This window comes from Anabrus simplex, chromosome 3 (genome assembly GCF_040414725.1).
Source record: "Anabrus simplex isolate iqAnaSimp1 chromosome 3, ASM4041472v1, whole genome shotgun sequence".
Lineage (NCBI taxonomy): Eukaryota > Metazoa > Arthropoda > Insecta > Orthoptera > Tettigoniidae > Anabrus > Anabrus simplex.
Window position 1 is genome coordinate 368,940,750 of NC_090267.1, and position 144,179 is coordinate 369,084,928.

Sequence of the window (144,179 nt, forward strand, 5' to 3'; positions counted from 1 at the left end):
CAATCTGTAGTTTTAATATCTATAATTAGGGTTGCCAGATTCAAATAAAGGACACATAAGATTTCCAGATGACATATAAGGAACACAGAACATTTCAATTTCATTGCCATATAGAGCTAAAATAAAAACCATAGCCATTTAATGAATGAGAGAAGAGACCAGGAATCAGTAGCGGCTGGCCCTAAAGGACTCTCAGATGGTGTCCTCCGTAGGAAACTAAAAGTTTTTTTTTATTTTCTCTCGATATTTGAATAACACCAAAAAAAATTACATTTCATCATAAAAATGTAACTTCTCGTGATAACTTCTCATGAATAAGGAAGACTATTAGGCAATATAAAACTTAGGTGAGTGACTTCTGGCATGCAGTTCGCTGGTAAATGTTTTCAGGTTGAAGGTAAGGCACGGATTCTCGAGCTTCCGTCCCAGGATATAGCGGGATATAGTGAGGGTGAGGGGAGAAAGATGTAAGGGGAAGCACATCGGTGGATGGTTTCAGAGGGACGAAGGGTGCGGGAAGAGGCTTTACGCTCGGCAGAGACCCTAGGAGTAAAGGCACATGCACAAATCCCTCTATGAGCATGCGCCAGCTGCATATAATGACATTAAATGTCCGGCTCCATGGCTAAATGGTTAGCGTGCTGGCCTTCGGTCACAGGGGTCCTGGGTTCGATTCCCGGCTGGGCCGGGAATTTTAACCATCATTGGTTAATTTCCCTGGAACGGGGGCTGGGTGTATATGTTGCCTTCATCATCATTTCATCCTCATCACGACGCGCAGGTCGCCTACGGGAGTCAAATTAAAAGACCAGCACCTGGCGAGCCGAACCCGTCCTGGGATCTCCCGGCACTAAAAGCCATCCGCCATTTCATTTTTCATGACTTTAAATAATGATTCATGACCTACTTTCCCCTATTTTTAATTATATTTGAAGACGAAAAACAATAATGAATGATAATGAAATGTAACATTTGGGACCAGGAATGTCAATTCAAATTGCAAAGGTGAAGTAACATAGGCCTCTGGCTTTCATCCCGCGTTTCGTGAGGGTTGACAGCAGTGAGCGAGTTTGTTTTCGCGTGGAAAACTTGAATAAGTGCGGTGATACTGGTCCGTAGTTGTACTCTTTGTTTGTAATCTTCCTTTATGTTTGTGCTTCGTGCTGATTATTCTGTACGCTACTACGCTTTGAAAGTAGTGTGTGTTAATTTACCAGTGTGATTCTGATTTGGAACCGCTTGGAGTGATAGTAATATACTCGTGATTTCTTTATCTGTGTTTATGATGATGATGATGATGATGATAATAATAATAATAATAATAATAATAATAATAATAATAATAATAATAATAATAATAATATCCGCCTCTGTGGTGTAGTGGTTAGTGTGATTAGCTGCTACCCCCCGGAGGCCCGGGTTTGATTCTCGGCTCTGCCACAATATTTGAAAAGTGGTTCGAGGGCTGGAACGGGGTCCACTCAGCCTTGGAAGGTCAACTGAGTAGAGGTGGGCTCGATTCCCACCTCAGCTATCCTGGAAGTGGTTTTCCATGGTTTCCCCACTTCTCCAAGTAAATGCCGGGATGGTACCTAACTTAAGGCCACGGCCGCTTCCTCCCCTCTTCCTTGTCTATCCCTTCCAATCTTCCCATTCCCCCGCAAGGCCCCTGTTCAGCATAGCAGGTGAGGCCGCCTGGGCAAGATACTGGTCATCCTCCCCAATTGTATCCCCAACGCAGAGTCTGAAGCTCCAGGACACTGTCCTTGAGGCGGTAGAGGTGGGATCCCTCGCTGAGTCCGAGGGAAAAACCGACCATGGAGGGTTAACAGATAAAGAAGAAAATAATAATAATAATAATAATAATAATAATAATAATAATAATAATAATAATAATGATGATGCTGTTGTGCTCCAGTGTTGAAAATGGTGAGTTGTGCTCACAGTTAACTCTTAAATGTCTTTCCTTTTTTTTCTTAAATGTTTGTACTTATTCTAACAATGGTTATATCCGAAGGAGAATAATTATTCCTGCTTTTGAAAATGAATTCTGTGGATGCTATTTTCAAGGGATGCTATTTTCAAGAGCAGACATCTTTCTTTTGACAGTAGATTAGAACTGAAAAGGCTATGACCTCCAAAACCCAATTTGAATATTTCACAGATTCAGAATCCTTGCAAAAGTAAAGCTGGCTAAACAGAAAATTCAATCTCACATTGTACAAGCAGGGAGGCTGGTTGTGTGGATGTGAGATAAGAAATGCGTTCTTTTGCTACACCCGTTTTCTCGCGTGTACATTAACTGGTGTTACAGACCTAAAAATCTTGAAAGAGTTTAAAAAAAAAAAAAAAAAGCATAAATCAAGTGAAAAGCATACAAACAATAGTATTCAGTTCGCGATGCTTGGTAAGGTAGACATCAGGTGCCAGTTAGATAGTACATATGGGCTGAAAATTAAACCGTTCAATGATGACATATAGAAAAACCATTACACACTCAGTAAACTGATTGACTGCATTAAGTTTTGTGGAAAATCTGAGTTCGCACTGCGAAGATACAATGAAACCAATTCATCCAATAATCCTGGAATTTTTCGTGGGTTGGGTAATTTAATGGTTGAGCTAGACTCTACTTTAAAGGGACACATTGAGAAAAGCTAACAGTCGTGTTTTTCTGGGACTAACTAAAACTACACAGAACGAGATTTCAGACGCAATCTATTCCGCTCGCTTGTTCTTGATATGTGACGATATTTCTCTCAGACAACCAGAATAACCATTACAGTCATCCAAAATCTTTACTCAGTTCATTTTTGGAGACGAAAACAGTTCGTACGCATCCTGCCCTAAAATTCTGCCTAGTTGTGGACATTTTCGGGACTCATTTCTAAATGATCTCAATAATAATGTTATTGGCTTAATGTCCCGCTAACTACTTTTACGGTTTTTGGAGACGCGGAGGTGCCAGAATTTAGTCCCGCAGGAGTTCTTTTACGTGCCAGTAAATCTACTGGCACGAAGCTGACGTATTTGAGTACCTTCACGTACCACAACCACTGCCAGGGATGTATTAACTAATAAATACCAGCGTAAAATATTTATTATTAGAAACTAATAATGTGTTTGTCTTTAGACTGAAATGTACATTTCACAAGTGCCTGTCACTTGAAGATGCAATTTGCACCAAGTTCTTATTCCACAAAACTTTCTTGTGAAATTCCTTACAATTCTCATCATAGTTGAAGTATACAAACAGTTCATTTTTTGTTAAATCTACACAGTTTCTGTTTCTGTCATCTCTCCACTGTATTGAAATTAGTGAAAGACTCTTTCAGTATGTGCATTTGAGGGAAATGTAATTAACAGAAAAGTACGATCAAAAAGTTCTTCAGGTTTTTCTGGGCCAGTTAAACTTGTAATATATACCCACTTCCCTGGTATTGTTTTACCAGCACCACCCTCCCTAGAAAACAAACTGACTAGCTCAACACTTCTTAATACATGTCATCCATATTAAGCTTTTCCTATAAACCTAGTGTCTTTACTAACTTTAAAAACATACTGAACTGAGGTGAGTTTTCTACAGTTATACAATTCATCAATGCAAAAACATTACAATCACTAAAATTAAACCATTTACATAGATAAATTAACATAAACCACATAGACATGTTTAAAATTATTTTCACAGACCCTAACTTCTCCAGTAAACAAATTATTCAATTTATTTAATGCGCGATTCACAAACAGAGATACTCCATTCTTTCTTTAGTTGCTTTATATGTGCACTAGTAATGATGGCAACTGCCAGAGGCCCTGTTCTCTGCTGTGATGACTGATCTTCGGTCAGAATACAGAATATAACCACGCTCTTTTTCAATACTGTTGTCTTAACCATGATATATAAAACAGAACATTGAAGTATGCAGAACAAAATGAGAAAAAAACCTGCAATGTTCCAGACAAAACCGTACATCTGGCATCCCTATCTGTAATAGCAAAAAATCAAGAAACAATGATGTTGGCTAGACTCATTTGGTACAGTACTTAGAAATGCAAAATCTGTTTGGGACAGTACTTAGAAACCCAAAATCTGCTTGCAGAAGAACAATAAATCAATCTACAATGCATCATTGACAAAATTTACTCAGGATATAAAATAGCTCTTAAATAACAACAAAGTACTTTGGGCTTCTTCATAGATTTCAGTGAAACCTAAAATTCCATACAGAAGATAATAAACTCAAATATCAGATCACTGATGGAACATGATTTCCTGATTTTCTAGATTCCTTGGACAAAAGTGGACTTAAGTTAAATATAATGGAACCTTTTCAAACTAAAAAAGACAAAAGTTGGACTTCCTCAATGAACCGTAACAAGGAGCAGTACACTATACAATCTATACATGAGTCACCTTCCCAAAGTTGTAAGGAACACCAGCATCTAAACAGGAATGTTTGCAGATTATGTAGTAATTTGGACAGCAAAAAATAATACCATGTAGCACAAAATCTTGGAACAAACAAAGAATGAACAATGAATGCTCAGGGCTCCCTAAACAATAGGGCATTAGAAAACAACATGGAAATCCATGCCTCAAAAAGTTTACCAACTTTTCTCAATACGTCACAAAAACAACCGCTTTAATTTGATGATCGACAATCACAGTCTACAAAAAATGAGAATATATAAAATACCTAGGTGTACACATGGTTAACAACAACCCGTATCCTGTTTCTACGGGGTCAGGTATGAAGTGAGATGAATCTTCGTAGCAAGTTTTTACGTCTGAATGCCTTTTCTGATGTCCTCGTCAGAGAAATCAATGGGATGAAATGAATGATGTGATAAATATATGATAGTAAGAAGGGAGAGGGTCCAGCCTCCGATGGATGAATCACCATCAACAGCATCATATACCCTCACTCCATATGAACAATGTGGAGAGGTTTGAAATAGAATCCAGGCTTTTGGCACGCAATTTAGTGATTAGAAATTGCATACTACCATCTCTCTTACCCTGATGGCCAACATTCTGATGATGAAAATTCTTTCAAACCAACCAACCATGGTGTCAGACTATATAGAATTGAAGCCTTAATGATCATGGCCACCAAGCGGGCTATATGGAAACAACTTATTTTGGGGAAAACCATGAAGGAATTTTAATGAATCTGAATGAGCCTTATAAAGCACCTTGTTGGAGTTATGTGGGAAAGCTCACCTGATACCATGAATACCACTTATAAGTCATATATGTTAAATCAGTCATTAAGTATGGAATAAAGGGGGCATGGTTAGCTCAATGGCTTGGCTAATAGCTTCTCATGTGGAAGGCTGAGGTTTGAATCCCAGTTGATCCTGGGTTGTAATTTTCATCTCAAAAAATCATGTGGTGTCGGGAAGGGCATTCGGCCTTAAACTCATGGCCAAAATAAAAATGAACCAAGGTGGCTCCAGCAGCCCCAGAAATAGCTGTGATAAGGTCAAGAAAGTTTATTAAGAATGATGCAAGTATAATGGACAGTAGCCTATAAATTGGAAACAATTCTCTAACCCATGGGTAAATAATGGAATTATTGAGCTCGATTATTATTATTATTATTATTATTATTATTATTATTATTATTATTATTATTTATGTAGTTATGTCCAGACTTTGTTTGGTATAAATCATGGTTTTATTATTTGTGTGTTGTAAGTGAGATTATGTTACGACATGTTTGTCTGTATGTATATTAATTAGATTAATTTGATGTAAGAACACATAATTAATTAGTATATAATTTATTATTACCTGTATATATGATGTATAAATCCAATGCAATGTTATGCAACACACTGTAATAGTCTAGAACAACGCACTTTGTCACTAGAGGTTAATCGAACATTTGATCCTTTTGTAAACAGGCTATTGGAGACTCTCGAAATTACGAGAAAACATGTTGTGTCATATTCTTCTTGAAGTCTGGCCAGGCAATGTATATAAAGAGGCAGTCTTGAGGGTTGAATGAAGTTGTTAACGAAAGTTGCTAGTGAAAGTGATGAACTCATGTTATGATTCTGCTGACATGCTAATAGAGTAGGTACCGTAGTCTTCTTCTTCGTAGTGTTTTGTTCAAGATGGCAGTTTATTAGTGCGTTTGTGTATAATATGTATATATAACATGTAAATAAAATAGTGTACACAAGTGACAGCATTTTGTGTGTGTGCCTTTGTGGTAACAAAAGGTATTGAAGTAAAGTACTGTGCAAGCACAGTTTTAAAAGCTCCCTGCTCTGTAGTTCGGTCCTTGATGCAACTCACAACAGATTGGTCAGGGACATCAGAACAGCACAGCTCAACAGCAGTTCTGCCAATTCTTCTTTCACAACACTTGGTCTGGCCCCTCGCCAGCAAACCTTTCCACACTGACGACAAAGTGAAAACAACGGTTCAGAAGACATGGCTCTCATCAAAGGCGGCAGAGTCCTGTGACAAGGGTTTATAAAAACTTATCTCACAATATAAAAATTATTTGAACAATAATGGAGACTGTGTGCAAAAGTAGCTGAATGTGTGTAGAATCATATGAAATGTGAATTGCCCACAGATATTCAGTAGTATTTATTTTATTGCAAAACAGTTCTCGCTTAAAAAATTGCCCTTGTACACCGATGATGTTGCAGTTGTTGCCATCAGTATTCACTAATAATATATTAATGTTTTTAAACTTAAGACTTAGATTATCACTACAAAATTGGGAATAGAATTAACCTCAACTCAAAGTTTTCAGGATGATAGGCATATAAATACAGTAGGATTTCTACATTATTCCTTCTTAGCTGCTCCTGTCTATACTTCCAGCCCATACAAATTACTGTACCAACAACATGAACATACTTGGACTTGTAGGATTTCTAGGACTTCGACTGATAATACACTCCAAGGGTTTAAGTAACTTGTGAGGAGTGGACTTTGACTTGCATATGACTGATTTTGCCATGCTAGCTGCAAAAAGTAAAAGAAAGAATCAATGTCAGGTTTGGGAAAGAAAAGAAACATTTATTCAGAGAATCAATCAGATAACCAAAAAGAATGTCAGAATTAGATATTAGATAATGCAATTATTGGATCGTTAAAAATGTCCATTCGTAAATACAGAACAAAAGTGAGCAAAGACAAATGATGATGATGATGACGATGATGATGATAATAATAATAATAATAATAATAATAATAATAATAATAATAATAATAATAATAATAATAATACCGGGCGAGTTGGCCGTGCGCGTAGAGGCGCGCGGCTGTGAGCTTGCATCCGGGAGATAGTAGGTTTGAATCCCACTATCAGCATCCCTGAAGATGGTTTTCTGTGGTTTCCCATTTTCACACCAGGCAAATGCTGGGGCTGTACCTTAATTAAGGTCACGGCTGCTTCCTTCCAACTCCTAGGCCTTTCCTATCCCATCATCGCCATAAGACCTATTTGTGTCGGTGCGACGTAAAGCCCCTAGCAAAAACATAAAAATAAAATAATACTGTATGTACAGCTTCTCCGTCTATTTTGTGTGCCTTTCTTCCACATGTCCACCTCTAATAAAAACTGAGAACTTTGTGAAATTGTAAAAGTTCTCCTCCAAAGGTTAAATGGCTCTAACATCTGCTTATTAGCGCATTCTTGGGTTCAAAGCCCATTACTAGTCATTGAGAATATATTTTGATGTTGGTAAACCTATCTACATTCTGGTTTCTTTTTAATTTTTCCAAAGTTATCTATACTGCCAGTTATTCTATCCACCTATCACAAGGCACCTACCATAGCCTTCGATATTTACACCCTTTGGCTCAATCGAAATGCTGTATACCACAACTTCTAGATTATTCTGCCATCTTATATAAGAGATGAAAATTTTGGCCAGATGGTCTGATCTTACTGCGGTGATTGTGTGTGCGTCTTGATGGAGGATAGAGAGTATTTCCCTCGGGAGATGGAAAGCGAGGGTCCTGTCTAAGGAACAAACAAGGTATGGTAGAATATTAACAACGTAAACCTTGCTGCGTGTGAAGTTTAGGGAAGATTTCACCGGCTTTCTTTAGCATGTAAACATTAGGTCATGCAGGCCTTCTTTTATTATTTTGATGTAATGTAGGTTCATCTGGGCAGTCTTTGGACTTAAATAATTTTCCCTAATGGTAAATACTTTAAATGTAAGGGAGTACAAGTGGTTACCCTCGTAAAGCTCCCCACTAATAATTAAATTGGGGACTGAGTTTTACTTATCCTTCTAAATTTACTCTTGTTGTTTGGCTTTAATGTTCTCCTACTTAGTCACCCAGTAGCATGGGCTTAGCCTCTGTATCATCGGGCCTTTAGCCCACTTAGGTGTCTTACGCAACTCAAGTTTTTGGAGCGCTTGTTTTCCGTCTCCATTTAATTTTTATCATCGGCGTTTTGTATGAGTAACCATTTTTTTCCCTTTTATGGTCGAGTATCATGGGCCTTATTCCTCTGAAAGTTCTATTCTCTTTAGGGAAACATACAGTAGTTATTAAGCAAACCAATTGGTACAGCAGTGTAATCACTGTTTTGGTACTTTAGGTTACTAAGGTGACCTCGATGTTATTTTCATAGCCCATAATAGGGCATTTTTGTACAATTACATACTGTAATGTAGATTACCGGGTTGTGATCCATGTTTTGTAAAACCTTCTATGAGATGAGATTTCTTTCACTGAAGTGCTAGTAACCTTAGAACACACAAGCAATCTATAAACACTTCAGTGTAGAAAACTTATAAATACAAAAATTCTTTTGAAAATTAATTGTCCATCTTCCCACCATAGGGGGCACATAAGTCGATAGTAGAGACATCTGTAGATGAAAAATCAAACTTCTTCCAATACACAGTTCAAGGTTCACATTACAGCTGGCCTTATAAAAGGCGGTCAGTTTAAATGTATGGAGCAGGTGTACCTCCAGTACAATTATGATGGGGTTGCCACTATCAAAGGCATTTTGGAGCTAATGCCAGCAAGTGATCCAGTCACTCCTCACATGGAGTACAGGTGCCTTTTGCAGCTGCCCTAAGCTGGGGTCAGACACTACCGATGGATTCAAGTGTCATTTCCTACACTGAGAGGTCCATCACCCCACCTAATGAAACTCATCCACCCAAAGCCATTGATACCCTTAGGGGATCAGGTTATTTTTTTTATATGCTTTTTTACAATTTGCTTTATGTTGCACTGACGCAGATAGGTCTTATGGTGAAAATGGGATACAAAAGTGCTGGTAGTGGGAAGGAAGCGACCATGGCCTTAATGAAGGTACTGCCCCAGCATTTGCCCAGTGTGAAAACGGGAAATCATGAAAACCACCTTCAGGGCTTCTGACAAACGGATTCAAGCCCACTATCTCGCAAATGTAAGCTGACAGTTACACAAACAAAAAACCACGCAGCCACTTATTTGGTGATCAGGTTATTTACTCATACTGTCACTCAACACTCAGCACTGATTGCAAACCATAAACTTCATGATGGTTCTGTATTGATTTTCAAGTTCTTGGTTTTTAATTCTTAAAGAATTTTTGTTCATGGGTCCACCTTTCAAAATATATTAAACTAACACTCAAATTAAGTGATAAACATAGTCATATAAATATCTGGTTCATATTTTGACCCTATTAGGACATCTTTAGCCAATATGCAAACAATGAAATTACATTTTAAAAACTATAAACTGTCTTGAACAATGAAATATAAAAATATTCGATGTGGTCTGATAATGATCCAGCTTAACTTGGTATTAATAATATTGCACTCTACTAATGGGGATTTGGTGGTTTCTATACTTAATCTGTGGTTATTCCATCGTCATTTTGTAAATTAAGTGTGCATTACCATGACTGATAACACTACGACTGAATATCTATTGCCCTTTGACTTATCTTGATTGTGCTTAAAGTAAATACAAAATTTTAATATTTCACCTTCTCAATACTAAAAAATCATTTGATGTTTTTACAAAAACATTACAATGATATTAAAAGGTACTAGTTTCGGTCCACTGTGGACCATCATCAGCCTAGCCAAATTACAACAGTAAAAGACATAGTGATAAAAATAGTGTGGAGAAATGAGAGAGGATCTAGAAGGATGGGATGGTGGTGGAATGACAGATAAAAGTGAAAAAACAGTATTTGCGAATAATGATAAAAGTAACAGAAGTGTTCACAATGACAAGTAAAATCTTGTGAAGTCACGTAAAAACTCTTGATGAGATAGTCTTTGGTTAGCAGTTACTCCTGTGTTGCACGTTTGACATATATAACTACGTATATGCTTCTAGAAAGTTGTAGATGTAAGTTCCACTTTTGCATAGAGAGAAGAATTGTCCAATGAGACCAGCACAAGATTAAAAACTGACAAAGTTGAACCTGTTCTATGGTGGAATGAAAGGCTTTCTGTGTTAAACAGAAGTAGTCTCAGTTCAATCGGGACCCCAATGAACCTGGGGAAAGAAGATAGTATTAACGCGGGTAATCGGATAGAGAACAAGCGAGGCACCGGAAAATATAAACGATGACTCACCTTGCGCTGCGTGGAACAAACTTGCTGTATTGAATGCAACTTACGGAGTGAGCGTAGTGCAGAGTAGATCAGCAGGAAAGGGGTAGGTGAATACGGAGGGGAGGAATGACGTAAGTGGTGGAGGGTGGGAGGGATGGGAAAGGTTCAAGGCGGGGTAGACGGGAGAGGAAGTGATGGTGTTTGTATTGTCGGGGGACCCTTAATTGACTTAAAGAAAGAATTTTGAACGACCGATTTGTTTTTTCTGTAATAAGTAATAAAAAAGTAAACTCGTGTCCTCATCCCGAGGTGGTGCAGCTCTTTTCAGGCACACCCCCATTGGAGGTGAGCTGCATGTACCATTTCAACCACATACCAGCCCTCCTGCCATTCTTAAATTTCTGGCAGTACCGGGAATCGAACCCGGGCCCCCGAGGACGGTAGCTAATAACACTAACCGTTACGCTACGGAGGCGGTGTAATAAGTAATAAGTAATGAAAAGGTCAAATAAAATATTGGGTTTCTCAGTTATTTCATTAAGGTTATAGTTGGCATTAAAGTATTGATCTAAATGAATGTAAAAGTTCTCTATTATATTGAGTAGAGGTCCTTTCTTAGCTATTTTGAGAATGTCCATGTCTGTTTCAATATTCGTGAATTTGTGGTTATAGTCGACCATATGTTGGCCGATAGCTGACAATACAAACACCATCACTTCCTCTCCCGTCTACCCCGCCTTGAACCTTTCCAATCCCTCCCACCCTCCACCACTTACGTCATTCCTCCCCCCCGTATTCACCTACCCCTTTCCTGCTGATCTACTCCGCGCTACGCTCACTCCGTAAGTTGCATTCAATACAGCAAGTTTGTTCCACGCAGCGCAAGGTGAGTCATCGTTTATATTTTCCGGTGCCTCGCTTGTTCTCTATCCGATTACCCGCGTTAATACTATCTTCTTTCCCCAGGTTCATTGGGGTCCCGATTGAACTGAGACTACTTCTGTTTAACACAGAAAGCCTTTCATTCCACCACAGAACAGGTTCAACTTTGTCAGTTTTTAATCTTGTGCTGGTCTCATCGGACAATTCTTCCCTCTACGCAATAGTGGAACTTACATCTACAACTTTCTAGAAGCATATACGTAGTTATATATGTCAATCGTGCAACACAGGAGTAACTGCTAACCAAAGACTATCTCATCAAGAGTTTTTACGTGACTTCACAAGATTTTACTTGTCATTGTGAACACTTCTGTTACTTTTATCATTATTCGCAAATACGGTTTTTTCACTTTTATCTGTCATTCCACCACCATCCCATCCTTCTAGATCCTCTCTCATTTCTCCACACTATTTTTATCACTATGTCTTTTACTGTTGTAATTTGGCTAGGCTGATGATGGTCCACAGTGGACCAAAACTAGTACCTTTTAATATCATTGTAATGTTTTTGTAAAAACATCAAATGATTTTTTAGTATTGAGAAGGTGGAATATTAAAATTTTGTATTTACTTTAAGCATAGTCTCAACTCAATACAGAACCTAACAATGAAGTTTATTACTTTTAATTATCTTGATTGGTCAAACTGTTCTGATTCTCATCATTTTAATATTTCAATTCTTTCATTAATTTTATTGTTTTTAAGATGTCATTTCAATGTTTGTAACTGGCAAGATGACCTAATAGGGTTGAAACATGTACCAAATTTTTATTTAGCTAAGTTTATCACTTAATTTATGCGTTAGTCTTTTATGTATTGCCTCTGTGGATCAGTGGTAGAGTGTCAGCCTCCGGATCCCAACATAGCGGGTTCAAACCTGGCAGAGGCTGCCGGATTTTTGAAGGGTGGAAAAAAGTCCATTCGACACTCCATGTTGTACGATGTTGGCATGTAAAAGATCTCTGGTGACACATTTGGTGTTTACCCAACAAAATTCATTAAATCTCAGCCACAGACGCTCAAGAGAGTTTTGGTTTATTCGGTCTGCTATCTAGTAGGCCTAGAGTAAAACGGAACATCAAAACTGACGAGCAGACAGCCAGATGGTGTCAAATTGAAATGTCTGGACACGGTAGCTGAGGCCATATGATGATGATGATGATGATGATGATGATGATGATGATTATTATTATTATTATTATTATTATTATTATTATTATTATCATGTATTAAAAGATGGGCCCATAAATAAATTCCTTAAGAATTAAAAACTAAGAACTCAGTGTTAAGACGCTGGCTGTACAGTCTGCTCATAACCACAGGTGGTGACCGACCACGCTATCAAATCTTTATTATCATTGGTAAATTTCTAGTTTTCAATACTTTGCCTCATAATGTAAACAATATTGTACATAATATACCGGGTGGTCCACCAGCCCCTTGCAATCCAGTTTTATGCATCCCTTCACATTTACCACAATTCTGAAAGACATCGGTCTCTCTCCCTAAACCGGGTAATACAATGAGATGTGGGTTTACGGGCTAGAAGACAGCAGGAATCGTGAACGCCACTATTCATTCATCATTATGGGTACCTCGACTGAACCCATAAAACGAGTACAGATATGCAAAACATGTACTTTAAAACAGGAGGAGGACGCATAATCCGGGAGCACGGTACGGTATAGGCTGGGAAGTGGGCGCTGGACCGTTGATAATGCGTTCTCTATTGATGACAGCGACGGAGCGCCCTACTGCGCAGAGAACAGATGCCACTCAGAAAATCTGCGGCCTTGGAGGGTCGAAGTCATAAGGACTCATCTCTGGTGAGTACGGAGGGTGTTCCAATAACTCATTCCGACCCGCACGAAACGCCTGGACCCACTGTGCAACCGTCCTATACATTAATGCATTTTCGGCACAGGAAGATGTCTTTCAGAATTGTAGTAAATGTGAAGGGATGCATAAAACTGAATCACAAGGGGCTGGTGGACCATCCAGTATACGCATGGTTAAAAGTGATTTGATAGAATCTGAGGATGTTCTTGCAGAATGAAACTCGTCTTTCGACTTATAATTTTCCATTTTTAACAGGTAGGTTTTTTGTGTTACATTTTGTGTTTCAGCATTAAAAAACAATAGGTTACATTAAGTCAACACTGAAAAAGAATGATTTCCTTTAAAAAAATACATTATGAAAATATCAACAAGAATAAAATAACGTATTCTGTGAATAAAAAATCACATCATTCCACAACTGAAGAACAAAACATGTAGTCCATTAGGGGCAAAACAAGGAAGGTGATTGTATTTGATGACAGATACATAGACTGAAGGCGAATTTTCAATTAAAGCAGGAGTTAAAAGAATTTGGTATTAAAGAAGGATAATATTTTGAGCAGGATAACACTATGCAACAAAAAGGAGATTGTCTACAGACTGCACACAGAGCATGTTAAGTATTTTATTTTTTTACAAGTTGTTTTACATCGCACCGACACAGATGGGTCTTATATAAATGGTCCGTTATTGGACATTATAAATATTCCAGCTAACTCATTCCTGGTTGCCAGCGTTTCACCCCTGTGTGCTAGGCTGGGCTCGTCAGTTGGTACCTAGCACACCTACCAAGACGCATGGCTAGTGCATACCGTGGAGGCCACTGCGTAGGCTAATTGTAGACACCGGCAGTGACAATGCACTATGAGACACTTTGTCTCATTACCAAAATTGATGCCTGCTTGACAATTCGGAACAAATATTTCAGATTCCCTATGGGAATCAACATTTGTATCACAGATAGGTCTTATGGCGACATGTTAAGTATCATCAACATACTAAAGAAGTATTAAAATTTACCTACAGTATGATAACAATGACATTTACAATAAGATACAAAAGTTAAAAACTAGAAAAGCTAGAAAAACTAGAAAAGCTAGAAAAACTAGAAAAGCAGCTGGAATTGATAAGATTTCTGGGGATATACTAAAGACAATGGGTTGGGATATAGTAGCATATCTGAAGTACATTACTGTTTGCATGAAGGAGCTATACCAAATGAATGGAGAGTTGCTTTAGTAGCCCCCATGTACAAAGAAAAGGATGATAGACATAAAGTTGAAAATTACAGGCCAGTCAGTTTGACACGCATTATATGTAATCTTTGGGAAAGCATTCTTAATAATTATATTAGACATGTTTGAAAAAGTAATAACTGATTCAATAGAAGGCAGTTCGGATTTAGGAAAGGATATTCCACTTGTCAGTTCAACTTGTCAGATTCCAGCAAGACATAGCAGATATCATGGATTCAGGAGGTCAAATGGACTGTAACGCGATTGACCTGTCTAAGGTATTTGATAGGGTGAATCATGGGAGACTACTGGTAAAAATGAGTGGAAATATGGACTAGACAAAAGAGTGACTGAATGGGTTGCTATATTTCTAGAAAATAGATCTCAGAGAATTAGAGTAGGTGAAGTGGTGATTGGTGGTGGTGATTTTTATTTTAAGAGGAAGGACATCTCGGTAATCCTTTAACTGACATTGTAATAATTAAGAGGGGAATTCCTCAAGGAAGTGTTATTGGACCTTTATGTGAGTTTCACAAATAGGAAAAGTCCTCTCAGTTTTAATTACTGCATTGATGGGGTGAAAGTTCCTTATGGGAATCATTTTAAGTACCTAGGTGTTAATATAAGGAAAGATATTCATTGGGATAACCACATAAATGGGATTGTTAATAAAGGGTACAGAACTCTGCACATGGTTATGAGGGTGTTTAGGGGTAGTAGTAAGGATGTAAAGGAGAGGGAATATACGTCCCTGGTAAGACCCCAAATAGAGTATGGTTCCAGTGTATGGAACCCACACCAGAATTACGTTATTCAAGAACTGAGTGGCTCAGACGGTTAAGGCGCTGGCCTTCTGACCCCAACTTGGCAGGTTCGATCCTGGCTCAGTCCGGTGATATTTGAAGGTGCTCAAATACGTCAGCCTCGTGTCGGTAGATTTACTGGCACGTAAAAGAACTCCCGAGGGACTAAATTCTGACACCTCAGCATCTCCGAAAACCGTAAAAGAGTAGTTAGTGGGACGTAAAGCAAATAACATTATTATTATTATTATTACTGATTCAAGAACTGGAAAAAATCCAAAGAAAAGCAGCTTAATTTGTTCTGGGTGATTTCCGAGAAAAGAGTAGTTTTACAAAACTGTTGCAAAGTTTGGACTGGGAAGACTTGGGAGAAAGGAGACAAGTTGATACAGATGTTGATTCCTATAGGGAACCTGAAATATTTATCCTGACTGAGTAAATTTATAATACCAATATAGTTGGTCCGTTATTGGACATTATAAATTTTCCACCTAACTCATTTCTGGTTGCCAGCGTTTCGCCCCAGTGTGCTAAATTGTGCTCATCAGTTGGTAAATAGCACATCTACCAAGACGCATGGTTAGTGCATACCGTGGAGGCCACTGCGTAAGCTACTTGGAGCCACCAGCAGTGCCAATACACTATGAGAGACTTTGTCTCATTTTCAAAAATTGATGCCTGCCTGGCCATCACATGATATAGATGTTGATTCCTATAGGTTCCCTATGAGCCCAATTTAGCACACTGGGTCGAAACGCTGGCAACCAGGAATGAGTTAGCTGGAAAAATTTATAATGTCCAATAACGGACCAAATATATTGGTATTATAAGTGGCATGTTCCAAGCTGTCATCGGAGAGATAGCGTGGAATGACATTAGTAGACGAATAAGTTTGAGCGGTGTCTTTAAAGATAGGAAAGATCACAAAATGAAGATAAAGTTGGAATTCAAGAGGACAAATTGGGGCAAATATTCTTTTATAGGAAGAGGAGTTAGGGATTGGAATAACTTACCAAGGGAGATGTTCAATAAATTTCTAATTTCTTTGAAATCATAAGAAAAGGCTAGGAAAACAACAGATGGGAATCTGCCACCAGGGCAACTGCCCTAAATGCAGATTAGTAGTGATTGATTGATTGATTGATTGATTGATTGATTGATTGATTGATTGATTGATTGATCATCACTTTCAATAATCCAGATGTAGCTGGGTTGGGTCCCTCTTAACAAGATCCATATAATATAGTATTCTGCGTCTTCTTCAACCTCTTTTTCCTTTCACTTGTATTCTGTAGTTTGCTAAGTTTATTCATCCATTTTTTATTACGTCCAGATCATTTCAGTGTAAGGAGAAATGGAGAAATATTCCAATTATATCCCTCAACTTTTAAGCATACCCTTTGGAAAGTTACTATACCTTCCTTCTTCTCTCTAAATTTATTTTTCCTTTACATTTCACTTGTTTTTAAAACAATTCATGGTTACTTCTTGGTTCTCTTCTTTCATTAGCATTCAAAACTTAAAAAACAGTTGTTTACTATATTGCTGTTTAAATCTTCATTATGACTGAAATTCTCCAAATGAGACTCCTTCAGTGTTACAATTTGTAAATTAGCACAGCGCAGGGATACAAGGAACAGTGTGCCAAAAACCAAAAAGTTAAGAACCATTGATTTAGATCCTAAGCTTTGATAGATTACTCTGTAATATAACTACAGAATCATCATTTCCTAATGTCATCTCACAGCCTAGAGCTGACATTGGATAGGATAAACTAATAGACCATCTTTCCTTCTCAGTATCTACCATACCAGAAACCCCTTTTCTCCCCTTCCTGTGTTCATATTATTATATTGTTAAGTCATACTATTAATGCTGGACTAAATAGCTGTATTTAAGTGATAAAATAATTTATTGGAAGATTCTTTAGGAGTTTCAAATCACAGCTAACTAGGAATAAGAAAGCAAACAATGTTTATTTCACATGAGATGAACCCAGAAGAGGGTCAAAGCATGTTCCTGCATGTTTACTCAATTAATGAGAGGGTTAAGTAAAACTGCACTTATAGATACTCGAAAAATTATTTGTACACATCACATTATGCGAGAACATGTGCATAGATTTAAGAGCAAATATCAAAGGGTAATATAAATAAAACACAGATTCCATAGTTTGGAGTGTTAGTTATTTATTACCATCAATAATTGCTTACCAATATAAAGGTACGTCTGAAACAGAAAAGACAACTGCATTCCCTCTAAAGAATTACACACGGAAAAAGTATTCATACACCAAGTCCAGTCCGAGACATTTGTTCACTTTTCAATACTTCGTCGGGGTCCCCTTTGCCTTTATTATTGCCTGCAGTCCTCATGGGATGGAAGCAACCAAGTTCTCAGTAACCAATGATGCAGTGTTGTTCCATTCTTCCAGTATGGCAGTTTGGAGATCATTCCTGTAGGAGATTACCATGGATCATAATTTTCTGTCCAATATCTCCCATACTTGCTTTATCGGATTGATGTCGGGGGACTGAGGGGATGTAGGAAGATGCTTTGACACATTGTAAAGTATCCACATCTTTGTATTATGGGCGGAGTGTTTTGGATCATTGTCCTGCATGAACATGAAATTATGATGCAAACCAAGTTTCCTAGCATTGGGTATAAGATGTATTTCAAGAATATTTATACAGCATTTGTGATTCAAGACAGATAAGAATGGAGCCCCTTTTATGTTTGACTGTAGGAGTGAGATTTCTGGGGTCCAGCTCTGTGTTCGGTTTTTGCCACACTAATCTTCTCCCAATGGAACCGAATACGCTGTATTTACTTTCATCGGTGAAAATCACACGCTTCCAAAATTTGTCCATCTTATCCACATGTTTTAAAACGAATTCTAGGTGTTTCCTGTTGTTCCTTGCACTTAAAAAAAAATTCTCCTAGACACTCGACCACTATACCCAGCTGTTTTCAAGGTATTTCGTATAGTATCCGTACATACCTTATACCTTAATGCCCCGCTTCTCCAACTTGGCAGCAATCTGAGGGGCACTAGTTTTCGGATCCTTTTTTCACAGTTTGAACAATAAATGCCTTGTCCCTCTGAGACAGTATTTGGGGACGACCGCTTCTGGGTCGGTTCCGTACACTTTTTGTCCCACAATACCTGTCAATGATGGACTGAACTGTCGTCTGAGGTCGACTAATTATTCGTGAAATCTCCAACAGGGACTTTGTTTCATTGTGAAGCTTGATAATTATTTTCCATTCCTCTTGTGTTGTTTCATGCCCTTTTCACCCCATTGCGCTTGTTTGGACCTTCCGTCAACTGCAGGTGTACAAAGTGATTGTACATGGATTGCAGTACTCGGATGCCATTGCATGTGCATGGGCCTGGGAAGGGCCCTGTATGTGACTACAAGGAACTGTTTCTTGGTATACAAATACTTTTATGAGGTAATAAATTTTATATTAATCTGTATTCAAGAACAAAGCTTTAGTTTTACACTATACTTTTATGACATGCATTATTTCAGACTCAACCTGTACAATCTACAATCTAGACCTCTTGATGCAATGAAATGGAGCAAAGGACATTCAGACATTATGCTTCATTCTATATCAATCCAAACAGTCCCCGTGCATATCAATATATTTATCCAGAAACACCATGAATGTATAAATAGTCAGCATTTTCACATTTTCAAATATTTTTTTGAATATCTGAAAATCTATGTTTACATATTACTTGAAGCAGATGAGAATTTTCCAGCTCAAATTCATATTAATGCTTATGTTACCATTACCTTGATGTAACTAATCTGATTTTTATAGAATATGCACTCTTACCCTTTCTTTTGTGCCGAAATGATACAAATGCTTCTGATATTGAAGATTCATAAGATTCTGAGCTGATCAATGTATTTTGTCTAACGGAGGTTAGAGTAGCCTGTAAAAAGATGTTTAATTGCTAATTAGTAAACAACCATTAAAATTTGGTCACATTATTATTTTCAAATATCCTTCTCAAATAATATCAACCTTCTTATATCAAACAAGTTTTTTAAGATACAGTAAAACGTGTTCAAAGTGGAACTTGAATAAAGCAGAAACTTGTCCACTACAGAATATATTCTCGGTCCCAGCGAAGCTTACGGTACTATAATGTTCTTACTTTTGTACAATGTGGAACCCCTCAATGCAAAAATGGAAATGAAAATGAAAAATATCATTAAAATCTACTTGTACATGTGGAAAATATTAGGAACTGATGTAGTACTATGTAAAATATTTGTTTATTTCTGGTGCTGGTATGATCAATGTCGTTGTCTGGACAAACTGACGTACGTGTTTGAAGAGATTGATAATATGGATGGTGGAACAAATGCACTGTTTGAAAACACGTCTGCATAATCCAACTTGTAAAGAAATATTCCCTGTGAGGCAGAGAACTTCCTTCGAAGTGATGAGCAATTTACGACACACCACATTTTCGAATCAGCTACAGCCCTTCAAGCAGTGAGAAAGGCCAAGAAAGAGGAGGAGACAGAAGGAGAAGACAAGCAAGAAGATCAAGATCAAAACAAGATTTGAACCTACCAAGTGGCCCACAGTGCTTTTGTGACGTAAAGCAATTTACCATTACATCTAACTCTTCCACTCTTCCTGAACTAATGTACTCAGCTCAGGACTGCATTTCAGAAAGATACAATTAGAAAGAAGAGGTAACAAGTTTGTTTGGTCTGTGGAAGAAATCTTAGTGCTGTGAAGTACTGTATAGAGTTTAATGATGGAAATAAGTTAACCCGGGAACACCGGAGTTTTCGATTTTTTATTTTTTTATTTTCATTGAATATTCCCACCATTCACATATTGGAGAATATTTAAAAGTCATTTTTCTAAAAATTGGATGGTTGGATCTAAGTGAGGGCCTGGTACCGTATGGTACCACATGGTGCTTGACATAGCTTTTGGTTGGAACATAAAAATTGTTACCTCATTAGAATACCATGAAATTTAATGCTTAATATTGTTACAGAATATCACTAAAAATTATTTAGCAATTAACAAAAGAACAAACGGTGTTTATAGGTTCATTTGTGACATCCCTTTGGGAATTCCAAAAAGAAGCATTAGTTCAGACGTGACATGTCTTTAGGAAATAGGAATATATTACTATAGACTTCATCTTTTCTGATTTAGTCACCTATTTCCACTTTTCACTAGTTTAGAATGGCAAAATACAGATTACACAAATGCCCACACTACACTTGAAGCATTCTGTATGGCCGCGGGAATCTCATCCGTTGGCTGCACAGCGCCAGTGTTGGTTTGTTGGAGCAATATACATAGTAATGTTGGCCATTGAATATCTAGGTGTCAGATACTCTAAAAAGAAAATAAGTGTGAACAACTGTATTTATTTCTCTTCAAAATACCACCCAAACATATATATTACACCCATAAGCGAATGTGCATAATGAATGTATAAATAAAATGTTTAATAATTCGCATATGGGAATACTGCAGTAGGCTGGGAAAAGCTTGCAGTCTCACAAAGCAATAGTCAGGCGCCGTTCAGACTGAAAATATATCCACAGAATACGTCTTAAGGCATGAACAGGAAGTAGCTAGCCTGAGTGGTACGTCCAATTATGTTTTATGATGCCGACGAGAAGTGGAAACTTTCTATCCAGTTCCCACGTGAATCCGCACATTGGAATGTGCCCTGCCTAGAATAGCGAGTGAGAAACGAATAATGCCTGTCATCCCTTGGCAGAAAATGGAAGAATCCAAACTACTAAGAGCGCGAACGTCTCAGCCAATCACAAAATTGCAAACTTTAATGTCTTGTCATAGCGTGAATCTACAGCTAGTATTTCGTGATTTGGTGCCCAAAGTAGCTGTGAAAGATTGTGTCCTGACTTCCTAACAATATTTGAGGATTTATCAGTGCAAATGTGTGGTTAATCAGTGGTTAAATAAGAAATTTTCAATTTTTCATGGAAGAGTGGTATCGCCCAGGAAATTAACAGTCATGGCGGGAAGGCGCCATACTCTTACAGAAAATAGAGCCAGTGACGCGCGCCGTCGGATAAATTAACCTGTGATCGTTTCTCATAACGCAATGTAACACGTAAATTGGACCAAAATTTGGAATGTTTAGAACACATTTCCTAGAATTCTAACCTACGGACATATGATAAATCGGTCCCAAGTGCAGGATTATTACGCCACATCTCTTCCACAGAACTATTTTCGAAGTGGGGGGAGGACTGTTTACAAAAACAACGGCACCAGTGTGGTGAACCTCAGTCCTGGGGTGAATCTTCAGTCTTGTACGAACTTTCAGTCTTGTGGTGAATCGCAGTCCCGTGAGAATTCGCAGTCTTGTAAGAATCTTCAGTGTCTTATACAGTAGTTGGCATCCGAGTGAGTAATGTATTTATTTGTGTGAGTAATACCTTAGCCGACATGAACACTTTGACAAACTTTTATTCAACTTTAGTTTATGCAGAGATAATCAGGCAATTAAATTAACAAATGACAATGATAGTTATATTCTCAACACTTGCCTTGAATGAACTTATAACGTGCTAGGACCGGAATGAACAATGAATTTCTTCGTAACACGTAGCTGCATAACATTTCCGTAGTTCACGTGTAGCTTGTATATTTCGTGGAAAACTCAAATTTTGGAGGACGATTATTATAAAATTCTCCACATCATCGGGAACATTACATTAAAATTTTCCCACACTCTCATAGAACTATTATTGCAAGTGAGATATTTGGGAGCAGAATTAGTCAAGCCAGTTACAGGGAGAAAAACTTTGTGTTCACAAGTGGAATGCTGCCGCACTAAGACCTTGAGTCCAGTGTTATGGTCAGAGAAGGTGAATAACCAATAATCCTTTACACAAACAAATGAGGGGGGTGAGAGAGAGACGACAGCAGGCAGGTAGCGGAGTCCAGACTTTCAACTTCACGTCAGGTGCTCAATGCAGTGTCATTGAATATTCTTCGTAGGAGTGTTAAAAATGCGAGTGCTAATATCAATATGGACGTGTGCAACGCTATTGTAAAAATGCATCAAGTTTGCATGTGTGACCTCTTGGATAACATCAGCTTGAAGATGGAGTACTAAATTCATCATGACGGAGTCCGGAGGATGATCTGACCTGCCTCCAGCACAAATAAGGTAAATGAGCAGAATGTAAATATGTAAATAGGTAGGACTATGGACAATCGAGGATCAAAAATGTAGTTTAGAATTTTAGATAGGATTGTAAATAATTCACGGATTGGATGGTATTAATTATAGTTTGATATCATTTTCATTTTGAGTTAAACGTGAGACTACGACAATTATATTTGGCGATTCCGAATATAAACACCATAGTGTTACAATAATTGTAATTGTGAAATTAGGATCATAGTAATAATAATAATAATAATAATAATAATAATAATAATAATAATAATAATAATAAATAAGTGTTAGCGAGTGTTATTTGCATAGTTTTCTTAAGTAAATGTTTTCATATTATTTCTGGATCATTTTGAAGTAAGTCATTTTGACATATGAGAATCCTATTTTACTAAGAAATTTACATACAGTGTAGTGCAGATTTTTAAAGTGATGATAATAATAATAATTGTGGTAATGAGTGTTAGTTTGTTGACGTTTTGATTTTGTAGATGCTGCCATGTTAGTTTAAATGTTTATTTTTGCTATTAGCGCATTCAGTTTATTATTTCATGTTATGTAATCATTCGTCAGATGACCGTTTCCGGTGGCTCTCATACTTTGTATTTCGCGACGATCTGGTTGATACGCGAGAGTTAATTTCTTTATGTAACGTGGTTACACATTTCGATAGCCGTGTTTTTGAGAGGCAATCTCGTTATTTCAGTTAAATAATTAGTGACAGGAAGCCATTGATAAGTTAGCTCTGATATTTCACAATATGTGAAACGGTGGATGATCAAAATAACGAGCAAAGTAATAGTAATATCCCTGATGATCTGCGTTGAGAAATGGAAAATGTGATATTTGGACCATGTCATGAATAATGTCGTAAAATGGATGTGTGAACGACACAGTTATTTCGCCCGCTGGATACGAGCGAGGCCATCTTATGAGTTACTACGTCGAGAATATTGATGAATAAATAGAATTGAGAGATGAATAATTTAACCGAGAGTGTTAAATATGCGACGACATGTGTTATGGTTGTAGGCGGAAAGCCTGTATTGCTTCAAATAGTTTCCAGGGAAAATAAATGCTCGGAAATATGCAATTTAGAGTCCGAGGTAAATTGTGAACAGAGCGACCGATCAATGTGTGTTTCGACAGTCAAGTATAATCATTGATGACATGTAATACCAATAAGTATTGTCCGTAAAGATTGAATAAGGTCATATCCAGACATTTTCGTCTGAGGTTAGAAGATTGCCATCAAATTCACATAATTTTGCTACTTGAATCAGAGTAATATTTTATACTTCGATATTACGCATTTTATTTTAAAATTTTATTAGGCAGCGATTTTTTCTTGGGATCTGGATTTTTTATAAATGATATCCTTTCATTGTATATATTTTGTCACCGTATTATTTTAAAATCTGATACGTGAATAGTGTTTGTATTTAATTTATGTAAATAAAATAGGTGTAGTCAGGTTATTTTAATTTCAGTATTTCTTGGGAGCAGTGTTTCTCCATTGACATTTTCATTTATGTAAATAAGATTTCATATGTTAGGGTAAGAGATCATCGATTAGTTCATAGTCAAAACCATAGTAGTGGTATGCTCATACCAAAAGACAGTCAGTAATCACCAAGCCTTAGAAATCCACTACATTTCAGTTAGGCAAATGAAGCGATCTTTAATAAGCAGTTGTATCACAAGTGCCGCATATGAGTCACATAAATACGATGGGATCTGCCTCCATCTAGAGTTGGTACCACAAAAATATGCATTCGCAATGAAAATGCAGGTAGCGGCAAACTAAGTAAAGTTAACGATGTAAAGGGATCGCTTTCATTTGAGATGTAAACTTGAGGCACATGGCCTAATTAATTTAAGTATTTTAAGCGTCCAGACTATCACAGTTAAGTAAGTAAGATTTAAATAATTAAATGAGTGATGGTAGCACTCAGGTGTCCAGTTCAATAAATTTTCTTGTTTTCAGCCACGAACAGTTTAAATATGTGGTAAAGGTAATATAATGGATAAAGTACCATGTTCATGGTTGTTTTGTTTTTCTCTCTTTTTCTTTTATTTTCACACATGGTTAGTGTATTATTTTAGAGTTGGGTGTTTCCCAACTGAAGTTGAACATGGGTTAAATATTTGATAGACACCTCAAAGTCAATGTCAATTGGATGAATTAACAAAATTAACTAATTAATTACTGAATTTATTGTGAGATGACATTTTCCTTAAGGCAGATAATTAATTTATTGTAATGCAGATCTTTTAATTGTTTTGAATTTTAATTTCATTTCACATTATTTTATTTTACACCATTTTACTTTCATTTTTACACTTTGCAAATTTTGTTTAATAAACCATTTTATTTATTTCAATTTTAATTCAGTCTTTGGGTACCGTCATTTAATAGATTAGTTTACCCATCTTTCATTTCCTCACCCCCCGATCGACGTGTGGCCCATCAACCCGAGGGATCCAAGGACGCACAACCCCTGAGGAAGAAGAGTCTGCATGAGGCGGTAGGTATTTTTAAATGTCATTATTTTCAGGAGCAGCCGGCGCACATATCAAGAAAGAAGACCACCGCATTGGGTGCCTTTAAAAGGGCACAATATCGTAATAAATATTTTGCACCTACCCATTTCTGATGGTGGCACTTAAACATAGCCACTTAGAAGTAAAATGGTGATGAATATTTTCATTTGTTCAGGGTTATTTTCCCTTTGTAAAAAGTGCATACTTGATGGCTTCAGAGCACAATAAATTCACAATTTTATCGTAAAAAAACCTCAAATATTTCGATCTGCATCATATATCGAAAAGTGGAAAATTTCACAGTAGGGAAGTGGACTGTTGTGGGTCATCCGCCATCCAAGTAGCTGGTGGACGAGGTGATGATTTCACTCTCTTCCCGGGCCATGAATCATTATCGGACATAGATTCTCTATTCCTGTGTGGAATTTGCTGCTTTAGCACTACTTTTGCTGGTGCTCAGAATTGACTTCCGGTAAGGTTATCTGCAAGACCCCCTTCATCTTCTCCAGATAATACATTAGATTCCAGTGGTTCAGTTTGTTATGACATGGATTTCTTAGAAAAATCTACAAGTATACAGTTGTGTAACACATATAAATGGGCCGTGCTGTACCATGCTGTACCAACGGAATAATTAGCGTCATAACAGCTAACAAAGAAATGCTGACCAATTGCATGTTATTCAGTTCATGCACTTATATTTGAAGATAATAAACCACATGATACAAAATTGTATTGTTAAAATTTATAAACAAAATAAAGCAACTTACTTTAGACGGGCAGTCATTTTTATTCCTCTCGACACGATCTCAAATTCCAAGCAGTTTTTGCCACAAACAAACATTCAAATAAAACCCTCTATTGATGTCAGGCATTGTAGGGAGTATCTCCTTGACAATGTAAAGCAAAGTTGCCAGATTTATGGCGCGAATAAGGATCAGTATGAGAAAATCTGAAGTAAGGTGCACTGGTACTATACAGTACCGCACAGAGTTGCTGGGTTAAGGAGCACATATCCAGTGTTCTGAAATAGTGTAATATAGTGTTCTGATAGTGTCAAAATGATATACTGTGTATCACGCTGTATGCAATAATAAAGCGCTGTAATAATAATTAACAAATCAGTATACTGCAGTACTACTTACATCAATCTATCAGTTTCATGTCCGTATTGATTTTAGTATTCACAAATATGAAGTTTTGAAGCTTCCACCTAATCAATAATTTATTTATCTATTATTATTGTACAGGACCAGTTTTGACCCCTTTGAAGGTCACCTCAGCTGGCTAACATAACTATTACAACACTAAATACAATAAAGAATGTCACATAGTATAAATAGAAGCATTATCAATTTACAATATTCCTCTTCCTGACTTAAACAATCGTCAAGTTAAATGATACTATTCTGTACATGGATGATATAAGTTTAAAATACAAGTTCTTGGATTTAAAATGTTCACTGTTCCACACTAAAACTTATGGCTGAATTGATAAAGCATTTTTAAAGCACAGGTAAGTTCATACAATGTTTTCGTATTTTGTACCGTACTTATGTTATTATATTACATCATACGGTTAGCCGTGTTTGTCTACTAATGACATAACTATGATTATAATATATTACACTATTTCAGAACACTGGATATGTGCTCCTTAACCCGTGCGGTACTGTACAGTACCAGTGCACCTTACTTCAGATTTTCTCATACTGATCCTTATAAGCATATTTTCGTCATTAGTAGAAAAACATGACTAACCATATGATGTAACATAGAAACATCAGTACAAAATACGAAAACGTCGTATGAACTTCCCTGGTTAAATTAATTAATTTCATTGTTTGTCTGTATTGAACCAAGATTACAACTTTTATTATAATTTGGATCCACCTTATTCAATACATAACAACTGTTGTTTAGATGAAATTACAACATATATTTCAATCAGAACTAGTTTCAATGCCCTTTTTGTGTCATCATCAGCTGATATAGGTTCTTGGAAAAATTGGCAATCACAAGTTTATCTATGTCAAATTGAACACAATTTAAAACCATATTAACAACCTAAAACTGTGTTATAATTATACTGTTTCAAAGTCCATATTTTCTACAAGTCCGAGACTTGCGAGTCTTAAACCTTAAATTGATGAAAACATATGTAAACCGGTTTGCTCACTAATAAACTAACGTGGATTTAAAAGAACAACAACTTAAAAATAAAATAGTCTTGAAGAAACATTAGCTTAATTTAACACACTTCTTAAAACGTCATGTAGAATCGTATTAAAATAATTCAATAAAATCTTCAGAGTTGCTTTAATGGAGCAATCCTAGTGAGGTGGAAACGAGCAATCAGTCCTTTAAGATGTTAAAAAGTACAACGTTCCCAGTTCAATGCGGACCTCAGAAGATCGCTGTCCATGCGAAGCACAATGAAGCCTAGCGAGCACAACACCGCTCAGAAACATACACACCTACAAACTTGTTTGTTAGTTTTGCGATAGAGCAACACGTCGTTAATTCAAAGTCGTAAAGACACAAAAATGTGACTTTGAATTACGTGATTTCGAATGAATCGCCAACTCGTAATACCAAAATTACAACCCTTGCCTCATCACAAAATATTCTAAGACTCGTTACTGCATGCAATTAACATTTATTCACAGTTTAAACCTTTCAAATGCCACAGGAAAAAAATTATTTCCAAAATGTATCCAGCAAGATTCATTTACAGTATTCAAATAATGCACTTGGATGACTCACTAGCAAACATAACCTCACGCAACGAAAGAAGGGAAAAAAAATAATTATACCAAGACGAGGAGAAATCTATGCTGGCTCTCCTGTGCAAGTTCATTATTCATTGGATTACTGTATTATATGCATTTTAGATGCCTTGTACTTACATGGAAAGTACCTGTTACCCTTAAAACACTGTGGCTTATCAAACATTCCTATGACGAGGGGAGGGAGTGGGAAGTCTCTCGCTTCCGTATACATTGCAACACAGTACAGCAACCCTATCTCCTTTAAAACCATAAGTCTGTTTGAACTTGGCATTTTAAAAAAAGATGCAGTTTCATCGGCATTGACAATATTGTTCAGTGCGTACGAATTGACTATAATTATGAACCACGCTTTTTCGCCAGCTGTTGGCATCGCCAGTGTTTGTGGATTCAGTTTCTCCACACACTGACTGCTATGTGATATTGTGGCGTTCCTTAAAATGCTGAATAGTAACGAATTACGAATTCACTCAAACTTAACAACTATGAAACACACTGTAGACACAGAGAAGCAAGTGAAAGTGTAGAAAGCTACTCCTGCACATTCCAGAAGACCCGTTCTATCGTGACACTGAGAAAATTCTAATTTAAATTACTCTGTAAAAACTTTTTTTAATGTATAGGCAGTTTTGAATTAAAAGTCTGAATTGTTTTCCTTTTAAATAAGACATATGGGGGCAGTTTTCTTCCATCTGCAGTTACACAAAACATAATTGTACACCCAACATCGAAAACTATGTAAACTAGGAGTGTGCTGCCAATCTTGACGCAAATAAAATCCACATCCCAATTTCGTGCCTCAAATTTGTTTTTAAAAATATGCTGGGATTATTCACGCAAATACGGTACTTGACTATTTTTCCAACATGATTCTAACTTGCTCAAATGTGTAATTAAATCCATTTAGATTACTGTAATTACACCACTGATAGCTCAATCTACTTGAGTGTATATGGGAAATCTCAAACACATGTGACCTCCTCCAAATAAATACTCAAATGATGACCTTGCAAAATTTAACAAACATGCATAAGTAATTGGCAGGTTTTGAAGTGAGATCCTGTTGGTTCAAGATACACATCATCATCATCATCATCACCACCACCACCACCACCACCACCACCACCACCACCACCACCACCACCACCACCACCACCATTCTGTACAGTCCTCGTCTCAAAGTATGACAGATGAATCAATATTCCACACAGTCAGATTTAGAACTATTGTCATAAGTTTCTTGACTTGAGGAATCCACTGAGACTGTAATAACACAGTTCCCTGGCTTGGATCTGGACAATGATCTCTCCCTGGCACAATGCATCCTGCATAAACATGGCTCCCAAGTATTTACAACTGTTTTGATATATCACGGAATGTTTCAAACATCATCTTTTCAAGTGGGAGATTGACTAGAATGGGTAATAATTAGTAATAATTAATTGCCTCTCTCAAAATATCTTCTGTAAAGCAATTTCAAACTGAACAGAACTTCTGTAATACTTACATTGGTAGCAGGTAGATGACTACTTGAAGTAGAAATAGATGTTTTAACCTTTATGGAGTAAGGAATGTGTGATGTTTCCATGTTTGCCTGTAATAATATAATTAAAAATAGGTTTTTAAATCATCTCAATAATAATAATAATAATAATAATAATAATAATAATAATAATAATAATAATAATAATGTATTATCATACATCAGCTGAAAACTCAGACCTCCACCAAATGATATGTGAAGTGGATGACATAACTCCATTACTTCTTAACCACCGAGACTTAGAGCGAGAAGTAAGAAGTGATGTGCAAAAGCTGGACGCATGGCTAGCAAAACCACTACATGAGAAGCATCCCTACTCAGTTAGACAAGAAAATGTTGATTTAGAAGCATCGCACTTTTGGCTAATTGCAGGATAAATGTTCCCCAAAACACAAGGTTTTATGTTGGCTGTACAAGACCAAGTCATTCCAACCAGAAGCTACCTGAAAAACGTAGTGAAAGACACAACAATCATCAGGGACTCATGCGATTATGGCTGCCAAACGCAAGAAACCATCCATTTGTTACTTCTAGATGTTCACACTTCTCAGTAAGCGAGTACAAGGAACACCACGATTTGGTTGCCAAGATTTTGCACCAAGAACTTGCCATTAAGTACAGACTGGTTGATGAAAGACTTCCCTATTTTAAGTATAGCCCTCAAACTGTAGTAAAAAATGACGAGATTAAAATGTACTGGGACCGAACAATTATCACAGATAAGATGACTATCCACTACAGACCAGATATGAGGACATAATATGCAAAACCTGCCAAGTCCAATTTCTGACATTTTGAAGCTGTATACACAATTATGTGCACAATGGAGAATTCTTTGGTTATATTTTATTACTGATAAGCAAAACCCACCATTTTATGTTATAAATGCCTGTAGAAATTTGCAGTTTCAAGCAATAACCGCCAAGTCCTTCGGGTAATGGCAAGCAAGAACCGCCAAGTCCACAGGAGCCAATGAAACTGCTCATCCATCTCACGTGACATACTTCATAGGTTTCATTTCACAGAGGTTTATCAGGTCGTAAGATCACATACATTTAAATTACCAAGAAATATATTAATAACATGGAAGATTGTTCTGTTGAAATAATTCCATGTCAGATCAAGAGAATGATACTGAGAAAAATCAGCAGTGGAGTTACAGTTCAGGGTGAAGCACATTACTGCACTTATCTATATATCCCTAAAAGTATTCTCAAGAAAGGAAAGAGATTGAGAAACAATATTCTTCCAAATGGTGTCCAAGTGAAAAAAGAAAAGCTCATAGACATAGACAACCTACTGAAAGAGCAATAGAATGGAATAGCAAGAAATGGAGGGCCTCAAATTCTACAAGGACCTCATCGATGCTTCCAATGAAAATCTACCTGAATTAGTGGAAGATGAACCTGCCTGTGAAGGGAACGGGAATGAATGTGTGCCTGATCTGAGTGTTTAAAACTATAGTGATTATTTGGACTGGGAATGCTGTGGGGAATTTTATATGTTCATGTATTAATTTTGTATATTCATGTGTTCATTTATTTATTTGTTTTTGTGTATCCTGTGTATAAAAATATTTGGAATTGTTTGGTTATGACACTGATCCAAATTATTTAATTATTGTGAAAAATTAATGTTTAAAAAAAAGTTTAAAGTTAAGATGAGATATTTGTGGAACATACTGTGGCACACGCGTCAGATCGGGTAGGATGCTTCCAGGAGTTTCCGGTTGCATCATTTGGCATCGGTTTTGAAATTTCTCGATGCTACTCGATGTACTTTATCAGCACAAATTGCTGAGCCCTTATTGGATATAATAACATAATTTATGATTGGCAGATGAAGGAAATTAGGGGACGCTCATTGGTTGTTACTATTTCTCAATTTCCAGAGAGGAGCTCTTCGCTAGAGCCAAGCTCTTGTAATTTTGACCGCTGAAGGGAGAGGTTGCCTTCTTCAGGTGTCAGGTCTTCTTGGCCCCTCCAACAGGTAAGCACTTCGCTTTTTCATCTTTCTGGTAGTTATCTTCAAATGTAGTGTTCTGTTTAATTTCTTTTTGCCAGAGCTTACCCGTTTTTCCTTCAGTCGCCAAAGTTTTCCTTAAAATGACTTAGCCTTTCTGGCAAGTCACATCATATTTGACAAGAGACTGTTCCCATTTCTTTTGTTTTCGTAAATTGTGTGTTCAACGCCTCTCGATGTATTTATAAATCATAATTTTCCCTTTGGGGCTGTCTCAAAGATCTGCGTCATCTTAGAGTATTCACATTTAAGAAGGGCACCCTTTCTCAGAAGTGTTTTTGAAGAAGCTGCCTCCTAAATGAGCTCTGCGCTAAGATAATAATTTTAAAAGTTGTATTTTCCTTTCTTCTGTGTATATCCTTCTGATTGTATAATGTTACTTAAATTTTATTCTTTCTGACAGTATTATGTGATTTAAATGTTACGCCATGAAACTTGAACATTGTGTGAGATGTTCCATCCTAAAGTGGCATCAGTGAATTTCAACATTCTGGGTAAATTTTTGTAATTATTGTCTGATTTATTTCTGATTTTTAAAAGTGTAATTTTGTTGATCATTTGCGCATTTATTTCCATCTAAATTTTAAAGTAAACTGCATATTAACTTTGAATCACCATTGATTTCGCTTCTTCAACATTGCCAATACCTTTCACCACCTGGATATGGTTCCTAGCCACTTTTCACTAATCCTTCCTTAGCCGTCATGTTGCTTAACGTGACTGTTTCTGTTTGTTGTTTTCTTGTGAAAATGTGCGTGTGTTTTAATATCTTTAATACCGAGCTCGATAGCTGCAGTCGCTTAAGTGCGGCCAGTATCCAGTATTCGGGAGACAGTAGGTTCGAACCCCACTGTCGGCAGCCCTGAAAATGGTTTTCCGTGGTTTCCCATTTTCACACCAGGCAAATGCTGAGGCTGTACCTTAATTAAGGCCACGGCCGCTTCCTTCTAACTCCTACTCCTTTCCTGTCCCATCGTCGCCATAAGACCTATCTGTGTCGGTGCGACGTAAAGCAACTAGCAAAAAAAAAAAAAAAAAAAAAAAAAAATCTTTAATTGCATCTAACATTTTAAGTCTGCCTTTATTATTATTATTATTTATTATTATCATGTGTCATTGCCTTCATTTGTGTATGTGTGTAACAGCGAGGTTACATAATGGTAGCAGGTATTATTATTATTATTATTTGTAGACGTATTATCCTGATTATGGCTACATAATGGTAGCAGGGCATGGTTGTTGAAGAACGGAAGTTGATGGTGATTATAACCTAGAATTTAATTAAAGCATTATCTCATAGTGCAGTTTGGTCAACATGTCTCGTACTTTATAATTAATGGTTGGAGGAAATGGTGTGTCACTATTTGCAACAAGTTTTTTTTTTTGTTTCATTTATTTTAATAAATTTTCTTGTGTAGCAAGGTTTCGTCCGACCATGTGTTTTGTAGTAAAGTGATATCTTTACATTGTGTGTGCCGTGTTTGCGTTCCGGAAGTCTTCTTTGATAAATTTCAATATGATTATTTTAAGTTTTCTTTGATACGTGTGTTTTGATTTTAACATTTGTGGGATTACTTGTTACTTTAAGTTATGTCATTAAATTATGCCAAGTACTGTACTTCACTGCCTGACCTGATGTTATCTCCCGAACAGCTGAATTGCGTATGTGTTGAAGACAGATAATTGCTTGACTTAATCCGAGATTATGAGCGCTCAATTCAATCTTATGATATAGATGTTGATTCCCATAGGGAACCTGAAATATTTGTCCCGAATGAGTAACATCTATATCATCTGATGGCCAAGCAGGCATCAATTTATGGTAAGGAGACAAAGTCTCTCATAGTGCATTGGCACTGCCGGTGGCTTCAAGTAGCTTACGCAGTGGCCTCCACGGTATGCACTAGCCATGCGTCTTGGTAGGTGTGCTAGGTACCAACTGATGAGCCCAGCCTAGCACACGGGGGCAAAACGCTGGCAACCAGGAATGAGTTAGCTGGAAAATTCATAATGTCCAATTCAATCTTATACAATTACTCGTATCATAATATTCTTCTTCTTCCAGATAACATAAATTGTAGTGTGTGTGTTCTGGTCAAGTTTTAGCATGAAGTCTCTTGTTTTCTGAAATTCCTGTTTTAGTGAATTTTCGGCAATAATTTTGAGGTTAAAGTTCATAATTTTCGTCTATTTCTTCGAGTGTTTTCCTGTTTACAAATCTCGTGTTTCAGTAAATTCTTTTCAAAATTTTGTTTCTTGTCGCCTGTTGTGTTTTATTCGGCATTATTCCATGTGTGTGATCTAAAAGTATTTTTTACGTTGTATTTTAGCTCAGTATGTATTTAAATTTCTGGTTATGTCGTGTTGTTTTTGGATTTTTTGCTGTATCTGGGTTCGTTTCCGAGTAGGTATGGGACTAGTTGGAGTGATTCCCAGCCAGTTGCTAAATTTGCCAATCAGATTAGAGGCTATGGGATCTCTTAATCTGAGTGAAAGTTTCCTGGTGTGTCTTATTGAGCTTTTCCATCATGTAAGTGTCTGTTCCCTTGTTACGTATATTCATTTACCCGCATGTTCCTATACTTGCTAGGATGGGCCTACATTGACTGTGATAGTCTTGTAGGGTGAAATGTGCTCACCATATTCATAGACCAGCGTGTTCGCTGAGGCCATTTTGGCAAATTTGACAGGTTATGGATCTGCACTTGTGCTCGTGACTTGTTTGAAATCTGGTGCATCTGGTATGAGATTCCTCGTAATCTTTTTCTTGGTATTAGGTGCCTAGATGGAAAATAATGTCCCTTGTTATGGTAAAAATGAATACTAGGAAGATTTTCTGCAAATGTTCATTTCGGTGTCATTATGCTGAGCTGTTAATTTCGGTTAAATTCATAGTAGGTCTGCAGGTCATCAAGATTTTCATTTCTGTTACTTTAAATTCATCGCTAGTGAAAATTTGGAGCTAACACGATTTAGCTAAGCCAGTCAATTAACTTTCCTGCTTGTTTTGTTTTATTCAATTCTTTCTATGTTAAAATTTCTTTCATTGCTGGTTTTGTGTCTTCTAAATTGATTTACTCAGTTTGCCAGAGTATGGGATCTTGTGGGCTGAGTAAGTTTTGCAAAATTGGGTAGCCAGGCCATATCTGTCCAACCATTTTTGTAAATAACTGTGTGTCTGTATTGGGTGCCTTTGGAGGGCAGTTGTGTGTACTGAGACTTAGGGCTTAAGGTGCTGAGAGGCCATTCCTCTCCTGGGAGTACGATATTGACCTAAAGAGTCTCATTGTCGTGTGATAATTCAAGGGTATTTGAGGTCATGTTTTGTCCTTTTACTTTCTGGGTACTACTTGATGTGTTGTCACACGGGTGTTTGTGTGTGTGTTTGTACTGTGTTCTTGTGATGTCGTGTGATGGAGTCAGTGTTGAGGTCATTTATGCCTTTTACCATTGGTTGGTTACGCTGATTCAGAAGGCGTCGCACTGGTGTCTTACGTGTTTTGGTGGTGTTGTGAATGTCGGAGGACAGATGGGCTTGGTAGTCTTGTGTGTCTTGCTGTTATCTGATAATTGCTAGTATGAAGGTGTTGTTTGTGCCTTTTTATTTCTTATATCAGTGAGTTGGATTTCTGTATGCGCACTCTTGCATCGCTTTCGTTTTTCATTTTGGAGTTTCTGTTGGTAAATGTAATATGATTTTGATTTTCTATTCGTGGCTTTATTGCGTTTTAATTTGTCTGGTGTGACATAGAATACATGATGTGAGTGTATCGGTCTTAATATTTTAATGAGTACATGTCATGGTAAATGAGTAGTGACTTCCAACCTCATTTTAATGAAAATTGGAGTAAGGTTGCAAGCTAACGTAATTATGTGCTTATTTCCCTTTTTGATTCCTTGCAACTTCCTGCATTTCTCCTTTTATTTATTTTCTTTTTCTCTTGTGGGGCGACTAAGTATGTACACTGTAATTTAATGTATAGTAGTTATTTTCTGGTAAAGTTTTTTTGGAATCAGGGTAAACTCTGGTAGAACTTTCTTTAATTTTTCACCATTTTCTAAATTTTAAGTTGAAATTATCTACAGTGCTTGCCTAAAGGAAGAGGGGCCAAGGTAATCCCAAATCTGTGGGGGGGATCTCTCGAATGGAGGTTGTGGAGAAACCAGTTGGGTGCCTCCAAGCTCTTGTCCACCAGGGTGGCCTTAGCTTGTGGAATTCTCTGTCTGCAGTAACCAGATGTCCAAGTGACAACATCCATTCCCTGCCTGACAACCGGACATGCCTAGTTGAGGGGCACCGTCTACATTTTGGTGAACTTCATCCTGTAACAAATATCCAGATAATGACTACATATTTACCAGACAGTACCTGACTTACCCATTGGTGGGACACAACATCGTCTCATGTCAATCAACATCGCAACCTTGTAGTCAAATGTTCTGGTAACGCCAGTCGTGTTAGACTGTGTCCAGTTTCTCATTGGTTCAAAGTATGGAGGAACCATGTAACAAATTGTTGGTGAACCCTGTTTGAACTGAAAAATGTGGACGTTGGAGACATCGGCCAAGTCGTCAGTCACATGATCAGAGAAAACTACTGGTCCTACAGTGTAAATAAATGAATAAACTTGAAATTCAATGCAGAAGATAACCTATTTTGTTTTCCACAATGTTTTTATTTGCAGAGGATTTTAATTATTTTTTTTAAATTCAGTAGTGTGGTTTAGGTGGACATGAAAGTGACAAACGAAAATTTTGGAAGCGTAGTAATACCTTTTCTTTACACAGTTGTGTTTTTTTATGGACATGAAAGTGACAATTTATTTATTTTTTATCTCTTTCAGTGTGTTATATGTCATGTTATTTTTTTCAGTGGACATTAAGTTGGTTAATTGTTTTTAAAACCTAAAGCAGAAACTGGACTGCTAAATAAAGTGTAACAAGATTATTTTTATTGGAGCTATGCTCCAAGTTAAAGGGGGGGGGGGGGGGGGGAAGGGAGTAATATAGTGATTATTTGGACTGGGAACGCTGTGGGGAATTTTATATGTTCATGTATTAATTTTGTATATTCATGTGTTCATTTATTTATTTGTTTTTGTGTATCCTGTGTATAAAAATATTTGGAATTGTTTGGTTATGACACTGATCCAAATTATTTAATTATTGTGAAGAATTAATGTTAAAAAAATAAAAGTTTAAAGGTAAGATGAGATATTTGTGGAACATACTGTGGCACACGCGCCAGATCGGGTAGGATGCTTCCAGGAGTTTCCGGTTGCATCATTTGGCATCGGTTTTGAAATTTCTCGATGCTACTCGATGTACTTTATCAGCATAAATTGCTAAGCCCTTATTGGATATAATAACATAATTTATGATTGGCAGATGAAGGAAATTAGGGGACGCTCATTGGTTGTTACTATTTCTCAATTTCCAGAGAGGAGCTCTTCGCTAGAGCCAAGCTCTTGTAATTTTGACCGCTGAAGGGAGAGGTTGCCTTCTTCAGGTGTCAGGTCTTCTTGGCCCCTCCAACAGGTAAGCACTTCGCTTTTTCATCTTTCTGGTAGTTATCTTCAAATGTAGTGTTCTGTTTAATTTCTTTTTGCCGGAGCTTACCCGTTTTTCCTTCAGTCGCCAAAGTTTTTCTTAAAATGACTTAGCCTTTCCGGCAAGTCACATCATATTTGTCAAGAGACAGTTCCCATTTCTTTTGTTTTTGTAAATTGTGTGTTCAACAGCTCTCGATGTAATTATAAATCATAATTTTCCCTTTTAAGGCTGTCTCATAGATCTGCATCATCTTAGAGTATTCACATTTAGGATGGGCACCCTTTCTCAGAAGTGTTTTTGAGGGGGCTGCCTCCTAAATGAGCTCTGCACTAAGATAATCATTTTAAAAGTTGTATATTCCTTTCTTCTGTGTACATCCTTCTGATTGTATAATGTTACTTAAATTTTATTCTTTCTGACAGTATTATGTGATTTAAATGTTACGCCATGAAACTTGAACATTGTGTGAGATGTTCTGTCCAAAAGTAGCATCACTGAATTTCAACCTTCTGGGTAAATTTTGTAATTATTGTCTGAATTATTTCTGATTTTTAAAACTGTAATTTTGTTGATCATTTGCACATTTATTTCCATCTAAATTTTTAAGTAAACTGTATATTAACTTTGAATCACCATTGATTTTGCTTCTTCAGCATTGCCAATACCTTTCACCACCTGGATATGGTTCCTAGCCACTTTCCACTAATCCTTTCTTAGTCGTCATGTTGCCTAACCTGACCATTTCTGTTTGTTGTTTTCTTATGAAAACGTGTGTGTGTTTTAATATCTTTAATTGCACCTAACATTCTAAGTCTGCCTTTATTATTATTTATTATTATAATGACTGTGTCAATGCGATCATTTGTGTATGTGTGTAACAACGAGGTTACATAATGGTACCAGGTATTATAATAATAATAATAATAATAATAATTATTATTATTATTATTACTACTTGTAGACGTATTATCCTGATTACGGCTACAAAAACAATGTGAATGTTTTTCGATTGTCAAGATCTATTTGGTGAACCATAACTAATTCAATTAAAACGTTATTCTTGAATTTACACTTGTAAAACTTTTTTATTATTGAAATATGTCACTGTTAATGCAAAATACTTGATTGCAGAGACTTAGCATCTCATTCATCTTCATTCATCTACATGACAGAATTTTGAATTGATGATTACTATCATGTTCCAACCAAAACCCTCCAATTCCAAAATCAAATCCACATTTACAGCAAAAATAATAGGTGTATGCTTATTTTTCTTTGCTCATATTATTCCCAAACCCCTTACATATCTCTTGTCCAATACACACACAATAAGAACAAATTGTAAAGCAGAGGCACGTTTTTCTCAATTTCTGAAAATTTTGTCAATGTGGACTTGGCGGCTTTTGCATGTTATGTCCTCATATAGTGATGTTACAGAAGGGAATAAAACATGCCACTCTGATCGACATAGCTGTCCCGAACACCGGAAACCTCCATGAAAATTATATTGAGAAAATCAACAAGTATACACCACTGGCAGAACATATTCGAAGATTATGGCACTGTGAAGAGGTGATAATTGTATCAATCATCTTTTTGAGTACAGCTGCTATACCTAAAACTCTGGTGGAAGGACTGAAGAAGTTGGATGTCAACACCAACATCTACAAGACCATGCAGAAGACGGTAATCATTGCCACGACTGGAATTGTACGTACAGTTATGAGTTCAAACACTACATTAAAATGTAGTATAAATTAAGGTTTATTGCACTTTGATTTCCTAAAATCTGCAGACACGAAAGTGTGCAAAATAAATAATAATAATAATAAATACCATGGTGTAAACTGAACACAGTCCTTGAGGATGCTGCATGTATTTTTTTTTTTTTTCTGGCAGTGTATTTGCAGACGATATTATGGTCTGGGGAACAAACAGCAAAGAAGTACAACAACAACTTGATGTACTGAACAAGAAAATTGAAAGTTATGGTATGAAAATCAGCACAGATCAAAGCAAGACCATGGTGATATCAAGAGGAGAAAGACAAGGGAAAGGGATTGTGAAAATTGGTGGTCAAAGCCTTGAAACTCTGTTGAAAATGTATTATGCACCCATATTGACCTCTGCAAAATTGGAAATCAGAGTCTGGAAACTGTGGACAGCTTTAAATATTTAGGAAGTGAATTAATGCAAAATGCTAGGATGGACATGGAGATTAGCAGGAGGGTACAGCAGGGTAATGCATTCTACCAAAGTGTAAGTAAACTTGTTTGGAGCAAATAAGTACCAAGGAAAAGTAAAGAGATAATGTACAAAATGTACTATCTTACCTGCCAACTGTCAAAAAGAGAAATCCAGAAGATCCTAAAGCGGAAATTTTTTTTACAACGCGAGCATGCGTCACAAGTCTTGAGACATAGTGAAAGAGGATGGCAAGCGGAAAGATTACAAACAATGCTAATACAAGTCAAATACATGTTATGATCACCTCTGAAATTAAATACTTACACAAAGTTACATCTTGATGAGTGCTCATCTGTTTTCACTTAACACTGGGAACAGTTCACACAGTACACAAAACAGTGTTTTTCTGCACTTTAAACTTGCAGGTCACAATATAAATGTCACCGTCAAAATTAAACTAAACATGTACACTTATTTACAAAATTCTGTCAGGTTCACAGTATGCAGGCTATTATAGATCACAGGTTGAAGAGGACAGATGGAGATGAGTTGCTTGCTTTGCTTTCTTCAGAAATTCTGGAGAAAAACTACTTGAGTAACATGAGCAGTACTTCTGGTTTTTGAAACAGTAATAGAATCCAGAATTTCATTTGAGAATGAGGACCTAAACTGATTCTAGTTCTTTTTCACCAAGCTGAACACACGCTCACACTCATCACTGCTCTGTGGTAGAGTCAGAACAGAAAGCATTAGCCTGGATATCCTATCATACTTAGGAACACCATCAGCTCCACATATGTTCATCAAGCGAGCCCATTTGGTGTCATCTGTCAGATTCTCACCCTCGACAGTAGCACAGTCATCAATCTGAAAAGCTACAAATTGGTTCTGAAGCATATTCATTGCATCCTCAACCGACTCACTGTCCTTCCTCAGCAGCAATGATGGAAATCTTTCTATAAAGAATCGTACAGAAGAAAACTGGACATCTTCAATTTTCAAAACATCTGCAACCTTTGCATGTTTCAGTACTTCATCATTGAGAGGGAACTTGTTAATAATATAATCACATGCTGTGCAGAAGTAACCCCTGGCAGATGAAAAGAATCTCTATCATTAAGTTTCTTCACCAAGTTCGTTGTCTCAAAGCCAATGAATAGCTCATCATTGTCTCTCTGATTCTCAATAGAATGGTGTGGAACTTTTAATAAAAGGGAACTTGTGATCACTTTTGGTTTGACAAATCTGGAAATCAGCTGCTTACAGGTTCGTCATTAGTTCTAGTAGTTTATGAATGTGAGGGGAAGCACTCTGAAGTGTAGAAATGAGATCCTCAAATAAAGGAATGACAGCATACAGGAAGGCACAGTATGCATTATTTAAGCCTGATGACAGAACTGTTAAAAAAAATTTCTTCACGATTTTGATTAATGTTCTTATTCTTTAGCACAGGAGTGTCAGATTTTGAGACACATGCAAATTCTGATGACACAGTAGCTTTACTCTTTTCATGGTCTTTGGAGCTACCAGGCTCAGCTTTTGGGATCGTAAATGATGTTAAGCTAGTAGTTGATGCACACTGAGCATTAACAAGCACCTCATCTTTAAAGAAATTCAGTAGTGGATCCCACTGCTCTAACAGCCTCTGCAGACACCTTCCTAATGATAGCCATCTTGTGCAAACATGTTTCAGTATCTTCTTCGTTTCCTTGTTGTGAAGCTCTTGAAATTTCTTAAGACGTTCCTTCCTCTTACAACTCTTTTCTAAATAATAAAAGATGTCAACTAATAGTTCATCAACTTTAACAGGCAAACTGCTTGCACCTTTCTCAGCAGCCAAGTTAATCAATCAAATGGCATGAGCAACCCAGTACAAAGACAGATGACTGTGCTTCCCTTAAAACAGTAGCAACTCCATTCTTCTTTCCAATCATGACTGGAGCATTGTTGGAACAGAACGCAACACAATTTTGAATTAGTATTTTGTAACACTCTAGTTGTGAAATTACCAAATTACCAATATTACATCCCGTTGAATCACCCACCAAGGCTGGGACAGGCTATCTCTTCCTGCTTTACCACAAAACAGGTGATGATAATAGGGTAAAGCTTGGCATTACTATTATTGCTCCCATCTGTAGCTGAAGAAAATGGTTCACATTGCATGTAACCAACAAGTTCACTTCTTGAATCCGTAGCCATTTCTTGGAAACATTTTCCTAAACAGAGCACCAGCATGATCGGCAGCAGCTAACGGGATATTATGTTCCATTAAAAATGAAGTGAACAAGCATTCCGCTCTTACTATATCAAGGTTGGCTCCAGGAGAGGTAAAAAATGAATTAATTTTCCGACTGCCATCCTTAAATTTTGTATTGGAGACGTGTTTAACAGATTTAATGTGATTTACTAATTCTGTCCTATCTCCATGAGAGGTGTTTATATCACATGAGCACATGAAACAGAATGTGAATGTTTCACCATTCCGTGATGGTATATATATTTTTTTTTTTTTTTTTTTTGCTAGTTGTTTTACGTCGCACCGACACAGATAGGTCTTACGGCGACGATGGGACAGGAAAGGGCTAGGAGTGGGAAGGAAGCGGCCGTGGCCTTAATTAAGGTACAGCCCCAGCATTTACCTGGTGTGAAAATGGGAAACCACGGAAAACCATTTTCAGGGCTGCCGACAGTGGGGTTCGAACCTACTATCTCCCGAATACTGGATACTGGCCGCACTTAAGCGACTGCAGCTATCGAGCTCGGTCGTGATGGTATAAAACAAGGAAATTCAGCAGAATATGCCTCCCTAAAAGATTGATAATATTGTTTCCTAGTTGAACTCATTATGAACACCACTAAAAATACTAAATCGCTTACAAATTCCTCACATAATTCCATGAGTTTCAGAACAACCACCAATGTTACTCGTAACCTCATACCCACACACAAACAAAGCCTTTCAGCTGCTACAAAGCATGACGCAGTTTACATTTACCGGTCGAATTTCAGCTACTATCGAAAGTCAAACAAATCCAATTTGGACACAGAAAGTGAAAACAAGCACGGATATTCAAAATCCATACAATAACATTGTTTATCCGTACATCTGTAAAACACACTCAAAATCTGTACATTTTATGGAAAAACCAGAATACTCGGCAGGTATATACTATTACATGTTATAAATTGACAATGTAGATGAGTACATCATAAAACAAGACCAGGTTTCACAAGATGAACTAGGTCCTCCCATAGTGAGAAGTGAATTCGAAACAGCACTGCAACAGCTGAAAAAGAACAAGGCTCCTGGACCAGACAAACTGCCTGCTGAACTGTGGAAAAACTCTGGAGAAAGGATGAAGGATGAACTCTTCAAAATCACCAGGTACTGCTATGAAAACGGAGATATGCCAGAGGATTTTGTAGAAAGCAAAGCAGTACTTCTACACAAAAAAGGAGATTCAACAGAATGCTCCAATTACAGAATACTAAGTCTTGTTTCACATGCATATTAAAAAACAGAATCAAAATGAAAATTGAGCAGAATCTAGATGATGATCAGTTTGGGTTCAGAAAAGGAGTAGGAACGAGAGAAGCTATTATAGCACTTAAAACCATCTTGGAGAGAAGACTGGAGCTTAACAGAAATACATATATAGCTTTTGTAGACCTGGAAAAAGCTTTTGACAATGTTCAGTGGAAAAGACTGTTCAAAATTATGAAGGACATTCATTTGGACTGGAAAGACAGAAAAGCAATACTTAACCTCTACATCAATCAAAGAATAAACATCGAAAGTAATGATAAAGTATGCAAGGTGAGAATTGGGAAAGGAGTAAGACAGGAGTGTTCCTTATCACCATTTTTATTTAGTCTGTACATTGAAGAGGCCATGAAAATTTTTAAATCCAAAACACCTGGCATTAAAATAAATGGAACAACTGTACACTGTATTAGATTTGCCGACGATATTGCACTTCTGGTTGACAATGAGAAGAACATGCAGATCATGCTCAACAAATTAACATCCATCTTAAAAGATTTCCAACTTAACATTAATGTAAATAAAACTAATGTTATGGTTGTAAGCAAATCTAAAATGAAGCCAGAGGCACAGCTCAGAATTGGAAATATTTTAATAAAACAGGTGCACAAGTTCTGCTACTTAGGATCAGTTATTACCGATGACAACAGATGCACTGTGGAAATAAAAAGAAGGATTTCCCTGTGTAAGAAAGCCTTTGAGGAGAAGAAGCAGCTCTTAACTAATAAATCCTTAAATACTGAACAAAAGAAATTATTTATCAAAACGTTCATTTGGAGTGTGCTGCTATACGGCTGTGAAGGATGGACTCTCTTGAAGGAGGACGTGAAACGACTAGAGGTAGTGGAAATGTGGCTATGGAGGAAGATGACAAGAACTAGCTGGATTGAGAAAAAAACTAATGAAGCAGTGCTTAGAGAAATAAACACCCAGAGACATTTAATAACAACGATAAAAAGGAGAAAAGCGTCAGTTTTCGGTCACATTCTCCGGCATAATAACTTCATAAAGAACTTGTTCGAAGGCAAGGTGATGGGAAAGAAAGGCAGAGGGAAACCAAGGAAGAAGATCATTGAAGAGGTAGTTGAGATGATGGGATGCCAAGGTTATGGGAGAGATGAAAAGGATCGCAGAGAGAAGAGATCAATGGTTGCAGCAACAAGGCGAAGCCTTTAGATAATGATGATGATGATTATTATGTTCCGTATTGAAATGTACTCACTTATGCAGCTGAGACTTGGAATTTGACTAGCAGGCAAGAGAGTAGAATTCAAGCCAGTGAGATGAAATTCCTAAGAAGTATGTTAGGAAATACAGAGTGAGAAGTGATGTTAGGAAGGAAGTTGGGATAGGAAAGCTAAATGAGAGAGTTGAAAAGAATAAACTAATGTGGTTTGGACATGTAAAGAGGTTGGAAGAGAATAGAATTCCAAGACAGATGCTGGAGGCAAAGTGCGAGGGCTAGAAAACAAGAGGAAGACCTAGAACAAGGTGGATTGAATCAGTGAAGAGCAGCATAAGAAGACGGAATTTAGACTGGGACAAGATCGTGGAAGAGGAATGATGGAAAGAAAAAGGAAGATGGAGAAGTGCCATAAATACCCCGACCCGGCAGGAGCTGGCTGAATAAGGGGAATTGATGATGATGATGATGATGATGATGATGATGATGATGATGATGATGATGATGATGATGATGATGATGATGATGATGATGATGATGATGATGATGATGATTGACCTATGTGGCAGGGACATGGACAATGACAAGTATGGAGGAGAGTAGAATTCAAGCCAGGGAAATGAAATACCTAGGAAGAATGATAGGAAAAACAAAGAAAGACAGATTGAGAAATGAAGATGTGAGAAAGAGGTATGTATATAAAACCTAAATGAGAGAACTGAAGGAGTAAACTAAGATGGTTTGAGCCTGTAAAGAGGATGGAGGAGGAAAGAAAAAAAAAAAAAAAGATGATGGAGATGAAGTTCGAGCAAAAGAGAGCAAGAGGGAAACCTAGAACAAGGTGGATCAATTCAATAAAGATGAGTGCAAGAAGAAGAAGTACCATAAATGCCTGAACCAGCAAGAGCTGGATAAGGGGAAAGGAGGAGGAACTGGAATACTGAAAGGAGAAAATTTTGATGTGAGTGATAGGGTATCTGCCACCTGGGTAAACAGCCCTAAATGCAGATCAATGGTGATTGATTGACTAATTTATTTATTTATTTATTTATTTATTTACTGATTGATTGATTGATTGATGGATTGATTGATTGATTGATTGACTGATTCTATTGTAAACCATAAAAATAAGCAGATTACGATGGTATGGGCATATGAGAAAAATGGCTCCAAATAGAGCCCAAGACCATGGATTGTTGTCGGTAAAACGTCCAGAGGGAGGCCTCATGATGATTGGGAGAAACAAATTTGCCTTGTTAAATGCACTGTATATTGGTAATAAGAAATAGAACATCACTTTTGGATGGACAGGACAACTGGGAGGAGGCTTGTAAACACACCAGTACCCAGCATGCTAGAGCACAGAACTGATGATGATATTACAAACAATGCTCCATAGTATTCAAAATATGTGCTTCTAAAATACGATACCTCATATGAGTACTTAAACATGGAGGGCAGAATAGTTTTCTCCAGTTCTTCCATCTCAGGTGTACATGCAAACAGAAGGTATAAGTCACGGCCATGACTAACACAGTCCAGCGATGAATCATGAGAGGCTTCGCATGGCTGCTTCAAAGTGAGTTTAAGTTCCTTCAGTTTTGTGCCATCTTCCTTCAGCGTTCTGAAACAGTGCAAGATATTACAAAAACATATACATAAATATCCACATCTTAAGGCAAAATACAACATATTTATTCAGTCAAAAAAATAAACTTTAAAAGTACACCATTTTTTTTACTATCATCGTTAATCACAGAAAAAATCCTGTCATCACGAAGTGGTTTGTGAAACAGGATATAGGTGTATTAGGGTGATTCAAACTGTGTTTGTGCTTTGAAATACAAGGTGAGTGCATATTTAGTAGCAGTGAATGCTCATGGAGGTGAGTATTTTATTAAGGGCCAAAGTATCATTATCAGCCCTGTATTCAATAGCTTTTCAGATTATTCGTGATGATGGAGGAGGCTTCTAATATACCGTGTGATTCAGCTGCCCCTTTCAATGTAGTTTTATGCAACCCAACTAATGTGCAACATGGTTATAATATGGCTATTCCCCTGCAGGTGTACTGTATGGGATAATGTCCAGTGAGCACATTTCGCACACGATTCTGAACCCTACTGACAGGTTTTGTCGTCCGTTCACAAAACATGACGCCTTGAAATCATGTAGTGACCTTTAGTAGATGTACAACACTTGAATAGACAAACTGTGAAAGTTTCAAGCTCCTTGATGTAGTAGAAGCTTACCGTAAGTAATAAAAAAAGTAAACTTATGAGAAAATAGCCTCCAAATTATAATGCCAAAATAAGCCTCCCCCATAACTTCAGTCGTCCGCCCCTCTTCAAACTGGTCGAGCAGTTTTCTTTCGGTAGCTCTGTCATTTTCTGTCTTCCTTGGTTAAATTCTGGAACTTTTGGTCAGGATTTCAGAGTCATTCCTTTTCGCATCGTGGCATAGCGTCAACAGTTCGACACCCGATACCCAATCCTTCAAATACTACAAAATGTAGGGTATATGCTCAAACATTGTCTTGGGAATCAAACTTCAAATAACATTCTTTGTACTCTTGTTTAGATTTTGTGTCCGCATGGGCAGATATTTTTTCAGCAGATCAAGGTATGCTAGTTTGTAAACTGGCTTCATTATTTCCATCACAGCAAGAGGTAGACTGTGTGGATTGTTGTACTTTTTTTTCCAGTTATCAAACCACTGACTTCATGATAGAACTGCTATATTTGAAATTCTCACAGAGAAACCTTAGAGATAACTCCTTCGGCATGATGGCTAAGAGCTGACTACATTTCATGCATGAACTACTTTAAATAGTTTTTATATATACTTCCACTTATCATATAAAAGTAATTTATATATCATTTTAAAGCCAGTATTCCAAAGCTAACTTTAGATTAAGAATAAGAAAACTGATTTTATGACCCTAAATCTCCATTCCGGGTCCCCTCAATGCCATTAGATGTCTTCTTGTGGGGGCACTTGAAGAACGTCGTTTACACTCAAGCACTGGAAAACCCCAACCAGCCGAGCAATTACACTTGGAATGCATCAGCGCGCAAGATCTATTGGACACCGGGCCGGAATGTGCATAAACCAAAATGGTCATCATATCGAGCATTTGCTGCAATAAAACATTGTCAGGGCAGTTGCGTTCCTATTATTTCCGGTCCATATGTCTACGACCACAAAACATTCATTCACACACAATTTGCATGAAAGTGGGTACTGAACTTACATTACGTGCGGTACGTATTAAACAAATATTTGAAAAGTACAGAATCTTCACCCCGGACTTCAGCTTCCCACCTCACATGTAAGCCCTCTCCGCCGCGCCTTTACCAACTGCGCTATGGTTCTGTACAGCACACTGTGCAGCTTATAGCATGTATTATTAGGTTTACTGTGGTCACAATATCAATTTAGTGTTTCTTTGGCATGTCAGGTTCATATGCATGCCTTCCAGTGTTTAATACGAGCATAACATTATGGCATCCTATCATGGTGATGCGGTAAATACCAAGATATCTGGTTGTGTTGTCTGAGCATACCGGCAGGGCAGACGTTTTCAGGACTCAATTAATATTGTGGGTTGCATAAAACGACATTGAATTGTGCGGTATGTTTTGATGTTTCTATGTCCAATGTTTTGGTCTAGTAAGTGATTAACAATGGCAAGTTTTGCGTTTCATTCAAATGTTCTTATGTTTTCCATGAATATTTTAAAATTTTGACCATTTTGTACATAGTAAAGTTTGGAGCATTTGATATATTTTAGTTTCTAATTACCAGACAAGATGAACATAGTAGTTTATGCTATTGAAGTATACCACTCTATGTTTTGACTTCTAATACAGTATTCTAATTTTCTTAATTTGTGTTTCTGGTTATTACCTTTCATGATACTGTATTACATGACAGTCAGATGGTACAAGTTGAATACCTATAACGAGTTGATTAACTCTTCAAAATCCAACAGTGAAAGGTTTCTAAGGCTTAGAGAGTTTTACATTTTCTTGTCTTTCAAGCCCTTACTATTTATTTGCCAGTATGTTAAATTTTTAAATTAATCAAACATCGTCACCTTTCATTAATTGTTAACTATCAGTTGTACCTGTCACTGTAAGTTAATTTTTGTATAATTGCAGCTATAATGCTATCCAGTGGGGATAAGAGGCAACGGAAGAGATACAGCACACCTGAATTACCAACAATCAGTTACTGTTAAGTTAACCCTTTAGTGCGGGAGCAGTCACAGCGCAAGTCAATTGCTGGTATAGGAGGAGGCTGTTACTCACCATGATTTAGGAGCATAAAATGTGTGATACTGGAATAGTGCAACTTGATATTTTAGTACAATATACTGTAAGTCTATGCTGCAGATTTTTGTCACTAAAAACATTAGAAATAGGCAGGCAAAAAATGCATTTAAAATTATAAAATAATCATCATTATCATCGAACCTCTCCAGCATGCCAGGTAAGGTGGTGTTGAACGAGTCTTTGCCATCGTTGTCTGTCCAGAAATGCCTTCCCTCTCACCACTGACTCCCAATTCCTTCCTCTTCTCTCGACATCTTCTCTCTGTTGGTGTAGCCATCTCTTTTTTCCCACTGGCTTCCTTACTTCAACCATTCTCTCTAGGCATGCACATGGTGTTCTTGTGCCAGGCATTTGCTTTACATGTCCTTACCATATTAGTCTCGAAATCCTTAGCTTCTCTTCTATCAAGTCCACTTCCAGTTGCATTCTGATGTTCTTAAGTACGGTCAATTTCCTGTACCTGGCATATCAACTCATGACTTAATTTACCTGTGCTACTCTCTACGTGTACCAAAATACAAAGCTAAATACATTAGTTATAGGGATCTGAAAAATATTGATCTACAAGAACTCCAAAATGATGCATACAGTTTACCTTGGGAAGATATAAAGCAGTTGCAGAACACAGACATGAAAGTGAAAAGATTTAACTCTCTACTCATAGGACTATATGACAAGCATGCTCCAGTTAGGCAAGCTAGAGTCACTTGCTCGCCTGCACCTTGGTTAACAAGCAACATAAAAGCAACAATGGCTCGCCGTGACGCAATGTTCCGCCGATACAAAGAAACAAATAATGAACTAGATTTTGAACAGTATCGTCTTTTACGTAACAGAACAAAGCAATTAATTTGCAATAGCAAATTTAATTACATTAAAAATGTAACAAGGAACTTCAATGCACGTGAAACCTGGAACAAACTTCGAGCTATGGGAGTTGGAAAATGCAAAGAGCCACATATGCCAACTATATCTCTCGATACACTTAACTCTCACTTCGTAACTAACCCAATAAAGGAATCTCAACCTCAAATTCATATCAATCTAAATAAAAGAATCAGTGACCCTACAGAAGACAAACATAATTTCTCTTTTCACCCTGTCAGTGTAAATGATGTAAAGCGTATTTTGAATTCAGTTAAGTCACAAGCTAAAGGAGCAGATAATATCCCAATAGGCTTTATAAAAAACATTATTGGCGTGGTCCTACCAATTATTACCCACACTGTAAACCACTGTCTCACCACAGGGACGTTTCCAGCTGCATGGAAGGATGCTCTAGTAACCCCAATATTAAAGCATACCGGTACCACAGCCAATGCGCCATCTGATTACCGGCCTATTTCGATTCTTCCCCCTCTCTCGAAAGTTCTTGAACAAGTTGTACATGAGCAGCTAGTAGAATTTTTAAGCAGACATTCTCTTTTTGACCCATTGCAATCTGGCTTCAGAAAGGGACACAGTACTACGCCTGCACTTCTTCAGGTTACACTTTAGTAGTGCGTTCGACATGGTATATACAGACATACTATTATCCAAGCTACGCTCTCTGCATATCGGCCCGATAGCCCTTAATTTTTTTAAGTCGTACCTTACAAATCGTCGCCAGTGTGTAGTGGTAAATAATCAAAGATCCCAATGGGCTGTAAAATCATCCGGTGTCCCTCAAGCGTCTGTTCTAGGGCCCTTACTGTTCATCTTGCATATTAATGACATATCTTCCACACTTCAGTATTGCAACTACCACTTATATGCTGATGATATGCATATATACAAACACACCACTACAAACAATTTACATGAAACAGTTCAGCATATTCATTCGGATATTGAAAGGCTTACCGCCCATGCTAAAAACAACCACTTACTCCTAAATCCTCGTAAAACACAAAGTATTATCATAGGAAACTCTAAATTATTACATGTAATAAGAAATATCAAACCTCCTCCAATCATAATCAATGACATTGCTGTACCGTACCTTAAAAATGTAACTAATCTTGGAATCTCCATCAATGAGAATCTGACCTGGAATGAACACGTAACAAATGTATGTAAAAAGGTTCATGCAGCTCTATATCCCCTGAAACGTCACAAGAATTCATTTCCTCAAAAACTTAAATTAAAATTAATCCAAGCACTATTATTCCCAATTTTAGACTACCGTGATACGGTACTAGTCAATCTAAATGCTGAACAAGCTTTGAGACTTCAGCGATCACAAAACTCATGCATAAGATATGCCTTCCAACTGTGACATGACGCTCATGTTACACCATATTTCAAAACATTGGGATGGCTACGCATAAATGAACGAAGGAATTTTCACCTAGTGACACTTGTTTACCAAGTGCTCTCGACTAACACTCCTACTTACCTCTCTTCTAATTTTTGTTTCCTTTCCTCATTCCATGAAATTAGTACCCATTCTGGTTCCCTACTTGAAATTCCACTAAGTCGAATGAATTCCTACAATCATTCCTTTTTAGTTACTGCATCGAGACTCTGGAATACACTCCCAATGGACATTCGGCACCTTACTTCATCTCATAAATTCAAATCTGCCTGGCGAAAGTTTTTCCTGGGAACATAAAACTGAGTTGTGTGAGTCATTGTGTGTATGTTGTGTGAATGGGTTTTCTTCATTTATTATTATTATTATTATTATTATTATTATTATTATTATTATTATTATTATTATTATTATTATTATTGTCACATTAATGGCTGTACTGATATGTAGGCCTAACTTAGTCTTAGAATTATCTGTCCGTAGTATTATTTCTTTTTTTAGGATTTCTATGTCTTACTTTTATGTTTTGGACCGATGACATTCGATGTTAGGCCCCTTAAAACGACAAGCATCATCATCATCATCATCACTTTTATGTTTACATTTTTAAATTTTTATTGTTTATAGTGGTTAAGTGTAAGGGCCGTGAGCCCTAACTTTGCCACAAATGTAAGTCAGGAATAAATAAGTAAATAAATAAATAAATAAATAAATAAATAAATAAATAAATAAATAATGTCATCATTCCTTACATGGTCCTTGCGTGTTTTTTGGAGGGTAGTTCGTAGGAACTTCATTTCACATGCTTGCAATTTACTAACTTCTCTCTCTTTCAGTGTATATGTTTCTAGACTGTATGTGAGAATGGACACAAAGTATGACTTACACAGTCATCTTGGTTCTCATGGGCACATTGTTACCTCAAAGTAGATGTCTTACAAGAATGTAGAAGTTGGAACTGCTAGCAACTCCGTTTACTATTTCTTTATCTGCAGTACCGCTGCTAGAAAACATACACCCGAGGTATTTGAATACCTATACACATTGATGTTTTCACCTTCCAGCTTTATGTGGCAGCCAGTACCTTTACTACTCATTTTCAGTGCAATAGTCTGTTTTTGTTGTGCTAACTTTCATCTGATACTGTTTGAACTTTGCTACCCATTCATCCAGCCTACTTTGTACCCCGTTACCGGGCGAGTTGGCCGTGCGCGTAGAGGCGCGCGGCTGTGAGCTTGCATCCGGGAGATAGTAGGTTCGAATCCCACTATCGGCAGCCCTGAAGATGGTTTTCCGTGGTTTCCCATTTTCACACCAGGCAAATGCTGGGGCTGTACCTTAATTAAGGCCACGGCCGCTTCCTTCCAACTCCTAGGCCTTTCCTATCCGATCATCGCCATAAGACCTATCTGTGTCGGTGCGACGTAAAGCCCTTAGCAGCAGCAGCAGCAGTTTGTACCTCTACCTTGGTCTCTCTCCAGATGGCTACCTCATCAGCAAACACCAATGAGTGTAGTTCTCCATCTCATTGGTGGTGGTGGTGATTACTGTTTTGTTTTCTTTCTTCTTTTTTTTTTTTGCTAGTGGCTTTATGTCGCACTGACACAGATAAGTCTTATGGCGATGATGGGATAGGAAAGGCCTAGGAGTTGGAAGGAAGAGGCCGTGGCCTTAATTAAGGTACAGCCCCAGCATTTGTCTGGTGTGAACATGGGAAACCACAGAAAACCATCTTCAGGGCTGCCGACAGTGGAATTTGAACCCACTATCTCCCGGATGCAAGCTCACAGCCGCACGCCCGGTGATTACTCTTTTAAGAGGAAGTACAACTAGGCAACCATCCTCTATATAACACTAATCAAACAAAGAGAAAAAAAGGAAGGGATCCGACACTTCAAAAAATGAAGGTATCGGCCAAAGGAAGACAAGGGCCATGAAGGGCGTGAAAATGAAAGACTCCCTAGCCCTCGCAAACCTAATAGCGTTGGATTCAGAAAAGAACAAGAGTTGACCAAGGAAGGTAGGATAGGATAGGATAGATGAAAGTGAGGAGCCTGGCACAAGTGGAAGCAATGCCAGGACTCAGGTAAGGGAACCGTGGTCGCCAACCCACACTTCCAAGTTCAGAGCCCCTGGGGCCTCCATCTCATTCCCCAATGGTGAGAGGCTGCACGTTGCGTACTAGTACAGCATTCCATATCTGCCAATGTTTGACGCATGCCATACCTAGCATGGCGCTTTCAGGTTAATGTCAGTCAGTTTTAGAGGCTTTGGACATAATAGGCCATTAAATTTTTCCTTCCAGCTCAGTGCTATCATGGCATCGAAGCTGTAGGGAGTTCTCCCCACCCCACCCCACCTATGATTTCTCCTCCAATCATTCCTGAATTGCTATATCTTTTCATTTTGAGAGTCACCTTCCTGATTAAAAAGGCCAGATGGTCTTGTGGTTATGCACCTGACAAAAACAATATATGACTAAAACCCCCACTATCCGCATGGCGCCTTAACAATATTTCCTCATCAGCGAAGCCTGCCATTGATGGTCTTAACAATAAAAATTTGAATTACTGAGTATCTCCATAAGGACTGGCTTCATTACAAATGCTATTGTGAACATAAAGTGTTCAAAATGAAATTTAAAATCAATTTTGTTTGAAACATATCTAAATTAAGTTTACTGTTTTTAAATGTCAGCAAGAAACCGTTTCAACACACCACTTAGGGCCCCCTCCCTTGTCTGAATATCACAATGTCAATTAGCCCAACATCTAACACAATTGTACAATATATGCAGAGTTTCATAAAAGTGTAAAAGTATGCCCTGCCTTTTTCATGTAATACTTGAAAAAACACTGAACCGGTGATCACAACGACCTTTACGAGACAGGTCTTTTAGTGAAAAAAAAAATTCATTATCATAATATACAGGCAGAATGTAAATTTTATTTACACGGATGTTTTGAGATGCTAATATAACCTTGTTGCTTTCCCCCTTAAATAAATAAAGTAACATTATAGAATTCCTATCATCACCAGACCTCAAAACTACAAAGAAGTCTTGAACAATGATGGCAGTTATAACAGTATACATTTTATTTCATTGACTTCAACCCATTCACTGTAATAATTGTGAAGGGAAATGAAGTGAGTGAAATTAAATGTGCGCTATGATAAGAAGAATTTCTGGCCTGTGAGATGACGACTATGGGGTGGATAGTATAGCAAACTGAGTTGCTAAGAAATACTATACAATGACAAAGACAAAGTCACCTCCGCACAGGCCATGAAGGCCCTTGGAGGAGTGGAAGGTAAAGGCTTCCACCATTGTTAACCTCGGCACGTGATGGGGTAGGGTGGTTAGCTCTATGCACGGCCGCCTTTGCCCCCAGGAATTAACCTGGTACTCATTTTTGGTGTAGACTGAGTGAACCTCATGGCCATATGCACCTCTGGAAGTGGAAATCTCATTTCTTAAATTTTACAACTTCCTGACGGGGATACCTATATAATGGTCCGTTATTGGACATTATAAATTTTCCAGCTAACTCATTCTTGGTTGCTTGCGTTTCGCCCTCGTGTGCTAAGTTGGGCTCATCAGTTGGTACTTAGCACACCTACCAAGACGCAAGGCTAGTGCATACCGTGTGAGGCCACTGCATAGGCTACTTGAAGCCACCAGCAGGGGATTCGAACCCACGTCTTTCCGGGTGAACCGAGCACGCCTTTACCGCCTCGGCCAGGCAGCCCCTAATACTATACAATAAAGCAAAGCAAAGTCACCTTCGTACAGGCCATGAAGGCCCTTGGAGGAGGGGAAGGTAAAGGCTTCCACCATTGTTAACCTCGGCACGTGATGGGGTAGAGTGGTTAGCTCTACGCCCGGCTGCCTTTGCCCCCAGGAATTAACCTGGTACTCATTTTTGGTGTAGGCTGAGTGAACCCCAGGGCCATATGCACCTCCGGAAGTGGAAATCTCGTTTCTTAAATTTTACGACTTCCTGACGGGGATTCACAATTAAGTATTTATTTTCCACCTAGTCGATACAATGATTGCTTAAGGCAATTTTTAATGGTCAAAAGTGGTACATGTTTCGTATATTATCAACATCTTCAGCCACATAACACTGTTTAGATGAAAAATGTATAAAATTGACAAAGTAATGCTTTAGAGGAAGTGTCCTTAAAATTAACATAAGATTGACAAGATTAAAACAAACAAATAACTCAAGAGAAAATATATAAATTATTTCTACAATAGAAAGCACTTAGAAAGAACTTAGGAACACAGACCAGGACCCAATTGAATCAGGAGGTTATCGTCTCTACAAAGGACCTCCAGGAGAAAGAGTAATGAAGAATGTCCCTCAATTTGGTGTAGGTTTTCTTGTTCATAGTAGCATAATAGACTCAATTGAAGAATTTTCTTCAAAATCTTCGAGGATGGCACTTCTAACAATTAAAGTAGGGAATAAAACTTATACTTTAATAAATGTCCATGCACCAACAAATGACAAAAACAATAAAGATAGAGAAGGAGTTGAAAACTTTTGGGAGGAACTTGATTACATATTAGCGAAGATCCCTGATGAGCATATAAAAATCTTACTTGGAGATTTCAATGCTAAAATAGGCAGAGAAAAGAAGTATCGCACAGTTGTAGGAAAATGGCCAGCTCATAAATTAACGAACAAAAATGGCCAAAGATTAATTGAACTTTGTGCAGATCATAGACTCGTTTTGGAAACCACCAGATTCATGAGGCGACCACATAAACTTATGACATGGAAATGCCCTAACGTAAAATTGGGAGAGTTTCAGATTGATCATGTTGCCATGGATAAAGATTATCATAAAGAAATTTATAATGTCAGAGTCCTCCGTGGGGTAGACATTGACTCGGATCATTATATCTCAAAAATAAAAATCAAGTTAACACCAAAAAGGAAACACAAACATAATCATCTCAAAGCAAGGAGAAATTATGATCCCAGTTACTTAATAAATAATAAAATATATTTAGAGAGATCCAAAACACCTTTAAATGACAAATTAGAGACAATGATCAACAAACTTAAAACCATAGCTGAAGAAATTGCCCCAATCAAAAGGAGAAAGAAACATGCGTGGTGGAACGAGGAATGTGACAAAGCAATTCAAGCAAGACACAAGGCATGGATAAATGATCAACAGAGGAAAACGGAAAAATCTCGAGAAGAACTAATTAATGCCAGAAGACAAACAGCTAAAGAAATTAGGACAATTAAAAGGAATTATCAAAAGGAAATGCTTAGCACTATAGAAGAAACATTCAATCAGCATAAAACAAGAGACTATTACAAAACATTCAAGCAATATCAATCTAAATTTACCCCTCCCACACTTATGTTAAGAAATAAAAATGGTAAAATGGCACACAATAATCAGGATAATGCTAACATTCTTGCAGAATACTTTAAAGAGTTACTTAATTGTGAGGATCCTGTGGAACATTTAGAATTTGATCCTAACCCAAAAAATAAAACTCCATTACAAAAGATTATACCACCAGTTTACAATGAAGTGAAAACGGCAATTAATGCACTTAAAAACTACAAAGCAGCAGGAGAGAATCAAATAGTAGCAGAAATATGGAAGAATGCTAATGATCAGACTATTCAAAACCTACATAAATACATCATTGATATTTGGAACACGGAGAAGCTTCCTGAGGAATGGAATACAGCGATAATCCACCCGCTGCACAAGAAAGGTGATCGCTCCGATCCAAATAATTATCGGGGGATATCCTTACTTGATATTACATACAAGATTTTATCCAAGATTATATACACAAGAATCCAAGAACAACTCGACCAAGAACTTGGAGAATATCAGGGAGGATTTCGACCAGGTAGAAGCTGTCCAGATCAAATCATTAGTTTAAAATGGATAATGAAGCACCAAAGAGTTCGAAGTAAGGGTCTGGTCATCACGTTTGTAGATTTTAAAAAAGCATACGACAGTATTCATCGTGACTCATTATTAAAAAGCCTTAAAGAATTTGGCTTACATCAAAAACTTGTTAACCTCATTAATATGACTTTTAAAAATACGAAGGCAAAAGTTAAATTTAGAGGTGAATTATCAGAATCATTCACTATAAGAACTGGACTTCGACAAGGAGACGGACTTTCACCATTGTTATTTAATTGTGCATTGGAGAAGGTTATGCGTGAATGGAACAAGAAATGCCAACCAACTATCAAGATCGGTAGAAATATTAAACTCAACTGCCTTGCTTTTGCGGATGATTTAGCATTACTTGCAAATACAATAGAAGAGGCTAAATTTCAAATTGAACAACTAGAAATTATAGCTAAAAAAATGGGATTACAAATTTCATTTGAAAAAACAGAAATGATGCCAACTTTTAAAGTTGATTTACCAGTTATTCAGCTGAACAGTAATAAAGAGATTAAAATTGTTCAGAAATTCAAATATCTTGGGGAAATAATAACATGGAACACAAATGAAAAAGAAGCAATAGAACACAGAACAACTAAATTTAAACAAGCACAAAGACTTACCTGGCCAACCTATAAAAAAAAATCTCTTTCGATAAACGCTAAGCTGAAACACTATAATTCCATAGTTAAACCAGAGGCAACCTATGCTAGTGAAACTTTATTCAAATTAAATGTAAAATCTACAACAGACAAATTACAGAAAACTGAGAGAAGAATTCTTAGAACAATTATTAATAAAAAACACCAAGTTGATGGACAGTGGAGATTGTTGCCTAACAACATTGTCTATCGTGAATGTGAATCAATAATATCTACAATGCGTAAAAGAAGAATTTCCTTTTTCTGTCACATATCAAGATTAGCAGACACCAGGATATTGAAACAACTATTCGATTACTTTTTGAAGAATAAAATCAATAATAATTGGTTCAAAGAAGTTCAGGACGATTTGGAAGAATTGGGTATAACTCGGCAACAAATCAAAGACAGAAAAGAGAAGAGGATTTTGAAGAACAAAAGCATAAGTCTCAAACTAAAAGCAGTTGAACGGAAACAATATACTATATCGGACACACAAAGGGCTTCCAGGTCGGAGAGGATGAAAAAGTTCTGGGAGAAGAAGAAGAAGAAATTAACTCAAATGTATTGATTTCAGTGCTCCAATGTGGGCGTAAAATATGTAAATAAAAATAAAAATAGAAAGCAGTCGTCAAGGAAACACTTGTACAATATTCCATAGAGAAATTGTCCTAATAAATATTCTTTTCTTAATAATTCATGAAAAAAGATCAATTTATAAATTAAAAATTATACAATTTATAAGTAATTATCGAAATGAAGAAATCCTGATATCACAGTGCGGCTCTTATTATTAATGTAGATGAAGATATAACTAATTCCTAGTTGTCAAATCTTATTAAGCCTGCTTTCCTTTGGAATAGTAACTCCTGTCATTCTTTCACAGTTTTGCGCCGGGTGTAATATTGATGATGCGTTCTTCCTTGCTCTTGCACCTGAGGAGGTGGAGGAGCGGGGGATATAGGTGTGTCAAGAACTTCCTTGCTGTCACCTATAGCTTCAACTGAGGAGGAATAAGTTGTAGGGCTATCTGTAGGAGGAGAAATTCCAATTCTTTTTTCGTGATCCTTCTCAAGCATTTTCAAATATACTAGAATTTGATAATATAATGGATTCTTATATTCTACAGCCTCATTAAGGTTATCATTTTTCTTTACAAGTTGGTCTAGATGAATGTACAGGTCTTCATATGTGTTCATTAAGCTGCCCTTTTTTAACTTTTTTATGATGGTCAGGTCTTGTTCTATGTTGGTAAATTTATGACCTGTGGCAGTCATGTGTGATCCCATTGCTGAGAATCTTCTATGTTTTTCAGCATTCACATGTTCCAAATATCTAACTTTAAAATTGCGGCCAGATTGTCCTATGTATGTATTCTTACATTCAAAACATGTGAGTTTATATATTCCGGAATCAAAAAATTTATCTTTTTCCGAGAGATTTTTTGTATCATGGTTGAAAATACTATGTTTCATGTTGTTATTGGTGGAAAATGCAATTTTAAAATTTTTTCTCTTAAATAAATTTGTTATTACATGAATGTTTGGATTATTATATGTGAACTTGATATATTTTTCAGTTTTACTAGGTTCGACTGCTAATTTAGATTGTTGCTTCTCCGAAAATTTATTAATTATTTTATCAATCATGTTATTGTTGAAACCATTCAAGAGGGCTTGTTGTCGGATAAACAACAGTTCTTTATTCCTTTCAGATTTGGATAAAGGAATACTAAACGCTCTGTTAACGTAACTATAATATGCTGATCTTTTCTGTGCCTCAGGGTGTAACGAGTTGTTCTTGATAGTGGTCAGTGTGAAAGTGGATTTTCTGTGTATTTTGAAAGAAAATCCTTTTTCTTCTCTTGTTGTGACTATGTCCAGAAAATTCAGTGATCTTTCAACTTCTTCTTCTACAGTGAATTTTATATTGGAATCCAAATTATTCAGTATATTTAAAACTTTATTGCTATCGGTGAGTCTGTTATCTATTATGACATAGATATTGATTCCCATAGGGAATCTGAAATATTTGTCCTGAATGAGTAAATTTATAATACCAATATAAATGGTCCGTTATTGGACATTATAAATTTTCCAGCTAACTCATTCTTGGTTGCCAGCGTTTCGCCCTCGTGTGCTAGGGTGGGCTCATCAGTTGGTACCTAGCATTGAGAGTCCTTTTTGTCGGTAAATTTTATTATTAAACGTAAAATAATTTTGATTTAACACGAATTTACTCATTCAGGACAAATATTTCAGATTCCCTATGGGAATCAATATCTATGTCATCTGATGGCCAAGCAGGCATGAATTTTTGATAATGAGACAAAGTCTCTTAGTGCATTGGCACTGCCGGTGGCTCCAGTTAGCCTACGCAGTGGCCTCCACGGTATGCACTAGCCAGCGTATTGGTAGGTGTGCTAGGTACCAACTGATGAGCCCACCCTAGCACACGAGGGCGAAACGCTGGCAACCAAGAATGAGTTAGCTGGAAAATTTATAGTGTCCAATAACGGACCATTTATATTGGTATTGTTATCTATTATAGCGTAAACATCGTCCACATAACGTGTCCAAAAATCCAAACCCTTTATTTGATTAATAATTTTCGTGTGTTCCAAATAGTCTAAGTATATATTAGCCAATATTCCTGATGCTGGGGCTCCCATTGAGAGTCCTTTTTGTCGGTAAATTTTATTATTAAACGTAAAATAATTTTGATTTAACACGAATTTTAAAACATTAATAAAATCTTCAATTTCTGGTATGCTTACTAATTTGTTCTTCGTTAAATTCTTCTTAATGATTCTGATAGTGTCTTCTATTGGAATGTTTGTATACATGTTGGTTATGTCAAACGAACATGTCGTGTGAGATGATCCAAGTTTAAAATCTTTAACTAGATTGCAAAAATCCACTGAGTTTTTGATGGGTGTTTTACAATGAAATACATATTTACTTGATAAGAAATTATGTATAAATCTAGAAGTTTTGAAAATGGGGCTATTTTTGAAATTTATGATAGGTCTAATCGGTTCTCCCTGTTTATGTAATTTCGGTAGTGCTCTCGCAGTCGGGAGTCTAGGGTTCATATTTATTAATGTTTGCACATCATGTTCATTAAACAAGAAAGACGTGCTTTTTAATAGTTTTTTAAGATCCCTCTGAATACGTGATGTCGGGTCTTTATCAACTGTACTAAACGAATTGTTATTAAAAAATGTTTCTGTTTTTTCAATATAAACATTTCTATCTAGGGCTACAACTGTTCCTCCTTTATCTGCTTTTGTGATAATTAAGTTATTTAGTTTGATTTTTTGTTTCAAGTTATTAACCACCTTGTTGGTGCCTCGAAGTGATTGTAAACCTTTTACTAAAATAGGAATTTTCTTCTTAGCTTCATACCTTATGTCATTCTGTAAGTCTACAGGCAGATTCTGTATTGCTGTTTCTGTTTCAGCTAATGTGGTGATTAAATCATAACTTTTGTTTGAACTTGGCCAATTGAAATTAGGGCCTTGACTTAAAATAGAGGTTTCTTCTTCATTAAATTCTATCTCAGACAAGTTTTTAATTGGAGGTGGATAAACACTATCATCAAACGTAACATTAGGAACTAACCTTCTTTCTTCTCTATTAGATGCTAAATTTTTCAACTTAAATAATTTATTATCCAAAATTTCTTGTTTCATTTTAAGTGTGTTCTCCATTTTCTCATTGATATGTTTCTGGAAAGAATCCCATTCCAGAGGAAGCAAGTTCAGTGGTGCTGAGAGGTGCGCGAAGTACATTTTCTCATTAAGAAGTTTCTTTCTTTTATACATAAATTGAATTTCTCTTTTTAACCATATTTTATTGACCTTCATTTGAGTAAACTTATGATGATTAGAATATATAGTTTTTCTTTGGGCACTTTTTAGAAAACTGGGAGTCAAATTATTTTTAAGGCATTCCTTCAAAAACACTATATCTTTTGTCACTTTAGCTATTTTCATCTTTAAGTTGAGGTAGGTGTTAGCTTCTTTGCTTGCCTGGTTGGCATTAGGATTACATAAAATCAGCTTCATGGTCCGTATCGCACTTCAATAGATTCACAATTAAGTATTTATTTTCCACCTAGTCGATACAATGATTGCTTAAGGCCTCAGGGTGTAACGAGTTGTTCTTGATAGTGGTCAGTGTGAAAGTGGATTTTCTGTGTATTTTGAAAGAAAATCCTTTTTCTTCTCTTGTTGTGACTATGTCCAGAAAATTCAGTTCTTGACACACCTATATCCCCCGCTCCTCCACCTCCTCAGGTGCAAGAGCAAGGAAGAACGCATCATCAATATTACACCCGGCGCAAAACTGTGACAGAATGACAGGAGTTACTATTCCAAAGGAAAGCAGGCTTAATAAGATTTGACAACTAGGAATTAGTTATATCTTCTTAGAAGTGAAGCTTCCACGGTGTGAAGAATTATTTAATTTATTTTCCGGGTTGAACCGTGTTGTACTTGTACGCATATCACGTACAGTTTGCCGACGAGACTGATTACCTCGGATCGAGTAGGGGTATTTCAGTCGCCTTGACAATGAATACTGCAATGTATTCGAAACGTCGGCAAACTGTACGTGATATGCGTACAAGTACAACACGGTTCAACCCGGAAAATAAATTAAATAATAGTTATATCTTCATCTACATTAATAATAAGAGCCGCACTGTGATATCAGGATTTCTTCATTTCGATAATTACTTATAAATTGTATAATTTTTAATTTATAAATTGATCTTTTTTCATGAATTATTAAGAAAAGAATATTTATTAGGACAATTTCTCTATGGAATATTGTACAAGTGTTTCCTTGACGACTGCTTTCTATTGTAGAAATAATTTATATATTTTCTCTTGAGTTATTTGTTTGTTTTAATCTTGTCAATCTTATGTTAATTTTAAGGACACTTCCTCTAAAGCATTACTTTGTCAATTTTATACATTTTTCATCTAAACAGTGTTATGTGGCTGAAGATGTTGATAATATACGAAACATGTACCACTTTTGACCATTAAAAATTGCCTTAAGCAATCATTGTATCGACTAGGTGGAAAATAAATACTTAATTGTGAATCTATTGAAGTGCGATACGGACCATGAAGCTGATTTTATGTATTCCTGACGGGGATTCGAACCCACGTCCTTCCGGGCTGAACGAGCATGCCTTTACCGCCTCGGCCAGGCAGTCCCTAATACTATACAATAGATTTTTAAAATACAAAATGACATACTTATACCATCTTTCACCTGCTGTTCTAATTTTATTTTTGGTAGTGTTTTAATGTCACACCAACTCAGTTTGGTCTTTTGATGACAATGGAAAAGGAAAGGTCTAGGATTGGGAAGGAAGTGTCTGAAGTCTTAATGTTAGCATTTGGCTGAAGTGAAAAAGGGAAATCTTGGAAAACCATCTTCAGGGCTGCCAATGGTCGGGTTTGAACACATCATCTCCAAATGCACAGCTAGTATAAGTAAGTGTGTGAAGGAATGCCTGAGGTGTGTATGGAGGTGAAAAGGGTACTTACTGTTGTTGTGGAGGTCGTGTAGCGTTGTGTCTGGAAGCTTGCTGTGCACTACTGTGAGTGCTTCTGGGACTTATGTTAGCTGTGGAGAGGGATACAGGTGGAGGGGTAGGAGGAGTGGCTATTGTGGGAGTAGGGGTGGGGTTAGGCTTGTGATTCGTCGGTCTTTTGGGGCATGCTATGTTCTGTTTGTTTACTATTTTGAGATAGTCATTTTTTAATGCAGGAATGGCTTTATCAAAGATGATGCTGGTTTTCTCTGTAATGTCATTAATATTGTGATTGGGATTGGCGTATTGGTCCAGGGAAATATAGAAATCTTCAATTATGTTGAGCAGGGGGCCCTTAGAGTTTATGTTTAATATCGTCATATCATCATTGATGTCTGTGAAACTATGCTTAAATTCTTCTACATGCTGGCCTATTGATGAAAAATGGTTGTGTTTTACTGCGTTTATATGTTCATTGTAGCGGATGGCGAAGTTTCTGCCTATGCGTCCAATATAACTTATGTCACAGTTGTTGCATTTGATACGGTAAACACCTTTATTGTTATTGTTGACTGTCCTGGTGTTGTGTATGGTGTTTGTGCTATTGTATATGGTTTTGAATGCTATTTTCAGGTTATGCTTCTAGAAAATATTAGTTATAGTGTATATGTGGGTATTGTTGAAGGTAAATAAGGCATAATCTTTCTTAGGTTTGACAATTTTTGTTAATTTGGTTTTAGGTTGGGATTTTATTTTGTGGATGATTTTGTTGACCATTTGTTTGCTGTATCCATTATGTTTGGCTATGTCGTGGATTAATTTTAATTTGTTATTTAGATCTTCTGTTGTCATTGAAATATTAAAGGCTCTATATACCATGCTATAATAGACTGCTCTTTTATGTGTGTTAGGATGAATAGAATCAATTTTTATGGTATTTAAGGTGTGTGTGGGTTTCCTATAGATTTTGTAAGATAAGTGGCTGTCATGTCTGGTTATTGTCAAGTCTAAATAATTTAACTCTTTGGCACTCAGCCTATATGCAGGTGTTTGTTCGAAGACACTCAGACCAATTTCTGTGATTTTCCAAAGCAAATTACAAAAATTCAACACGTAAAGAGTTTAACACACATTAAAATAAAATTAATCACACTAATACAGGAAACTATGAGCATTTCAGAAATGAATATACCTTGGACGTATTGTTATTGGTTAAGCCCAAAATAATTATTAAATTTCGAAAATATTTTTTTTTAAATAAATTATTGTTTTCAATGACAGAAAAATTAGACATTGTTGCGTCTTCCTTCTTTACTCTTAGACGTGGATGAAAGAACATTTAATTCTGAATAATTTGTTATCAATATGATGTGTGTGCTGCAATTCACTCACGAAGCATTGCACAAAGTTATTCAGGGTACATGTAACGGTCATCGATGTCAGGGCCTCGCGGTCCGATGCACGGTGAGCAGTTACGACCGTGTCACTTCCTACATAACGGGAATCACTTTCGGCAAAAGAAGGTCATTATTACTGTCTAAATCATCTGAAAATTCATGGATATCGGCATCAATCGGCCTTGAATATGGCCTAGCAATTACTATAAAAAGATGACGCAAGCACGTGCAATAACGGAGTTATGAAAAGGAGCAAAATTGTAGTTTACGAAGTGCATCGAACACACGATATACCAAAGAAACGATATAAACTATAAACAAAACTCATAGCAAGATCAACTTGTATTCTTAAGCCAATCAAAACAGATCCACGCAATAACAACTTCAAATAACCACAACATAAACATTCACGGTCAACAGATTTTATTTGTCGAAAATAAAAATATTTTGTAGGGCTGGTGGATATATCTGTTGAGTTAAACGCAAATTCAACGCTTTAATCTACCGTCACGATCAACTGTTACGATTTAACAGCTACGCAAATGACCAAGATCCGTAAATAAGGCAGAGCCGATGTATCGGCGCCGTGAGCGTTTTCGCCATAACCTCTCGCGCCGATAGATCGGCGCGCTGAGTGCGAAAGGGTTAAGGTATGGTTATTTTCCATTTCTTTGGTGAATTTAATTTGGGGGTCCAATGTGTTAAGTTTGTCTAGTATAGTATCTGCGTCAGTGGATCTATTATCTATGATTACAAAGATGTCGTCAACGAATCTGCACCAAAAATATATATTATCTATTTTATTGATTGATGTGTGTTCTAGGTAGTCTATATAAATTTCTGCTAATATTCCAGGGGCAGGAGATCCCATAGGCAGGCCTTGTTGCTGGTATATGGTACCATGAAATCTGAAGTAGTTATTATTTATGGCAAATTCACATTAATTCATGAATTCATCTATTTCTAAGGTTCTCAGGTTGCTGTGGTCTTTTAAATTGGATTATATTATTTTGATTGTTTGTTTGATAGGAATGTTAGGGTACATATTTGTTATATCGAATGAAGCAAGGATATGGTGTTGTTCGATCTTTAGTTCTTTGGTTCTGTTCTAAAAATCTATTGAGTTTTGTATTGTTTTGTTTGCTAAAAATGAATAATGCTTTTCATAAATTTTTGAATGAATTGCTCTATAGTTTATGATCAGTCTCATGGGTACATTTTCTTTGTGTATTTTAGGGTAGGCTTTTGCGGTTGGTAATTGGGGGTTCATTGTTATAAGTTTAGCAGATTCTGTTTCGGTGAGAAGAAAGTGTGTGTTCTTAAGTAGATTTTTTAAATTCGCTGTATGTTATTTTTTGGATCTCGGCGTTTGATTGAAAAAGTGTTGTCTTGGAAACATTCTTTAGTTTTTGTTATGTATTCATTCTTATCCATAATGACCGTAGTGTTGCCTTTGTCGGCTTTTGTTATTAGTAGATTGTCCTGTTTTATTTTGTTTTTGAGTTTGTTTAGGTGCGATTTATTGGTGGTATTGATGTTTAGGTTATTATTATGAATGTTATTGATGTATTGCGGGATCTTTTTACTGATTTCGTGTCTAACTTCATCTCGTATTTCGTATGGTATTTTCTGTAAGGCAAGTTCTGTTACAGTAACGGTGGTTATGATATTCTGATAGGATGATGCGTTACCCCAGTTGTGTTTGGCTCCCTTGTTCAACATAGCCGTCTCTATATCGTCAAATGCGGTTTGTGTGAGATTTTTTATAGGTGGGTGGAATTTGTGTTGGGAATTCTTGTTGGAATGGGAAAGATCTTTGTGTTGGATTAAGGTTGGTGGTTTTGGTTTGCTTTGTTGTTTCAGTGTTTCCAGTTTCTTGCTTAGTGTGTTTTGTTTCTTTATGGCTAAATCTCTATTTTGTCTTTAGAAATCTGTTGAAAGTAATTCCAGTAGCAGTGTGAGAGTTCATGGGATGCTTTAAGATGTGTTGAGTAAAGTTCATTATTGAGGTGTTGTTTCTTGTGATACAGTAATTTTATTTCTTCTTTTAACCAGATTTTTTTTTTTTTTGCTAGTTGCTTTACGTCGCACTGACACAGATGGGTCTTATGGCGACGATGGGACAGGGAAGGGCTAGGAGTGTGAAGGAAGCAGCCGTGGCCTTAATTAAGGTACAGCCCCAGCATTTGCCTGGTGTGAAAATGGGAAACCACGGAAAACCATTTTCAGGGCTGCCGACAGTGGGGTTCGAACCTACTATCTCCCGAATACTGGATACTGGCCGCACTTAAGCGACTGCAGCTATCGACAACCAGATTTTATTAGTCCTGTTTTGTGTTTTGCGTGTCTGAGCAGTTCGTCTATGTTTGTTATTGTAAAACCAAACCCCATGGCACTATAGCCCTTGAAGGGCCTTGGCCAACCAAGCGACCGCTGCTCAGCCCGAAGGCCTGCAGATTACGAGGTGCCGTGTGGTCAGCACAACAAATCCTCTCGGCCGTTATTCTTGGCTTTCGAGACCGGGTGTTTGTTATTGTATTTCTGGAGAAATTTTGGTGTTGAGTTGTTTGAAAGGCATTCCTTCAGAAAGGCAATGCTTTTGGTTGTGTTCATTAGTTTGATTTTCAGGTTTTGGTATTTGAATGCGTTACGTTTTGCCTGGTTGGCTTCCGTATTATTATTTATAAGTTTCATTTTCCGTATTGATCGGATGCACTATACAGACAAGAAATGTGTTCCACCTATCAATACTTTATTTGTGTCGCTACCAACAGCTCCTTTAATCAAAATTTTTAAAACTCAAGACTTTGCAGTCTGTCACAAAACTTACTGAAGTATATCAACAGTTGAATTACAACAGTACTTGAAAAATTTTTACAACAAGGGTTTTCACCACAAATTAACATGACATACATCAGCCAAATAGAATATTCTCGAAGATCACTTTATGCAACTAAATTAATATAGACATAGAAGTGCAAGAACTATAAGGAAGCTTGAAGAAGGAACTCGACACAACATGAACTCTCAAATTTTAACAAGTGTTTTAACATACATGTACTTTATATTTTAGTGTGTTTAAACTTATTAAGTGTTTTATACTGTGCTTTATGTATTTTAATATGTTTATGTCCTCAATATGTCTAATGTGCACTCAATAAGTTTTAGTTTACTGTAGCCTTCACTGCTACATTGATCTTAAGATACTATTTTAACCCCACATAGACAAAAAAAATTACTACAATATATTTTATTTTTAACCCATTAGACATCTGGATGATCTAATCATAATAACATCTTTGTGACATATGTCTAATGGCTACAATATTGTAATATACCAGCTGATGATGGTCGTGGAAGGCCGAAACCGATACTGATGTAAATACATTTATAACAAATAAAGTATTGATACGTGGAACACATTTCTTGTCTGTATAGTGCATCCAATCAATGCGGAAAATGAAACTTATAAATAATAATACGCATAACAAAATGCCAGCTTTGAAGAATGTAACACTATGCTACTTCCCCTCAAACTGTACTTCAGTCCTTCAGCCACATGACATGGGAATAATTAAGAACTTCAAGACAAAATACCATTCACGTCTAGTTCAACATATGACTGCAAACGTTGAAAGAAAGGTGGACAACCCCTACAGTTTCAATGTGAAGCAGGCTTGTGACATGATTGCTAGTTCCTGGTGGGCCAATGGCCTTAGATGTTAGGTCCCTGGTGATTGTGAACTGCTAGAAAAACACAAGGATTTCTGAAAGTGAAAATGTTGGTGAGAATGTTGTGGTGGATAAAGAAATACAGGATGATGTTCAAAGTGATCTTAAGGTGTATTCAGCAGTAATTAGGAAAACCATAGATGTATCAGTGGTTGAATATGTGTCAGTGGATGATGAGGTGTTGTGTTTGAAGTATACACTGACGAATCTATCATCGAAGAGTTCAAGGGAGATTTGCCTGTTGTAGATTCTGATGATGACAGTCATGTGGTAAGTGTGAATCCTCCTCCTCCTCCTCTGTTGGAACTAATCGATCAGTTGGAAACCATCCAGCAAGGAGCATCTTCAATCCCCAGTGTTTCAGCGGAACAATTGATTGCATTAGAGGAGATAAAAACAATAATTACAAGAGAGTCGTTAAGAAAAAAGAAACAAAGGAAAATAAGTGAATTCTTCTGTACACAAGAGTAAGATACTCTACTAATAAACGGAGTGAATGAAATGTGTTTCATTAATTGTATTTTAATTTTCTTTTACATTAGAGAGTACTGTATATACTGCACTTTGTGGTACAGTACTGTAGTAGTCACTATTCAATAAAACCTCATTATAATAATAACAACCCTGCTATAACAATATTAATTTTAAGGTCCCCTGGATACTGTTCTATTGAAGTTTGAGTGTATAAATAAATGGTATGAGTAAAGAACTGGAATCTCACATAAGGCTTCTCTCATACTAAAGACCATTTAATAGTTTTCATATAATTAATCAAATTCTTTTTTCTTGTGTCAACTGAATGTAAAAGATTGCATTTAACATACTGCAGGATAATTGGCTCCTTTTTATAACATAACTTAGTGCTGTACCCATTACTGACAGTTTAGTTTTGTACAATTGCAGCAGTACTGTAATCTAGCAGATATGAGTGGCAACAATAGAGACAGAGCACACTTCAGCTATTATAACAAGTCAAATGTCACTGTTGCTTATGTTAGAAGCTCTGGAATGCATGCTTTAAAACATAAAATCATAATTTCCTAGAGAAACATTAGTCACAAAGAATGGGTATGTCCTTTTTATATACAGTATATTAAGAGATATTAAATATTATTTGCTCTGAAATGTTTTCAGATTAGATGCTCAAATATATTGGGTACAGTATTTGATCTAATTCTAGAATATTGCATTTTGTACAGTATGTAAAACTGGTCAATCAGTGGTCATCTGAGTTAGTCAATCATTAATTGCAAAAGAGTAACCCACCTGTATGTCTTTGCTGGCAGGACCTAGTGTTAACAGTGCACTATGTCTTCTGGTATAGGCTAGAGCAATTTTGTTACTTTCATAGATCTGTCTCTGTCTTATCCTTGGCTTTGACAATATGAAAGTGACTGAGGTATGAGCGATGCTAGTAATGCCAATCCTTATGCAGCCAGTCCCTGCTATGAATGGTGTGAAAATGTTGTTCATAGGGTCGGTTGGTGTATGCATTTCAGTGGGCTTGGCAGACTGATATGTAGCAGCAACGTTGGCTCGGTGAGGAAAGCAACGGGAAACTACCTCACTCCTCATTTCCCTAGTATGCCTCTTCAGTGATACCTAGGCCATCTATGACAGCTGATGGCAGAGCTGTTGAGGATCCCACCAGCGGCATTGCTGACAGACTGAACATACATACATACAACCCACCTGTAAGATTGTCCACCTCCATAGTGTAACAGTTAGCACTGTTAGCTGCCATCCTCGGTGGCTTAGGTTCCAATTCCCTGTACTGCCAGATATATTTAAGATTGGCAGGAAGGCTGGTATGTGGTTAAAAGTCATAATTAGATCACCTTCATTGAGGGTGTGCTTGCACCACGTTGGGACAAGTACAAGAATTTGCTTACTTTACCTGTGGTATTGTAATTAGCTAGTTGTTTGTCTTTTGTTTCTCAATGCATCAAGCTTAAAATCAGTAGATATCCAGAGCATCAAAATTTGTTTCGTAAATATTATAAATAACTGTCAGTCAATCAAGTATTAATGGCATGTGGCCTCAGAAAAGGCCTGGTGCATGTCTTTTGAGTTGACGCTGCATAGGCGATTTGTGCCTATGTGAGGATGGGGCGCTATGTGGGATGAATTCTAATGCTGAAGATGGCACACACACCCAGCCCCCGAGCCATTGGCATTAACGAATGAATGTTAAAATCCTCAACTCAGCTGGGAATCGACCCAGGACCCCCAGGGTCAAAGGCCAGCACGCTAACCATTTCGCCATGGAGCCAGGTACTCAATCGAGTGTTTGTAAACATAGCTAGTTTATTTTAAATAGTAATAGTAAGACAATACTGCATGTTATTCATCCTGTTTAAGTGAATTTAAAATAAGCTGTCAAGGAGTCATCTAAATAATTGACATTTCCATTACAGTACTTTCAATGATTTCACAAGATACTATTCATGACACATTTCATGATAAGTGTTTTTATCATGAAGAAGTTCCTACCTTTGAATGACAGAATAGTTGTTAACCATTTAAAAGGAAGATACTGTAGAAAATCCTTGTAAAAACATACCTAAAACGTACTACTATTCTGCAAACTATGTTGCTGGGGATAGTCAGCATTTCCCAATCTGCAGTTTCTTCCATATCTTGAGATAACTGTTTGTTGGTTATCAAACTTTGACGGTCACAGAGAATGGTAATATTTCCAGAACCTAAACTGAAGTCAATCCAGAAGCTTTCATATTTTGGATCCTGAAATTCAAAACAAGAAAGTAGGTATGCACATTTGGTTGATTATACCATTTAATGAACCAAGCAAGTATTCTGATGAATATTCACATAAATGGAATTTCAAACATACAATACACAAGACCATCAAGAAATTAAAAGTAACACTGAAGACACAGGCAAACTCTAAGGTCAAAGAGAGTAATACTACATTCATTGCATTGTGAAAAGGTATCGTGCGCAAGTCAAGTACATATAAAACCTATCAGTAACAAGACTCTTCCTTGAGTGAAGACTACATTCTATAGGGTAATAAACTCAGCTCCCATGAAAAGAAACTGAAGAATCACTATTTTAACAATGTTGACAAATTAACCTTTTAAATTTTTCCAATCCTCTCCATCTTTGGTATTAGATATTTTGTCTCTTTACAAACTCTTCATATATGTACCTCCTTATCCTTAACTTTTTTAAATGTTGAATTTTAATGTCTCCTCTTTGCTGAAAATGTAAAATGTTATTGACTTTCAGCTTTGCTATCGTTACTTTCTGATCACCACCAAAAGCTTCTTCAGGTTACCTGTAACTCTACTCTTTTTTTTTAATTTGCCTTTTCCATCAATATGAAGTCAATCCTTAATATATTTCCTCTTTCTTCCTATCTATACCAGGTAATATTCTGACCATCTTTTAAATAATAAGGCTTTCAATTGCTATGCATTTTAAGAGATGCTGGAGTACCAGAATTTTATCCCACATGAGTTCTTTAATATGTTGGAAACTATTAACGTGAAGTTCTCATACTCAAACACCCTCACATGCCACTGTTATCAGTTGTAATCAAATCCACTATTCTGGGAACAGAAAGACAAACTTAGCCAACTGTTCCATAGCGGTCAGCTGACTATTTTTTCTTCCTGAATCTCATGTTCCCTACAATTGGCTGGTTTCTCAGGCAGAAATAAATTACCCACATCTGTTTTTGATTCTTACAGACATATCTAAAGGGCTCCAATATCTCTTGCTTTCCACTCTTCTCCCATTAGTGTGTTTATATCTCCCATTACCATTACATCCTCTCTACTTCTTCCTTATTTCCTGATATCAGTGAGGATCAAATCCACTATTTTGGGAACAGAAAGACAAGATCAGCCAACTGTTCCACTGAGGTCAGCTGATTATTTTTCTTCCTGTAGAGGCACATACTTTAAAATGAATCCCTCGTTCCTTTCTCCTACAAAACTGTTATTAAAATGGTCCTGACATTTACATCCCTTACCTCTCCCATATACTCCTTTACATCCTTCTTAAGATAATATAGCCCCCTCATTCTTTTGCCTGTAGAGTTTTGCTGTAAAACAGCATGTATCCATCCTTCAATGTTCTAGCTCCTCTTCTCTTTCATGAGGTCTCCTTAACCCAAAGTTCCCTTCCAAGAATTCAATCAGTTCTCCTATTTTACTTATTCAGGTCAAGTTGTTCACTGTGCACAATTTAATGGTGTTCATCTGGATGAGTTATGATACTGGTTGCCTACTTCTCAAAGCTACACTAGTATTCAAAGAGCTGTACTTGCAGAGGATGCCTTAACATTTCCTGAGGCATGATATTTGTAGTAATTCTTCTTATTCCTGCCTTTTCCCAATTACCTGGGGTCAGCAATTTGTATGGATTCAGCCCCATTTTTATGGCTGGATGCCTTTCCTGACACCGACCCTATGTGGAGGGATATTCACTATTGCATGTTTCTGTCACTGGGAATGAACTCAGGGCCCTCTGAACAGAAGGTTACATATTGTTCTTATTACTAAATGTTTAGGAAAGGATTTCAATAGATTAATAGGATGTAGTATTTTTAGCCATTATATACAGTACTATTATTATGATGATAGATGTTGCCATTCTTGAAGGTATTTTACACTTACATGTTTTAGTTGGGTAACTTCTGACATGGAGACAGATGTCTTTAGCAGCTGCTCCTAGATAAAAGAAGTCATTCAACAACCTCATATGTAAAAAAAAAAAAAGATACCCAAGGAAATAGGAGAAATAACAAGAAAAAATTCAGGGAAAAGGCAGAATCAAGATAGGTAATGTAGCCTTGATGCAAACCTAAGAAAAATTGGCAAAAAAATGATACTGGTTGCCTACTTCTCAAAGCTACACTAGTATTCAAAGAGCTGTACTTGCAGAGGATGCCTTAACATTTCCTGAAGCATGATATTTGTAGTAATTCTTCTTATTCCTGCCTTTTCCCAATTACCTGGGGTCACCTACTGTGATTTGAAGTTGTACCCAATAGCACCCCATACCATAAGGGCTTGAGTTGGCGCTGTATGTCTTGTGCGAATGCAGTCAATGTGATGCCTCTTGCCCTGTCTGCAGCGAACCAAAATGTGGGCATCATTTTCAAACAACCAGAACCTGGATTTGTTCGAAAACACTATCTACTGCCACTCCTGTCCCCAGTGACATCATTCTATACAACATTGCAGTATAGTCTAATGACAAACTCCATCATGAATGAAAGAAATGTATTTCACAATCCAAAATTGAAAACAAAAGCTTAAAAAAAAAAAAAAAACACACCCAACCAAACTCTCCTGGAATTCCAAATAATTCACAGGATCTTACACTGGAACAAAAATTACACTCATGTACATAAAAAACAGAATGCCTTGAAAGATTAGAGACAGGAAGTTCATATTCACAGTACATGTTCATTAGTATGTTCTGCAGAAAAAATTAGCATTTCAGTCATAGGTTCAGCATGTGTCTTGTTGCCTTAGTAAGGACTGGGTCCTCCATGGGTACTGATAACTTGTTCCACGTGTGATGGCAGTGACGCGCATAAGACGCGAATGGTGTCCTGGGGTATAGCCATCCGTGCTGCATTCACCTGGTTCCACAGTTCATCTTTGGTGGTTGGCATTGGGTCACAGCGCCGCACCCATCGTTTCACCATATCCTACACATTTCAAATGGCGACAAGTCCAGTGATCGGGCAGGAAAGGGCAACAGTCTGACATCCTGTGACAATAAGAAGGCATGTGTTCATGCAGCAACATGTAGTCTCGCATTGTACTGCTGAAATATGGCGTCTGGGGTGTCATGCAGAAAGGGTATGTCTACGGGTCGCAGGATGTCATTCACATAGGTAAAACTGGTCACAATGCCCTGGACACGCACCTACTGTGATTTGAAGTTGTACCCAATAGCACCCCATACCATAAGGGCTTGAGTTGGCGCTGTATGTCTTGTGCGAATGCAGTCAATGTGATACCTCTTGCCCTGTCTGCAGCAAACCAAAATGTGGGCATCATTTTCAAACAACCAGAACCTGGATTTGTTCGAAAACACTATCTACTGCCACTCCTGTCCCCAGTGACATCATTCTATACAACATTGCAGTCTAGCATGTTTATACATATTAGTCAAAGGTAGGCAGAGAAGTGGACGACGCGCCGGTACTCTAGACTGTAATAAACGGTGACAAACTGTTACTCCTGATAGTGTACGATGTGTTACAATGTTCCACTGTTGCACCAGAGCCGAGGACGACACAGATCTGTCCTGCAATGCCATTTGTATACGGTGTCGATCTTCTCGGGGGAAGGCGAGGTGTGTGGGTGATGTGACCAGACCCATTTCGTCGTGTTCTATGACATTCTGTGAACCATTCTGTGCACACTAATTGCACTGCCGATACACTTCATCCCACACGAGCAGCAATTTCCCAAATGGATACATCACGTTCTCTCATGCCAATAATGCGTCCACTTTCAAACTCACTCATTTGACGGTATGGTTCTCACATACATCTGCTCAAGTCACACCGATCCATTACCTTTAGTTTATAGCAACAACAAGAGCCGCAGGCACATTTTATCAGTCAGTGGTGATGCACCAAGATATCGATGTGGACCTTGAATCTGAGGGCCGATATGGTTCAAATGCTAATCATTTCTTCAAAACATACTACTGCACATGTCCTGTGAATATGAACTTCCTATCTCTAGTCTTTCAAGGTGTTCTGGTTTTTATGAACATGAGTGTACTGTATATGAATGACCTCAACGAGAACAGTTATTACCAAATTCTCCTATGTAAACTGGACCTTTCATCAACTATCATACAAGAAAAGTTGACACGCAGCTTATGGAGTGGCGGCTAGTGAGATTTTAGCTTGGTAGGGAGTCCAGCAGGAAAGTGCCTTGTCATCATTGTCATGGATCAGATGATAAAATCCATCAAAGAACATTGCAAAGAGCCTAACACTCTAATATTTGCAGATGTTGTTCTGATCTGGAGAAAAAATGAAAGACTACAGGAGAAACTAAATCTTTGGAATTGCAAGTTTAAAGAATATAGACTAAACATCAGTAAAACAAAAACTGTTGAAATGAATGTCAACAGGAAAAGCACAGATTCAAACTTTTCCTAGAGGGATCTCTGTTACAATCTGTTTCTAACTTCAAATACCTTGAAAGTTTCATTCCAAAAGATAACACAAAAACCCAAGAAATACTTAACAGGATTCAAAAAAAAAATGAACTCAACAAAACAGTATTGCTTCCTCTCATTCAGTATTAAGACTGTAGGTTTGTAGCCATTTAGTTATGATTTGAATCACTGCATAACATAATATAACAAATTAAAAACTGATGTACACTTTTCGCAGCCAATATAAATAAAAATTGGCATTATGAAAATTTAGTTTGTCATTGAATATAAATAAAGTTTAAATCTGTTAATTAAAGAGAAGAGAAATTAAAATGAAATAAAATTTACTTACAGATAACGAGTACGCACTGCTTTTTGTCATAATACCATCTTAATCAAACTAAGGACTCTGTGAAACTTCCCCTTTCACAGTCATAGATAGCAGATACTTTATAAGAATGTTGAATTAAGGATTTATGAAATATTTACAATGCAGTCCTTTTCTGGAAGGTGTTCTAACTGGGAAACACCAAGTGTCAACATATTTGCCTCATTTACTAGCCTTTCTGTATAACATCTGGCTCACAACTGGAAGCAGGGATTAAAATGTACATAGCTGTCACAATATATAGTGTACTTCATCTTGGATCTTAAATTTCCTTGTCTGAAATCACCCATCCCATTGTCTGTCTGTTCATCTTGGTTTGGAGTCTGATTTGTTTCTTGATTTAGTCTGTTTTAAAAACATCTTTCATTGTAATTTGTAGTACCTTTATATTTTCCTTTATTTCTGTTACCGAGCTCGATAGCTTCAGTCCCTTAAGTGTGGCCAGTATCCAGTATTCGAGAGATAGTGGGTTCAAACTCCACTGTTGGCAGCCCTGAATATGGTTTTCCATGGTTTCCCATTTTCACACCAGGCAAATGCTGGGGCTGTACCTTAATTAAGGCCACGGCCGCTTCCTTCCCTCTCCTAGCCCTTTCCTGTCCCATCGTCGCCATAAGACCTATCTGTGTCGGTGCGCCATTAAACAACTTGTAAAAAAAAAAAATTATTTCTGTAATCTCATGTTGCTCTTACTGTTCATAGTGTTCATAATGTGTTTTTTTTTTTCTTTTCTTTTCAATTACTCTCCTGATGATCCTGTCTTCTGATGTGCTGAGTAGATGTCCAAAGAATGACATTTTGTTTCTTCCTGATTGTGCTCATTATCAGTTCCATTTTCTTGTAAACTGTTTCACTGGTAGTTGTTTATGCACATTCTGATCACCGTATAATCTCAAATACCACCCGTCACTGAATAAGACCCGCACACCTAAACTTCTAATGACAAAATGTGGAAAAAAATAAATCACATGTTTAACAATTTTTTAATTTCTGAAAATGTGTCAAAAAATTGCTAATTTAAAACAATTTACAAGTAATAAAAACATTAAAAACACCACAATGAGAAAGAAAACTAGTTCAATGTACAAATCAGTCATGATTCAATGTCATCAGAACTATTGGAATTTTGATCATACAGTCATCCTCACTACTATCCACAGAATTTGAAATGCCACATTTCTTGAAACTTTTCCTCACAAGTCATAAGAGATGTGATCCCATACAGTCTTTATCCATTTGCATAGAGGTTTCACTTTGGGACGTTTCACTCATCCAGTTGGTGTCAGTGCATGATCACCATCCATTCGGTATAGAGCTGTTTGAGTGCAGTTTTGAACAGCCGGTTCACACAAACACAATGACAGTCCAGCAACAGAAAAAGAGATGAGTACAAATATGAAAACACAAAAGGTCAGGAAAAATCTGCACATCTATTACGTATTCTTATCCTTCTATGCAGAACATGACCTGAATTGCCTCACTCGTTATCCCTTTTCGTAACTTACGTACTACCTGTTGGGTTCCTTTTCTCGTTTTGCGTTAGTCCTGAGTTCCTAGTCTTTTACCACCTGAACTCTTTTTATATTTTTATTTCTTCCCTTTTCCTGTGTTTATCGGGCTTTTTTCTTATACCATACTTCTCGAGTGTTAATAGGAGACAAGAGCTTGATACAGCATCAAATAAAAGTGAATTCGAGAGGTGTGTAAATAGTATCTTAAAGATAAGTTGATGTGAAAGGATTATACCGCCAACTTGACCCACGACGACTTGGCTATGAACATGGATATTCTATGGTTTTCGATTTGGACAGTTATTAGTAGGATGTGTACCTGATCTTGTTATATTTTGTTATGTTTGTTATATTTTATTATGAAAGTTTACGTTTGTTAAATAGTCTGTTGACAGTGCAAGTGAAATTTGCTCAGTGCAGCTGTATCTTGTGCTTCGTGAATAAATAAATAAAATAAAATAAATAAATTAAGATGAATTATTAGTACTTTCGGTAAGATGGTGACGGGGCTGCTGCTATGCACAGCTAATGTAGGGGCAGAATTAATGTGTGGGGAGGATTTGGAATCTGAGTGTGTGAAAAGAATAATTAGATACTGGATGAATTTAAAAAGAGAGGAAGGGGGGAGGGTATTACAGGCCGCATATGAACAACAACGGAAGAGCAAGTATAAGGGAGGCTGGCTAGAAAAAATTATGGGATATTTGGAGATGATAGGTTTGGGGTACATGTGGGAAGAGGTATGGACGAAGACAGAAGCTAGAGGGTTGAAGGTGCTGTCAAGGAGGATTAAAGATATCTATAGGCAGAAATTATTGGCTGAAAGTAGAGTAAGAAGTTCTCTTAGTGTTTTTAATAGAAGAAGTAATGGGGATAAATATTAGATATGTTGAGAGGTTAAACAGAAGAGGGTTGATTTGGTGGATAATGGGGCTTCATCAAAATAAGGGATGGTTAAAAGGGAGAGATAAGTCGGTATGTATACTTTGTGGGGCAGAGAACAACGATTTTCACTTATTAGGTAATTGTGAAGAAACAAGTAAGATCAGAAATAGTCTATTGAGTGCCAAACATTGGAAAATATTAGGAGAAGGGGACGAGCAGAGTATTATAAGGTGGATTATTAAGGAATGGGAAGATGGAGGAGAATTGAACAGATATTTATGTGCGGTTAAAAATCCATATGTAAGAAAACTGGAAGAAGGGGATTTATAGGGCGATGTTGGTGAGTATAGCTTGGAGGAAATAAGGGGGTATGTGTTTGGAATGAGGACGGGTGTTTATAATGTTTATGGCGGTCTTGTTTAACTGTATCCAGTGGTTTGAGTTTGTTAGGTAATTTCATTAGTAAGTGAAGTGCTGGTGATGTGTACATAGTGAAGAATGTAGAATGCGAGCCTGGAGGTGAAGTAAGACCGAGTGACAGCGATGGGCATTCAGATTGCAAAGTAACTGAGTAAGTAAATGATATGGTATGTGCGAAATGTAGAGGCCTTACCGATTCCGAGATTGCAAGGCAGTATGCGATTGTTGTCATTTAGTGTACTTTAAATCCAGGGTAAATGAGTTAAGGAATAAAGAATACGAAGTAAGCAACTTTGTATACAAGGACTGAAGCTGAATCTGTTATAACGTAATGTCAGCGTTTTTATTGCAGAACTATCAGTTGTGATGATCATGTGGTGAATGCAAGGTCAGGGTAGGGCTAGATTTGTCTTATCTTCACTCTAACACTTATTCTGATTGTTACGTAGTCTCAGTTATTTGCGAAAATTATAACCTTATTATTATTTGCAGGAAGCTAGCAGCATGATGCTTAGTTGTATACATGTGGGCATGTGCGTTTTTCTCACTATTCACGCATAGTAGGAGAGGGTAAGGAGGATGGGCAAGGGAGAACAGGACATAACCATAAGAATACGGGGTGGGACGGGCCCACGCCAAATATGTAAAAGAAGGAAGAAATGTGAGAGACGGGATAGGGGAGGAGAGTGGCTCCAGCTTCACGTGGCCGTCCGCAATGGAATGGTGGGAAAAATGCGCTGTCATCTGGTAAGGTGGTTGGGGTCTTCCTGAGGGCCTCACGGATAGGGCCGGTCGTGTCATCATAGAGAGGGTGGCTTCTTCTCACCACGGCTGGACAGTAGCAGTAGATTGGAATTAATATTATTTCTTACTTTTATTTTATTATCCCTTATTGTTCATTTATTTTGGTTTCTTAATATTAAGTGGGGACGATGGACGTGGCATGAGGGACTGAGGATGACTGCTGTGGTGATCCTCCCTTGGGAATGTCACGTTTCTGGGGTATCAAATGAACCTCATGGCATGCCCAGCAATTTTGTATTTCTTTATATTCTTTTGTTGTTAGTTGTCCTTGTGAACATGTATCGGGGCCAATTCGCCTGTTATGTTCAATAAATACTAATACTAATTAGCTTCACTTTTGTATTGCTTCCATTTAGACTGCAGGTTTTCCCCTTTGTTTTATAATTTTTAGCAACTCCAAGTCAATTCTTCTATTTCCATTTCTAAGATACCAAGAGGATCAAGCTATCATTCATTCATAATTTTTCATGGTCACTCTAAATACTGTTATTGGTTTTACACCCTATTAACTACATTTCTATGGTGTTTGGAGACATCAAGGTGCTGGAATTTTGTCCAGCAGCCATTCTTTTACATGCTAGTAAATCTATCAACACAAGGCTGACGTATTTGAGCTCCTTCAAATACCATCAGACTGAGTCAGGATAAAACCTGCCAAGTTGGGCTCTGAAGATCAGTGCTCTACCATATGAGCTGCTCATCTTGGCATGGTCACTCTATTTTACAATCTGATATCCTCATTTTTCAAAGAATACAAGTTCTTATTTTTCCAGTTATAAACTTAGTTGTTAACCTTCAAACCTAAAAAAAAAAAAAAAAAAAAAAATATTCACTCAATTCTTCTAGCAAGTGACTAATCAGCTGCTGTTCTGTAAAATGATGAGATATGTTAAAATTTTTTGGAATGATCAATATATCACTAGCTTCCTGTTGAAGACACTAAATAAAGCTTCTCACAAAAATATACTTTTTGATTCTATTTACATAACATGAACCCAAGAGACCATCATATCTAGTATTACAATTCTTTGATGACTTACCTTAGGTTTACAAATACATTTTCCACCAAGACGAACAGCAACACAAGCAATGGTGAATACACGTATGCCTGTGCGACGGGCATGATTAAACATGTTCAAAAATTTTCGAGAATCCTATAAAAAAATTGAAGGAGAATACCATTAGAAGACGCACACAAAAAGTGATCAAATTTATTATAAGAAATAAACTGACAAGAGGGTCCCACCTTTTCAATACAATATATCAAGTAAATGATATTACATCAGTCTAGGGACTAGTTTCAGCCAATTAGTGGCCATATTCAGCCAAATAAAAATTAAATAGATTATGTGATGATAACTAAAACATATGTATAGCATACAAAGACAATGTTGCAGGAATAATTACAGCATTCAAATACATATAACAAAAATTATGGTTATGATCTTCTTGTCATAATATGATATCTTTAAGTTGACATAGGACTTCAGGCAAAGAAGTAAATCTGGAAATGATAGCCAGAATAAGGAATGAATAAACATACAGAAAATAAATTAAAAGAAGAAAAATTATTTATGAGACTGTCTGATTTGTTGGCTGAACGGTCAGCATACTGGCCTTCGGTTCAGAGGGTCCTGGGTTCGATTCCCGGCCGGGTCAGGGATTTTAACCTTAATTGGTTAATTCCAATGGCACCGGGGCTGGGTGTATGTGTTGTCTTCATAATCATTTCATCCTCATCACGACGCGCAGGTCGCCTACGGGAGTCAAATAGAAAGACCTGCACCTGGCGAGCCAAACCCGTCCTGGGATATCCCGGCACTAAAAGCCATACGACATTCCATTCATTTATGAGACTCACCTCTATTGTCTGATGCAGAACAAGCACTGACTTGCTGGAGAAAGCAGGCACGCCATGTAAACAAAGGAGTGGATAGGGAACAAGCACTGACTTATTGTAAGAAGCAGGCAATGTAAACAAAGGAGTTGATAAGGAGAGAAGGGGAGGGGGTAAAGAAGGGTGGGGGTGGGGAAGGGTAGGGGAGTGGAGGAAGAGAAGCAGAGGGGAGGGAGGAGAGAAGGGGTGTCTAAAATGGGGCTGAAGGATGCAGAAAGAAAGACTGCTGCAGAAAAGGGAATTTAAAGAGGTTATAAAAGAAAGAATTACTTTTATCTGAGAAATGATTACTAAAGATAGGTATTAAAAGGTCTAAAATGTTTGATTTCTCTCAAATTTAATTTAGATTGAAGTTAGGATTGAGAAACTGTTCCAGACGGATCAAACAATTTTCCGTAATATTGAGCAGGGGGCCTTTTGGTATAACTTTGAGAATTTTCATGTCTTGGTTGATATTCTTTTCTTTTTTTTTTTTTTTTTGCTATTTGCTTAACATCACATTGACACAGATAGGTCTTATGGCGATGATGGGAGAGGAAAGGCCTAGGAATGGGAAGGAAGCGGCCGTGGCCTTAATTAAGGTACAGCCCCAGCATTTGCCTGGTATAAAAATGGGAAACCACAGAAAACCATCTTCAGGGCTGTTGACAGTGGGGCCTTAATTAAGGTACAGCCCCAGCATTTGCCTGGTGTAAAAATGGGAAACGACGGAAAACCATCTTCAGGGCTGTCGACAGTGGGGTTCAAACCCCCTATCTCCCGGATGCAAGCCCACAGCTGCGCCTCCCTAACCGCAAGGCCAACTCGCCCGGTGTTGAGAGTAGTGAACATATGGTTAGTATCACCCATGTGCTGTCCCATGGCCGAAAATATGTTATATTTCAGGGTGTTAACATGCTTTAAGTATCTTGTATAGAAGCTCCTACATGTTTGACTAACATAAGATGTGTTACAATTATTACAGTTGAGTCTATAAACACCTGACATGGTGAATTTATTGTTATGGTTAATAGAATTGGCATTGTGTAAAATATCTGTGTTTCTGTTACAAGTTTTGAAGGCTATTTTGACGTCATGCTTCTTAAATATGTTTGTGATTTGGTAGACTTGTATATTATTAAACGTAAAAGCCGATAAAAAATTGTTGTGATTTTTTTTCTTTTGTTAAGGTGGTTGTTGAAGGTTAGTGTTTATGTTTATTAATGATTTCCTCTATAAAGGAGCAGTTGTAGCCATTAAATTTAGCTATAGTGCGAATGGTGTTTAATGAATTTTTATGTTCTTTTTCAGACAGTGGGATCTGAAAATCGTGGTGTACCATATTATGGTATGCTGCACATTTTTGGGCATGTGGGTGTATGGAAACTTGATGGATTGTGATAGTGGTTTGCGTTGGTTTTCTAAAAATCTTGTACCTAGGAGATGGTAGCATTATTTCAATGTTTACATAGAACAGGTGATAAAGGAAATCAAAGAGGAATTTGGAAAGGGAATCAAAGTCCAAGGAGAGGAAATCAAAACCCCGAGATTCCTAAATAACCTCACAACCATATGACGAGATATGTATTCTTTATTTACATTCTTGTTTATGATATTACTCCAATGAAGATCTTTCTTTACATGAACACTATGGCAGTATTAAGACAGCAGAGGGAATTTATTGAAATTTCTTGATTTATTGTTTTAAATTTTTTTTGTATAAGATGAACGAGAGGAATAGGCAGTTGTGTTTATGTTTTGTAGATCTAGAAAAAGCATATGACAGGGTACCGAGGGAAAAGATGTTTGCCATACTGGGGGGGACTATGGAATTAAAGGTAGATTATTAAAATCAATCAAAGGCATTTATGTTGACAACTGGGCTTCAGTGAGAATTGATGGTAGAATGAGTTCTTGGTTCAGGGTACTTACAGGGGTTAGATAAGGCTGTAATCTTTCACCTTTGCTGTTCATAGTTTACATGGATCATCTGCTGAAAGGTAGAAAATGACAGGGAGGTATTCAGTTAGGTGGAAATGTAGTAAGCAGTCTGGCCTATGCTGACGACTTGGTCTTAATGGCAGACTGTGCCGAAAGCCTACAGTCTAATATCTTGGAACTTGAAAATAGGTGCAATGAGTATGGTATGAAAATTAGTCTCTCGAAGACTAAATTGATGTCAGTAGGTAAGAAATTCAACAGAATTGAATGTCAGATTAGTGATACAAAGCTAGAACAGGTAGATAATTTCAAGTATTTAGGTTGTGTGTTCTCCCAGGATGGTAATATAGTAAGTGAGATTAAATCAAGGTGTCGTAAAGCTAATGCAGTGAGCTCGCAGTTGCGATCAGTAGTATTCTGTAAGAAGGAAGTCAGCTCCCAGACGAAACTATCTTTACATTGGTCTGTTTTCAGACCAACTTTGCTTTATGGGAGCGAAAGCTGGGTGGACTCAGGATATCTTATTCATAAATTAGAAGTAACAGACATGAAAGTAGCAAGAATGATTGCTGGTACAAACAGGTGGGAACAATGGAAGGAGGGTACTTGGAATGAGGAGATAAAGGCTAATTTAGGAATGAATTCTATGGATGAAGCTGTACGCATAAACCGGCTTCGGTGGTGGGGTCATGTGAGGCGAATGGATGAGGAAAGGTTACCTAGGAGAATAATGGACTCTGCTATGGAGGGTAAGAGAAGTAGAGGTAGACCAAGACGATGATGGTTAGACTCGGTTTCTAACGATTTAAAGATAAGAGGTACAGAACTAAATGAGGCCACAACACTAGTTGCAAATTGAGGATTGTGGCGACATTTAGTAAATTCACAGAGGCTTGCAGACTGAACGCTGAAAGGCATAACAGTCTATAATGATAATGTATGTATGTATGCATGTATAGATTTTATTTTGTTTGGACCTTTGAACTCGGAAGAATTCTGTTTTAGAAACTCTTATTTATAGGTTGTATGTAAATTATCATTTATCTGTGAATCTTAATATTTTCATTTTGTTTTCAAAATTTGTAAAAACTGCATGTTCCTACACATGCAGTTTTGGAAGCGCGTTTCCTGTTGCGCAAACGAAGACTTTTCTCGAACATTTGTCAGCAAGAAAGAAGATTTGATTGGAGAAAATAATTAATGTAATTGATGAATGTGAAAGTCAAGGGTGAATGCTGTTTTCTGATTGGTTCTCTTTGGTGGTTGTACAATTTCCTGTTTCTCGATCTTACCATGCTTCTTCAGTGGAAGCGAGAGGTAGCATCTGGGTCTTTGATCATCCGACCATCGTAGCAAACGGTCGTGCTCCTCCTTCGGTCCCCTGGTGGGAAAACCTGGTCTCAGGGTAAGCACTGTTTCTACGTTTATTTCAGTTTTCAGCTTCATTTAAATGTAATAATTTCTTTTCCTTATGGAGGAGTTTATCCTTGAGTTTCACATTCACCACTAAATTTGTCGAAATGACTTCGTTTTTCAGCAAAGTTCTTGTACCTTTGTTTCAGAGGCAAAACCCATTTTTTCCTTCACCTTGTAACTTATAATGTAATTATCCTTTGGGTTTGCCTCCCTGTATTTCTGTGTCACCTTACAGAAGTACCGAAAATCTATGCTTGGTACGTGAAGTGTTTTAGGTAGTGATGCAAGTTTTCTGTACCTCTGTGTTTTGTCTTATTCCTACTTTGGTGTAGACTGGGATTAGCCCTCATTTTATCATCATGTATCATTGGATAATTTTCCTTCAATTCAAATTCTGTGATTAAATTTCTTTTAACGAACTGCGCATGTCTGCAGGCATGGTTAACAACACCTTAATTTTCCTTTATAAAAGCATTTCTATTTTTAGTTTTGATTTGTTTCCTTTTTAAAATATATAAAAGTGTGTAATCCAAGGACAATTACCCTCTACGTTTTCTTTCCTTGCAAAGGGCTACATTTCATTACCTCTCAGTGTTCCATGCCCTTTCCACATCCATTCTGTAGCTGTCGTGTTTCTTAACCTGTTGTTTATGTTTTGTGTAGCAACGCTTTTGTTGAACCTTAAGTTTTTCTTTTACTGTGTTTAAAATTTCATAAATTTGTTATTATTATTATTTTATTTGTGTAATCAAGCCGTCATGGTTACATTGGTAGCAGAGCGTAGTTTTGTGAACGAAGGATTAGTAGATGGTAATTGACCCAAACTAACCTTAAAATTAAGTAAGATTGTAAATGCACTTTAAGACATTCTACACTTGACATTCTAATCTTGTATTTTTGCTTTTTCCTTTCATGATGTCTCGAGCCATTCCTACTCCTTCTCATTCGAGAAAAGAGGAATTACGCTATGAACTCTGGATTCGTAATGTAAATCCCGCAAGGACTGTTGGGGACGATTTGAGTTTATGAGAATAATTTGACATGTTATCGTTGTATGATATTCTTTGTTAGATCTAGTAATGTTTTATGATTGCATGATATGTTATATGTGATTGTGTGACCAGCTAAGATGACCTAGAAAGGTCGAAACTGGTCCTGTAGTTTTAATTTAATAAAATAAGTATTGATTAGGTGGTCTTCTTCTCACTGTATTTGAGAATTTAAACTTTCATCAAAAGAATTACAGGTAGCCTCCATGGCTCAGGTGGCAGCACACCGGCCTCTTACTGCTGGGTTCCATGGTTCAAATCCCAGTCACTCCATGTGAGATTTGTGCTGGACAAAGCGGAGGCGGGACAGGTTTTTCTTCAGGTACTCCGGTTTTCCCTGTCACCTTTCATTCCAGCAACAGTCTCCACTATCATTTCATCTGTCATTCATTAATAATTGTCCCAGAGGAGTGCGACAGGCTTCGCCAGCCAGCACAATTCCTATCCTCACTGCTAGATGAGGGTTTCATTCATTCCATTCCTGACCTGAACGGATGACTGGATGACTGGATGACGGATGACTGGATGACTGGATGACGGATGACTTTCATCAAAAGAAATACAAAAGCAAGGATACTCTTTAACCAAGTTTGTCAATTCTTTTCGGAAGTATGGACGCAGTCCATATGTAACTAGGTATCCAAGTTTATCCTTGTGCAACTTGAACTTCTTCGCAATTTTGCCATCAGGAAACATGATTTTAAAAAGATCACTACAAATGCCAAAACTTCTAGCAGAAGAATGGGTCACAACTTGAGTAATAGACCACAATATTTCTGCAGTAATAGCTTCATACTTGATGATAAAATTGTTAAGAGTGCTTCTAGGCACAACAGAAGTATGCTTATCATTAACAACTGAATTTAGCACTTCACAAAGTTCCGCTTTCACCGGAACAGAGTTAGTAGTTGATGGAGCAGCATTCACAGGAACAGAGTCTGTAGTTGCTTCCTTGGCAGGCATCATGTGAAACAGATAATGTTGGAACTTGAAGCATTTACTCTTTCGATGTGCCTTTTGCCTTTGAAATGAGATCGAACTGAAGGCCACCCCCGCCCCCCGATGTTGCTAATTTCAAAACCAGTCCTACACAAAGAGCAATACCCTTTATAGTTATCGCTTTCCACTCTCTGAAGCCAATTCCAATCTTAATTTATTGTTCTGTCCAACCAGTCATCTTTAAAAAAAGTCTTTCCTCTTTACTCATTGTCTCTGAAAAATAAGTGCAACACCAATGTAAGGAAGTTCTTTTATAAGGTGCTTTACGTTGCACCGACACAGATAGGTCTTATGGCGATGACAGGACAGGAAGGGGCGAGGAGTGGGAAAGAAGTAGCCATGACCTAAATTAAGGTACAGCCCTAGCATTTGCCTGGTATGAAAATGGGAAACCACGGAAAACCATCTTCGGGACTGTCGACAGTGGGGTTCGAACCCACTATCTCCCAAATACTGGATAGTGGGTCGCACTTAAGCGACTGCCATTATCGAGCTTGGTAGTAAATAAATAAATAAATAAATAAATAAATAATAATGGATGAATAATGTTATAGGCTATGCATAATATAGGCTGCTAGAAGTACAACATATAATATAATATAATATAATGCATCCTTTGTTATTATATTTGATAAAAAAAATCACAAGTTATTATTCTAGTAACTGTACTGCTACTACTGTACTACATAAGTATTACTTTTCAATAAAATCGCTTTAAGTTATAATGCCAACCTAAACAATTGTTCTTATTACCTGGACTTTTGGAGTGCCAATATCCAGGGTAGATTATAAAGAATGATAATATTTGTTCCGGTATATTTTGTCATTTTTCCAGTACAAGGTTCAAAATTCCAGTATAATTCCAGTATCAGTAGACATCTTGATAAATGTCCTGCCCCTGCCCATGATTCTTTAAAACTTTTCCATTATCAGCGTTTTTTATTTGGAAGGAAGCGGCTGTGGCCTTAATTAAGGTACAGCCCCAGCATTTGCCTGGTGTGAAAATGGGAAACATTGGAAAACCATCTTCCGGACTGCCAACAGTGGGATTCAAACCCACTATCTCCCGGATGCAAGCTCACAGCTGCGCGCTCCTAACCGCATGGCTAACTCACCCAGTGAGGAAAATATAGAGGAATTCTTGGAGACCTCAACGTGCAGGTTGGAAACGACAGAATTGGTAAAGAAGAAGTGATTGGTTCATTTGGATATGGAGAAAACAGTAAGGGAGATAAGTTGATTGATTTCCTTTTGAGAGAACACTTGATTTAGAAAGAAAAATAATAGAAAAAATTACTAGATATGGCTGGGGTGAAAGAAGGACAAAAAAAAGTTACTGATTATTTTTTGATTGTGAAAATAAAATGTAAACAGTTAATGGATGTAACAGCACTACCAGGTGAGGCATTTGATGGAGATCAAGAGTAGCAGTAGCAAAATTGAAAATAGGTAAAATTGTGAGAGTAAAAGAAATAAGACAGAAGAAAATAAAAGTATGGAAATTAAAAGATAAAAGAACTCAGGAAGAATTAAAACAGCACATCCCTACATCAAAAATAGAAAGTGTAGAAGAAGAGTGGACCAAATTTAAAAACACATTTGTACGCTGTGCAGAGAATATTTGTGGCAGAACTTTGGCGAGAATGAAGGAAAAGGAGACACCTTGGTGGAATGAAAAGGTGAAGTAAGTTGTTAAACAAAAGAAGAAAGCATGGCAAGAATGGGATAGAGATAGGAAAGAAGGAAGTAAGATTAAGTATCAGGAAATTAACAGTAAGTGTAAAAATGTGGTAAATGAGGAAAAGAAAAACTGTTGGGAGAGATTCACTCAAGAGTTGAAAAAGGATGTAAATAGTGAAAAAAGGATGTTGTATGGAATGATAAAAAAAATGAGAGAATATAAGAAAGGACCCGACGAAAATGTACTAATTACCGTGGTATCACACTACTGTCACATGTCCTGAAAATATTGGAAAAAGTAATAGAGACCAGAATCAGAGATATTGTTGAACCAATTTTGGAAGAAGAGCAGTATGGTTTCAGACCAGGAAGGTCAACTACAGACCTTATATTTGCAATTAGGATGCTAATGGAAAAATACTGGGAGAAGAACAAGCCTTTATTTCTAATATTTTTGGACATTGAGAAAGCATACAACAGTGTACCAAGGGAAAGAATTTGGCAATGCATGAAAGAACTTCAAGTGCGAGACAGCCTCATAGACAAAGTGAAAATGTTGTATAGTGGGAACAGAAGCTGTATTCAAGTAGGATGTGGTTTGTCGGACTGGTTTGCAACAAAGAGAGGAGTGCAGCAGGGCAGCTCATTGGCACCACTTCTATTTATTATTGTAATGGATGTAGTAATGAAATCTATTAAAAGGAAACAACATGGAGATATCAAAGCCTTCACATTTGCAGATGACGTTGCGATCTGGAGTAACTCAGAAGAGGAATTGGGAGAGAGAATGCAAAGCTGGAATGAGGAGTTTAAGAAATATGGTTTAAACATCAGCAAGACCAAAACAGTGGTGATGAAAGTGTATGGGGAAGGAGCAGAACCAATAGTCATGTTAAATGAAGCTCAACTGGACAGCGTTCCAGTTTTCAAATACTTGGGTAGCATTATATCAAATGACAATCTAGCAAAACATGAGGTGAACAATCGAATCAATAAGGCAACACAATTTTACCACCAGGTAAGACACCTGCTGTGGGATGAGCAAATACCCATGAAAACAAAAAGGACATTGTACAAGTCCTATTATACACCAAATCTCACATACAGTCTCGAAACCACAACACTGACCAATAGAGATAATTCCAAACTTCAGGCAGCTGAAACGAAATTCCTACGCACTATGATCCAGAAAACCAGGAAAGACAAGATTAGGAATGAGAAAATTAGAAAAGAAGTAGGAATAGATGATTCTCTCCTCAATAAGATTCAGATATCAAGACTGAAGTGGTTTGGTCACATGAAGAGGATGCCAGTAAACAGAACTGCAAGGAAGGAATTTGACAGAAAAGTAGAAGGAAGACGACCCGTGGGAAGGCCACGAAGGAAATTGATAGATTTAGTTAAGAGCGATGTACTGCTGAGAGGTCATGATTGGGACAAGTTGGTGGAGGAAGAATGGTACAAGGACAGGATGAGATACCACACCCGGGAAACTGGAGATGGTTTAGGATGATGATGATGAAGTCCTTATCATTGTACAGTTCTTCTACGTATTCATTCCAGCGAGCACATATCTTATCATTGTCTACCAGTAATATTACTTTTTATTTTTTACTACTGCAGATTTGGTTCTATTTTTGTACTGAAGGGCTTATTTTCTTATAAACTTGATCCTGTTTTCCCTTTTTTTAATCTTCTTCTATCTCTTCAGCAATGCTTTTGGTCCATTTCTATTTTTCTTCTCTGCATTTGGTTGTGATCTGATTTTTAATCCTTTTGTAGTGATCTACATTGTTTTCCTTCCTGAGCTTATTCCTTTCTTGGATTAGGTTTAGTATTTCTTCTGTCATTCAAGGTTTTCAGGGCTCCAATTTCCCTTTTCCTAAAAGCTCATTTGTTGCTTCAATTATCCTCTATTCCACTGCATTGGCTCATCACTTCCATCATTTATTTTATTGGTTTGTTCTTTAAAAGCCACCTTTGTTGCTGCTTCTTTCAGTCCTTCTACTCTCCACTTCTTTTTGATAGATCTTTTGGTTCTTTTAAATTGAATGTTGCACTTGGCTAACACAAGTGTATGGTCACTATATATATCAGGACCTGGATAGCTGTGGCATGATTTTATCTGATCCTGTATATTTGCTTCATTAGTATATAATCTAACTGAAATCGTCTTTTGTCTGGCGCCTCCCACGTGTACCTTCTTCTAAGAAGAACTTCAAATAATGTGTTTGTAATAACCATATCATTTTGACTGCAGAAATCTACCAAAGTTTCACCTTTCATTTGTTTCCCCCAGACCAAAATTTCCTACTGTCTTATTGCCTGTATAGGATCCCACTATTGCATTAAAATTGCCCATTATTGTAACATGATCTTTTTCTTTAGTTAGTTTTAATAGTTCTTCAATATCTTCATACATAGTCTCCACTTCTTCCAAGTCATGAGCCGATGTTGGGAAATATGTCTGAATTATTACCAGGTCCACAGGTGCACTATTCATTTTCACCATCATTAACTGGTTGCTGACATGGTAGGTTCTGCAAACATTATTTGACCATTTTCCTCTTATGATAAGTACCACTCCATACTTTTCTCTTTTCTTTCCACCACTATAAATTACTCTGAACTCATCACTGTAGATGTCTCCATTTCCTTCCCATCTTGTCTCACATATACCTAATATATCTATCTCATTTTTCCTCATTTGGTCTTTCACTTCATCCAGTTTTCCCGCTTTCAATAACGTTCGTACATTCCATGTTCCCATCTTCATGGTGATTTAAGAGGGATTTCGCTTGCTAATGACCTGAGAAGCCCTCTTACCTCTCCTGCCAGATCTTGGGTTCCGAAATCCAAGATCAGTAGTTGAAGTTTCCTCATTAATGTCAGCTTCTGTGGTTGCATTCTACTTGGAATATCCTTAGGATCTTTAATGGAGTGGTTTCACGTTGCCTTCTCCATTCTATGCTGATGATTAATATGTATAGGCTCATCCGCCTTTAGGTGCAATTTCTCACCCCAAGGACAAGAGAATGCCCTGACCTCAATTCGTTCATCCACCCTCAAAGGAGGCTGTTGACGACATTGAAGGGGGGCCACTTATACCGGCGGCCACTCAGTCCCCTTTTAGTCACCTTTTACGACAGGCAGAGGTTACCGTGGGTGAATTCTAACCCGCAGCCCACACCTTCCAAAAATGAACTGTAGAGTAGACACAATCAACAAAATATTCTACAATATGTATTTTTGATTAGTAGTATCACTTTATGAGAGATGACAATTTAAAATCCTTTAAGTTATATTTAATACTGATTCAAGAGATGGAGCTTTATATTTTGGGGCTTTATCACGGACCCGAAGAGCAATATAAGCGAAAAGCAGTAGACCTCTCCAGCAGTCCTCAGTATTATCTTAAATGCAACGCTATATTACATGACATAAATTTTCGGGAACGAAATACAAAACACTATTGGGAATATGACGTTGATTCGTTGCAAAAATGGTTGCAGAACCAACAATAATTTAATTTGAATGTTCAAAAGTGCGAGTGATCTCATGTTTGCTAGAATACATTTATTTACTTACCCATTCATTTCATATCAGACTGAGCCACAGTGAAGCGTGGCCGGGTTTAGCTAGTTAAGATAAAAGTTCCTCTCTTTCTTTCTGTAGGAACAATCATCCTCCTCCAGACCATCAATTCCTAACAATATCATATTCAAAAATAAACAATAAAAAACAAAAATTATCCTGAGTAAAATCTAGTTGCAAAATTTGAAATCCTCAATTAGGATATATTGTTTTATATGTTGGAAAACTTAAAATTCTTTTAGTTGCCTTTAGATGAGGATGGCCCCTTTACTTACTCCCTTCTCCCTAAACATTTACAAAAAATATGGGCCAATGAATATAGTAATTTCTCAAGTCAAGAAAGAAGTAAATGTAGACAAGTGTTGTATATCATGAATAGTTAATTTTCCTTTGAATAGCTATAGAATCAAAGCCTACAATGTGTTCAATATCTTACCACATCAAATTCGTTGAAACTAATGTTGATAAAATTTTCAGATATCTTTTCATTATCAAAAGACTTGCAGAAGAGATTCCTGTATTTTGGAACAGTCACAAATCGCAGAACAGTTTCTAGAATAACCAACTGTGCTTCATAATCTCCACAAGTTGACAGGAAGTTAAATAGTTTGATTCTAGAACAAAACAAAAGGAAACATTTAACAAACTAATAAAATTAAGGAATATACAGAGATTTAATTACATACACAACATTAAATTGTGTGTACCGATATTTGGTATCATAGAGTACTGCAGGACAGACAATGCGATAGATTTTTGTTTTAAGGTGGTCTTTCACCCAGCTATCATGCCTGTTGTCATTCACCACATCATTTAAACCTTGCGTTCAACTCCTCTATGAGTTGACCTTCATAAAAAAAAATGAGCACTTTGGAGCAAGAACAGTGTTAGTTGCTTAAGGCTCTTACAGCATAAAGAGAGCAACATATTCTCTGATACTTGGCTACACATTTGAATTTGCTACATCTTTCCTAGATAGTAGGGTATCCCTAAATAGGTGTTGTACACCATGCAGCTGTTGCATGAAACACATCTTCATCTCCACACAGTTATCAACTTGCCTTTCCAGCCAGATCACATGATAAAGATGAATAGAACTGAGCACAAGGATAATTTGAGCAAGGAGAAAGTTGACGCTTGTGATGTTAATGAAGGCAAAGACAATAATTGAAAAAAAGAAATCTAGGATTATGGAAAAGAACTGTATCTTAACAGCACAGAAACTAGCTCCTTCTCTCAGGTGAAATACTTTTAAATCTTTTCTACGGATGCTTCAGGTGCCACTCCTGATGAAAAGGAGACAACAAGATTCTGGAAAATGTAAGGAATCATGTTAAGGAGCACTAGTCCCTATCTCACAGTATGGCTTGCCAGATCTCTTAATACTGAAACTGAACACATGTTTCTTGTTTGGAGTTACTCATATATTTAGTGCAGCAGAAACTTTGGGAAATGTGGTGCAGTTTTTAAGAGAGTTGAAAATACAAGGTTACATTGATTACATAAAAATTATGGAAGATCGAGGAAGTTAACTAAACCATTTCACATCATTAATGCAACTTCTTTAATACTGTATTTTTGTAATACATGTTAATCTCAATAGGATACATAGTGGTGTAAAATATAATTATGTCAGATTTCACAGTTCTTAACTGTAAATATGTTGTTTAATGAATTTAGTATAGCCTGCAGTATTGTTACTTTCCTACACTTTCTAAACTTCAGCTACATATTTCTTAAAAATCTGTTTCACAAGTATCCCTATTGTTGAACCCAAGTACAGTAGAGCATCGATAATCTGAACTAACAGATGTTCATCCCTGTTCATAGTACCAATTCATTTAAATTTTTGAACAAAGAGCAAAAAACTAATATTTTAACAATAAACTGTACTGACCAATTTATAACCATCTCTAGAGTACTGAAAGCTTCAGCATGAGTAGGTTTACAGCTGACTCTCGCCTTGAGTGAGCGTACTCTGCTTTCCCGCATCATGATGTCAAGATCATCCTTGGTGACATACATGCTAACATGAGGAGGGATGAGAGGTTCAGAACAGCTACCGGACAGGAGAGCGTGCACACAGAGAGCAATGACAATGGTCTCAGCCTAGTGGACCATCAGATGAGCATTAGGAGCACTTACTTTCCATCCAAGAGGATCCATACGATAACAAGAAAGTTCTCCTACCGCAAGACACAGAACCAAATCGACCACGTCCCTCATCTACCGGAAACATGGATAAGAAATCATGGATGTGAAGATGAGAAGAGGTGCATACATTGACTCAGATCACTACTTGGTGGTCATGAAGTACAAAAAATGCATAGTCAACATCAAGAAAACTCACATCTGTGAGGTCTGATGTCGGCGCTTTGAAGAATAATACCATCATCAAGGGAGAGGGTCCGGGCCAAACTTGCAGATCAGAGGGGGAGAGATAAGAGGACGCTAACGTAGAAGAGCTATGGGGAACACTCAGGGGTGTCATCACGTATGTTGCAACAGAATCTTTAGGGTTCTAAGAACCACCGTAGTATCCAAACTGTTTGATGTGGAGTGCAAAGAGGCTATCCAAAGGAGGGCCAAGACAATTACAAAGACCAACAAGGCCAACAAAAGAAGACTACAGTGCAGCAAGCATAGAAAAAAGAGGGTGTTACAAAAGAAGAAAAGACAGTGAGAGAAGGAGCAGCTTAAATTCATTGAAGAGACTATAGTAAGGAGATGGTTCACACAATGCTCCAGGGTACAAGAGAAATCAAGAATTAATTCCAGCCCAGAACATCATACTGCAAAGACAAGCAGGAGATTTTAGTTGGAAAGTAGGAGAAGTATCTGTTGCGATGGACAGAGCATTTCAAAGAGCTCCTGAACACTGAGGAGGCACAGGTACCTGATAAGATGGCTGCTGACCACCCACCCACTGCCAATGAGCATGAGCCAGTCACAGAAGTTTACAATTTGCTTTATGTCACACCAACACAGATAGGTCTTGTTATGATGATGGGATAGGAAAGGGCTAGGAGTGGGACAGAAGCAGCTGTGGCCTTAATTAAAGTACAGCCCCAGCATTTGCCTGGTGTGAAAATGGGGAACCACGGAAAACCATTTTCAGGGCTGCCGACAGTTCGGTTCAAACCCACTATCTCCCAGATGCAAGCTGTTACGATTTTAGGTTTTTCTCATAGATCTGTTCTAAAACACGTTTTCTCAAAAAAAAAAAAAAAAAGAGAGGAGTGTCCCCCTCAATCATATGACAGAGCACAATGTTTACGTGTCAGGCCAAGCAGAGTAACTGGAAACGTGCACGAGGCAGTGCGCAGTTAGACGCGCAGAACAAAAATTCCGTAGTAGGAGCATAGGAATGAAAAGGGGACACCAAACAAATAATAAGCCCAAGGGATCAGGTTTTAAGAATCATGACATATATTGTAACATGCATTGTATGTAAGCTTTGGGAAGGCATTCTTTCTGATTATATTAGACATGTTTGTGAAATTAATAACTGGTTCGATAGAAGGCAATTCGGTTTTAGTTATTCCACTGAAGCTCAACTTGTAGGATTCCAGCAAGATATAGCAGATATCTTGGATTCTGGAGGTCAAATGGACTGTATCGCGATTGACCTGTCCAAAGCATTTGATAGGGCGGATCATGGGAGACTACTGGCAAAAATGAGTGCAATTGGACTAGACAAAAGAGTGACTGAATGGGTTGCTATATTTCTAGAAAATAGATCTCAGAGAATTAGAGTAGGTGAAGCTTTTTCTGACCCTGTAATAATTAAGAGGGGAATTCCTCAAGGCAGTATTATCGGACCTTTATGTTTTCTTATATATATAAATGATATGAGTAAAGGAGTGGAATCGGAGGTAAGGCTTTTTGCGGATGATGTTATTCTCTATAGAGTGATAAATAAGTTACAAGATTGTGAGCAACTGCAACGTGACCTCGAAAATATTGTGAGATGGACAGCAGGCAATGGTATGTTGATAAACGGGATTAAAAGTCAGGTTGTGAGTTTCACAAATAGGAAAAGTCCTCTCAGTTTTAATTACTGCATTGATGGGGTGAAAGTTCCTTTTGGGAATCATTGTAAGTATCTAGGTGTTAATATGAGGAAAGATCTTCATTGGGGTAATCACATAAATGGGATTGTAAATAAAGGGTACAGATCTCTGCACATGGTTATGAGGGTGTTTAGGGGTTTAGTAAGGATGTAAAGGAGAGTGCATATAAGTCTCTGGTAAGACCCCATTACCTGATTCAAGAACTGGAAAAAATCCAAAGAAAAGCAGTTCGATTTGTTCTGGGTGATTTCCGACAAAAGAGTAGCGTTACAAAAATGTTGCAATGTTTGGTTTGGGAAGAATTGAGAGAAAGAAGAAGAGCTGCTCGACTAAGTGGTATGTTACAAGAACCTGACCAAATAAGTCTACATAAAATCATGTAGAGAATAACCACATTAAATGTGGAAAGTATTGAATAGGTGGTTTTTTATTAAATTATCCTTGATATCTATGCCTAAATGGTATGTTCCGAGCTGTCAGCGGAGAGATGGCGTGGAATGACATTAGTAGGCAAATAAGTTTGAATGGCGTTTATAAAAGTAGGAAAGATCACAATATGAAGATAAAGTTGGAATTTTGGAATTCAAGAGGACAAATTGGGGCAAATATTCATTTATAGGAAGGGGAGTTAGGGATTGGAATAACTTACCAAGGGAGATGTTCAATAAATTTCCAATTTCTTTGAAATCATTTAGGAAAAGGCTAGGAAAGCAACAGATAGGGAATCTGCCACCTGGGCGACTGCCCTAAATGCAGATCAGTATTGATTGATTGATTGATTGATTGATTGAACATCAAAAGAAAGCTTATAAACACAATACATAGCAATCAAAACTCATAATCTTTGGTATAGGTCAGGTACTGGAATAGTAGACATGTTAGAAGATTAAGTTAAGAAAATAAGGCATATGTACAAGTGCTTTGTGAGAATTATAAACAGATGACAAGATTCAAATAGTTACAATGGTATCAATATTGTAGCAAGGACGTACCCTGAATATACTTTAAAAAAAAAAAATTACTAGTGGAATAATACATTCAGTAAACATTGGGATAGCAATGCGAGGAAACCACCACATATATATTTCACAATATTTAATCCCCCGAAAACGAATTTCATTTAACTAGAAGAACAAGTTGACATTAATTCTAAAACCATTAAATAGAAGAACAGTTATGAAAATTCGCAGACCATTACTAATCTTTTAGTGCATTATTAATTTCTCATATAAGAAGAAGAATAGGAACGAACAAGGGCATACACCGGTAGAAGGAGAGGTAGGGAAAATGGATAAAGTAAAAACAAACACAGGTAAGGGCATTAAGGGAACAGGCAGGGATCAGGCTGCAAAACCCTGTTGAAGGTTAAGTTCATTTCAACACACGATGTAAGGTTCAAGCTTGCTTATTGGTCCACCAAGGAAAACTCCCCAATCACAGTTGTCAATGTTCACAGAAATGAAGGAAGTGCTCCATAGTGTAAGTAAAGTCCAAAAGGGACCAAAATTTTAAAAGCTTGATATTTGTAACAAAGTCTGTGAGGAGCTAGAAAGAATATCAACATGAATATGTAAAATAAAACATGAGTCTGCTCACCTAGCGAGATGTAGAAGGTTCCCACACAGGTTAAATAAGTCAGCACGGACCAGTCGCGGACGATATAAAACTCCCACTGCTTACAATAGCATAATGCACACACCTGATCGACGATCAAGGCGAAACGGCAAGTTTATATAGGCCGGAGAGCCAGGCGTGGAATGTGTGGGAACAATGATAACATCAGAGGGTGGCGGGGAGAGGAAAGCAAGCACACACACAGTCGTGAGGCAAACAAGGCAACAGATGGATGGTAAACGTAGCAGTCCAATGTCACTAGCGATGAATATGCACGAGGAAGAAAACGTATATATCGGGAGCACGTTACAAAGCTCACAGCTGCACGCCCCTAACTACACGGCCAACTCACCCGGTCAGTCACAGAAGTGAGGACGGCCTACCAGCAGAATGTCCAAGTATGGAGAAGAAGAGATTGTAGATAGCAAGTACACCCTAATTTGGTCAGTATGGATGAATGAGGAGATGTTGAGGGACTGTAGGTCAGCCCTCATCTGCCCTATATGCAAGAAAAGCAACGAAACAGTATGCAACAACTATAGTGGAATCTCACTACTCAGTGTGGCCTACAAAATCTTTTCAAAAGTGCTGGCTAGGAGACTTAAGCCCTTTGTAGAGAGGCAGTTCAGACATTATCAGTGTGTGTTCTGACACAACAGATCAATAAAAGACCACATACTATAAAGGTCGATCGAATATAAACGGGACTTTTGTTCCTGAACATCAATAGTTGATAGGACTGGCCCTGCGCTTCTGCTATGCTTAGGCGGGACCATTAGGAGTGGGGAGAACGTGCTGTTAGATATTTCCCGCCGTTTCATCAGTAATGCTCATGATGTTGGAGCAACAGGTGCACCCCTCCACTGCGCAATGCATAATTATAAAATTCCTTGCTCATGAATTAGTTACAGTGACGGAAATCTGCCAGAGATTGACTGCACAGTTCTGTGATCAAACATTGTCAAGGATGTGCACGTTTGCCTTCAAGGAAGGACAAGAACGTGTGGAAAATCAGCAACACAATCATCGTCCTCGGACCAACATTATAGACAAAAACATTTGTGCGGTTAAAGACATTATTGACGACGATCAACGTGCATGAGCGATGCACAATCAATGCTGCTTACTACTGCAAGCTGTTGAACAAGGCGAGGGTTGCATATCACCGCAAAAGGCGAGACCAACCGATTCAACAGGTCATCAACCTCCACGACAATGCGCGGCCCCATACTGCAGCTCAAACTGCAGGGACCTCAAAATCTGGGGGATAACTTACTAATTACATGGTCCGCAGCACTACTAATGGGATGAGTCTTTACATAGACCTGATCACCTACAGGTAGATTGTGCGGTCTACGCCTGTGATTATAATTAGTGAACTTTAGCATAATAAACCTTCAAATTTTTACGCGCACGATGCCAAGCAGCACGGATCATTTCTGGATTAGCGACATCAGGCAGAAGATCGTTAATGGACCACACATTAGAAAGTGGAGAATTAGGGGTGAACGCTAGCATCAATGAAGCAGGAGTTTGCTTGTGACTCTCATGAACAGCAGTATTGAAAGCAAATGATAGCCAATTAAGTGAAGAATCCCACTTAGAGTGGTCAGAAGAATGGTATGCAATAAGAGCAGATCTTAGGTTCCGATTGACTCTTTCAGCATAATTAGGCCCGGGATATAAGATGTGGTAGTCACAGGAGAAAAAGATAGGTCAAAACAGAAATTACGGAATTGCACATGTAGTGAACAACCTCAAGGTTTTATCCCCTGTGTCCCCGTTTCCACCATCAAGATAATTTGTCCCAGACTAGTCAGCTGATCCCAGGCGTGCTCAGTCCCAACTATGATAAAAATAATGGCCTAAAAATATATACACCCTGGATTTTTGGCGGGGAATATATAACAAAATATGGACATGGTGAGGTCAACTAAAAGCTATAAATAAAGCAAGGCGAAGCATGTCATCAGTTTTGGAGGAAAATCTGTTTATTAAAATAAACAGGATAAATATGAAAAAATAGCAAAATTATCAAATGATCCAAATGATTCAAGTTTTCAAATACTGGGAGAATGGCATTTAACTTTCAATTTCCAGACGGAGAGAACAGTTTCATTTGATAATTTTGAATGCATAGTAGCCTACCTGTGTAAATAGTTTCCCGAGGGCATAAACTTTACAATTTCCAGTCTTGCATATAAATGGGAAATACCTGACCTAGTTACGGTGAGATAAGAGGAGTTGTTACACTAGGCTGAATGAAAATTGGTTTCACGGTGGAAATTACCCCGGCCGTAGTACTATAGTAACTAGCAGATTAATCTTGACCTAGTTTCTACATCGTGAACGAGGGGATATTTTAGACGACATCCAGAAGCAGAAGCAGCGACGGAGACTACAAGATTACAGTTCTATGTCGGGATGGAGACCCAAGGGCCGATTCAAGTCTTTTCTGAAGGCATCATCTTCGCTATGGCTAGTTAAAACAATGGGGGCTGCCTATCCTGAAAGGCTAGTGGCAATTAGTCAATGAAATAGATGAGTACAGAATTTTCAATGTAATTATGTGAGCGTGAACGTGTTTTAATGTTGCAAAAGGGAATAGGTTAGTTTTTATATTTAATTTCAGTAAATATTGCTTTGTTTGAAAGGACTACGTCCTATTTAAAGTAAATGTTACGAAGCTTGTTAATGTAAATATAACTATAACGTAAACGTGGACCGATTGCATAAGGTCGCAGCTTGCTTTCTTACATTTTATTGGCTGAGTGGTTAACATCTTTTAAGAGTCAGTTTCTTATTTTAGCCTCATTTATTTTTGATTTGTTTTGCTTTGATGTTTGAGATGCAGTGTATGTCTCGGGGCTTAAATGTAAATGTAAATAAGGATTTAAATTAAAGTCAGCAAGGACTAGATTAAAGTATTATTAAGGGGAGCTCAAAGCATACGGAAACATGCCGTAACATTTTCTGGGATTTATTGCATAATGTGCAAATGAGAATGTGCGAGATGGTGGAGTTTGGATCCACAAATTTTGATAGCGTAATCTTCATGACTATTTTTAATATCAGATGAGCGTAAATTAGTGTTTGACTCACGAGTTCCTCAAACGCAGTTTTGTATTTCAAGTTCCGAGTAATTAGAATCAATTTTCTGTAAAATTTATTATTATTATTATTATTATTATTATTATTATTATTATTATTATTATTATTATTATTATTAATGCGAGTTTCTCAAGTTGTAAGAGTGAGATATTTTAGTAGCTTTCCGATGTTCAGACGTGATCGATTCTCTATGTGGCAATTTCCTAGTTTCAGATTATGATATTTATTACAGATTTGGTAACTTTATCATTCAAGTTTAGCTTTACAAGCATGAGTGTTTTGATTTGTGATCAGCGCGGTCGTGTTTCTTTTCATGCGAGCGAATGTTGACGACGTCATTTATACTTATTCAGTTTCGGCAACTTTAGGACATGTGATATGGTTTAGTGTGATTTTGAGTAAGAGGACGCGTTCCTCATTTGAAAGGCCTGCATTTTTCATATTTGTGTGACTTGCCTCAGGTAGACTGTTGAGCAGTGTGTGTAAAAGTGTTGGACCCTGTATTTTTGGTATTTGCTGCTTTATTTTGGGAGACTGATTCTCCGCTTTTGAGTCACTCCACCATGTGTTGGCAAGGATGATATGTGCATCTACCGAGGAGAGTTTATTTTAGTGGCCTATACTTCGTGATGATTTTATTGATAATTTTTGTCCATGTCACTACGGTTGTTGCAGTAGACGAGTTTTTTTATCGTGATGTTTAGGTTGGACTTTCTTTTATGATATTACCGTGCTGAGGAACATTTGTATTATAAGTTTCATATTCCGTATTGATTGGATTCAATGTAATAGACAAGAAAAATGTTCCACCGATCAATACTATTTATTGTGAATGAATTATTGCACTAGTACCGGTTTCGGCCTCTCTTGGCCATCATCAGCTAGCACACAATATCTACAGTCATTAGACAAAATTACAAAGGTGTTAAGTCTCCAAACATATCAGTACACAACCTCCACAGCAACAATAATAACAACCATATAATGTGCACAGACGAGAGAGGTGTCACCACCAACTGCTCTAAAATTAAACCCTGTCTCACTGTATATATAAATCTTACTGGACTGCATCAACAGTTGAATTGCACAGTACTCAATTTTTCAAATTTTAATGACAAGAGTTCTTATAACATACCAATACAAAGTATATCAGCCATAGAACATTCTCGATGATCACCTAATACAACTTAATCAACACAAGAACTACAAGAGGATTGAAGAATGAATGCCACGCAATATGAACTCAAATTTTAATAGATGTTTTTAAAATATACTATGTTTTAATGTGTTTAATGTGCTATATTTTTTAGTGTCTTATGATGTGGCCTATATATTTTAATGTGTTTATGTACTCATATCCATGCACACTTAATAGGTTTTAGTTTATTATAACCATCACCACCTTTAATCAGAGATATTTTAACGCAACATACTGCAATATATTTTACTTCCATTTTTCATTAGACATCCGGATGCTCTAATGTAACACCTTTGTAATTTTGTCTAATGACTGTAAATATTGTGTGCTAGCTGATGATGGCCAAGAGAGGCCGAAACCGGTACTAGTGCAATAATTCATTCACAATAAATAGTATTGATCGGTCGAACATTTTTCTTGTCTATTACAACGAGGAACATTTGTGTCATGTAATCCTTTTCAGGGAACTATGTTGTAATGTGTGTTGAAAGTTAAAGCCTCTTCTTTTATATTTTATGAATTGGTGTCATATAATTTATTTCAGGAATCCACGTTGATTTGTGCATCAGTTGATTGCTTTTGTGTCATGTAATTTATTTCAGGAACCTACATTGAATAGGTTGTGGTGCTTAATGTGTAAACTTATGTTTCCTTTGAATGAGTTAGAGTTGCATGAATGCCGCATGCTTTCTTGGTGAGCCCTGAAAAATATGACATGTTTTTGCTTCTTTGATTGTGTGTATGTGCCATTTTTGTGATTTTTTTGTGTGTTGTTCCATTCTAAGGTGTTCGTTGTGTTCATGAGGTTGCTGATGATTCAAGGTGTACACATTTGTGCGTAGGATATTTTACCATTCAGCGTGTTATATATTGTACAGTTACATTAGTTTCCGTCTCCCTTTTGCACATTAAAACGGTTCTTTTCTTAAGGTTAGGGACCCCCACTGCAATGTCAAATGTGCAGGAAAGGGGTACGTACTCATCTACAGTTCAAAGTGTTAACAAAATATAAAGCCAGGTGCGTGGTGCGAGCACGCAAGTCCAAGGTGTAAAATTAATAAAACCTCAAGATTTGATTTGATATGTTAAGTATGTGTGTTGGCATACATTGTATATTTGTAATATATTTTTGATTCTCAAGATGGACTTTATCAAGCTGAAAGAAAAATTCTGAGTCATGTAAAAATTTGGATCATTTGATAATTTTGCTATTTTTTTTTTTTTTTTTCATTTTTATCTTGTTTATTTTAATAAACAGATTTTCCTCCAAAACTGATGACATGCTTCGCCTTGCTTTATTTATAGCTTTTAGTTGACCTCACCATGTCCATATTTTGTTATATGTTCCCTGCCAAAAATCCAGGGTGTATATATTTTTAGGGCATTACTTTATCATAGTTGGGACTGAGCACACCTGGGATCAGCTGACTAGTCTGGGGCAAATTACCTTGATGGTGGAAACGGGGACGCAGGGGATAAAACCTTGAGGTTGTTCAATATTTCAAATATTTCGGAAGTGAAATAATGCAAGATCTAAGGCTGGATAAGGCAATCAGCAAAAGGGTAAAAGAATGTAAGGAACTTGGTGTGAGACAGAGAAATTTCTATGAAATGTAAAGAGATAATATACAAGATGTACTATACCCCTATATTAATGTATGCATCAGAGACTTCGACTTTGACAGCAAGAAATGAGAGTAAAATTCAGGTCAGTGAGATGAAGTTTCTGAGGAGTATGGTAGGGAAGACAAGGAGAGCTATAGAAAGAAATGTTAAGGTCAGAAAAGAGATAGGGGTAGAAAAACTGAGTGATAAGATGGAGAAGAATAAATTGAGATGGTTTGGACATGTTATGACGATGCAGAAATGAAGGATACCAAAACTATTGTTGGAAGCTAAGATGGAAGTAAAGAGAGCCAAGAGAGAGGCCCAGAGCAAGAACAATATCTAAAAAAAAAAAAAAGTAGACTGGACTTGAATAAAATTACTGAAGAGGAGTGGTGGAACAAGTGGCAACGGTGAAGTGCCATCAACAGTGCAACACCCCGACCTGGGAGGAGCTGGACAAGAGGAAATGAAAATAATGATGGTGATGAAGATGATGACTCAATTTGTATTTACTAAGGAGAACCCTTCTTTGTTTCCTTTCAAAGGAAGTTAATTTGAAAGAAATTCCAGTGAATACTTCATATTTCACTGGCAAATATTTAACAGTCATATTGTTATCAATTATAGCCGTTCTTTGTATTCAAATATTGCATTAAGACGTAGTAAATAAGTAAACATATATTTTTGTATATTAGTTTTTTATTGACAGGCAGACCATACTTTAGCCCTGTTTCACAGATTTGATGAATGTTAATAGTCAATACTGTACCAGGAACGCATGGTACATGCTGTATTTATTAAGGCGACACTCCAGAGATAAAAATCGATATTTTGGTCATTTTGGCAATTTCTTTTTATGACTGAAATTGAAAGGATTGAGTTTCTTCTTTCTTGTCACAACATTATTTAAATGAATTCAAACAATTTTTCACTTTAATACTTCTTTGTTTGCCAGTCTGCATACAGCAGAAATGGGCGTGGCGTGGCATCTGCTGAATTGCTTTGTTAGGTAATGATGTTTTGTCATGTTTCCATTCAATCCAATATGCCTGTTCTTTGCAATTACTCATGCATGGGATGGGCCAAAGGTCCTGTTCTCCCGATATATTTATACAGACTCAAGCTGTAACATCTACTATATTTCTGAATGAATTTATAAAGCCTGTTACGGACTAATATTTCAGTACTCGACTGTCATTGAGCAACATTTTTTGCTTATATTGGTATTCCTGATGGTACTACAATAGTGCCGACAAGTATAAGTTTTGTTATTATTGAAAGACAGTGTGCTGTAATAATTGATGGCTTGTATTCAAGGGAATAAACAATATGCGTAAACATAAATCAGCCATAGCTGAAACACACAATGGTGTTGTAGTGAAGTTGTGCTACATAATATATCGATCTATATGCAAGACTTGTGTCTCTGATGTGGTTTCTGGCAGGAGTTTGTGGCTTTTTTTGATGTGCTGACCTAGTGTTGGTGTTATCTATGTAATATGTGGTGGGACAGAGAACTGGAACTATGGGAAATATAATTTTAAAGTTCTTTTTATTTAACGTGTCTGAAGGATTTCATTTTTGTTTGTAATATTTTGTATTCTGAGAAATGAAGAAATAAGAACTCTGGACTCTGCTGGAATTTTTTTACTGCAAGAAATATTAACTTAAATATGTTTGTAATAATTTTTTTTTAGGGAGACATCAAGATATATTAAACAGTATGAACATTGCAAGATGCAAAAGTTATTTTGAAGTTTTTTTTGGTATGTAAATTTTATGTAATTGATCATTTAAATTAATGTCAGCAAGTATGTAACTTGACCAAATGTTAATTTGAGGTTTGTAATGTGATTTAAAAATTAAAAAGGTTCTTTAAATTGTGGCATCCTGTACCGCACGTGCGGTTACCACTGTTGTAATAGGTGTTGCAATAGGAAGACTCGAGAAATTGCTAACAATCTTAAAATTGCCATATATGGTCAAGGTGTTCCTACTGGCAAAAAGGAACGGGAATCTAGTGTAAGTTTGATCCTTTTCGTTAATTGTGATCAGGCCATTTCTGGCCTTTTGCCTTTTGCCGGCTTTTATTGGTAAGTGTTATTTCAGTGTAATTTATGTGTTATTCTCTATGTTTTCTGATTTCGTTTGATTTAATTTAATTCCTTTTACGTTTCGGTATTTATTTGCTTAATGTAATTTTTAAAGTTTAAAATTTAACATGTTCGAGTTTGCCCTAGATTCCCGTTGCCGTAATTTCAATTCTTTCACCTACTTTTGTTTAAAACTATACATTGTAATGTAGCATCACCTTTCTATGTTAAAGCTAGTTTATCCCTAAGTTACTGAAGTATATCTTGATTCCGTGTCGTGGAACTGTATTTGTTAAAGTCTTTGAAACACCCTTGATTTGTGAATTAAGTATCAGTTGTTATGTCATGACTTTGTTTCTAGTTGTATTGGTTCTGATTATGTTAATATGGTGAGTTTCGAAGTGATGATCGTAAACCTTTTCTCCCCCATAACACCATACCTTCCCATGGACCTCATAGGGTTCCTGCACCTTCCACTCTTCTTTCTTAGTTGTCATTTTTAGATCTGTAAGTGTTCCCTTGTATATGATTTAATTTTGCGTATTGATAGCTACCATCTTGTTTCCAAGCTTTGATATGAAATATTCACCGCCACTGTGTTATTTTATGATTTTCCTATCCATATTATTAAGAGTCAGCATTATTTACTATTTCACTTTTCATATTAAGTGTCAGTTTTATAACTATCAATATTATTATTTTCTATTCATAGTTTTGTATTTTATTATTATTATTATTATTTTCCAAGTTCATTTTTATTTTCTTATATTATTAATATGTATCTCTATTGCAATTACAATCTAGTAGTTTTACATTCTTTATTTGCTGTTATTGGTGTTATATTTGTGAAAGTTTTATGCCCTAAGTGGCAGCTATTTTGGATTTGCTACAATGGTTCCATAGATAACACTAGATAGAAAGGCAATTTATTATATGTGCCTATACATTCTTGTCCTAAGTGTCAGCCATCTTGTCCGATTTAACATAATTGCCATAGGAACCACGATTTATATAGGAACTCTACACTACATATTCGGTGTTGCCTAGACCACAGAATCTGTATTGTTTAATAACATATATGCCCTATCTAAGTAAACCATCTCTTAACTTAGTCAGCCATCATTAGGGCGGGGTCGAAGTTGCTTCACATCTGTAGGGTTTTAAACTTAAAGTGCGCTACACGTGTCCCCGGGTGGTGTTAAGAAAGTAACATAACTGGCTGCCAGACAATCTTACCAGATCTCCTGGCTACACGACAAATACATAACAAACAGAATAAGAAGATGACCCAACACTATATCAAAAGCCCTTTGCAGGGCCAAACATCTAGAAAACTTGGACCGAATATTAAAATATGTCAACTAAATATTGAGGGCACCGGCCCCGTGGTGTAGGGGTAGCGTCTGCCTCTTACCCAGAGACCCCGGGTTCGACTCCCGGCCAGGTCAGGGATTTTTCCCTGGACCTGAGGGCTGGTTCGAGGTCCACTCAGCCTACATGATTAGATTTGAGGAGCTATCTGACGGTGAGATAGCGGCCCCGGTCTCGAAAGCCAAGAATAACAGCCAAGAGGATTCGTCGTGCTGACCACATGACACCTCATAATATGCAGGCCTTCGGGCTGAGCAGCGGTCGCTTGGTAGGCCAAGGCCCTTCAAGGACTGTAGTGATATGGGGTTTGTTTAAATACTGAGGGTATTAGTAGAACCAAATGTCAGATCTTACGAAAGATGTTGGTAAAGCATAATATCGATGTGGTTGCCTTACAGGAAACTCATGCAGATAGTGGAGATCAACTTTGTTCTAGGGGGAAAATACCAGGATATGACATCATTGTCACAACATACCATCATGCCAATGGAGTAGTCACATATGTTCGGAATGATATAGAAAATGCCCATCTATTATCAATTTTTACGAATGATAATATTCACTCAGTGACGATCAAAATTGGGGAACTAATCATATGTAATATCTACAAACCACCAGGCTCCCCTTGGCCAATCCACATTCTTCATACGTACCAACATCCTGCAGTCTTTGTAGTGGACTTTAACAGTCACCACACGCAATGGCGATATAGAGTATCTGATACCAACGGTGAGGCCTTAGTAAACTGGGCAAATGAAAATAATATCCATCTTATTTTTGATGCTAAAGACTGTAGTTCCTTCCGGTCAGGACAGTGGAAACAGGAATACGACCCAGACTTACGCTTTGTCACAGCTGATGATAAACATCACCTAGTCAGCACTACCCGCAACATTCTACCAGATTTCCCTCATAGCCAACACCGCCCAGCTATAGTAGAAATTGGTACAAATATCCCATTGATAACCTCAATCCCACGACGCAGATGGAATTTACAAAAAACTGATTGGAATGCCTTCTCTGAAAACCTTGATAAATGTCTAGGCTGGATCCCACCATCTGTTGATAATTATAACAGGTTTGTTGGAGCTGTTATCAGTACAGCAGAAAAGCCTATAACCAGAGGATATCGTAAAGAATATATTCCAGGCTGGGACGAGAAATGCAAAGAACTCTATATCGAATTTCAAAGTAGTGGTGACAGGGAAATAGCAGATGAACTGATACATAATCTGGATGCTGCTCGCCGACAGAAGTGGATAGAAACTACTCAAAAAATCAATTTCAAAGTATCCAGCCGAAAAGCATGGTCTCTGTTACAAAAATTAGGAGGAGCTAGGCGTATCGTACGAGAAGATAATCTCGTAATACTGAACAATATTGCTTCACACATTGTTAAAACTTCTAAAGGAATAAATCATCATGTGACTACAACCAATATTAAACAGGAACTCAAAAAACTAAAAGCAACAGCTGGCTCTACAACAGAATATTCACACGACGTCACCCCCGAAGAGGTTGCAGCAGCAATAAAGGATATAAAACCTGGTAAAGCTCCTGGCTTTGATGGCATACTCCCCGAGTTTCTCATCAAATCTGGAAAATATATGGGGCCATGGCTAGTAAAATTCTTCACCTCAATGCTAAGAACAGGAAATATACCTCAAGAGCTTAAACGCACCAAGATAATTGCTCTCCTTAAACCAAGAAAACGTGCAGATCTTGTGCAAATCTACCGTCCCATTGCATTGCTTAGTGTGATATAAACTCTTGGAACGAGTATTGTTTAATAGGATGGGCCAAACAATACTTTCAGCAATCCCTGTAGAACAAGCTGGCTTTCGTCCCAACCGAAGTTGCGCAGATCAAGTTTTGGCACTCACATCACACATTAAAGCAGGTTTTCAGAAGAAGATGAAAACATCTGTGGCTTTCATTGATTTATCAGCAGCCTATGACACTGTCTGTTGGCAAGGCCTACTCTACAAGCTGATGAAGATCATTCCATGCCAACAAGTTATAAAGCTTATTGATAACATGATTGAAAACAGAGGATTTCACGTCATTATGGGAAACAAAACCAGTAGCCAGAAATTCCTCCAAAATGGCCTCCCTCAAGGCTCTGTTCTAGCCCCACTGCTCTTTAGCCTTTACACTGCTGATATGCAAGAATATGTTAGCAAAAAATTTGGGTATGGCCACTGCAACTAGGCATACTCACTTTGAACCCAAGGAAGAAACTCTAACATCTGATTTGTCTGTGCTTGCAGAGTATTTTCGAAAATGGAGGCTTAGACCAAATGCATCAAAAACAGAGGTGACTTGCTTCCATCTCAACAACAGACAATCCAATAGGACTCTGGAAGTCTACTTTAATGATACACAACTTACCCACAATAAGGAACCAACATATCTGGGAGTCACACTAGACAGAACCCTGTCATTTTAATCACATCTCACAAAAACTGCTGCGAAACTGACAACAAAAAACATCATACAAAAGCTTTGTGGAACCACAAGGGGATTATTCGCCACAACTCTGCGGACATCTGCGCTGAGCTTGGTATACTCTGCGGTGGAGTACTGTGCACGGGTATGGTTGAACAGTGCCCATACCAACAAAGTTGATGTCCAACTTAATAGTACTATGCGCATTATTACAGGAAGAATCAGGTCTAATCCCACCATCTGGCTGCCTGTCCTAAGTAACATACCACCCCTAACCTGCAAAGGAAAGTAGCTTTGATCAGAGAATACAACAAGATCCTAGCGAACCCTGGACTACCGGTACACTCTGACATCTCAAACCTCAGAATCAACCGGCTCTGTTCGAGACATCCACCTATTGTAACTGTCATCAATCACATTGGGCTCAACATCACCGATTCCTGGAGGGGAGAAATGGATGAAAAATGCTCCAGCTACATGCCAGGCAATTCCATGCATCAGTAAGACAGTTCCACGGTTTGATCAACCTCACAAGGTATGGTCAATACTCAACCGCCTGAGGACGGGACACGGAAGATGTGGGGATTCACTTTTGAAATGGCAAATGCTGTCCTCACTAGTATGCGACTGTGGTGCACCACAACAAACTACTGAACACATCAGGGAGGACTGCAGCATCAGAGCATATGGAGGGCCATATGAAGACTTCCTGTTAGCAACCCCAAAATGTATTGAGTATATACAAGGTCTAGATGTTTGTTTGTAGTTTAGTTCATTGATGATTGTTGTTCATTTGTAATAATGTATTTGTATGCCATATAATTAATTAATTAATTAATTAATAAACAAACAAACAAACGTTAGCTAAGCGGCAAATTGCTGGACTTTTGATAGGAAAGAGACGGGGATCAGCTATTGCCGAACAGAAGTCTCCACTGAAGAAATCAGGGACAAAAGGTCATGAAATATTATCGGAATCAGATTGTTCTCATCAGGAAAGTTTTGCATCAACTTCAAGCCATGTAAGTCCTGCACCTATACCTAACAATCATGACAAGGCAGAAACTACAATCCCCATAACTTCGACTCAGGAAAGGTTGCATTGTGAAAAATAAAATGCAGGTGAATCATTTCCTGTTCTTTAGAGAAGGAAAAGAAGAAGAGACAAGCTTCCAGATTTACCAATATTCATACATAAGCTGCTAAGAAAGGAAGGGAAGCAAAAACATGCAGTTTTGGTGGCTTTTAGATAATGAATCACAAAGAAAATGTCACTTGAACTTTGCTTTAATTTTCCCGCCAACTGTAATTTTTACACTTAAATCCCATTTTTTCCTCATAATACTCAGCCAATTGTAACAAAATTTGTATGGTATATGTATCACAGCTATATTAATCCTCTTAGTGCCGGCTCCCTTACTGCCGTGGTTGCTAAGAATGCCAGAGAGAAAATGCCTATTATGCAGCACCGAAGATAAAAGCATATCCTATCCTCACTTTTCAAGATATCTCATTGTAGTTTACATTTTCTTGTAGCTAAGTGGCCCCTCTCTTCACTCATTATATTAACATCACGAACATAATTCATACCTCCGAGAAAAAATTAAATTTTTTCATGCAATTTTTGAAAAATTTTAAAATTCAAATTTGTATCTCAGTACGTCCTAGTATTTTGATCGTACTCACCTAAATTTGGTATTCCCATGTGTAGCATTGTTTACTAGTTTGTAAAATATCAGTGTTTTAAGAATAATAGTACTTGTAAAAATGGATTAAAATACTGACTTGGTCTAGCATCAGGAGGAGGTGCATGTTTAGGGCCGGGCGTCTCAATGAATTTAGGAGAGGGCTAAAATTGCACATCGTGATCGGACTGAATTTTACGGAAATCGGGAATCTAGTCATCATCGTCATTACTGTCTCCATCAAATCCATCATTATTCCCATCACTATCATCACCGTCTTTATCGGAAATTTCATGCATCACTGTCACACGAGTAAGTCGGATAACATATCCACTATCGTCATTGTTTGAAACGTTACTGGCATTATTATTACTCTCAGTATCATCTGATTCATCGCTTGGCGAAATATAATCAGAATCATCACTCAATTAATCAATATACTGTACCAAATCATCATCAATTTCAAACACAATACGAGAACTAGCCGCCATTATTACGAACACATGGTCTACAGGTACACGCCAAACAGCTGAAATATTAAAAAAATCATAACATCAACACAACATGTCGCACAGAGATTCTGGTGGTAGATTTAGAAACTATGTAGTATCTACTACAGAGTGATGCCTACTGGAGCTGCCATCTGTCAGATATGTGCAAACTATTACGACTTACATAGACAGCTGCAACATGGAGCGCAATCGCGCTCCTGGCACTTTTCGCTTAGGTTACAGAGGAGTGCAATTGCGCTCCCTGGCACTCGAAGAGTTAAGAAACCTGCATATGGAATTTCTGATTGCAGAATTTTTTCAAGTTTTTTATTTTATTTTATTAATTTCGTGTGGCTATTTCTAGCCGAGTGCAGCCCTTGTAAGGCAGACCCTCCTATGAGGGTGGGCGGCATCTGCCATGTGTAGGTAACTGCGTGTTATTGTGGTGGAGGATAGTGTTACGTGTGGAGTGTGAGTTCCAGGGATGTTGGGGACAGCACAAACACCCAGCCCCCAGGCCACTGGAATTAACCAATGAAGGTTAAAATCCCTGACCCGGCCAGGAATCGAACCCGGGACCCTCTGAATCAAAGGCCAGTATGCTGATCATTCAGCCAATGAGTCGTACATTTTTTCAAGTTGTAGAGATTTTTAGTCCAAAATTTTAGAACGTAAAAATTACACAAACTTTAGTACGATATATCTCCTTATATAAATTATGTACAGAAAAATTGATACTTAGTGCTTTTAAAAGAAGTATTATCTACCTAATTACGAATTTACATTAACACGTTAATCAGATTTCATGAAAAAATGGAATTAAAAAATTCAAAAGTAGTCAAATTTTTTTTTTTTTGAAAACTATTAATTGTATATGAATGAAATTTTTGTGATATCTCTACTTTTATGTAGGTGCCATTCCCACAAAGTTACATGAAAATCCATGCATTAGGTAAAAATATATTTCCATCTCCGGAGTGTCGCCTTAAGAGCAATGTTGTATAATTATCACACGCGCCGAGAACTCTAAGCTCGCTGTGTTTACATCTGCCAGGACAAGGCAGTGAGCAAGTGAACAGTTGTATGTGACATAGATGCAGGAGCAAGGCAGTCTAGCCCGCCCAACTCGTCAATCTACCTCATAGCGAGAACTGGATGCATCTGTAATCCGTGAGTCATGCATCAGAGAATTTTCGATTCAGAAATTTACAAAACTTTTGTAATAATGGACTTATTGTCTTGGGAGGTATGCCATTCTGTAGCCAATCACAATAATGTCTCTGTTGTCAAATCTCAAGAAAATCCAACAGTGGATTTTCAAGTAAATCCACTTTGAAATAATCATGTTATCATATCACATTTAGGCCTTGACAGTATAAAAGAGGAGGCTACTCAGTGATAGACAGACATTCTTTGGCAAGGGCTCTGCCTGGTCAGAGCCTGTGTTATTCTGTCCATCGAAAAATAAAGTCAAGTGACGACGTGGTGATTGTAAAATGTGACTTGTAAATTATCACGCAGAGAATTGAACTTAGTGTAATTCTCAAACTGTGGAACTTCCTTAGATCAAGAACCAAGTGAAGAGTTTACCTTATTTCGTTGCTGTGCAAGTGTTAGTCAAGTCAAGTGACGACGTGGTGATTGTAAAACGCAACTTGTAAATTCTCACACTGAAGTGTAATTCTCGAACTGTGAAACTTCCTTCGATCAAAAACCAAGTGAAGTGTTTAACTTATTTCATTGCTGTGCAAGTGTTAGAACATTATTTATTTCAGTAACTGTGATATTTGAAAGTGTTTGAGATATCTCATCGTTATAACACAAGTGTTTGCATATTTCTTGTCATTCAACACTTAAGTGCTCCTTAACCGGTGATAAACTTTGAGTACGATAGACTGTGCCAAACGTACTATTAAATACGAGTGACTTAAAATGATAATCCATTACGGTGTTAATCTTCACAGGATTTGAACTGATTTCTGCACATAATTATATATAATTGCTTCTAAATATTCTTCAGTGACTTTATTATTTTATGAGACTCACTGTGACTGACTAATTATTATTTACTTCATCGCTATTAGCAGTGTCGTACAGATAAACTCTTTAATAGCTCTTTTTTGTGTGTCAAGTGCGAAAGCATTATTTTTACATCGTGGTATGTATACAACAAGTGAAATGTGTTTAGTTTCATTTTTCAATGGTAAATAACCATAAAATGTGCTCCATCATTATTTCTTTTTTTGGTAACATTTTCATTTCTTAAATCAATGCTATCTGCATTTTCAACTTCAACATTTTGAAGTGACATTCATTAATTTCTATCTTCAAGTGTCAAGTGAAGGTTATTGGCATATTCCAAACAATGTGTTGTCTGCCTATATAAATTAAAGGCAGTACTTTGCAAATTTTGGTGACAAGTGTTTGTGAACATGTCGGGCAAATGTACTACTGCGGACACTCGTATAAAGCTAAACCACGAGTGATTACCCTGCATCAAGATCACCAAAGACCTCTGAGAAATTCAAGACCTTCAGGTACAAGGTACGAATTCGATTCCATGGTGGCGAGTGGACTTGGGAGCACGAGTCCAATTCAAGAGGACAAACTGGGGCAAATATTCGTTTATAGGAAGGGGAGTTAGGGATTGGAACAACTTACCAAGGGAGTTCAATAAATTTCCAATTTCTTTGCAATCATTTAAAAAAAGGCTAGGAAAACAACAGATAGGGAATCTGCCACCTGGGCAACTGCCCTAAATGCAGATCAGTAGTGATTGATGGATTGATTGATTGATTGATTGATTGATTGATTGATTGATTGATGAGAGGATCCTAGAGTATGATTACAACCCCATGGTGATGAGAGGACCCTGGAGTACGAGTTGAATGGAAAACCATTCTGGAAGACGATTCGGGAGATGGCAGTTCACTGTACCAAGGTGATATGAATTTCAAACTTGCCAAAATTTTGAATAAACCAAGAGTTCAAAGTACATCTTCACTTACTGTAGAAGAACCCATCCTCCTGTACCAAGCCCTACCTATTTTTGCCTAGGAAGTGCCTTTAGAACTTTAATTCATGCTCTTTTCAAATAACAAGTTAGTACGGGCTATCTTTTACTGGTACAATACGGATTTAAAAGGAACTGAATATGGTCAAGTTCATTAATAGTGAACCATGTATGCGAATTTTCAAATGCACATTTAAAAAAACTTAGGGTTCATGTTTGGATTATAGACATTTGGATTATTGATACTCTACTATAAATACAATAATTGGACGGTGTTATGCATGACTTGACCAAGCACCAAATTGTCATTTAGAGATATTGATGTGAACGCGTTTGTTAGCATATAAATTTGAGTTTTGAATGAATTGGCAGATTTCTTTCACCATAAGAAGGACTAAGGTCAGTTCTATTTTTAGACCAATCACCAATTGCATAGCAAGTCATTAAGTGTCTGATTATCCATAAAATGTTACTTAGTCAATTTCAACTTTCTGAAGTAATCCATTTTTTCTATTTCACATATGTGATGCATATTAATGTTACGCTTTTACCTACGTTTACATTGGGGATTGTTACTACAAAAGGGTAATAATCTAGGTAAACAAACGTATAAACAGTTTTATAAGTAATGTTGAACAAAATTTCTGTTTATTATTCTACAATACCATTACCATACATACAAAGAAACATATTATACATACTATTACATACTGACATTTTACAGATGGGTTTCACATATGCCAGTGTATCTATTTGATATCACTAATAACAGAAATTGAAATAAATTTCAGAATGTACAATCTGACACAGGAATGGGAAGTATCATCAGCTTCATCTAAGTTTCATCCTCAACAATGAAATGAAGTTGCTGGCAATCGAATCCATCAATATCTTCTTCAATACCCGGATGACTGCAGTGTTTACGATAAAAATCGCTGGCATCTTTTGGAATAAGTGACATCAAGGAGCGTATGTCGCTGAGCTTTGCTTCTGAAATGGGTTTTCCATTCGGCCACAGATGTGTTAACACATTGCTAAAATAGTGGGTCGCGCCATTTTGTGAAGGACGACCAACAGCTTTCTTCTCCTGAATGTTTATTTCAACTGGCTGTCCTTTATATTCCTGCTTGAAGAAGATACTAAATGGTTTGTCTTTATGTAGTTCTATCTCTTTTACTTTCAGCCAGTTTAACTTCTCTCTAAAATGATTTGTCTTCTGATTCACGATTTGTTTCTCAAGTAAATCAGTACTTTTAAAATCCTCTGACTTCATTCTGTGAATAACTAAGAGATTCCACTTCCTACACAATTTAATCACAGTGATGTAGTCTTATGCTGTATACAACCTTAGCTGAAGTTTCAGTGCACACTCTATGTCCCTGAAATCACTGTCATTGGGGAGAAAGCTGCGTCCTGGAACAAGGAAATGTTGAGTGATTTTTTTCACTGTGGGATTCTGTTCTAAGATAGCTTTTAACATCAAAACCATTTTCATATTTCGGTTCTGTCCTCCACAGGAATCTGACCACAAGGTTACTTCTACAACAGCTGGTAGCTGTTCCATTAAATATTTCATCAGGCATGAGGATACCTCCTGTGACCCTCTGCCTGCCTCACCCTCTAACCAGACATAGTAATGTCCTCTTTCATCCGTATCGCTGCGTATTCTTAAGTTATATAGCCATAACTGCCTTTTATAAAAGACTGTATTTGTAGGAATTCTAGGCAATGGCAAGGTTTTCTCTAGGTCAAAGCAAAGAACTTTGAGGGTGCCATCTTGTTTTGCCTTTGACATGTCCGATGATCTCATATCCTGTGCAATTTTGGCTTGTTCAAGATGATTTTCTTCTTTAGTTTTTAAATTCTCGGCTTTGCATCCAGTTGTGTTTTAGATCTGAACTTCCAAGATGTCACAAACATTACATGTGTCCTTTTTCAGTGGTTTCCTTTTGATGTTGAACTTCGCGAGGAATATCTCCTTATAACTTGCTTTTGATACAGAATTTGAAACCTCACCCTTGTACATATCATACATGACACTGAGCGTTATTTCACGGGCAGGAAATTCTGCTTGCGTCTCGCTTCTCCTATAGTGAGATTTGTAACATGGAAACTTCTTTATGTGGTCTATGACTTCTTTCAGTTTGTTTTCAGGGAGTTTATTCCTTCCACCAGCAAATCCACGATGATCCACAACTCCCCTTGGTGATTGTATCTTCTTAATTGCCAAATGAACCTTTCCACTGGAGATCCTAAATGTTTGCAAGAAGAAACTTTTGCACACCTGGACACCGCAGATGGTGTAAGTTCTTGTGGCTGTTTTTGTTGGAGTCCTTCACTCTCTTCCGTTTGACATCTGTTGTTGTTACCATGGCACAAATAAGAGCTGTTTGTGCATCATGTAATGTAGTACTATACAAGTTTTTAAAATCTTCTTTCAATGCATCAGTTCCTATCTTGTTCAGACATTTACATGAACAAATGTATTCTCTAAATTCTTTGGGTTCTTTAAGATTTCCCTGCTGTGTGATATAGGTTTCATTTTGAACACATTTCATCTTCCTAATTCTTCGATTCTGAAATGGATATTTTCTTTTCCGACCTTTTCTTGGTCTCCCTTTTCCCAGAGAATCATTGTTGTGAGCTTCCAATATCTGAGATGCTTCATTCATCGGCTGAGGAGTTGAACCATGTGTTTGGCTAGCCACATGATTAGAGATGCTGGAGCCTAAAACAACATGTTCAGTAGTAGCATTACTATCATCGAAACTAACATCTGTGTGGGAATGAGAGAAGTGATGTTCGTCCATTAATACAGGAACGGATTGATGTTGATCTTCAGACTGTGTATTTTCCTGTAAAACAGAAATACTATATTGTGGAGTAAGAATGTATTTCTTCCTAGAAAAACTTTAACCAACTCTAATCTACAGTATCTGTCTGGCAATGCTATAAGATATGATGGTGTTTCTTTTCCATTAACTAAATCGTACTTACCTTCAACAATGTTGTTGTGTCCATTCTGCTCTCAACAAAGTTTGAATCACTAGAGCATCACAGTTCTAAATCTGAATAATAATTCTGAGGATTGCCAGTCGTGGCTGTATTACACCTTAGAACAGTACTTTGGGTAGCATGACAGCATTTCATTGGACTCAGCTCTGTCAGACTTTTGGAAAAAATGACATCTTTTGGGGATTCGTGAATGGGTGTCACAATAGCTGGTGTCTGTGGATGTAAATCCGGCTCATCTTCCTACTAATGAGAAGAGAATATAGAATGGTGAAACTATTTGAAAAAACAATCCATAAGTAAATCATCAGCAGTAACATGCATTTGTCATGTATGCTAGTGGTACTGTGATATAGGCTGAACAAGTAACCTGTAATAATGTTTGCAAGTAGATTTCCTTCCTTGCTAACTCGACAATTCGTTGGGCTCTTGAGGAAGACCTAAAGTGATCCATGCCAAAACAGAAGTGAATAGTGTTAATAAGCACTCACTAAATAATTTTGTTGATATGAAGACAGGAGACAATCACAGAGAAACTTTACTGTTGTCACAGGAATAAAAAGGCGGAAAAGAGCAATACGCATAACATGACCAAACGACCACCAAATGTCGTTTAGTCAGGTGATGCAAAATTCAACCGCGTGAGAGTTTCTTTGGCCAGTTGATGCAGAAATATCTTCAGGCAATATTTAGATTGGTGCATGGTCCTAATCGATTTATTTTCAATATAAAGGATGTTAGAGAGTATGAATATTTTTTTCCATGTAGTTTGAAGCCTCTGCTACCAGGTGGTGTAGATATCTGGAAAATTGAGAATTGGCACTTGGTCAAGTGATGCATAACACAGTCCAATTTTGTTTGCATTACACTGCAAAGGTAGTAGTATTATTATTATTTAATTTATTATATACTGGTATGACAAGTTATTTTGCTTACAATTAAACTTTTAAGTAGGTTCTTATACCTAGATCTTTTAAATATTAATTTAATGCTTAATTGCTTTATATATATATATTCCACTGTGAGATTGAACTTTTGTACATCCATTTCCTGCATTGCTTCTTAAAGTGCACAGGTTAATAAGTTACTTTTTTTACAAATTGCTTTACGTCGTGCCAACACAGATAGGTCTGATGGTGATGATGGGATAGGAAAGTGCTAAGAGTAGGAAGGAAGCAACCATGGCCTTAATTGAGGTACAACCCCAGTGTTTGTGTGGTCTGAAAATGGGAAACCATGGAAAACCATTTTCAGGGCTCCTGACAGTGGGGTTTGAACTCATTATCTCCTGAATATAAGTTGATAACTATTTGACCCAAACCAAATAGGCACTTGCTCAGTCTGGAGGAGATCTGTTAGGGGAAAACTCAGGAATAAGATGACCAGATAGTGTAAAGGCTTGCCAGTGGAGTGAGAAAGTGCAGTCTATGATAAAACAAAAGGAAAAAGATTTAAAGACTACTTACATAAACTAGGGTCTCTGCTTTTCTATCACCTACTATTCCTACCAAAATGTTATGAATTTTATGAAACAGATCTAAATGTTTTATTTTAAATAAACATAAATAAGTATGTACTTATCATAAACTAGGAATACCTGTGCCAAATTTCAGTCTTCTAGCTTTGTGGGAAGCATAAGAATTAGTGATGAGTGAGTCAGTCAGGGCTTTCAATTTTATATATAAAGATAAAAAAACTAACCTCTTATAAACTTACAAATCATTAGTGATGTTTTTCAATATCAGCTTCCTCAGCTCACGATCAGATTGTGCTAAAAGGTGCACAACTATTCTTAAGCATTCCTTAAACTGAATGAGAGTTAATTTATTACTGATAGCAATATCTATTAATGGCGGTGATAAGAATTTCAGCATTGTATTCTTCACGTTTGTATGCTTGATTGAAGACGTCTGCAACAAACAAAAGTTGACAGATATATTGACAATTTTCAGTTTAATTTATACACAGAGGATATCAGGAAATGAAATAAATATATTACTTATAACACTTACCAAATGCCTGTAAAGAACAAAAGTCAATAGACATGCTGAAAATTTTCAGTTTAACTTAAATACAGAGGATATCAGGTAGAGAAGGGAATAAGTATATAAAGCACTTAACAAATTAATTAAAATGAAAGAAAGGTTGCAGATGTCAACTTTCAAAAGGAACAATTAGTAATGACTACATGCAATTCTACTTATATGTAACATATGAAAGAGATCTTAACAGCTAGAGCACCTCTTTTTATATGATCCTTTCAGTAAGATTGGTACCTGAACCAGATGTTTGGTTGATTTAAAAATCAAAACTTGTTATATAACCTAGTTGCCTCCTAACTTATTTCAGTAGAGGGGAATCGGGTAATATGGAATAGTTGGGCAATAAGGAATACCACAATATATTGCCTGTAAGATACTGCTCTCAGATGGAAACTCGTCGAATCACGGTAAATGTTCTCATGATGCTTTGTATTCAGTTTTGACATGCTCGTGAGTGAGGTTAGTGCGTGGCGCAAGAATATTTGTTTTTCATATTTGAAAAGCTTTTGCAGGTAATTCTTTTAAAGCTTGTATTAATTACCAAAACCGAGTTTAGTTCTGGGAAATCCAATGTTACATATTGTACAAGAGTTGCTTATATTGCTTTACCAGTGTAACTTCCTTGTTGTGCAAAGTTTATGGCATGACGAATCCTTTAATTTGAACATGGCGTGTCGGGATATATGGAATACTCCATATTAACCGACATATAGGTAGTGTATTCCGTACTTCCCCACGAAATTTTGGATTCGTATATCAAATTAAAATTAGAATGTATAATAGGTTTTATATAAATTAGAAACTGGTAAGCATTTTTTATTTAAGTGGCAGGTGTTACGTGATCGGTGATTTTGTTTCAATGGTAAATATTGTTTTAGTTTCAAAGTAAAATGAAATTTAAAATTAATTAAAATGCATTAATCCTAATAAATTATAACATTTAATGATAGATCTCAGTTTCTGCATCTGTGACTTTTGTCACCGAATGAACAAGTGACTGTAAAAAGATAACTCATTTGAATAATTAGTGTATATAGATTATCATTTAAGTTAATTATCAATTTTATTCTTTCGATTTTTTAAGATTTCTGTACGTCCACCTGTAAGAACGTTCCTTAAATGTAACTGAAAGAATTTATTGAAGTTGTATTTTAATTTACATATTATTTACCCTACTATTCTATATTAGCCGACTATTCCGTATTACCCACTAAGTGCAACTTTTTGAAAGAAATAATTTTGACGTGAAGACATTAACAATTTACAATTTAAAAAATACAGAGAATCTTGGATAATTATTTGAATTTTCAAACCATATTTATTTATATTTCATAACTGATTTCAGTAAGAAGTTATACTGCCAGAAGTAAATGGTATTCCATATTATACGACTCTCCTCTATTTTGTGAGCCTTAACTCCGAGACTTGGTGACAAAGCATTTTGTTTCTTGAAACTCATTTGCAAATGGTAGTAACTGTCAATTAAAAACTTTTTAATGTGGACACTTTCAAGACTATAAGAAGAGCTCTTTTGAGCAGCTATGTAGGGTCTGCCATCTTAAGAATTGAATTTTCTTTGTCATGAAATTAACTTATGCCCTTACACACACCAGTTTGTTATGTATTGTAAATCCTACACATTATTTCCTTCTTCAGTTCACCACCCAAAAATTAAAAATTCCTTCCTCTATTTACTCATCTGATCCCTGAATTGTCCTTAATTTGTCCAGTTTCTACATCAAAATGTGATAGAACTATAATCATCCAAATAATTACTGCCATCTGTAGCCGATTGAAAGGATTGAGGTTTCATGATATTAGTTGCATTTTTGTCTATTAAACCAGACAATCTTCTAACTATCCTTGTAGTTTTTGTTCTAGTACAACTATACTTATATGCTATGTTCGAATCCAGAAACATTTTCTTGAACAAATGTCCAGCATAGTCCAGAAGTCATAAGTAATAAAACAGCATTTGTTACAAAACTTTTGTCATCAGAGCTTTCTGTAAATAATGTTAACTACTTGTTTGAGTCCCTCAATTTCTTAGTACCTCTATGAATTTTATTAGCCATATATTTTTGGCAGTCATCTTTTTTACCATGTGCAATGGAAAAATCACACAAACACACACTATAATTTATGTGAGAAACAGATTAACAATGCAGTAAACACAGTCATTCTTCCTTTCATTTTTTGTTCCTTAGTCATGCTATATTACTACCTATACTATGTTACACCAGAAATCACTTCAATGTTTCCTTCAAAAACAATATTCACGCTTTTTGTCCAACAGACATTGTGTATGTCAGGTGAGGTTGCAACTATTACTATCATGGCATAAGTTCACTGTAGAACTTGCAAGGCCAATACCGAATGCTCCATCTGAAGCGCATGCATTTATCCATGGCATGACTGTGTTTATTTCTTAGCTGTTCCACCTGTAGCGTTCACATCAGCGTACATACATCCAATGCACTGTTGTTAAATGTAAAACCCAAGAACTATGGTTCCATTGTTTTCCTTCCAGCTTTTCTTTATTGGTTTGCACACGTGGTGACTAGTGACAAAAACACTGTTTTAAAACATCAGAGGTGTTTAGAAGAGAACTTCTCTGTTTTGTCTCAGTCATTGGTCCACATTGTTTAGAACTTTTTATTGTGGGATGGTGGGAAATGAAATCTGTGTGAATTTCTGCAAATAAAGGCATATTCCATGATATTTCAGCTAATGGCAATGGTAGTAGCCACAGAAGCAATGGAAAATGATGCGTACATCATCATATTAGGTTATAAAAGTACTTTTAGGGGTTGGTTGGTGGGTCCCAGGCATTCATAATCAACACATTTCTCTTCTACAAGCAATGTATGGTAAGGTTACCATCATTTACCTTTTGCTATAATGTTATTAACCTTGAATGAACCTGCACCACTATCACTTTGCAAGAAATACATTCCAATCTATTAATAAACATTATCTGGGATTACATACACAACCAATCACATAACTAGTTGCCATATAAACACATAAAGAACAGTTTCTGCTACATAGAGGATCAACTCGAGTGTGGGAGCCTGACCATACAAGGAACAAAGAGAACGAACATGACCAAAAGTTGAACTACTTCCAAAAATTGCCTTGCTCTGCTCTCAGAACAGCTGCCCATTACACAAGCAATCAATCAATACCAACTGCAGGTGGAAGACTTCATGATTGTGAGGAAAAATGACAATGAAATTGACCAAAAGTTAGACCACTTTCAAGCTCATAATCATTTAAGTAAGTATTTACTGCACTTGGCTTGTAAAAACTCAAAATATTTCTAAATCAACAATATTTTCTGTTAGTATTATCTTGTTTCCCTGCTGTCTGCTACTGATGATGGTACACAATGAGATGAAAGTATTATTTTTTAAATGTATTTTTATGCTAAAATTCAAAGAAAGATATTATTTAATCTTGTAATGTAAATAATGTATTTATTACCCCTCTTCTTTACTCTTCAATAGAAAAAAGAAAGTATTACGAAGCCAAGGTCCAAACTGAACAAAATTAGAAGGACATTCACCACACTTTTACAAATGACCTGAAAAGTGTTTTTTTTCTTTTTCTTTTTTTTTGCTAGTGGCTTTACGTCGCACCGACACAGACGACATGGCGGCCTAGGAGTTGGAAGGAAGCGGCCATGGCCTTAATTAAGATACAGCCCCAGCATTCGCCTGGTGTGAAAGTGGGAAACCATGGAAAACCATCTTCAGGGCTGCCGACAGTGGGATTCGAACCCACTATCTCCCGGATGCAAGCTCACAGCCGCGTACCCCTAACCGCACGGCTAACTTGCCCAGTGTAAAGAGTTGAGGTAACCCTGACGTATGATGATTTAAAATATCATGGAAGAAGAAGAAGAAGAAGAAGAAGAAGAAGAAGAAGAAGAAGAAGAAGAAGAAGAAGAAGAAGAAGAAGAATTCCACAATAATGTAAATGGATGTACCAAGTACAATTATTCATACTTGTTATCAACTGACAGTGACTAGCAAAAATACACTTGTATTCAAACAATAACTTCAGCTGAGAAAAATGTAAGTTACATGCAACTTTTATGAATAATGCATCCATCCCTAAGGAAACAACCTACTTATACTAACATAAAAAAAAAAAAAAAACATTAAATATAATGTAGCTGCATTTTCACATGCACACGAGGAACAACAAACCGTGCCAGTTTAGTTCAACAATGATAATGGTTCCGCAGCTATATTTCTTCTTAAAATACTGATCATCACTGCAGCTCAACAGCACTTTGAAGTACTTAGCCCAAAAAATCATCTAGTGAAAACAGATCATATGGTGTATGACAATGATACATGCCATTCCACTAGCAAGGGGTAATGCGTTCACCCTAGACAGCGACACATGCAGTACATAGGTCTTGCATGCTGAAAGTAAAATTTTATTATCCAACAATAGTATTCAGGATATGAGCTCCACTTGTGCACTGAACCCAACATAAGCTACTTGATTATTTGTAAAGATATGGGATGCTACTAAGTGCAAGATTCAAGTGCATATTCAGAAGGTTTGAAATCAGGGTTGCCAGGTATTCTGATTTTCCCGGTGGACACCCAACTACCAATTAAATTCATTCGGGATGGAAAAAAGTCCGATTACCCCAAAGTAGATAATAAATTTCACGTAATTTAGTCTCTACTTTTTAACAAATCATTAGAAGAATGTGAGGTTTTAAATGAAAAGGCTGTATTATGAAGGCAACATACAGTAATTGATGCCGATTTAAAAACAGTGCTCATAATACAATCTTTCCCCCAGTCCTGAGATAGTGTTTATTCTGCTCCAATCCAACGAGTGGCGAGATATGCTTTACTTCTCATGCAAGTATAGAGCAAGATAAATTCTTTGTGGCTGAAGCATCGGATGTGTCCCATTCAGTTAAGCACTGTCACCGTTTTTCTGTGAATTGTTGCAGAAATTTACTTCCAAAGTTATTTCAGAATTCAAAAATCTATGAGAAATTTGTATTTGACTGCACAAAGGCAATGAAAATGATTAAATCAGAACTTGGTCTGTACTCAAAAGAGTGAACAATCCCAGCAGCTGAATGACTATGTTTACTATTCTCTTAGCTTTGAATGGATCCAATAAATGGTGCAAAAACATTTTCACTTGCAGTTGTGTTAATTTCCACATGAAGAAAGTGTCTGTACCGGACTTCTCTCATTTTACAGCAGTGACAGTGAAGGGTCTGATTCAACTGCAGCAGCAATCAAAAGTGAAATGATAAAATAATGCCTCAGTTAATTTTGAAAAGAATAAAAGTGTATGCAACAAGCTCTGGAAAGAAACTTTGATTGACTGCAGCAGCCTATTACTGTCAGCTATTGAATATTGTCACTAAGCATTCAGAGAATATTTCTAGAATTGATGTGGAGTTGATCCTAATTAAGTAGCACAGCTATAGAAGTGTTTTGCTTAGATGGACATTGAATGGTAAGAGATTTTAAAATGTATACCAACTCAGTAGCTGTTTCTTGTTCTAGCTGTTGACTGACTATTGAAAAACTTTGAACCAATCAAATCATCCTCATAATTCCTCTCATAGGAGAACACACCAAAAAGTTTGGTATATCTCAGTTCTTTAATGAACACTGGTGGTTATTTTGCATCATGAAACTGCAATCACATGAAATGGTTATTACAGATCCATTTGATGTTATGAAACATTTTAGAACTTCTCTGAAGAAAAGAAAGGAAGATCAATTTTACAATTCTCTGGCAGCTTTGGTTATATCGAAGTTGCTGAATCACATCATGATCTATAACTAGATACATCTGTTTTTTGAAAACTACAAATTTATGAAGTTTTTGCAAAGTTTTACAAATTTGGCTCAAAACATGAAACTATTCATCTTTAACCCTCGGATACTCGCGCGGGCTACAGGTGTAGTACAGAGTATATTCGTTGCTATGTATATTGATACTCTTTATAGCTGCCCGTCAATGATGCAGTTAACTGGCGAGTGTGTTTCCAACTTGACTAGGTGCGCCATTTAGGCACCAGACGGATCAGAAGTGGTCTGGGCTACAATAGTAGCTGTTTCAGTGCTGACAATGACCGAACAAAGGAAATGTCGCTCCGCAGGTGGCCAAGTAGATCAGTCAGTGGTTAGATGAAAGTAGTGATAGTGTTGTTAGCGGTGACAGTGATGATAGTGAGCAGGATATTCTTACACATAAAATACACCAAACTGAATCTGAGGAAGGTACAAGCAGTGAGGAAGATACGCGTTCGAGTGTCCAGCGACAAATGACAATGGAGGTACCGGCGGCAATAATTCCAGATGGTTCACTTCCAAGGACAATTTCAAGTGTCTAAGGGATCATCAACGTTCCAGTGTGCGTACAAGAGCCCATATTATCATCGTGCACTTTCCTGGTCGTAAGGGAATAGCTCGTAGTGTGCAAACCGAACTTGAATGTTTAGAACATTTCATAGAGAGCAATATAATACAAATGATAACCACAGTGACAAATATTTATATAGGTGAATTAAGAGACAAGTTTGAACGTGATCGTGATGCAAAATTTACCGATACTACAGAAATACCTGCTTTGATAGTGTACTAAAATTCCCTAAAATGGTCACAGAAACTGTAAGGCAGTTTTCTAACCTGATATAGTTTTTATTTATTCACCATGCAAATATGTTCTAGTGTAGGTATTTGGGTATATATGTAAAGAAATTTAAGAGCTGTAATTCTTTTATTTCAGTTTCCATGGTAGATTTCCCGTAGTGTGAGATGCAATCAAATTTTTCCTCAAGGGTTTTATTTCCACTTCTTAACAAAAGAAAAACCAACACATTGTCTTCAAATTTAGCTTAGAATATTTATATATACTACTTTTTTTTTTTTTTTTTTTTTTTTTTTTTTTTTTTTTTTTTTTTTTTTGCATCGCACCGACATAGATAGGTCTCTAAGTTTTACAATATTAAAATTCTTCCACTGTTTTGATACTTTTTCATTTGCCTTTTGGCAAATTTTTATTTGTCAACAGTACATGTTTTGTTCCTTACTTAGGTGAATTGCTAAGATTTTAAACACGTTAATTTGCAGGTACATTGATTCACTTAAAAACTACTAAAATACCAATTAAATTAAATTAAATGATATTAAAAACAATGTAGGGGCTAGTGTGTTAATGATATGAGAACGGATGATTACATAGTTGGTCAGCTTAAAAACTATGTCTATTCATTTGAATAGTTGTTAAAAAATTTTTTCATTTTGTTACATTAAAATGTCTGTTTGCGGTTTTAAAAAAATGTTTGACTTCATAACACTGTTCAAATTATTGAAAGTTTTTTCTTCTGTTCCTTCCAGGTAAGTTGTATTATATTATGAGTTTGCTTATAGTGCCTTTGATTGAGTCTAATGTGGAACTTTGAAGCTGATTGCTGATCAATTTTTGTGAAGGGAGCTTCGTTTCAATTTCTGAAATGAAATAAAATAAGGAAATGGGAATTTGTTTGAAAACATGTGTCTTTACATAATAACTAAGTGTATAAAAAAGTTATTTACCTTGCTGTTGTTAGACTCCAATTCTACTGTGACCCTGGAGGGACATTTGATGCTGCTTTACGTCTAGTATAGTAATGGTGTGTGTGTTCCGTTGTATGCTCCTCCTTACGGGGAGGCAAGGCTGCGGAGAGGGGAGGGGGCATGTCGGTTACTGTTGTAACTGTTCGCTCTCCTCATCAAGACACTTGGGGAGATGAAAGTTATTACCTTGGGACACATGAATATCAAATAAACTATATGTGGCTTGCCCGTAAATTGCCACGCAAATAGAAACAATTAACATTCCATGGTTTCTCATTTCTCTATGTGATGTTTGGGCGCCAGGGTTACAGTTTTAAACAAAACTTCTGCTGAGATCCTAACTACAACTTCTGCTGTGAACCTATCTACTATTAGAACATCTACTGTGAACGACGTTTTAAACAAAACTGTAAAACAAAATTTATATTTACTAGCATAGAGACTTATACTTAAATCACAGGGGTATAATTTTAAATAATTAACCATTAAGTATCGCTTAAGAAAGAAAATTAACACAATATAAAATACAAATGAATTTATTATACAAAAAAATGAGATGAATCGAAAAAGTTCCTTAAAGCGTGGAGGGATTTAGAATTTACTTTACTGAATTTACTAATTGCTTGCTTTATCTAACTGAAGCTCACCAATTGCAGCTTTCGTTGAAGTCATCGGGTTACCGTGGTTACTCGTTCTCTTCTTCTCGATGCAGAATTTGCTCCATGAGCATCCTTCCTTTCTTCTCTGATCTGGTACGGGCTATCTGGACTAACACCCCCTAATTGTCTAGTCTTTAAATTAGACATTGGCCCTATACTTGTAAAAACTGATCAGCGTTGATCGTAAGAGGAGAAAATTCAGAGATATGAATTTTTCCATATTAGTAGAAATCTCAATCCAACTGAGCTATACTATTTATACGGTACAGACTTGTACCAAATTCTGTAGACTTGAACTAAACATAGTTCTTCATCCAGAAGATTTACTGAATATAACACAAGCCGTAAGCTTGTTTCGTCTTGCGCAAATCCAATAACATAACTGCATCTAAGTACTGTATCGAAGCGATAACACATTGTACAAAAATAACTATGTCGTGGAGCGACCACACACTGTTTCAAAAATCAATAACGTCATTCACAGTAGATGTTCTAATAGTAGATAGGTTCACAGGAGAAGTTGTAGTTAGGATCACAGCAGAAGTTGTAGTTAGGAGCCGTTCTCGTGGTGAGAATCTCTATATATCTGGGCTCACCCCCACTCTTGGTAACAGTTCAATCTCAAAACTCATATACAACGAAGTATCTGATTCGATAGATCGAATTATCAACTCCCCTTCTCTTCTTTCTTGACAAGTCCAGTAGGCGTGGCGATGATGTAGCTGACCAGCTTGCAAGCCTCGCGCGCGGGTCGCTGTTTATTAGCCTTGGTGCTCAAGAGTTAAACCCTTGAGTCATGTAATTTTCCACGCTATAAGAATAACCTTCTCCGTATACACAAATATGAAATGTCTCAACATATTAACCAAATCCAATACATAATAAATTCCAATCTTTCATAATATAATATTAAATAATAAATGATGTTATAATATATACAATATGATTGCAAAAACCTTATTTAGAAATGCTTGACGTAGAATACATATATTATTACGAATAACTGCCGATGGTGGATAAACTTGATATCAAATTATATCGCGTAAAATGATATTATATTAAATTAGTAGGGCTGGAGAAGCCTGGACGGTTACACTGTCACGGCTTCAACTTTAGAAGGGGTGGGGAGAGGGGATGTACAAAATGGCGGAGGCTCAGTCTTATTTATCCTCTTACTATTTGTATTGTGTCTTTTGCCTAAAATTTCAAGACTTGATAATGTCCCTTCAAATATAGGGTTTCTATTGTCAATAGTTTCATTTAGGTTATTGTCCTGATTGCTTTTTTGTTCTAAATATATAGATTTTCTAATGTATTAAGGAGAGCTCCTTTGTTTATTTTATGCAATATAGTTAAATCATGCTCTATGGTTGTGAACTGATGTCCGGTTGAACTCATGTGTTGGCCCATCACGGAAATTTTTTTATGTCTTTTAGCATTGACATGCTCCTGGTATCTTACAGTAAAACTGCGCCCTGTTTGTCCGACATAACTTTTTTTACATTGATGACACTTCAATTTATAAACTCCTGATTCAGAATGTTTGGTTTTTTCCTAGGGAATTAACACTATTGTGTATATTAATGAAATCTTCTACTTCTGGTATGCCGAGTTGTTTATGTTCTATAAGATTCTTCCTGATAATTTTTATTGTTTCGTCCACTGGAATATTTGTGTACATGTCCTTGATATCAAAGGAACATGTTACTTGATGTTGTGTTAATTTAAAGTTTTTGAGTACTTTGCAAAAATCTACTGAATTTTTTATTGGTGTCTTGTTGTGAAAAACGTAATGTTTGGTTAGGAATGTATGTACGTATTGCGATGTTTTATAAGTAGGACTGTTGCAGAAGTTTATTATTGGTCTCATGGGAATTCCTTCTTTATGTAACTTGGGTAAGGCTCTTGCTGTTGGAAGGCCGGGATTCATGTTTATCAGCTTTTGGACGTCTTGTTCACTTAAAATAAAGGTTGTGTTTCTTAATAGTGTTTCTGAACACACTAACCCCTACTTTGCTTTTTAATATCATTTAATTTAATTGGTATTTTAGTAGTTTTTAAGTGAATCAATGTACCTGCAAATTAATGTGTTTAAAATCTTAGCAATTCACCTAAGCTATAATAACAGCTGAGGATGTTCCTAAATAAGGAACAAAACATGTACTGTTGACAAATAAAAATTTGCCAAAAGGCAAATAAAAAAGTATCAAAATGGTGGAAGAATTTTAATATTGTAAAACTTAGTGATTAGATTTTGATACGGAAAATGAAGCTAATTACTTGCAATTCTAAGGCCAACCAGGCAAATAAACAAGGCAACATCTATTTTAATCTAAAGGTGAAGGTAGCTAAGTTAACTAAGGAGATAGATTTCTTAAAGAAATGTCTTAAAGACAACCTAGTTCCTAAATTTCTAAGTAAAACTCAAAAGAAACACGTACCCTCCAGGCACCACTTTGAAACACAAAAAAAAAAGCCAATCAAATGTGGCTAAAAAACAAAATAAAATACCTTTATACAAAAAAAGCATTTCTCAACGGTAAAATGTATTTGGCACATCTCCAAAGTCCAACACTACTGTTACCCTTAAAAGTGGGATTCGTTTCAAAGATACAGGAAACTCTTAATAACAAACAAATAACAATAACAAATTAACATTGTTAAAAAAAGCTAAGACAAAAAATGAAAATGGCAAAGCTTACTCTTCAAATTCAGAAACTGAATTAGAGGAATACCCTTTGCCTGTTAAGGTTAATCTCACTGAGGAGGAAATGAAAACCCTAAGTCAAGGCCCTAATTTCAATTGGATAAGTAGGAACAAAGAAAAAGAACTAATAACTACCATTGCAGAAGTAGAAACAGCTATACAAAAACTCCCTAACGAAGTTCAGAATGACGTCAGACACCAGGTAAAAAAGAAAATTCCGAACCTAGTAAAAGGCTTAAAAGTTTCCCATAACAGAAATAAACCTACTTCAAGTTTATCACATAAAATAAAACAAGAGGAAATAGTAATTACCAAAGCAAACAAGGGGGGGACAATAGTAGTTTTAGATAAGGAGGAATACATCAAAAAAACAGAAACTTTCTTCAGCAATAGCACTTTTTCGGAAATAGATCGAGACCCTACAACTAAAACTCAGAAAGAGTTAAAAGCATTATTAAGAAACGCAACCTTTATTTTAAGTGAACAAGATGTCCAAAAGCTGATAAACATGAATCCCGGCCTTCCAACAGCAACAGCCTTACCCAAGTAACATAAAGAAGGAATTCCCATAAGACCAATAATAAACTTCCGCAACAGTCCTACTTATAAAACATCGCAATACGTACATACATTCCTAACCAAACATTACATTTTTCACAACAAGACACCAATAAGAAATTCAGTAGATTTTTGCAAAGTACTCAAAAACTTTAAATTAATACCACATCAAGTAACATGTTCCTTTGATATCAAGGACATGTACACAAACATTCCAGTGGACAAAACAATAAAAATGATCAGGAAGAATCTTATAGAACATAAACAACTCGGCATACCAGAAGTAGAAGATTTCATTAATATACTCAAATTCGTTACGAAACACAATTACTTCACTTTCAATAAAAAAATATATAGACAAGAAGGCCTCCCAATGGGTGCTCCTGCTTCAGGCATTTTAGCCAATATTTATCTTGATTACCTCGAACATACCAAAATAATAGGACAAACAGAAGGTCTCAATTTATGGATATGCTTTGTAGACAATTTTGCCGTAATAGATCAAAGAGAGAATAACAGTGATGATATCCTCAATAAATTAAATACACTTGATTCCAGAATAAAGTTTACAGTAGAGAAAGAAAAAGAAAGCTCCATAAATTTTTTAGACATAAATGTAACACGGAAAAAGGAAAAGTTTGTCTTCAAGATACACAGAAAACCCACTTTTACTCCCATTACAATAAAGAACTACTCATTGCACCCAGAATTGCAAAAAAGGTCAGCTTATTACAGTTACATATATAGAGTGTTTAATATACCCCTTACACACACAGAAAGAGAAAAAGAACTGTTCTTTATTCGCAAACAAGCCCAATACAACGGTTTTGAACCAAAAATAATAAACAAAATAATTGGTAAATTCAAACAGAAATTACAAACTAATCTAACACCCGAAACAAAAAAGAAAGACAAATATGCCAAGTTCACGTTCAATAACCCTAACTTATACACAGTAACCAATTTGTTTAAAAAATATAATTATAAGATCGCATATTCAACCAGCAATAACACAAAGCATAAATTATTTAATCACAATAGTGTTAATTCCCTAGGAAAAAACCAAACATTCTGAATCAGGAGTTTATAAATTGAAGTGTCATCAATGTAAAAAAAGTTATGTCGGACAAACAGGGCGCAGTTTTACTGTAAGATACCAGGAGCATGTCAATGCTGAAAGACATAAAAAAAATTCTGCGAAGGGCCAACACATTAGTTCAACCGGACATCAATTCACAACCATAGAGCAGGATTTAACTACATTGCATAAAATAAACAAAGGAGCTCTCCTTAATACATTAGAAAATCTATATATTTATTTAGAACAAAAAAGCAATCAGGACAATAACCTAAATGAAACTATTGACAATAGAAATATTTGAAGGGACATTATCAAGTCTTGAAATTTTAGGCAAAATTTTAGGATAAATAAGACTGAGCCTCCGCCATTTTGTACATCCCCTCTCCCCACCCCTTCTAAAGTTGAAGCCGTGACAGTAACCGACACGCCCCCTCCCCTCTCCGCAGCCTTGCCTCCCCGTAAGGAGGAGCATACAACGGAACACACACACCATTACTATACTAGACGTAAAGCAGCATCAAACGTCCCTCCAGGGTCACAGTAGAATTGGAGTCTAACAACAGCAAGGTAAAGAACTTTTTTATACACTTAGTTATTACGTAAAGACACATGTTTTCAAACAAATTCCCATTTCCTTATTTTATTTTATTTCAGAAATTGAAACGAAGCTCCCTTCACAAAAATTGATCAGCAATCAGCTTCAAAGTTCCACATTAGACTCAATCAAAGGCACTATAAGCAAACTCATAATATAATACAACTTACCTGGAAGGAACGGAAGAAAAAAATTTCAATAATTTGAACAGTGTTATGAAGTCAAACATTTTTTTTTTAACCGCAAACAGACATTTTAATGTAACAAAATGAAAAATTCTTTTAACAACTATCCAAATGAATAGACATAGTTTTTAAGCTGACCAACTATGTAATCATCCGTTCTCATATCATTAACACACTAACCCCTACATTGTTTTTAATATCATTTAATTTAACTGGTATTTTAGTAGTTGTTAAGTGAATCAATGTACCTGCAAATTAACGTGTTTAAAATCTTAGCAATTCACCTAAGCTATAATAACAGCTGAGGATGTTCCTAAGTAAGGAACGAAACATGTACTGTTGACAAATAAAAATTTGCCAGAAGGCAAATAAAAAAGTATCAAAACGGTGGAAGAATTTTAATATTGTAAAACTTAGTGATTAGATTTTGATACGGAAAATGAAGCTAATTACTTGCAACAGATAGGTCTTACGGCGACAATGGGACAGGAAAGGGCTAGGAGTGGGAAGGAAGCGGCCGTGGCCTTAATTAAGGTACAGCCCCAGCATTTGCCTGGTGTGAAAATGGGAAACCATGGAAAACCATTTTCAGGGCTGCCGACAGTGGGGTTCGAACCTACTATCTCCTGAATACTGGATACTGGCCGCACTTAAGCGGCTGCAGCTATCGAGCTCGGTATATATATATATATATATATATATATATATACTACTTTTGAAGATATTATTACCAAAGAAACGTAAAAATAGCAAGTACGGGTCGTGCATATTGAATTTTAGTTTGGGCTACATATGTAGCCCGCACGAGTAACGATGCGTCTATTCCTAGTGCGAGTGTCCGAGGGTTAGGCAAAATTGCAAAATAACTGACAAAATTAAGTGGAATCACTATTCAATCCAAGAAACACAATGAAAGGTGACGTGGAAAATGATAAAGTCTCTCATCTAATAAAGCAAATTCCCATCCTACAAGAACTTTCAACATGAGAATATCTCCAACCAAAAACTACACACCATTTAGGGTCTAGTTGATATTTAATGTAGAGCAGGTGAAGATATTGAATGACTACCATTCTTCTTTCCCTAACATCAGAATATGGGCATTAGCATGTCCCTTATTTTACAAAAAATATTATATTACCTTTCTGGGGCTCACCCCCTAAATATTTTCCATTGGGTCAGATTTATTCAGAAACAAAATTTTATCTAAATAGGCTGATATTAACCTGTACCGACTTGAGCGCAAAATTTGAATGTTAGGAATTATAGGTTTTGTAGTTTAAATCAGTGGAAAAGCTATTGATACATGTTTAATATCTAATTTTATATTACAATTTAATACATTTTCACTATTTATTCTGTGTTATGGTTTTTAGTATTCTTGTGGATACTTTCTTTTCATTGTTTCTTTCTTGCAGTCTGGGTACAGTGTATGATGTTCTTTTACACAACACAGCACAAATTGCTTTTGCTCCTCATCTACAGTCAGTAGTCCGTGAAAATTTTGCATTAATTTAACAGTCCTTTCAGCACAGTTATTCACAGCTTTCAACTCCATAACTATCCTTTAAGCTTGTGCATATGAAATGTCACTCATCTATGTCGAAGGACATTCTTGAATAAAACTAGTATCCATCTTCAGGAAACAGAACAGATCTCTGCCTTTGGTTGACACAAAGTCATCCATTGTTTTCACTGAAATGAAGATAAGGTTGAATTAGGAGATGTATATTAATGAATTAAAAATTAAAGAAGGGTAATCAGGATAAAATTAAACTTACCATATAACTGTCCATTCAATTCTCCACAAAGAGGAATATATCTCTTTTGCATGTGTAGATTCTCTCTGGCAAAATTTGTTACCAGTTTTACTTTGATTTGTATGTCTACCTCATCATCAAAGAATGATAAGACAGACAATTCTGATAAATACCACATATGGTGACTTAAATTCTTTAGTGCTGCTTTTGAAATTGTGGAATATATCCTTTTTTTATTTCTTTTTACTTTTATTTTTTCCACACTGTCCTCCCAAAATTATTAGAGAGAGCTCTAAAAGTTCAAGATAATCACCACTCAGTGTTGGTTTATGTAATTTACTGTACTTTCAAAAATGTCTAAGAATTCTTTAATTTCCAACTCACTAAAAAACATTTCCACATTCTCTTTGCTACTCTGAAATTTACTGGCATCAACACTTTCCCTAAAATGTTTAAAAGTTGATATGTCAGCACTACAGCATGTACTTCACATTCAAATACACGTCATAAAATAATTTTATATATGTGATGACAAAACGGAAAAAATAATTCCCTGTACAAGTTTTGTTTGAGTAAGACACATTCTCCATTAAAACGTCCAGTGTTTGATGCAGTTGTGTAGCAGCAGAGAATGTGTAGATTGTCTTCTATACCTCAATAGGTTAATGCATTCCAAACAGAGTTCACTTGCTCTCTACCAAAGGAATTTTGTAATTTTGGAACCCCGATGAGCTGCTCACTGTTTCCAAACGTAACAACAATTGGAAGTCTTTCTTCTTTTAGATCCCTGAAATTCACTGCAGGCAACAGTTTACCATCCCAATGAACAGTAAGAAACACAGGTATATCGTTCTTGAAAGCAGATTTAATTGTTTCAGAACGTTCTCTTCTCTTGCTTGTCTGATTCTATGAATAGAATATGTATTAATAGAGAGTTCTTCAGTATTGGTGGCCAAGTGCCTCTGCTGTCGCCTGAAGGATGTATACTAAATCTCTTACACTCAGCTGACATCTATCCATAGCAGCCATTAATCTAGGAGAAATAAAAATTTTCGTACCACACCTTGCAACATTCTACATTGATGTACTCACAGAAACCTCTCCTAAAAATTCACCAACGTTGATTTAATCTGAACTGAAATCTTCAGATGAAAATGATATGGCATATGGCTTTTAGTGCCGGGAGTGTCTGAGGACATGATTGGCTCACCAGGTGCAGGTCTTTCGATTTGACGCCCTTTGGCGTCCTGCGCGTCATGATGAGGATGAAATGATGATGAAGACGACACATACACCCAGCCCTCGTGGCAGAGAAATTAACCAATGATGGTTCAGATGATGAAGGAGGTACAACAGAAGATGTAGATGCTGCACACTGTAGTTTCGCATTCCTTTTCTCTTCTTATAATTTTCTTTGCCTCCCACTTTCTCCTTTATCCGGGCGTGTTTGGTCTACTCCTGCAAGGTAGCCTTTACGTCCCGGCTCTCTCTGCCAAAGTAAAAACTTCCTGACTTCTTCCAAATTCATCATTTGTAGAGCATTCGCATGCACAATATCAAACAGATTGTCCAAATTATTTCTAAACTCCTCTTCACGATTCTTAATAATATAATCACACCCATTTGCTTTTTTATTTTCTTTCCCCACTCCAAATACAAGTTCATACATTTCTGTGAATAGTACCCATTAGCTCTTGTTGGAATTCTTTTTTTCTCAAAATAGAATGTACTCACGAACCACAAGATTAGCATTTACACTGAAAGTTAATTTATGTTATAAAATAAAACTTCCAGCACTTGTCTATTTGATGGTAATTTGTGTCCAGTTATTTGGTCTTTTATATCTCCTATTAAAAACACTTGTTCCCTGGCAATGCATAATTGATGTGACATTATGTTAGATTAGTGACTCGAAAACACACAATCTATAACAACGCACGTACTGATGGGGTCAGGCCTGACTCAGCGCTCGATAGCAAAGTCCAGGCTTGTTCTTCATGCGACTTTGCGCTCAAGTCGGCACAGGTTAGAATGCTCTGATCTCAACAAAATTTAGTATAGGTATGTTTTAGAGTCATTCGAACAAAACTGGAGGGTGGGCATTCAAAAATTCCGAAGTCTGAAAATAAGGGACATCCAAATGGGCATATTGTGGAAGCAGCAATGAAGTCTTTGTAGATTCCAGTCAGTAATGTTTATATTGGGAGGTCATTTTCAATATATTGTAATATGTCTGATAGGAGAACAGTTCAGACTCCCAGTTATATGAAACTTATGATATCTCTGTTTTTTTTTGTTTTTTTTTTGTTTTTGTTTTTCAGATTGATGTGTAAATTACGTACATAGTGGTAGAATAAAATATTTCCAAACATCCATGCTTTCTTATATGTAATATGTGTTTTCAGCATAAGCATAACTCTTCATGATTATGTACACAGGCTATGTAAAAATAAAATATGATGTTTTACAGCAAATATGCTATCAAATATTTTTAGTATAGCAATTATTGCTGAAAAGTGGAAATACAATTTTGCAAAAACTGATGAAATAAAATAAAAATAGCAATATAATGAAATAACTTTCTTAATGAAATTAGGCAAAAATGTTTATCACAAACATGTGCCTCTATCTATAACTGTGAGTTCTTCAGTCTGTTGAAACTAATTCAGGGTAAGAAAATATTTAATAACCTTACACCAAAAGAAGAAGGTATAATTTTTTGTTTTTTTTTGTTTTACGTCCCATCTGCACAGATATGTCTTATGGCGACAATGGGATAGAAAAGGCCTAGGAATAAGAAGGAAGTGGCCGTGGCCTTAATTAAGGTATAGCCCCAGCATTTGCCTGGTGTGAAAATGGGAAACCACGGAAACCATCTTCAGGGCTGCCGACAGTGGGGTTTGAACTCACTATCTCCTGACTACTGGCCACACTTAAGCGGCTGCAGCTATTGAGCTTGGTAAATTTTAAATTAAACTCACCGTAACAGATTGACTAAGTTGAAACTGAAAACAAAACAAAACAAAACAAAACAAAACAAAACAAAACAAAACAAAACAAAACAAAACAAAAAACACAAAACAAAACAAAACAAAACAAAACAAAACAAAACAAAACAAAACAAAACAAAACAAAACAAAACAAAACAAAACAAAACAAAACAAAAACTAGATCATTGTCCTCCTTTCCCCTTATCCAGCTCCTGCTGGGTCACAGCATTCATGGCACTTCTCCACCCTCCTCTCTCCTTTCACCAATCCTCTTCCATCATTTTGACCCAGTCCAGGTTTCTTCTTGCATTCCTCTTTATTGAATCGATCCACCTTGTTCTAGGTCTCTCTCTCTCTCTCTCTCGCTCTCTTTCCCTCGAACTTCATCTCCATCATCTGTTTTGGCATTCTTTTCTCCTCCATACTTTTTGTATGTCCAAACCATCTTAGTTTATTCCTATCAATTCTCTCCTTTATGTTTTCCATTCCAACCTCCTTTCTCACATCTTTGCTTCTCAATCTGTCTTTCCTAGCCTTTCCTATCATACTTCTTAGATACAATATTTCATTTCACTGGCTTGAATTCTACTCTCCTCCCTTCTTGTCACTGTCCAGGCCTCAGCTGAATAAGTCAATATGGGTGCATAATACACTATCTCTTTACACTTCATTGGTACTTCCCTATTCCAGACAAAGTTTCCTATACTCTGGCAGAATGCATTGCCCTGTTGCACTCTCTTGCTAATCTCCACGTTCATCCTTGTATTCCGCATTAGTTCACTCCCTAGGTATTTGGAACTGTCAACAGTTTCAAGGCTTTGACCAACAATTTTCACAAGTCCTTTCTCTTATCTTTTTCCTCTTGATATCACCAGGGTCTTTCTTTTCTCTGTGCTGATTTTCATACCATACTTTTCAATTTTCTCGTTCAGTGCATCAAGTTGTTCCTGTACATATTTGTTGATCATTCCCCAGACCACAATATCATCTCCAAATAGCAATAACTTCATCTCCCTATTTCCATATGCTTCCTTTGACTCCTTTACAATTTCATATGTAACCATTAGAAACAACAGAGGTAACAGCATACTTCCCTGTCTTAGTCCAGTTTCATTTCTAAACCTTTCCAACTGGAATCAGTACACTGCATATGCAGTTATTGTACATTGCTTGCTTCATTTGTACAATTTATGTACCCAGCCTATTTTTGACCAAGGTTTCCCAAAACTTCTCCCTGCCATATGCTTTTGTTAAGATCTATGAATGTCATGAACAGATTCTTTCCATTAACTGACTCAGGCTGAAGATTGGGTCCACTGTACATCTCTCACTTCTAAAACTATACTGTTCCTCTTGCAGTTCTCATTCTCCTCTCTAATATCCTTTCCAATTTTTTTACCACTTGTGGTAAGAGTATGATTCCTCTATAGTTATCACACACTTTTTTGTCCCCCTTCTTAAAGACTGATATTATTATTCCCTTTCCCCGGCCCTCTGGCACACATTTCTGCTCCATATGCACTTCAACAATGTGTACACCCATTGTCCTCCAACAGGTAAGCCCGCCTGGTGGCCATGATCATTAAGGCGTTGAAGTCTAAACGGTCTGACACTGAGGTTAGCTGGTTCAAGTCCTGTTTGTCGAAAAAAATTTCACCATCAGAATGTTGGCCAGCAGGGTAGGGGAGATGGTGGTATACAATTTCTAATCAATACATTGCGTGCCAAAAGCCTGGATTAAATTCCAAACCTCTCCACAGTGCACATATGGAGTGTGGACATATGATGCTGTTGATGGCAATTCGTCTGTTGGATGGGGACGTTAAGCCTTGAGCTATTTGACAGGATTACAGTAGGCTACATGCCAGCACCGGGTTTCACCCTCTCCCTTCCTAGTGTCATATACCACGTCATTCATCTCATTAACTCCTCTGATGAGGTTTACATAAGGATGGGCATCCGGCCATAAAAACCCGCCACGACAGATTAATCTCACCTCACCTCATATCTGACCCTGTAGAGAAACTGGACAAGAGTTGGACAAACATTGTACTCCAACAGGACCAGCAGCCTTTATCATTTCCACACTAATATCATCCATCGCTGGTGCCTTCCCCATTTTCATTTTACAGACAGTTAATTCCACCTCTGATATTATGTCATCTTCTACTGTTGAGTCAACACACTGTATTACTACCATCTCCCCTGCACAATTTCTCACATTCAGCAGTTTATCAAGATACTCCTTCCCTCTTCTCTTTATTTCTTCTGGATGTGTAATCAACTCTCCACTTTCCTCTTTCATCAGCTTTGTATAAACTCTTTCTTTCCTATTACTTTGTATAATTTCATAGAGCATTATTTTAATGCCGAGCTCCATCCATTTCTATTATCTGTGTGAAGTTTACCCATCTTTTCTTCTCTTACCAATTTCTTACATTTCCTTTTATTATCAAGATACTTCCTTTTGCTTCTTTTAAAAATCTCTATTCCATTCTTGCCGTGCTTTCTTCTTTTCTTTCACTGCTTCACTCATCTTCTGATTCCACTATGTTGCCAACTTTCTTTCTTTTTTTTTTGTCATCAATGTTCCACCACAGGCACTCTCTGCCCCACTTCCAAATGCTGAAGTTGGACCATTCATCTTCCACATTTTCCACTTCACAGTAACTGGAATTTGTTGTTTCATTTCCTCCAGAATTTCTTCCTGTATACTGTTACCTTTTAATTTGCAAACTTTTATTTTTCTACCTCTTCTTTAATTTTTCCATTTTTCTCACTCTCATTTTTCCTATCACAACTCTATGATCTCTGAAAAATGCTTCTCCTGGTAAAACTGTTACATCCATCACCCGTCTGCGATTTGTCCTTTCCACCAGAAAGTAATCAATTACTAATTTTCTTGTTTTGTCACCCCAGCCATATCTTGACATTTTCCTGCTGTTTTTCTCCCAATACCATGTGTTTCCCACAATCATTCCATTCCTATCACAAAATTCAACTATTTTCTCTCCTTCTCCATTCCTTTTCCTTTATCCATATGGTCTGATTACTTCTTCCTTTACTTGTCTTTTATTTCCCATTTGTGCATTTAAGTCTCTCATTATAATCACTTCCACATCAGTTAAATCTTTTTCTACTTTCTCCAGAAATTCCTCAATATCCTCCTGTTTGCTCCCTGTCTGTGGTGCATACATTTGTATGAAGTCCTTCACTTCATTCCTCATTCTCAGTCCAACTTTCATGATCCTGCCACTGATGTACTCCACCATATTCACATACTCCTCCAACTGTTTTGAAATTATCAGGCCCACTCCATGTTTGGCCTCTTGGCAATGTATAGTGTATATCCTTTCCTCATTCTCTTCTTTCCTTTGCCCTTCCATTTAACTTTGCTCAACCCCATCATTTCTATACCCTCTTTCTCCATAAAATCCACCACTTCTTCTGCCTTTCCTGTCAGAGTCATAAGGTTGATTATGCCTACCTTCATGAAAACAAAACAAAACAAAACAAAACAAAATATGAGATCATGTCAACATTTTTACAAACTACCTTGATGAATGTTTTGACTCTTAAATACATGTACAAAGCTTTCAAACCATTTTTATTAACAGAGTGACAGTGTTCATTTTAAGAATTCTTAAAAATGACCTTTCAGTATGAACTCTGTGTTTATGAATACTTGATATTTTAGGATGTGTGAATTTAAACTCCTTTCTCAAGGAAGATGAGGAGAACTTTTTAAGCTGAAGTCTGATGATAAGCAGGTCAGATTATTTTCATCACTATGGAAACTGTGAGAACCTTTTAAAGTTGTTTGTACAGTACCTCATTCCAGTGCTGCTCCAGAAATAATATTTACCTTCATGAACAACTCTTGGTGAGCTGAGAGAAACTAATTGACAATGGCAACATTAGATGCTGAACTGAGGGTGAAGACGAACTAGTCATTTACATGCCTAGAATTTCATAGTTTTCTTGGCACAGGAGAAGGGAAAAAATTGCTGAGAAGATTGAAAAGCAAACATAAGGTAGGCTCTAGTGAATTTTTTCATTTTAAAATTGTTCATAATATGTAATTGTGTTACATATAATATTCAGCATTTTCAGAAGGTGACTAGACATAAAATGAGAATCTGACAAAGTTAATGTCAATTTCATTCAGAGAAAAGTTCCAATTTCATTCAGAAAAAGGTTGACAACCCTGTCCAAGATGGGGTAGCAGGCTAGCCTTTCCAAATGAGCAAGATCATAATTTCCCAGACAATCATCCAACAATGAACGCTGATAATCATGGGTGGTGTCGCCCATAAACAGAAATACCTGTCAGACTACTGGAAGAAGACATCTTTGTAAAACCCCCAATCAAACACATGGAAGTTGTACAGGAGCCAAACATGAAGCTGTCCTAGACCATACTGATACCCTTCAATGGTGTTAACAGAACTGTACCTACAGCTTCATTATTACCATAAGTAAACATGTCTGAAATCATCATCACATTTGAACCTGGACTAACACTAACTGTTCCTAGGTACAAGTTTGATTTTCTCCCCACCACACCAATAGGATATTTACTGCATAGATACCAGTCAGTGGGGTGCATCTTACAGGTCTACCCATTTGACATAAGCACTGATGTAAAGGTAAACCTGGAAATGTGTCTACATTTATCCTTAAAATTTGCACATGATTTTAGGAAGGGAACAAGAGTCATTAAAATAAGTAACTTACATACAATATAGTAACAATAGATATCCACAGAAGAGTAAACATATCTTGATTAGCATCCAAGAATGTTGTTATACACTGCAGACAACTGCAGATGAGATGGACAAATTCAGCATGAATTGAATCCCAGCTGTGCTCCTCCTAAAAAAAACATGTCAAAGCAAAATTATGTGTACGAAGCATAATACAAAAGGAATTATATAAGAAGAAATACACAGAAAGAGGAAGTTCCTTGGATGTCAAGAGTCAGGAAAAAGGAAAGAGTTTTAAGTTTAACATATATGTTAACAGGTAAAGGATTTTATTTGATCTACCCTTCATAAAATATACTACAATCACCTTAGACTAAAGTGATCAGAAAACGGGACTGATAATTTCAAAACAAAACCTATTCCAGTACTGTAATTCTAATGCCATTCCAGTTGCATTTAAGAGCCTTCTGGAAAGTGATACACCTAGTTCTTTTTAGCTCCATAAATCACTGTAACACCTAAATTAAATTAGAATGTTGGGACACATCAGTATTACATTTGTAGCATTTTCTCATTTTTGAAAATTACTGTATTTGTACTGCACTTGCCTAGTGGCCATGATCGTTAAGTCATGAAATCTCTATAGTCAGACACCATGGTTAGCCAGTTCAAGTCCCGTTGGTCAAAAAAAAATTCACCATCAGAATGTTGGCTGGTAGGGTAGGGGAGGTAGTGTTTTACAGTTTCTAATCACTAAATTGCATGCCAAAAGCCTGAATTAAATTCTAAACTTATCCGCAGTGCTCATATGGAGTGAGGTCATATGATGCTGTTGATGGTGATTCGCCTGTCAAATGGGGATTTAAAGCGTCGAGCAGACCCCTTGGTGCTATTCGACAGGAGTAGGCTATGTGCCGGCACCGGGTTTCAACCTCCCCCTTCCTACTAACATGTATCACACCATTCACTTCATCTCATTAACTCCTCTGATGAGGTTAATGTCAGGAAGGCATCCAGTCATAAAAACATGCTACAAAGATTCATCTCACTTCATTCCCGACCCCGTAGAAAAACGGGACAAGGGTTAGACATACATACTGTATTTAAATTGCACATCTGCTAGTCAATTATTACATACATACATTATCATTATAGACTGTTATGCCTTTCAGCGTTCAGTCTGCAAGCCTCTGAGAATTTACTAAACGTCGCCACAATCCTTGATTTGCAACTAGTGTTGTGGCCTCGTTTAGTTCTATAGCTCTTATCTTTAAATCATTAGAAACTGAGTCTAATCTAACCATCGTCGTCTTGGTCTCCCTCTACTTCTCTTACCCTCCACAGCAGAGTCCATTATTCTCCTAGGTAATCTATCCTCCTCCATTCGCCTCACATGACCCCACCACCGAAGCCGGTTTATGCGTACAGCTTCATCCATCAAGTTCATTCCTAAATTAGCCTTTATCTCCTCATTCTGAGTACCCTCCTGCCATTGTTCCCACCTGTTTGTACCAGCAATCATTCTTGCTACTTTCATGTCTGTTACTTCTAACTTATGAATAAGATATCCTGAGTCCACCCAGCTTTCACTCCCGTAAAGCAAAGTTGGTCTGAAAACAGACTGATGTAAAGATAGTTTCGTCTGGGAACTGACTTCCTTCTTACAGAATACTGTTGATCACAACTGCGAGCTTACTGCATTAGCATTACTACATCTTGATTCAATCTCACTTACTATATTATCATCCTGGGAAAACACACAACCTAAATACTTGAAATTATTGACCTGTTCTAGCTTTGTATCACCAATCTGACATTAAATTCTGTTGAATTTCTTACCTACTGACATCAATTTAGTCTTCGAGAGGCTAATTTTCATACCATACTCATTGCACCTATTTTGAAGTTCCAAGATATTAGACTGCAGGCTTTCGACACAGTCTGCCATTAAGACCAAGTCGTCAGCATGGGCCAAAC